The sequence below is a fragment of the Lepus europaeus genome, unplaced genomic scaffold (genome assembly GCF_033115175.1).
Source record: "Lepus europaeus isolate LE1 unplaced genomic scaffold, mLepTim1.pri SCAFFOLD_30, whole genome shotgun sequence".
In the NCBI taxonomy this organism is placed as follows: Eukaryota; Metazoa; Chordata; class Mammalia; order Lagomorpha; family Leporidae; genus Lepus; species Lepus europaeus.
Window position 1 is genome coordinate 6,289,848 of NW_026909177.1, and position 144,179 is coordinate 6,434,026.

The following is a 144,179-nucleotide window of genomic DNA, read 5'->3' on the forward strand; positions in this document are numbered from 1 at the left end:
TCCCAGTGATGTACAGCTGGGAGGGTTTCTCTGGGCTTGGCAGTCCTAGCACAGGGGCTTTAGCCATAGCATCCTTTAGCTGAGCGAAGGCTGTGGTTTGCTCTTTCCCCCAAAGGAGGGGGCTCTGCTTTGGCTGCCTGTTAAGAGCCTGGTTTAGGAACTGTGCTATTTCCCTGTATCTAGGAACCTGTAACCTGATAGAGAAAAGCTGGGACTGCCTGAAGTTTGTAGAAGTAGGAATTTGCTGCATGGCCCATATCCTCTCTGGGGCTGGTTTTCTCTCCCCAGGGGAGAGGATAAGGGTTAAATAATTAACACTCTAATGGACTAGCAATGCTTTGTTTTCCTCCAGATACCTAGTAGCTAGTTTTGCTAGGAAGTTAAGACTCTAGACTAGAGCCTCAGACTGGGAAAGGAGACAGACTACAAATTATTTACATTTAATCATCTACATTATGGATTATTGTGCACCCCCCTCAAGAGATAGTCCCTTTAAGTCCTCAGTGAGGACCTGTCCAAATAGGTGCAGGACTATCTGAGTTAGCTGTTACTGAAAGTCCTGTTTTTAGGAACTGGCAGGGAGGACTTTCTCTAAGCTTAATACTATTGGATAGACGTTTAAGGCCTGGCTGGGTGTGTGAGGCCCAGACCTATCCAGGGGGTGCTGGAAGAGAATTGCAAGAGATGTGAATCTCCTTTAAGGGAGGCACCCTGTTGACTTGCATTACCTGGCTGGATTAGGAGGAGAGCTTTAATAGGAGGCTGGTAGAAATAGGCAACTTGCATTTCACTGACCCTAGGCCATCCCCTCAATAGCAGTGGCTGGAGCCAGAAGCTGGGCAGAGGCTGGGCAGAGCTAAAGGCTTTTTAGCTTGGGGCCACAAGGTCTGCGGTTCTGAACCAGGAGTCCTTCGACACCCAGGGCAGTTCCGTGTCCAGTGGCCATGCTCTTGGCAGAGCTGACAGAAGGCAGTTTCTGTCACGACAGCTGCTTGCCCAATGCCCTGGCTCCTCATATCAGCAACAGGTGCTGTTTGGGGTGCACTGGCCTTGCTGGGTCTCCTTGATGGCGGATCACCGTGCAGAAAGCCATTGATTGGCCTGTTGCCCATCCTTATATCGCTCCTGCTGCTAGCTTGCTCCTCGTTCTCCTGGTCTCTAATAAAGTAGACCAAGGAGGCAGCCTCTATGTCAGTCAAGGGGGTGCTCAACCCAACCCTGATTTCTTTAATATCAGGGTGAGCTAAAAAAAAAAACTACAGTCATGGGCAAATTCTGACACTTAGTATTTTTCTGCGAGTTAAGACCGTGCCCATGAGGAGAACTATGACCTTTTAGGTAAGATCAACTGTGGTGATCTGCTTGCATACTTTGAGGTCATCAGTACAACCTTCTATTTATCCCTCAATTTGGTCTAAAAGGGGAGTCCTGCCCATTTACCACGTACACTGAAAAATCAATTTAGCTGTCACATTATTTCATAGCTTAACTTCTTATTCTGGCTATGCTGTTTGGTCCTCCATACTGTGGTCAGGCATTATTACAGAAAAGGTCAACCATTCCTTACATAAGGTCTGGGGATCAAACCGTACATCACAGTGGAGAGTCCTGCAGAACTGTAGTAACTTCCCTTCTGGAAGAGAAAAGAGGAGAAGTGAGGCAGCTGAGTCGGGTCTCCAGACTGACTTCCTGGGCTTCCGGGCTTTCACCGTGTAGCCTGTGGACACTAGAGTTTTCTTGGACTCCTGGAACCTGGTTCTCTAGCACCTGCCGCATAACCATCTCCCTTCGTCTCTAAGTCTCCTCTGGAACACTTTCTCCCTTTTGGCTAGACCTCCCATTTGATCCACATTTAAACTAGCAATACATTTGAACTAGCAATGCCTGGTTGTTCAGCATTAGCTGGACGGAGACTTCATTAGTCCCTCTTTAAAGGATCTGACTTCTGAGCCAGAGACTGGAGCAGCTAGAAAGAAACAGGTTTATAGCTGAAGTTTAGCATCATTTATCTGGTCAAAATAGAATTCCTTAACATCCTGAAATGATAGCCATTCATTAGTCAGGGTGATTTTTACACTTTTAAACCAGATCTGATTATAATACTTAACAATGCTTTTCATTAATCTGAACTTAACAGAGACAGTAGAGTACACAATAGATTACTTTGGCAGAACATGAATTCTATGTCTCTTGTTTGTCGAATAAACCAGAAATAAAAACCTTGAACATAAGGGTTCACATAATTCAGAACTATTTAACAGAGTCAAAAAGAGCTTACAGGACCTAACTCTAGAAATGGCAGAGCAACCGATTAAGCAGACACTGTTAAAATAGACATTACAGTTTTTGCAAAAACAGATTTTAAAACTTAGACCATTTTCAGATATTTACTAACATTAGTGCAATTTTTTTAAAAAAAAACCTCATTGTTGTAACAGAAGATCAGACTTCATTAGCACTCAACTTAAAGAAAACTCTGTACACAATTTTAAAGTTGTAAACCTTTTAAAACTTTTTATGACTTGTTTACACCTTTTGAAACTTTATACCTGTAGTTACTTTTACATAGTCTTGAATTGTCATGTATGGACAATTTATGAGAATACATGCTAACAAACTTAAACAGTCTCTCTTATTGAATTTAAGATGTGAAAAGTACAATACATTTTCCCACATTTTGCTTAGCATTGATGCCTAAATGGCTTAAGACACTGAGTTATTACTGAATACCACACCATTATCTGAATTAAAAGTCAAAATTACATTTTCATGCTTTTAAGCAACATAAGAATAACTCCTCCTGGACAGCAAACATGGACACAACTTTGAAAAGATCTTTATCGTTAAGAGAAACATGTTTAAAGCATATCAAAGACATGTAAAACCGAGCAAGTGAGCTACCAAGCAAACCAAAGGGCTTTGGCATTAACTTAATTTTCTGAACCAATGTTAACAACATAAAGGCTTGTATACACAGAATTTATTCTTATTTTTATAAGACCACTCTAGCTGGAAAGCAAAAACATGAATACAGCATAGGTCTGACACCATTTACAACATTTTAATACATTTTACATAATCTGAATTGACTCAAGCAGCTGTTACTTTAACAAATTTTAGAGTCTCATCCTTTGAGAGTTCCAGGGATCCGACTGGAAGCCCAAAGTTGGAAGACTCGGTTTAGAATTTAAGCTGTCAGAGTCAAGCGGTTTATCCAACAATTAGTACACTTCTGAGCAGTTGGGTAATCACTCAAACACTGAAAACAGATAAACAACATAAACAACTTTGCGTTGCAGTTTTCCCATTCAAGACTCATAATGGCAATAGAAAAACGCGAAACCTTCAAGGCACGTGAAGGAACACTCTCATCAGATAAGTCAGGGACAGCAGCACAGAAAAGAACTAGACATCAGCATATGAACCATTACTTAGGCTTCCATTAACTGCAAAGAGAAAAACCCATCAGGTTGGAAAGGGTTAATGGATTAAGGTTCTGGCTCTGGCTCCCTCTCAAAGCCCCAAGGACAAGGGTGGCTCCTTACGTTTGGCCCTAGGGTTGCATTGAGAGGTAGACATAATTAACACATTATAAGAATGCAATACAAATTTTTTTATACAAGTATACATTTAGCAAACACAATAATATTTAAGGCATTTTAAGGATAAATTGAAACATATCTGAGGGGGAATTAGTTTCTTGGGCACCAATGTCAGGGACATAAAAAAAACAGTACCATTTTAATACAACAACTCAAGCTGCTGCAGACAGCCTAAGAACTGGCTAGACAATCCCATGGCATGGAGATCTGAGGCACTGTTACTTGTTAAACAGACATGTTGAGGTGCACACAGTCCAATTAACAAATGCACCAACACTTTGCATTACTCCGAAATTGGTGATTCGGGTCTCATTAAATATTTGCAACATTTCTTTCTGACAAGACAACAAGTTTTTTAGCGGATGGAACACGGTGGGCAACCATTTAGCCATAATGATAGTAGCCTACTACCATCTGTAATTGTTACATTTTTGTAGGTTTGTGCAATCTTAACTATTTGTAGCATATTTTGATTTACAATTTTTTGTAAAGCAAACCAAGCATAATCTGTTCAAGCATTCCTATTAATAATAGGGTAGAGTTAACACATAATACAAAAATAGAATGGGTAGTCCGGACACTTTGTTACCACAATTTCTCATTTTACATAGTAATATTAGTTTTACAACAGGTAACATTTACTTTAAGTAAAATATTTAAATACAGGGTGAGGGCTGTCCAGTGTACACTGATTTATATATATATTTTTTTTACCCAGTGTTTCTTATTTACAACACCCTCTTCAGCAAACCAAGGACAAATTTTTTTAACAGCGCTGATAAATTGCTCTACGGTTTGTTTCTTTAACCCTATCCTCTACATCTGCAGTAAAGTTTTTCCAGCCTTTGTCACGGCTTGTTTTGTTTCTTTAAATGCACATTTAAATCTTTTTTGAGTACATTTTAATGTTGCTCATCCACGACTCCTTCTGCGAACCAAGGACTGACTATTCCTATGGCATCAATGAACTGTTCTATGGCTCACCTTTTTTTAACCCTATTTCCTGCATCTGTAATAGAGTCTTTATAGCCTTGACCTGTGAGATAATAGAAGAGTCAAAAGTTCCATCCCGTGGCCACCCAACATTGAAGGCTGGCCAGTCGGAGGTACAGAAGACCGTCCAATTTTTCTTCCGCACCTCCACAGACAAGTTCTGGGCCCGTTCTCGGACCTCCTTCCAATGATCTAAAGTGAGGCTCAAAGGTGTAGTCAGTCCCTGTCCCATGTTAACGACAAAGGGCAAATAAACTATAACACAGAACACAATCAAAAGACACACAAACACACTGCGCGCAACAATGGAACGAGACAAAACTGAAACCAAAATTCCAGATGGGAGCGGCGGCCTAGCTAGCCTCTCCTGGGGAAGGAGGGAGACGAAGTCCTTCCCTTCTTCCCAGCCAGGTGGGAGAGCGGCCTAGCCAGCCTCTCTCAGAACACCGCTGGAGCGTCCTCCAGGGCTTGAGCCAGGGGTCCTGAACACGTCTGTCCCTGCCTACTACTGGCTCTCCACTCTTTCGGCGCCTAGCGCCCGGACGCCTAGCGCCCGTACAGACAAACAATAGAACACACAGAAATACACAGAACAGAAAAAACTTACCTCCGATTGGGAGATGGAGGGTGGATCTGGAGTCCAAGTTCCCGGCCAATGCACCAAGAAATGTAAGACCCCTTAAGCAGGCATCCCACAAACCCACAAACCGGACCCCAGAAACACAGACTCCACTCCAATCGATGCAAAAAGCAAGAGGAAAGTTTATTACATTTGCAAATGGGCCGACTCAGCAGCACCCTCTGGTAGGGTGCAGAGAGAGAGAGCGGCCAACAATAGCTTACAGAGTATTTAAAACTAAAAACCACAGTATTAGCATATTTGATTGTGTTACAATCCTATTGGGCAAGCTACAGGTTACTAGCATTTTATTGGGTAAGTTAATGGTTGCTAGGTAAGGGGCTTGGGATGGGGGTCGCGGGCAGTTTCTTCTTATCAGCTAAAGCAAGCAAGGACGAGGATGGCAGTAGAACAGTAAAACCTTAGTATGTCACAAGATAAGGGGTTGGAGACTTTTCGTTCTTCTTTGTTCTCTAAAAATAACACATGTTTTACAAGCTTAGCCATTATACAGAAGTAAAAATTTGGTTAGTGTTAACCTTAGTTCCCCCATCTTGTCTCTTGATTAGCCCTTTCAGTCACAGAACCTTATTGTAACTCTTTTCCGGACTCCTGCAAGTGTTATCGCGTGAGACAGTTACACAGACACAGAGCAGCTTCACAAGGCAGTTTCCCAAGGTTATTCTGCAGGCAGGTGGAGACACAGATATCTTAAGGAATGGCTACTGTCAGCAGCCAAACTTTTTAACCCTTGCTAGAATTATTTTAATATTTACTTTTAGCAGGGGTCTTACTTTTAGCAGGGGTCTTATAACACCAACACAAATCTTATGTTTGTTTGCAGCAATTACTCTAGTTTTCTGCCTAAACAGCACGAATGTGTTGAGTTTGTGTCTCCATGTGGAGCTAATTAGTGTTTCCCAGCATCAAAGAAAATATTCCCTGCTTACATTCATTCAAAACCATAAAGTCCATTGATAATATCAAAAAACACAAAGCAGAGCCTGTAGCAAGATCTGGGATTGAGTTAGCCATAACACAAGAGGATATTTCTGGTTTCATCCAGTCATTTCCAGACAAAGTGTTGTGGAACTGGTATGCAATGGACTCAGAAAATCACCCTCAAACTGGTTTTGGAGAAAGGAAACTCTTTTTCTTGGCCAAGTGGATAAAATGTCGTGTTTACGAATATCAATATCCTGTTTGTTTGCAATGGTAGCTCTAGCTTTCTGCGTAGAAAACACAAATGTGAACATGTTTGGCCTGCATTGAAACCAATTAGCATTTCCAGCACAAAACAAAATTTCCTCTACTGAAATTAATTCTAAAACGTAAAGTCCATTGATAATATCCAGAAAACACAAACACAAAGTTTGTAGCAAGATCTGGGATTGAGTTAGCCATAACACAAGAGGATATTTCTGGTTTCATCCAGGCATATCCGGACAAAGTGCTGTGGAACTGGTATGCAGTGGACTCAGAAAATCACCCTGAAACAGGTTTTGGAGAAAAGCAAACTCTTTTTCTTCTCCATGTGTATAAAAAGTCATGTTTACAAATATAAATATCCTGTTTGTTTGCAACGATTGCTCTCGCTTTCTGCGTAGAAAATACAAATGTGAACATGTTTGGCATGCATATGGAAGCACTTAGCATGTCCAGCACAAAACAAAATTTCCTCTACTGAAATTAATTCTAAAATGTGAAGTCCATTGATAATATCCAGAAAACACAAACACAGAGGTTGTAGCAAGATCTGGGATTGAGTTAGCCATAACACAAGAGGATATTTCTGGTCTCATCCAGGCATATCCAAAGTGCTGTGGAACTGGTATGCAATGGACTCAGATAATCACAGTCAAACTGGTTTTGGAGACTAGCAAATTATTTTCTTAGGCAAGCGCATAAAATGTCATCTACACCAACACAAATATCATGTTTGTTTGCAGCAATTGCTGTAGTTTTCTGCCTAGACAGCACGAATGTGTTGAGTTTGTGTCTCCATGTGGAACTAATCAGTGTTTCCTAGCACCAAAGAAAATATCCCCTGCTTAAATTCATTCAAAACCATAAGTCCATTGATAATATCAAAAAACAAAAAGCAGAGCCTGTAGCAAGATATGGGATTGAGTTAGCCATAACACAAGAGGATATTTCTGGTTTCATCCAGTCATATCCAGACAAAGTGCTGTGGAACTGGTATGCAATGGACTCAGATAATCACAGTCAATCTGGTTTTGGAGACTAGCAAAATATTTTCTTAGGCAAGTGCATAAAATGTCATCTACACCAACACGAATATCATGTTTGTTTGCAGCAATTGCTGTAGTTTTCTGCCTAGACAGCACGAATGTGTTGAGTTTGTGTCTCCATGTGGAACTAACTATTGCTTCCCAGCACCAAAGAAAATATTCCCTGCTTAAATTCATTCAAAACCATAAAGTCCATTGATAATATCAAAAAAACAAAGCAGAGCCTGTAGCAAGATCTCGGGTTGAGTTAGCCATAACACAGAGGATATTTGTGGTTTCATCCAGTCATTTCCATTCAACCTGTTTGGAACTGGTAGGCAATGGACTCCGAAAATCACCCTCAAACTGGTTTTGGAGAAAAGCAAACTCTTTTTCTTGGCCAAGTCCCTAAAAAGTCATGTTTACGAATATAAATATCCTGTTTGTTTGCAATGATAGCTCTAGCTTACTGCGTAGAGAACACGAATGTGAACACATTTGGCCTGCATATGGAAGCACTTAGCATTTCCAGCACAAAACAGAATTTCTTCTACTGAAATTCATTCTAAAACATAGAGTCCATTGATAATATCCAGAAAACACAAACACAGAGGTTGTAGCAAGATCTGGGATTGAGTTAGCCATAACACAAGAGGATATTTCTGGTTTCATCCAGGCATATCCGGTCAAAGTGCACTGGAATTGGTATGCAATGGACTCAGATAATCACAGTCAAACTGGTTTTGGAGACTAGCAAATTATTTTCTTAGGCAAGCGCATAAAATGTCATCTACACCAACACCAATATCATGTTTGTTTGCAGCAATTGCTGTAGTTTTCTGCTTAGACAGCACGAATGTGTTGAGTTTGTGTCTCCATGTGGAACTAATCAGTGTTTCCCAGCATCAAAGAAAATATTCCCTGCTTACATTCATTCAAAACCATAAAGTCCATTGAGAATATCAAAAAACACAAAGCAGAGCCTGTAGCAAGATCTGGGATTGAGTTAGCCATAACACAAGAGGATATTTCTGGTTTCATCCAGTCATTTCCAGACAAAGTGTTGTGGAACTGGTATGCAATGGACTCAGAAAATCACCCTCAAACTGGTTTTGGAGAAAAGCAAACTCTTTTTCTTGGCCAAGTGTCTAAAATGTCGTGTTTACGAATATCAATATCCTGTTTGTTTGCAATGGTAGCTCTAGCTTTCTGCGTAGAAAACACAAATGTGAACATGTTTGGCCTGCATTGAAACCAATTAGCATTTCCAGCACAAAACAAAATTTCCTCTACTGAAATTAATTCTAAAACGTAAAGTCCATTGATAATATCCAGAAAACACAAACACAAAGTTTGTAGCAAGATCTGGGATTGAGTTAGCCATAACACAAGAGGATATTTCTGGTTTCATCCAGGCATATCCGGACAAAGTGCTGTGGAACTGGTATGCAGTGGACTCAGAAAATCACCCTGAAACAGGTTTTGGAGAAAAGCAAACTCTTTTTCTTCTCCATGTGTATAAAAAGTCATGTTTACAAATATAAATATCCTGTTTGTTTGCAACGATTGCTCTCGCTTTCTGCGTAGAAAATACAAATGTGAACATGTTTGGCATGCATATGGAAGCACTTAGCATGTCCAGCACAAAACAAAATTTCCTCTACTGAAATTAATTCTAAAATGTGAAGTCCATTGATAATATCCAGAAAACACAAACACAGATGATGTAGCAAGATCTGGGATTGAGTTAGGCAAAACAAATGAGGATATTTCTGGTCTCATCCAGGCATATCCAAAGTGCTGTGGAACTGGTATGCAATGGACTCAGATAATCACAGTCAAACTGGTTTGGGAGACTAGCAAAGTATTTTCTTAGGCAAGTGCATAAAATGTCATCTACACCAACACAAATATCATGTTTGTTTGCAGCAATTGCTGTAGTTTTCTGCCTAGACAGCACGAATGTGTTGAGTTTGTGTCTCCATGTGGAACTAATCAGTGTTTCCTAGCACCAAAGAAAATATTCCCTGCTTAAATTCATTCAAAACCATAAGTCCATTGATAATATCAAAAAACAAAAAGCAGAGCCTGTAGCAAGATATGGGATTGAGTTAGCCATAACACAAGAGGATATTTCTGGTTTCATCCAGTCATATCCAGACAAAGTGCTGTGGAACTGGTATGCAATGGACTCAGATAATCACAGTCAATCTGGTTTTGGAGACTAGCAAAATATTTTCTTAGGCAAGTGCATAAAATGTCATCTACACCAACACGAATATCATGTTTGTTTGCAGCAATTGCTGTAGTTTTCTGCCTAGACAGCACGAATGTGTTGAGTTTGTGTCTCCATGTGGAACTAACTATTGCTTCCCAGCACCAAAGAAAATATTCCCTGCTTAAATTCATTCAAAACCATAAAGTCCATTGATAATATCAAAAAAACAAAGCAGAGCCTGTAGCAAGATCTCGGGTTGAGTTAGCCATAACACAGAGGATATTTGTGGTTTCATCCAGTCATTTCCATTCAACCTGTTTGGAACTGGTAGGCAATGGACTCCGAAAATCACCCTCAAACTGGTTTTGGAGAAAAGCAAACTCTTTTTCTTGGCCAAGTCCCTAAAAAGTCATGTTTACGAATATAAATATCCTGTTTGTTTGCAATGATAGCTCTAGCTTACTGCGTAGAGAACACGAATGTGAACACGTTTGGCCTGCATTTTGAAGCACTTAGCATTTCCAGCACAAAACAGAATTTCTTCTACTGAAATTCATTCTAAAACATAGAGTCCATTGATAATATCCAGAAAACACAAACACAGAGGTTGTAGCAAGATCTGGGATTGAGTTAGCCATAAAACAAGAGGATATTTCTGGTTTCATCCAGGCATATCCGGTCAAAGTGCACTGGAATTGGTATGCAATGGACTCAGATAATCACAGTCAAACTGGTTTTGGAGACTAGCAAATTATTTTCTTAGGCAAGCGCATAAAATGTCATCTACACCAACACAAATATCATGTTTGTTTGCAGCAATTGCTGTAGTTTTCTGCCTAGACAGCACGAATGTGTTGAGTTTGTGTCTCCATGTGGAACTAATCAGTGTTTCCCAGCATCAAAGAAAATATTCCCTGCTTACATTCATTCAAATCCATAAAGTCCATTGAGAATATCAAAAAACACAAAGCAGAGCCTGTAGCAAGATCTGGGATTGAGTTAGCCATAACACAAGAGGATATTTCTGGTTTCATCCAGTCATTTCCAGACAAAGTGTTGTGGAACTGGTATGCAATGGACTCAGAAAATCACCCTCAAACTGGTTTTGGAGAAAAGCAAACTCTTTTTCTTGGCCAAGTGTCTAAAATGTCGTGTTTACGAATATCAATATCCTGTTTGTTTGCAATGGTAGCTCTAGCTTTCTGCGTAGAAAACACAAATGTGAACATGTTTGGCCTGCATTGAAACCAATTAGCATTTCCAGCACAAAACAAAATTTCCTCTACTGAAATTAATTCTAAAACGTAAAGTCCATTGATAATATCCAGAAAACACAAACACAAAGTTTGTAGCAAGATCTGGGATTGAGTTAGCCATAACACAAGAGGATATTTCTGGTTTCATCCAGGCATATCTGGACAAAGTGCTGTGGAACTGGTATGCAGTGGACTCAGAAAATCACCCTGAAACAGGTTTTGGAGAAAAGCAAACTCTTTTTCTTCTCCATGTGTATAAAAAGTCATGTTTACAAATATAAATATCCTGTTTGTTTGCAACGATTGCTCTCGCTTTCTGCGTAGAAAATACAAATGTGAACATGTTTGGCATGCATATGGAAGCACTTAGCATGTCCAGCACAAAACAATATTTCCTCTACTGAAATTAATTCTAAAATGTGAAGTCCATTGATAATATCCAGAAAACACAAACACAGAGGTTGTAGCAAGATCTGGGATTGAGTTAGGCAAAACACATGAGGATATTTCTGGTCTCATCCAGGCATATCCAAAGTGCTGTGGAACTGGTATGCAATGGACTCAGATAATCACAGTCAAACTGGTTTGGGAGACTAGCAAAGTATTTTCTTAGGCAAGTGCATAAAATGTCATCTACACCAACACAAATATCATGTTTGTTTGCAGCAATTGCTGTAGTTTTCTGCCTAGACAGCACGAATGTGTTGAGTTTGTGTCTCCATGTGGAACTAATCAGTGTTTCCTAGCACCAAAGAAAATATTCCCTGCTTAAATTCATTCAAAACCATAAGTCCATTGATAATATCAAAAAACACAAAGCAGAGCCTATAGCAAGATCTCGGATTGAGTTAGCCATAACACAAGAGGATATTTCTGGTTTCATCCAGTCATATCCAGACAAAGTGCTGTGGAACTGGTATGCAATGGACTCAGATAATCACAGTCAATCTGGTTTTGGAGACTACCAAAATATTTTCTTAGGCAAGTGCATAAAATGTCATCTACACCAACACAAATATCATGTTTGTTTGCAGCAATTGCTGTAGTTTTCTGACTAGACAGCACGAATGTGTTGAGTTTGTGTCTCCATGTGGAACTAACTATTGCTTCCCAGCACCAAAGAAAATATTCCCTGCTTAAATTCATTCAAAACCATAAAGTCCATTGATAATATCAAAAAAAACAAAGCAGAGCCTGTAGCAAGATCTCGGGTTGAGTTAGCCATAACACAGAGGATATTTGTGGTTTCATCCAGTCATTTCCATTCAACCTGTTTGGAACTGGTAGGCAATGGACTCAGAAAATCACCCTCAAACTGGTTTTGGAGAAAAGCAAACTCTTTTTCTTGGCCAAGTCCCTAAAAAGTCATGTTTACGAATACAAATATCCTGTTTGTTTGCAATGATAGCTCTAGCTTACTGCGTAGAGAACACGAATGTGAACACGTTTGGCCTGCATATGGAAGCACTTAGCATTTCCAGCACAAAACAGAATTTCTTCTACTGAAATTCATTCTAAAACGTAAAGTCCATTGATAATATCCAGAAAACACAAACACAGAGGTTGTAGCAAGATCTGGGATTGAGTTAGCCATAACACAAGAGGATATTTCTGGTTTCATCCAGGCATATCCGGACAAAGTGCACTGGAATTGGTATGCAATGGACTCAGATAATCACAGTCAAACTGGTTTTGGAGACTAGCAAATTATTTTCTTAGGCAAGCGCATAAAATGTCATCTACACCAACACCAATATCATGTTTGCAGCAATTGCTGTAGTTTTCTGCCTAGACAGCACGAATGTGTTGAGTTTGTGTCTCCATGTGGAACTAATCAGTGTTTCCCAGCATCAAAGAAAATATTCCCTGCTTACATTCATTCAAAACCATAAAGTCCATTGAGAATATCAAAAAACACAAAGCAGAGCCTGTAGCAAGATCTGGGATTGAGTTAGCCATAACACAAGAGGATATTTCTGGTTTCATCCAGTCATTTCCAGACAAAGTGTTGTGGAACTGGTATGCAATGGACTCAGAAAATCACCCTCAAACTGGTTTTGGAGAAAAGCAAACTCATTTTCTTGGCCAAGTGTCTAAACTGTCGTGTTTACGAATATCAATATCCTGTTTGTTTGCAATGGTAGCTCTAGCTTTCTGCGTAGAAAACACAAATGTGAACATGTTTGGCCTGCATTGAAACCAATTAGCATTTCCAGCACAAAACAAAATTTCCTCTACTGAAATTAATTCTAAAACGTAAAGTCCATTGATAATATCCAGAAAACACAAACACAAAGTTTGTAGCAAGATCTGGGATTGAGTTAGCCATAACACAAGAGGATATTTCTGGTTTCATCCAGGCATATCCGGACAAAGTGCTGTGGAACTGGTATGCAGTGGACTCAGAAAATCACCCTGAAACAGGTTTTGGAGAAAAGCAAACTCTTTTTCTTCTCCATGTGTATAAAAAGTCATGTTTACAAATATAAATATCCTGTTTGTTTGCAACGATTGCTCTCGCTTTCTGCGTAGAAAATACAAATGTGAACATGTTTGGCATGCATATGGAAGCACTTAGCATGTCCAGCACAAAACAAAATTTCCTCTACTGAAATTAATTCTAAAATGTGAAGTCCATTGATAATATCCAGAAAACACAAACACAGAGGTTGTAGCAAGATCTGGGATTGAGTTAGGCAAAACACATGAGGATATTTCTGGTCTCATCCAGGCATATCCAAAGTGCTGTGGAACTGGTATGCAATGGACTCAGATAATCACAGTCAAACTGGTTTTGGAGACTAGCAAAGTATTTTCTTAGGCAAGCGCATAAAATGTCATCTACACCAACACAAATATCATGTTTGTTTGCAGCAATTGCTGTAGTTTTCTGCCTAGACAGCACGAATATGTTGAGTTTGTGTCTCCATGTGGAACTAATCAGTGTTTCCTAGCACCAAAGAAAATATCCCCTGCTTAAATTCATTCAAAACCATAAGTCCATTGATAATATCAAAAAACAAAAAGCAGAGCCTGTAGCAAGATATGGGATTGAGTTAGCCATAACACAAGAGGATATTTCTGGTTTCATCCAGTCATATCCAGACAAAGTGCTGTGGAACTGGTATGCAATGGACTCAGATAATCACAGTCAATCTGGTTTTGGAGACTAGCAAAATATTTTCTTAGGCAAGTGCATAAAATGTCATCTACACCAACACGAATATCATGTTTGTTTGCAGCAATTGCTGTAGTTTTCTGATTAGACAGCACGAATATGTTGAGTTTGTGTCTCCATGTGGAACTAACTATTGCTTCCCAGCACCAAAGAAAATATTCCCTGCTTAAATTCATTCAAAACCATAAAGTCCATTGATAATATCAAAAAACAAAGCAGAGCCTGTAGCAAGATCTCGGGTTGAGTTAGCCATAACACAGAGGATATTTGTGGTTTCATCCAGTCATTTCCATTCAACCTGTTTGGAACTGGTAGGCAATGGACTCCAAAAATCACCCTCAAACTGGTTTTGGAGAAAAGCAAACTCTTTTTCTTGGCCAAGTCCCTAAAAAGTCATGTTTACGAATATAAATATCCTGTTTGTTTGCAATGATAGCTCTAGCTTACTGCGTAGAGAACACGAATGTGAACACGTTTGGCCTGCATATGGAAGCACTTAGCATTTCCAGCACAAAACAGAATTTCTTCTACTGTAATTAATTCTAAAACATAGAGTCCATTGATAATATCCAGAAAACACAAACACAGAGGTTGTAGCAAGATCTGGGATTGAGTTAGCCATAACACAAGAGGATATTTCTGGTTTCATCCAGGCATATCCGGACAAAGTGCACTGGAATTGGTATGCAATGGACTCAGATAATCACAGTCAAACTGGTTTTGGAGACTAGCAAATTATTTTCTTAGGCAAGCGCATAAAATGTCATCTACACCAACACAAATATCATGTTTCCTTGCAGCAATTGCTGTAGTTTTCTGCCTAGACAGCACGAATGTGTTGAGTTTGTGTCTCCATGTGGAACTAATTAGTGTTTCCCAGCACCAAAGTAAATATCCCCTGCTTACATTCATTCAAAACCATAAAGTCCATTGAGAATATCAAAAAACACAAAGCAGAGCCTGTAGCAAGATCTGGGATTGAGTTAGCCATAACACAAGAGGATATTTCTGGTTTCATCCAGGAATATCCGGACAAAGTGCTGTGGAACTGGTATGCAATGGACCCAGATAATCACAGTCAAACTGGTTTTGGAGACTAGCAAAGTATTTTCTTAGGCAAGTGCATAAAATGCCATCTAAACCAACACAAATATCACGTTTCTTTGCAGCAATTGCTGTAATTTTCTGCCTAGAAAACACAAATGAATGAGTTTGAGTCTCCATGTGGAAATAGAGTTTCCCAGCATTGAAGAAAATATTCTCTGCTTAAATTCAAACAAAACCATAAAGTCCATTGACAATATCAAAAAACACAAAGCAGAGCCTGTAGCAAGATCTGGGATTGAGTTAGCCATAACACAAGAGGATATTTCTGGTCTCATCCAGGCATATCCGGACAAAATGCTGTGGAACTGGTATGCAATGGACTCAGATAATCACAGTCAAAATGGTTTTGGTGAATAGCAAAGTATTTTCTTAGGCAAGTGCATAAAATATCATCTACACCAATACAAATATCATGGTTCCTTGCAGCAATTGCTGTAGTTTTCTTCCTAGACAGCACGAATATGTTGAGTTTGTGTCTCCATGTGGAACTAATTAGTGCTTCCCAGCACCAAAGAAAATATCCCCTGCTTAAATTCATTCAAAACCATAAAGTCCATTGATAATATCAAAAAAACCAAGCAGAACCTGTAGCAAGATCTGGGATTGAGTTTGCCATAACACAAGAGGATATTTGTGGTTTCATCCAGTCATTTCCATTCAACCTGTTTGGAACTGGTAGGCAATGGACTCAGAATATCACTCTCAAACTGGCTTTAGAGAAAAGAAAACTCTTTTGCTTGGCCAAGTGTCTAAAAATTCATGTTTGCAAATATAAATATCCTGTTTGTTTGCAATGATAGCTCTAGCTTACTGCGTAGAGAGCATGAATGTGAACACGTTTGGCCTGCATATGAAACCAATTAGCATTTCCAGCACAAAACAAAATTTCTTCTACTGAAATTCATTCTAAAACATAGAGTCCATTGATAATATCCAGAAAACACAAACACAGAGGTTGTAGCAAGATCTGGGATTGAGTTAGCCATAACACAAGAGGATATTTCTGGTTTCATCCAGGCATATCCGGTAAAAGTGCACTGGCATTTTATGCAATGGACTCAGATTATCACAGTCAAACTGGTTTGGGAGAATAGCAAAATATTTTCTTAGGCAAGTGCATAAAATGCCATCTACACCAACACAAATCTTATGTTTGTTTGCAGCAATTACTCTAGTTTTCTGCCTAGACAGCACGAATGTGTTGAGTTTGTGTCTCCATGTGGAACTAATCAGTGTTTCCCAGCACCAAAGAAAATATTCCCTGCTTACATTCATTCAAAACCATAAAGTCCATTGATAATATCAAAAAACACAAAGCAGAGCCTGTAGCAAGATCTGGGATTGAGTTAGCCATAACACAAGAGGATATTTCTGGTTTCATCCAGTCATTTCCAGACAAAGTGTTGTGGAACTGGTATGCAATGGACTCAGAAAATCACCCTCAAACTGGTTTTGGAGAAAAGCAAACTCTTTTTCTTGGCCAAGTGTCTAAAATGTCGTGTTTACGAATATCAATATCCTGTTTGTTTGCAATGGTAGCTCTAGCTTTCTGCGTAGAAAACACAAATGTGAACATGTTTGGCCTGCATTGAAACCAATTAGCATTTCCAGCACAAAACAAAATTTCCTCTACTGAAATTAATTCTAAAACGTAAAGTCCATTGATAATATCCAGAAAACACAAACACAAAGTTTGTAGCAAGATCTGGGATTGAGTTAGCCATAACACAAGAGGATATTTCTGGTTTCATCCAGGCATATCTGGACAAAGTGCTGTGGAACTGGTATGCAGTGGACTCAGAAAATCACCCTGAAACATGTTTTGGAGAAAAGCAAACTCTTTTTCTTCTCCATGTGTATAAAATTCATGTTTACAAATATAAATATCCTGTTTGTTTGCAACGATTGCTCTCGCTTTCTGCGTAGAAAATACAAATGTGAACATGTTTGGCATGCATATGGAAGCACTTAGCATGTCCAGCACAAAACAAAATTTCCTCTACTGAAATTAATTCTAAAATGTGAAGTCCATTGATAATATCCAGAAAACACAAACACAGAGGTTGTAGCAAGATCTGGGATTGAGTTAGGCAAAACACATGAGGATATTTCTGGTCTCATCCAGGCATATCCAAAGTGCTGTGGAACTGGTATGCAATGGACTCAGATAATCACAGTCAAACTGGTTTTGGAGACTAGCAAAGTATTTTCTTAGGCAAGCGCATAAAATGTCATCTACACCAACACAAATATCATGTTTCCTTGCAGCAATTGCTGTAGTTTTCTACCTAGACAGCACGAATGTGTTGAGTTTGTGTCTCCATGTGGAACTAATCAGTGTTTCCTAGCACCAAAGAAAATATTCCCTGCTTAAATTCATTCAAAACCATAAGTCCATTGATAATATCAAAAAACAAAAAGCAGAGCCTGTAGCAAGATCTGGGATTGAGTTAGCCATAACACAAGAGGATATTTCTGGTCTCATCCAGTCATATCCAGACAAAGTGCTGTGGAACTGGTATGCAATGGACTCAGATAATCACAGTCAATCTGGTTTTGGAGACTAGCAAAATATTTTCTTAGGCAAGTGCATAAAATGTCATCTACACCAACACGAATATCATGTTTCTTTGCAGCAATTGCTGTAGTTTTCTGCCTAGACAGCACGAATGTGTTGAGTTTGTGTCTCCATGTGGAACTAACTATTGCTTCCCAGCACCAAAGAAAATATTCCCTGCTTAAATTCATTCAAAACCATAAAGTCCATTGAGAATATCAAAAAACACAAAGCAGAGCCTGTAGCAAGATCTGGGATTGAGTTAGCCATAACACAAGAGGATATTTCTGGTTTCATCCAGGCATATCCAGACAAGGTGCTCTGGAACTGGTATGCAATGGACCCAGATAATCACAGTCAAACTGGTTTTAAAGAATAGCAAAGTATTTTCTTAGGCAAGTGCATAAAATGCCATCTAAACCAACACAAATATCACGTTTCTTTGCAGCAATTGCTGTAGTTTTCTGCCTAGAAAACACAAATGAATGAGTTTGAGTCTCCATTTGGAAATAGAGTTTCCCAGCATCGAAGAAAATATTCTCTGCTTAAATTCAAACCAAACCATAAAGTCCATTGATAATATCAAAAAACACAAAGCAGAGCCTGTAGCAAGATCTGGGATTGAGTTAGCCATAACACAAGGGGATATTTCTGGTCTCATCCAGGCATATCCAGACAAAGTGCTGTGGAACTGGTATACAATGGACTAAGATAATCACAGTCAAACTGGTTTTGGAGAATAGCAAAGTATTTACTTAGGCAAGTTTCTAAAATGTCATCTACACCAATACAAATATCATGGTTCCTTGCAGCAATTGCTGTAGTTTTCTGCCTAGACAGCACGAATGTGTTGAGTTTGTGTCTCCATGTGGAACTAATTAGTGCTTCCCAGCACCAAAGAAAATATCCCCTGCTTAAATTCATTCAAAACCATAAAGTCCATTGATAATATAAAAAAACACAAAGCAGAGCCTTAGCAAGATCTGGGATTGAGTTAGCCAAAACACAGAGGATATTTGTGGATTCATCCAGTCATTTCCATTCAACCTGTTGTGGAACTGGTATGCAATGGACTCAGAAAATCACCCTCAAACTGGTTTTGGAGAAAAGCAAACTCTTTTTCTTGGGCAAGTGGATAAAAAGTCATGTTTGCCAATAAAAATATCCTGCTTGTTTGTAATGATAGCTCTAGCTTTCTGCGTAGAAAACACACATGTGAACATGTTTGGCCTGCATATGAAACGAATTAGCATTTCCAGCACAAAATAAAATTTCCTCTACTGAAATTCATTCTAAAACATAGAGTCCATTGATAATATCCAGAAAACACAAACACAGAGGTTGTAGCAAGATCTGGGATTGAGTTAGCCATAACACAAGAGGATATTTCTGGTTTCATCCAGGCATATCCAGACAAAGTGCTGTGGAACTGGTATGCAATGGACTCAGATAATCACAGTCAAACTGGTTTTAAAGAATAGCAAAGTATTTTCTTAGGCAAGTGCATAAAATGTCATCTACACCAACATGAATATCATGTTTGTTTGCATCAATTGCTGTAGTTTTCTGCCTAGACAGCACGAATGTGTTGAGTTTGTGTCTCCATGTGGAACTAACTATTGCTTCCCAGCACCAAAGAAAATATTCCCTGCTTACATTCATTCAAAACCATAAAGTCCATTGATAATATCAAAAAAACAAAGCAGAACCTGTAGCAAGATCTCGGGTTGAGTTTGCCATAACACAAGAGGATATTTGTGGTTTCATCCAGTCATTTCCATTCAACCTGTTTGGAACTGGTAGGCAATGGACTCAGAATATCACTCTCAAACTGGCTTTAGAGAAAAGAAAACTCTTTTGCTTGGCCAAGTGTCTAAAAAGTCATGTTTGCAAATATAAATATCCTGTTTGTTTGCAATGATAGCTCTAGCTTACTGCGTAGAGGACATGAATGTGAACACGTTTGGCCTGCATATGAAACCAATTAGCATTTCCAGCACAAAACAAAATTTCTTCTACTGAAATTCATTCTAAAACATAGAGTCCATTGATAATATCCAGAAAACACAAACACAGAGGTTGTAGCAAGATCTGGGTTGAGTTAGCCATAACACAAGTGGATATTTCTGGTTTCATCCAGGCATATCCGGTATAAGTGCACTGGCATTGGTATGCAATGGACTCAGATTATCACAGTCAAACTGGTTTGGGAGAATAGCAAAGTATTTTCTTAGGCAAGTGCATAAAATGCCATCTACACCAACACAAATCTTATGTTTGTTTGCAGCAATTACTCTAGTTTTCTGCCTAGACAGCACGAATGTGTTGAGTTTGTGTCTCCATGTGGAGCTAATTAGTGTTTCCCAGCATCAAAGAAAATATTCCCTGCTTACATTCATTCAAAACCATAAAGTCCATTGATAATATCAAAAAAACAAAGCAGAACCTGTAGCAAGATCTCGGGTTGAGTTTGCCATAACACAAGAGGATATTTGTGGTTTCATCCAGTCATTTCCATTCAACCTGTTTGGAACTGGTAGGCAATGGACTCAGAATATCACTCTCAAACTGGCTTTAGAGAAAAGAAAACTCTTTTGCTTGGCCAAGTGTCTAAAAAGTCATGTTTGCAAATATAAATATCCTGTTTGTTTGCAATGATAGCTCTAGCTTACTGCGTAGAGAACATGAATGTGAACACGTTTGGCCTGCATATGAAACCAATTAGCATTTCCAGCACAAAACAAAATTTCTTCTACTGAAATTCATTCTAAAACATAGAGTCCATTGATAATATCCAGAAAACACAAACACAGAGGTTGTAGCAAGATCTGGGTTGAGTTAGCCATAACACAAGTGGATATTTCTGGTTTCATCCAGGCATATCCGGTATAAGTGCACTGGCATTGGTATGCAATGGACTCAGATTATCACAGTCAAACTGGTTTGGGAGAATAGCAAAGTATTTTCTTAGGCAAGTGCATAAAATGCCATCTACGCCAACACAAATCTTATGTTTGTTTGCAGCAATTACTCTAGTTTTCTGCCTAGACAGCACGAATGTGTTGAGTTTGTGTCTCCATGTGGAGCTAATTAGTGTTTCCCAGCATCAAAGAAAATATTCCCTGCTTACATTCATTCAAAACCATAAAGTCCATTGATAATATCAAAAAACACAAAGCAGAGCCTGTAGCAAGATCTGGGATTGAGTTAGCCATAACACAAGAGGATATTTCTGGTTTCATCCAGTCATTTCCAGACAAAGTGTTGTGGAACTGGTATGCAATGGACTCAGAAAATCACCCTCAAACTGGTTTTGGAGAAAGGAAACTCTTTTTCTTGGCCAAGTGGATAAAATGTCGTGTTTACGAATATCAATATCCTGTTTGTTTGCAATGGTAGCTCTAGCTTTCTGCGTAGAAAACACAAATGTGAACATGTTTGGCCTGCATTGAAACCGATTAGCATTTCCAGCACAAAACAAAATTTCCTCTACTGAAATTAATTCTAAAACGTAAAGTCCATTGATAATATCCAGAAAACACAAACACAAAGTTTGTAGCAAGATCTGGGATTGAGTTAGCCATAACATAAGAGGATATTTCTGGTTTCATCCAGGCATATCCGGACAAAGTGCTGTGGAACTGGTATGCAGTGGACTCAGAAAATCACCCTGAAACAGGTTTTGGAGAAAAGCAAACTCTTTTTCTTCTCCATGTGTATAAAAAGTCATTTTTACAAATATAAATATCCTGTTTGTTTGCAACGATTGCTCTCGCTTTCTGCGTAGAAAATATAAATGTGAACATGTTTGGCATGCATATGGAAGCACTTAGCATGTCCAGCACAAAACAAAATTTCCTCTACTGAAATTAATTCTAAAATGTGAAGTCCATTGATAATATCCAGAAAACACAAACACAGAGGTTGTAGCAAGATCTGGGATTGAGTTAGGCAAAACACATGAGGATATATCTGGTCTCATCCAGGCATATCCAAAGTGCTGTGGAACTGGTATGCAATGGACTCAGATAATCACAGTCAAACTGGTTTTGGAGACTAGCAAAGTACTTTCTTAGGCAAGTGCATAAAATGTCATCTACACCAACACAAATATCATGTTTGTTTGCAGCAATTGCTGTAGTTTTCTGCCTAGACAGCACGAATGTGTTGAGTTTGTGTCTCCATGTGGAACTAATCAGTGTTTCCTAGCACCAAAGAAAATATTCCCTGCTTAAATTCATTCAAAACCATAAGTCCATTGATAATATCAAAAAACACAAAGCAGAGCCTGTAGCAAGATATGGGATTGAGTTATCCATAACACAAGAGGATATTTCTGGTCTCGTCCAGGCATATCCAGACAAAGTGCTGTGGAACTGGTATGCAATGGACTCAGATAATCACAGTCAATCTGGTTTTGGAGACTAGCAAAATATTTTCTTAGGCAAGTGCATAAAATATCATCTACACCAACACGAATATCATGTTTGTTTGCAGCAATTGCTGTAGTTTTCTGACTAGACAGCACAAATGTGTTGAGTTTGTGTCTCCATGTGGAACTAACTATTGCTTCCCAGCACCAAAGAAAATATTCCCTGCTTACATTCATTCAAAACCATAAAGTCCATTGATAATATCAAAAAACACAAAGCAGAGCCTGTAGCAAGATCTGGGATTGAGTTAGCCATAACACAGAGGATATTTGTGGTTTCATCCAGTCATTTCCATTCAACCTGTTGTGGAACTGGTAGGCAATGGACTCCGAAAATCACCCTCAAACTGGTTTTGGAGAAAAGCAAACTCTTTTTCTTGGCCAAGTCCCTAAAAAGTCATGTTTACGAATATAAATATCCTGTTTGTTTGCAATGATAGCTCTAGCTTACTGCGTAGAGAACACGAATGTGAACACATTTGGCCTGCATATGGAAGCACTTAGCATTTCCAGCACAAAACAGAATTTCTTCTACTGAAATTCATTCTAAAACATAGAGTCCATTGATAATATCCAGAAAACACAAACACAGAGGTTGTAGCAAGATCTGGGATTGAGTTAGCCATAACACAAGAGGATATTTCTGGTTTCATCCAGGCATATCCGGACAAAGTGCACTGGAATTGGTATGCAATGGACTCAGATTATCACAGTCAAACTGGTTTGGGAGAATAGCAAAGTATTTTCTTAGGCAAGTGCATAAAATGCCATCTACACCAACACAAATCTTATGTTTGTTTGCAGCAATTACGCTAGTTTTCTGCCTAGACAGCACGAATGTGTTGAGTTTGTGTCTCCATGTGGAGCTAATTAGTGTTTCCCAGCATCAAAGAAAATATTCCCTGCTTACATTCATTCAAAACCATAAAGTCCATTGATAATATCAAAAAAACAAAGCAGAACCTGTAGCAAGATCTCGGGTTGAGTTTGCCATAACACAAGAGGATATTTGTGGTTTCATCCAGTCATTTCCATTCAACCTGTTTGGAACTGGTAGGCAATGGACTCAGAATATCACTCTCAAACTGGCTTTAGAGAAAAGAAAACTCTTTTGCTTGGCCAAGTGTCTAAAAAGTCATGTTTGCAAATATAAATATCCTGTTTGTTTGCAATGATAGCTCTAGCTTACTGCGTAGAGAACATGAATGTGAACACGTTTGGCCTGCATATGAAACCAATTAGCATTTCCAGCACAAAACAAAATTTCTTCTACTGAAATTCATTCTAAAACATAGAGTCCATTGATAATATCCAGAAAACACAAACACAGAGGTTGTAGCAAGATCTGGGTTGAGTTAGCCATAACACAAGTGGATATTTCTGGTTTCATCCAGGCATATCCGGTATAAGTGCACTGGCATTGGTATGCAATGGACTCAGATTATCACAGTCAAACTGGTTTGGGAGAATAGCAAAGTATTTTCTTAGGCAAGTGCATAAAATGCCATCTACGCCAACACAAATCTTATGTTTGTTTGCAGCAATTACTCTAGTTTTCTGCCTAGACAGCACGAATGTGTTGAGTTTGTGTCTCCATGTGGAGCTAATTAGTGTTTCCCAGCATCAAAGAAAATATTCCCTGCTTACATTCATTCAAAACCATAAAGTCCATTGATAATATCAAAAAACACAAAGCAGAGCCTGTAGCAAGATCTGGGATTGAGTTAGCCATAACACAAGAGGATATTTCTGGTTTCATCCAGTCATTTCCAGACAAAGTGTTGTGGAACTGGTATGCAATGGACTCAGAAAATCACCCTCAAACTGGTTTTGGAGAAAGGAAACTCTTTTTCTTGGCCAAGTGGATAAAATGTCGTGTTTACGAATATCAATATCCTGTTTGTTTGCAATGGTAGCTCTAGCTTTCTGCGTAGAAAACACAAATGTGAACATGTTTGGCCTGCATTGAAACCGATTAGCATTTCCAGCACAAAACAAAATTTCCTCTACTGAAATTAATTCTAAAACGTAAAGTCCATTGATAATATCCAGAAAACACAAACACAAAGTTTGTAGCAAGATCTGGGATTGAGTTAGCCATAACATAAGAGGATATTTCTGGTTTCATCCAGGCATATCCGGACAAAGTGCTGTGGAACTGGTATGCAGTGGACTCAGAAAATCACCCTGAAACAGGTTTTGGAGAAAAGCAAACTCTTTTTCTTCTCCATGTGTATAAAAAGTCATTTTTACAAATATAAATATCCTGTTTGTTTGCAACGATTGCTCTCGCTTTCTGCGTAGAAAATATAAATGTGAACATGTTTGGCATGCATATGGAAGCACTTAGCATGTCCAGCACAAAACAAAATTTCCTCTACTGAAATTAATTCTAAAATGTGAAGTCCATTGATAATATCCAGAAAACACAAACACAGAGGTTGTAGCAAGATCTGGGATTGAGTTAGGCAAAACACATGAGGATATTTCTGGTCTCATCCAGGCATATCCAAAGTGCTGTGGAACTGGTATGCAATGGACTCAGATAATCACAGTCAAACTGGTTTTGGAGACTAGCAAAGTACTTTCTTAGGCAAGTGCATAAAATGTCATCTACACCAACACAAATATCATGTTTGTTTGCAGCAATTGCTGTAGTTTTCTGCCTAGACAGCACGAATGTGTTGAGTTTGTGTCTCCATGTGGAACTAATCAGTGTTTCCTAGCACCAAAGAAAATATTCCCTGCTTAAATTCATTCAAAACCATAAGTCCATTGATAATATCAAAAAACACAAAGCAGAGCCTGTAGCAAGATATGGGATTGAGTTAGCCATAACACAAGAGGATATTTCAGGTCTCGTCCAGGCATATCCAGACAAAGTGCTGTGGAACTGGTATGCAATGGACTCAGATAATCACAGTCAATCTGGTTTTGGAGACTAGCAAAATATTTTCTTAGGCAAGTGCATAAAATATCATCTACACCAACACGAATATCATGTTTGTTTGCAGCAATTGCTGTAGTTTTCTGACTAGACAGCACAAATGTGTTGAGTTTGTGTCTCCATGTGGAACTAACTATTGCTTCCCAGCACCAAAGAAAATATTCCCTGCTTACATTCATTCAAAACCATAAAGTCCATTGATAATATCAAAAAACACAAAGCAGAGCCTGTAGCAAGATCTGGGATTGAGTTAGCCATAACACAGAGGATATTTGTGGTTTCATCCAGTCATTTCCATTCAACCTGTTGTGGAACTGGTAGGCAATGGACTCCGAAAATCACCCTCAAACTGGTTTTGGAGAAAAGCAAACTCTTTTTCTTGGCCAAGTCCCTAAAAAGTCATGTTTACGAATATAAATATCCTGTTGGTTTGCAATGATAGCTCTAGCTTACTGCGTAGAGAACACGAATGTGAACACATTTGGCCTGCATATGGAAGCACTTAGCATTTCCAGCACAAAACAGAATTTCTTCTACTGAAATTCATTCTAAAACATAGAGTCCATTGATAATATCCAGAAAACACAAACACAGAGGTTGTAGCAAGATCTGGGATTGAGTTAGCCATAACACAAGAGGATATTTCTGGTTTCATCCAGGCATATCCGGACAAAGTGCACTGGAATTGGAATGCAATGGACTCAGATAATCACAGTCAAACTGGTTTTGGAGAATAGCAAATTATTTTCTTAGGCAAGCGCATAAAATGTCATCTACACCAACACCAATATCATGTTTGTTTGCAGCAATTGCTGTAGTTTTCTGCCTAGACAGCACGAATGTGTTGAGTTTGTGTCTCCATGTGGAACTAATTAGTGTTTCCCAGCACCAAAGTAAATATGCCCTGCTTAAATTCATTCAAAACCATAAAGTCCATTGAGAATATCAAAAAACATAAAGCAGAGCAGGTAGCAAGATCTGGGATTGAGTTAGCCATAACACAAGAGGATATTTCTGGTTCATCCAGGCATATCCACACAAAGTGCTTTTAAACTGGTATGCAATGGACTTAGATAATCTCATTCAAACTGGTTTTGGAGATTAGCAAAGTGTTTTCTTTGGCAAGTGCATAAAATGTCATCTACACCAACACAAATATCACGTTTCTTTGCAGCAATTGCTGTAGTTTTCTGCCTAGAAAACACAAATGAATGAGTTTGAGTCTCCATGTGGAAATAGAGTTTCCCAGCACTAAAGAAAATATTCCCTGCTTGAATTCATTCAAAACCATAAGTCCAGTGATAATATCAAAAAACAAAAAGCAGAGCCTGTAGCAAGATCTGGGATTGAGTTAGCCATAATACAGAGGATATTTGTGGTTTCATCCAGTCATTTCCATTCAACCTGTTGTGGAACTGGTAGGCAATGGACTCAGAAAATCACCCTCAAACTGGTTTTGGAGAAAAGCAAACTCTTTTTCTTGGCCAAGTGGATAAAAAGTCATGTTTGCAAATATAAATATCCTGTTTGTTTGCAACAATAGTTCTAGCTTACTGCGTGGACAACACGAATGTGAACACGTTTGGCCTGCATATGAAACCAATTAGCATTTCCAGCACAAAACAAAATTTCCTCTACTGAAATTCATTCAAAAACGTAAAGTCCATTGATAATATCCAGAAAACACAAACACAGAGTTTGTAGCAAGATCTGGGATTGAGTTAGCCATAACACTGGAGGATATTTCTGGTTTCATCCAGGCATATCCACACAAAGTGCACTGGAATTGGAATGCAATGGACTCAGATAATCAGAGTCAAACTGGTTTTAGAAATCGCAAAGGATTTTCTTAGGCAAGTGCATAAAATGTCATCTACATCAACACAAATATCATATTTGTTTGCAGCAATTGCTGTAGTTTTCTGCCGAAACAGCACGAATGTGTTGAGTTTGTGTTTCCATGTGGATCTAATTAGTGTTTCCCAGCACCAAAGAAAATATTCCCTGCTTACATTCATTCAAAACCATAAAGTCCATTGAGAATATCAAAAAACACAAAGCAGAGCCTGTAGCAAGATCTGGGATTGAGTTAGCCATAACACAGAGGATATTTGTGGTTTCATCCAGTCATTTCCATTCAACCTGTTTGGAACTGGTAGGCAATGGACTCAGAAAATCACCCTCAAACTGGTTTTGGAGAAAAGCAAACTCTTTTTCTTGGCCAAGTGTCTAAAAAGTCATGTTTGCAAATATCAATATCCTGTTTTTTTGCAACGATTGCTCAAGCTTTCTGTGTAGAAATCACAAATGTGAACACATTGGGCCTGCATATGGAAGCACTTAGCATTTCCAGCACAAAACAGAATTTCTTCTACAGAAATTCATTCTAAAACGTAAAGTCCATTGATAATATCCAGAAAACACAAACACAAAGTTTGTAGCAAGATCTGGGATTGAGTTAGCCATAACACAAGAGGATATTTCTGGTTTATCCAGGCATATCCAGACAAAGTGCTGTTAAACTGGTATGCAATGGACTCAGATAATCACAGTCAAACTGGTTTTGGAGAATAGCAAAGTATTTTCTTAGGCAAGTGCATAAAATGCCATCTAAACCAACACAAATATCAGGTTTCTTTGCAGCAATTGCTGTAGTTTTCTGCCTAGAAAACACAAATGAATGAGTTTGAGTCTCCATGTGGAAATAGAGTTTCCCAGCACCAAAGAAAATATTCCCGGCTTAAATTCATTCAAAACCATAAGTCCATTGATAATATCAAAAAACAAAAAGCAGAGCCTGTAGCAAGATCTGGGATTGAGTTATCCATAACACAAGAGGATATTTCTGGTCTCATCCAGGCATATCCAGACAAAGTGCTGTGGAACTGGTATGCAATGGACTCAGATAAACACAGTCAAACTGGTTTTAGAGAATAGCAATGTATTTTCTTAGGCAAGTGCATAAAATGTCATCTACACCAACACGAATATCATGTTTGTTTGCAGCAATTGCTGTAGTTTTCTGCCTAGACAGCACGAATGTGTTGAGTTTGTGTCTCCATGTGGAACTAACTATTGCTTCCCAGCACCAAAGAAAATATTCCCTGCTTACATTCATTCAAAACCATAAAGTCCCTGGATAATATCAAAAAACACAAAGCAGAGCCTGTAGCAAGATATGGGATTGAGTTATCCATAACACAAGAGGATATTTCTGGTCTCATCCAGGCATATCCAGACAAAGTGCTGTGGAACTGGTATGCAATGGACTCAGATAATCACAATCAAACTGGTTTTGGTGAATAGCAAAGTATTTTCTTAGGCAAGTGCATAAAATGTCATCTACACCAACACGAATATCATGTTGGTTTGCAGCAATTGCTGTAGTTTTCTGCCTAGACAGCACGAATGTGTTGAGTTTGTGTCTCCATGTGGAACTAACTATTGCTTCCCAGCACCAAAGAAAATATTCCCTGCTTACATTCATTCAAAACCATAAAGTCCATTGAGAATATCAAAAAACACAAAGCAGAGCCTGTAGCAAGGTCTGGGATTGAGTTAGCCATAATACAGAGGATATTTGTGGTTTCATCCAGTCATTTCCATTCAACCTGTTTGGAACTGGTAGGCAATGGACTCAGAAAATCACCCTCAAACTGGTTTTGGAGAAAAGCAAACTCTTTTTCTTGGCCAAGAGTCTAAAAAGTCATGTTTGCCAATAAAAATATCCTGTCTTTTTGCAATGATAGCTCTAGCTTTCTGTGTAGAAAACACACATGTGAACATGTTTGGCCTGCATATGAAACCAATTAGCATTTCCAGCACAAAACAAAATTTCCTCTACTGAAATTCATTCAAAAACGTAAAGTCCATTGATAATATCCAGAAAACACAAACACAAAGTTTGTAGCAAGATCTGGGATTGAGTTAGCCATAACACAAGAGGATATTTCTGGTTTCATCCAGGCATATCCAGACAAAGTGCTGTGGAACTGGTATGCAATGGACTCAGATAATTAGAGTCAAACTGGTTTTAGAGAATAGCAAAGTATTTTCTTAGGCAAGTGCATAAAATGTCATCTACACCAACACGAATATCATGTTGGTTTTCAGCAATTGCTGTAGTTTTCTGCCTAGACAGCACGAATGTGTTGAGTTTGTGTCTCCATGTGGAACTAACTATTGCTTTCCAGCTCCAAAGTAAATATTCCCTGCTTGAATTCATTCAAAACCATAAAGTCCATTGATAATATCAAAAAACACCAAGCAGAGCCTGTAGCAAGATCTGGGATTGAGTTAGCCATAATACAGAGGATATTTCTGGTCTCATCCAGGCATATCCAGACAAAGTGCTGTGGAACTGGTATGCAATGGACTCAGAAAATCACCCTCAAACTGGTTTTGGAGAAAAGCAAACTCTTTTTCTTGGCCAAGTGGATAAAAAGTCATGTTTGCAAATATAAATATCCTGTTTGTTTGCAACAATAGTTCTAGCTTACTGCGTGGACAACACGAATGTGAACACGTTTGGCCTGCATATGAAACCAATTAGCATTTCCAGCACAAAACAAAATTTCCTCTACTGAAATTCATTCAAAAACGTAAAGTCCATTGATAATATCCAGAAAACACAAACACAGAGTTTGTAGCAAGATCTGGGATTGAGTTAGCCATAACACTGGAGGATATTTCTGGTTTCATCCAGGCATATCCACACAAAGTGCACTGGAATTGGTATGCAATGGACTCAGATAATCAGAGTCAAACTGGTTTTAGAAATCGCAAAGGATTTTCTTAGGCAAGTGCATAAAATGTCATCTACATCAACACAAATATCATATTTGTTTGCAGCAATTGCTGTAGTTTTCTGCCTAAACAGCACGAATGTGTTAAGTTTGTGTTTCCATGTGGATCTAATTAGTGTTTCCCAGCACCAAAGAAAATATTCCCTGCTTACATTCATTCAAAACCATAAAGTCCATTGAGAATATCAAAAAACACAAAGCAGAGCCTGTAGCAAGATCTGGGATTGAGTTAGCCATAACACAGAGGATATTTGTGGTTTCATCCAGTCATTTCCATTCAACCTGTTTGGAACTGGTAGGCAATGGACTCAGAAAATCACCCTCAAACTGGTTTTGGAGAAAAGCAAACTCTTTTTCTTGGCCAAGTCCCTAAAAAGTCATGTTTGCAAATATCAATATCCTGTTTTTTTGCAACGATTGCTCAAGCTTTCTGTGTAGAAATCACAAATGTGAACACATTGGGCCTGCATATGGAAGCACTTAGCATTTCCAGCACAAAACAGAATTTCTTCTACAGAAATTCATTCTAAAACATAAAGTCCATTGATAATATCCAGAAAAGACAAATACAAGTTTGTAGCAAGATCTGGGATTGAGTTAGCCATAACACAAGAGGATATTTCTGGTTTCATCCAGGCATATCCACACAAAGTGCACTGGAACTGGTATACAATGGACTCAGATAATCACAGTCAAACTGGTTTTGGAGAATAGCAAAGTATTTTCTTAGGCAAGTGCATAAAATGTCATCTACACCAACATGAATATCAGGCTGGTTTGCAGCAATTGCTGTAGTTTTCTGCCTAGAAAACACAAATGAATGATTTTGAGTCTCCATGTGGAAATAGAGTTTCCCAGCACCAAAGAAAATATTCCCTGCTTAAATTCATTCAAAACCATAAAGTCCATTGAGAATATCAAAAAACACAAAGCAGAGCCTGTAGCAAGATCTGGGATTGAGTTAGCCATAATACAGAGGATATTTCTGGTTTCATCCAGTCTTTTCCAGAAATAGTGTTGTGGAACTGGTATGCTTTGGACTCAGAAAATCACCCTCAAACTGGTTTTGGAGAAAAGCAAACTCTTTTTCTTGGCCAAGTGGATAAAAAGTCATGTTTGCCAATATAAATATCCTGTTTGTTTCCAATAATAGTTCTAGCTTACTGCTTGGACAACACGAATGTGAACACGTTTGGCCTGCATATGAAACCAATTAGCATTTCCAGCACAAAACAAAATTTCCTCTACTGAAATTCATTCTAAAACGTAAAGTTCATTGATAATATCCAGAAAACACAAACACAAAGGTTGTAGCAAGATCTGGGATTGAGTTAGCCATAACACAGGAGGATATTTCTGGTTTCATCCAGGCATATCTGGACAAAGTGCACTGGAATTGGTATGCAATGGACTCAGATAATCACAGTCAAACTGGTTTTACAGAATAGCAAAGTATTTTCTTAGGCAAGTGCATAAAATGTCATCTACACCAACACAAATATCATATTTGTTTGCAGCAATTGCTGTAGTTTTCTGCCTAAACAGCACGAATGTGTTGAGTTTGTGTTTCCATGTGGATCTAATTAGTGTTTCCCAGCACCAAAGAAAATATGCCCTGCTTGAATTCATTCAAAACCATAAAGTCCATTGAGAATATCAAAAAACACAAAACAGAGCCTATAGCAAGGTCTGGGATTGAGTTAGCCATAACACAGAGGATATTTGTGGTTTCATCCAGTCATTTCCATTCAACCTGTTTGGAACTGGTAGGCAATGGAGTCAGAAAATCACCCTCAAACTGGTTTTGGAGAAAAGCAAACTCTTTTTCTTGGCCAAGTGGATAAAAAGTCATGTTTGCAAATATCAATATCCTGTTTTTTTGCAACGATTGCTCAAGCTTTCTGTGTAGAAATCACAAATGTGAACACATTGGGCCTGCATATGGAAGCACTTAGCATTTCCTGCACAAAACAGAATTTCTTCTACAGAAATTCATTCTAAAACGTAAAGTCCATTGATAATATCCAGAAAACACAAACACAAGTTTGTAGCAAGATCTGGGATTGAGTTAGCCATAACACAAGAGGATATTTCTGGTCTCATCCAGGCATATCCAGACAAAGTGCTGTGGAACTGGTATACAATGGACTCAGATAATCACAGTCAAACTGGTTTTGGTGAATAGCAAAGTATTTTCTTAGGCAAGTGCATAAAATGTCATCTACACCAACATGAATATCATGCTGGTTTGCAGCAATTGCTGTAGTTTTCTGCCTAGGCAGCACGAATGTGTTGAGTTTGTGTCTCCATGTGGAACTAACTATTGCTTCCCAGCACCAAAGAAAATATTCCCTGCTTGAATTCATTCAAAACCATAAAGTCCATTGATAATATCAAAAAACACAAAGCAGAGTCTGTAGCAAGATCTGGGATTGAGTTAGCCATAATACAGAGGATATTTCTGGTCTCATCCAGGCATATCCAGACAAAGTGCTGTGGAACTGGTATGCAATGGACTCAGAAAATCACCCTCAAACTGGTTTTGGAGAAAAGCAAACTCTTTTTCTTGGCCAAGTGGATAAAAAGTCATGTTTGCAAATATAAATATCCTGTTTGTTTGCAACAATAGTTCTAGCTTACTGCGTGGACAACACGAATGTGAACACGTTTGGCCTGCATATGAAACCAATTAGCATTTCCAGCACAAAACAAAATTTCCTCTACTGAAATCCATTCTAAAACGTAAAGTCCATTGATAATATCCAGAAAACACAAACACAGAGTTTGTAGCAAGATCTGGGATTGAGTTAGCCATAACACTGGAGGATATTTCTGGTTTCATCCAGGCATATCCACACAAAGTGCACTGGAATTGGTATGCAATGGACTCAGATAATCAGAGTCAAACTGGTTTTAGAAATCGCAAAGTATTTTCTTAGGCAAGTGCATAAAATGTCATCTACATCAACACAAATATCATATTTGTTTGCAGCAATTGCTTTAGTTTTCTGCCTAAACAGCACGAATGTGTTGAGTTTGTGTTTCCATGTGGATCTAATTAGTGTTTCCCAGCACCAAAGAAAATATTCCCTGCTTACATTCATTCAAAACCATAAAGTCCATTGAGAATATCAAAAAACACAAAGCAGAGCCTGTAGCAAGATCTGGGATTGAGTTAGCCATAACACAGAGGATATTTGTGGTTTCATCCAGTCATTTCCATTCAACCTGTTTGGAACTGGTAGGCAATGGACTCAGAAAATCACCCTCAAACTGGTTTTGGAGAAAAGCAAACTCTTTTTCTTGGCCAAGTCCCTAAAAAGTCATGTTTGCAAATATCAATATCCTGTTTTTTTCAACGATTGCTCAAGCTTTCTGTGTAGAAATCACAAATGTGAACACATTGGGCCTGCATATGGAAGCACTTAGCATTTCCAGCACAAAACAGAATTTCTTCTACAGAAATTCATTCTAAAACGTAAAGTCCATTGATAATATCCAGAAAACACAAACACAAGTTTGTAGCAAGATCTGGGATTGAGTTAGCCATAACACAAGAGGATATTTCTGGTCTCATCCAGGCATATCCACACAAAGTGCTGTAAAACTGGTACGCAATGGACTCAGATAATCACAGTCAAACTGGTTTTGGAGAATAGCAAAGTATTTTCTTAGGCAAGTGCATAAAATGCCATCTAAACCAATACAAATATCACGTTTCTTTGCAGCAATTGCTGTAGTTTTCTGCCTAGAAAACACAAATGAATGAGTTTGAGTCTCCATGTGGAAATAGAGTTTCCCAGCACCAAAGAAAATATTCCCTGCTTAAATTCATTCAAAACCATAAAGTCCATTGATAATATCAAAAAACAAAAAGCAGAGCCTGTAGCAAGATCTGGGATTGAGTTAGCCATAACACAAGAGGATATTTCTGGTCTCATCCAGGCATATCCAGACAAAGTGCTGTGGAACTGGTATACAATGGACTCAGATAATCACAGTCAAACTGGTTTTAGAGAATAGCAAAGTATTTTCTTAGGCAAGTGCATAAAATGTCATCTACACCAACATGAATATCATGTTGGTTTTCAGCAATTGCTGTAGTTTTCTGCCTAGAAAACACAAATGAATGATTTTGAGTCTCCATGTGGAAATAGAGTTTCCCAGCACCAAAGAAAATATTCCCTGCTTAAATTCATTCAAAACCATAAAGTCCATTGATAATATCAAAAAACACAAAGCAGAGCCTGTAGCAAGATCTGGGATTGAGTTAGCCATAATACAGAGGATATTTCTGGTTTCATCCAGTCTTTTCCAGAAATAGTGTTGTGGAACTGGTATGCAATGGACTCAGAAAATCACCCTCAAACTGGTTTTGGAGAAAAGCAAACTCTTTTTCTTGGCCAATTGGATAAAAAGTCATGTTTGCCAATAAAAATATTCTGTTTGTTTGCAATAATAGTTCTAGCTTACTGCGTGGACAACATGAATGTGAACACGTTTGGCCTGCATATGAAACCAATTAGCATTTCCAGCACAAAACAAAATTTCCTCTACTGAAATTCATTCTAAAACGTAAAGTCCATTGATAATATCCAGAAAACACAAACACAAAGGTTGTAGCAAGATCTGGGATTGAGTTAGCCATAACACAGGAGGATATTTCTGGTTTCATCCAGGCATATCCGGACAAAGTGCACTGGAATTGGTATGCAATGGACTCAGATAATCACAGTCAAACTGGTTTTGGAGACTAGCAAAGTATTTTCTTAGGCAAGTGCATAAAATGTCATCTACACCAACACAAATATCATATTTGTTTGCAGCAATTGCTGTAGTTTTCTGGCTAAACAGCACGAATGTGTTGAGTTTGTGTCTCCATGTGGCTCTAATTAGTGTTTCCCAGCACCAAAGAAAATATTCCTTGCTTAAATTCATTCAAAAGCATAAAGTCCATTGATAATATCAAAAAACACAAAGCAGAGCCTGTAGCAAGATCTGGGATTGAGTTAGCCATAACACAGAGGATATTTGTGGTTTCATCCAGTCATTTCCATTCAACCTGTTTGGAACTGGTAGGCAATGGACTCAGAAAATCACCCTCAAACTGGTTTTGGAGAAAAGCAAACTCTTTTACTTGGCCAAGTGTCTAAAAAGTCATGTTTGCAAATATCAATATCCTGTTTTTTTGCAACGATTGCTCAAGCTTTCTGTGTAGAAATCACAAATGTGAACACATTGGGCCTGCATATGGAAGCACTTAGCATTTCCAGCACAAAACAGAATTTCTTCGACAGAAATTCATTCTAAAACGTAAAGTCCATTGATAATATCCAGAAAACACAAACACAAGTTTGTAGCAAGATCTGGGATTGAGTTAGCCATAACACAAGAGGATATTTCTGGTTTCATCCAGGCATATCCAGACAAAGTGCTGTGGAACTGGTATGCAATGGACTCAGATAATCACAGTCAAACTGGTTTTGGAGAATAGCAAAGTATTTTCTTAGGCAAGTGCATAAAATGCCATTTAAACCAACACAAATATCACGTTTCTTTGCAGCAATTGCTGTAGTTTTCTGCCTAGAAAACACAAATGAATGAGTTTGAGTCTCCATGTGGAAATAGAGTTTCCCAGCACCAAAGAAAATATTCCCTGCTTAAATTCATTCAAAACCATACCGTCCATTGATAATATCAAAAAACAAAAAGCAGAGCCTGTAGCAAGATCTGGGATTGAGTTAGCCATAACACAAGAGGATATTTCTGGTCTCATCCAGGCATATCCAGACAAAGTGCTGTGGAACTGGTATACAATGGACTCAGATAATCACAGTCAATCTGGTTTTGGTGAATAGCAAAGTATTTTCTTAGGCAAGTGCATAAAATGTCATCTACACCAACATGAATATCATGCTGGTTTGCAGCAATTGCTGTAGTTTTCTGCCTAGGCAGCACGAATGTGTTGAGTTTGTGTCTCCATGTGGAACTAACTATTGCTTCCCAGCACCAAAGAAAATATTCCCTGCTTGAATTCATTCAAAACCATAAAGTCCATTGATAATATCAAAAAACACAAAGCAGAGTCTGTAGCAAGATCTGGGATTGAGTTAGCCATAATACAGAGGATATTTCTGGTCTCATCCAGTCTTTTCCAGAAATAGTGTTGTGGAACTGGTATGCAATGGACTCAGAAAATCACCCTCAAACTGGTTTTGGAGAAAAGCAAACTCTTTTTCTTGGGCAAGTGGATAAAAAGTCATGTTTGCCAATAAAAATATCCTGTTTGTTTGCAATAATAGTTCTAGCTTACTGCGTGGACAACACGAATGTGAACACGTTTGGCCTGCATATGAAACCAATTAGCATTTCCAGCACAAAACAAAATTTCCTCTACTGAAATTCATTCTAAAACGTAAAATCCATTGATAATATCCAGAAAACACAAACACAAAGGTTGTAGCAAGATCTGGGATTGAGTTAGCCATAACACAGGAGGATATTTCTGGTTTCATCCAGGCATATCCGGACAAAGTGCACTGGAATTGGTATGCAATGGACTCAGATAATCACAGTCAAACTGGTTTTAGAGAATAGCAAAGTATTTTCTTAGGCAAGTGCATAAAATGTCATCTACACCAACACAAATATCATATTTGTTTGCAGCAATTGCTGTAGTTTTCTGGCTAAACAGCACGAATGTGTTGAGTTTGTGTCTCCATGTGGCTCTAATTAGTGTTTCCCAGCACCAAAGAAAATATTCCTTGCTTAAATTCATTCAAAAGCATAAAGTCCATTGAGAATATCAAAAAACACAAAGCAGAGCCTGTAGCAAGATCTGGGATTGAGTTAGCCATAACACAGAGGATATTTGTGGTTTCATCCAGTCATTTCCATTCAACCTGTTTGGAACTGGTAGGCAATGGACTCAGAAAATCACCCTCAAACTGGTTTTGGAGAAAAGCAAACTCTTTTTCTTGGCCAAGTGTCTAAAAAGTCATGTTTGCAAATATCAATATCCTGGTTTTTTTGCAACGATTGCTCAAGCTTTCTGTGTAGAAATCACAAATGTGAACATATTGGGCCTGCATATGGAAGCACTTAGCATTTCCAGCACAAAACAGAATTTCTTCGACAGAAATTCATTCTAAAACGTAAAGTCCATTGATAATATCCAGAAAACACAAACACAAGTTTGTAGCAAGATCTGGGATTGAGTTAGCCATAACACAAGAGGATATTTCTGGTTTCATCCAGGCATATCCAGACAAAGTGCTGTGGAACTGGTATGCAATGGACTCAGATAATCACAGTCAAACTGGTTTTGGAGAATAGCAAAGTATTTTCTTAGGCAAGTGCATAAAATGCCATTTAAACCAACACAAATATCACGTTTCTTTGCAGCAATTGCTGTAGTTTTCTGCCTAGAAAACACAAATGAATGAGTTTGAGTCTCCATGTGGAAATAGAGTTTCCCAGCACCAAAGAAAATATTCCCTGCTTAAATTCATTCAAAACCATAAGTCCATTGATAATATCAAAAAACAAAAAGCAGAGCCTGTAGCAAGATCTGGGATTGAGTTCGCCATAACACAAGAGGATATTTCTGGTCTCATCCAGGCATATCCAGACAAAGTGCTGTGGAACTGGTATACAATGGACTCAGATAATCACAGTCAATCTGGTTTTGGTGAATAGCAAAGTATTTTCTTAGGCAAGTGCATAAAATGTCATCTACACCAACATGAATATCATGCTGGTTTGCAGCAATTGCTGTAGTTTTCTGCCTAGGCAGCACGAATGTGTTGAGTTTGTGTCTCCATGTGGAACTAACTATTGCTTCCCAGCACCAAAGAAAATATTCCCTGCTTGAATTCATTCAAAACCATAAAGTCCATTGATAATATCAAAAAACACAAAGCAGAGTCTGTAGCAAGATCTGGGATTGAGTTAGCCATAATACAGAGGATATTTCTGGTCTCATCCAGTCTTTTCCAGAAATAGTGTTGTGGAACTGGTATGCAATGGACTCAGAAAATCACCCTCAAACTGGTTTTGGAGAAAAGCAAACTCTTTTTCTTGGGCAAGTGGATAAAAAGTCATGTTTGCCAATAAAAATATCCTGTTTGTTTGCAATAATAGTTCTAGCTTACTGCGTGGACAACACGAATGTGAACACGTTTGGCCTGCATATGAAACCAATTAGCATTTCCAGCACAAAACAAAATTTCCTCTACTGAAATTCATTCTAAAACGTAAAATCCATTGATAATATCCAGAAAACACAAACACAAAGGTTGTAGCAAGATCTGGGATTGAGTTAGCCATAACACAGGAGGATATTTCTGGTTTCATCCAGGCATATCCGGACAAAGTGCACTGGAATTGGTATGCAATGGACTCAGATAATCACAGTCAAACTGGTTTTAGAGAATAGCAAAGTATTTTCTTAGGCAAGTGCATAAAATGTCATCTACACCAACACAAATATCATATTTGTTTGCAGCAATTGCTGTAGTTTTCTGGCTAAACAGCACGAATGTGTTGAGTTTGTGTCTCCATGTGGCTCTAATTAGTGTTTCCCAGCACCAAAGAAAATATTCCTTGCTTAAATTCATTCAAAAGCATAAAGTCCATTGAGAATATCAAAAAACACAAAGCAGAGCCTGTAGCAAGATCTGGGATTGAGTTAGCCATAACACAGAGGATATTTGTGGTTTCATCCAGTCATTTCCATTCAACCTGTTTGGAACTGGTAGGCAATGGACTCAGAAAATCACCCTCAAACTGGTTTTGGAGAAAAGCAAACTCTTTTTCTTGGCCAAGTGTCTAAAAAGTCATGTTTGCAAATATCAATATCCTGGTTTTTTTGCAACGATTGCTCAAGCTTTCTGTGTAGAAATCACAAATGTGAACATATTGGGCCTGCATATGGAAGCACTTAGCATTTCCAGCACAAAACAGAATTTCTTCGACAGAAATTCATTCTAAAACGTAAAGTCCATTGATAATATCCAGAAAACACAAACACAAGTTTGTAGCAAGATCTGGGATTGAGTTAGCCATAACACAAGAGGATATTTCTGGTTTCATCCAGGCATATCCAGACAAAGTGCTGTGGAACTGGTATGCAATGGACTCAGATAATCACAGTCAAACTGGTTTTGGAGAATAGCAAAGTATTTTCTTAGGCAAGTGCATAAAATGCCATTTAAACCAACACAAATATCACGTTTCTTTGCAGCAATTGCTGTAGTTTTCTGCCTAGAAAACACAAATGAATGAGTTTGAGTCTCCATGTGGAAATAGAGTTTCCCAGCACCAAAGAAAATATTCCCTGCTTAAATTCATTCAAAACCATAAGTCCATTGATAATATCAAAAAACAAAAAGCAGAGCCTGTAGCAAGATCTGGGATTGAGTTAGCCATAACACAAGAGGATATTTCTGGTCTCATCCAGGCATATCCAGACAAAGTGCTGTGGAACTGGTATGCAATGGACTCAGATAATCACAGTCAAACTGGTTTTGGTGAATAGCAAAGTATTTTCTTAGGCAAGTGCATAAAATGTCATCTACACCAACATGAATATCATGCTGGTTTGCAGCAATTGCTGTAGTTTTCTGCCTAGGCAGCACAAATGTGTTGAGTTTGTGTCTCCATGTGGAACTAACTATTGCTTCCCAGCACCAAAGAAAATATTCCCTGCTTGAATTCATTCAAAACCATAAAGTCCATTGATAATATCAAAAAACACAAAGCAGAGTCTGTAGCAAGATCTGGGATTGAGTTAGCCATAATACAGAGGATATTTCTGGTCTCATCCAGGCATATCCAGACAAAGTGCTGTGGAACTGGTATGCAATGGACTCAGAAAATCACCCTCAAACTGGTTTTGGAGAAAAGCAAACTCTTTTTCTTGGCCAAGTGGATAAAAAGTCATGTTTGCAAATATAAATATCCTGTTTGTTTGCAACAATAGTTCTAGCTTACTGCGTGGACAACACGAATGTGAACACGTTTGGCCTGCATATGAAACCAATTAGCATTTCCAGCACAAAACAAAATTTCCTCTACTGAAATTCATTCTAAAACGTAAAGTCCATTGATAATATCCAGAAAACACAAACACAGAGTTTGTAGCAAGATCTGGGATTGAGTTAGCCATAACACTGGAGGATATTTCTGGTTTCATCCAGGCATATCCACACAAAGTGCACTGGAATTGGTATGCAATGGACTCAGATAATCAGAGTCAAACTGGTTTTAGAAATCGCAAAGGATTTTCTTAGGCAAGTGCATAAAATGTCATCTACATCAACACAAATATCATATTTGTTTGCAGCAATTGCTTTAGTTTTCTGCCTAAACAGCACGAATGTGTTGAGTTTGTGTTTCCATGTGGATCTAATTAGTGTTTCCCAGCACCAAAGAAAATATTCCCTGCTTACATTCATTCAAAACCATAAAGTCCATTGAGAATATCAAAAAACACAAAGCAGAGCCTGTAGCAAGATCTGGGATTGAGTTAGCCATAACACAGAGGATATTTGTGGTTTCATCCAGTCATTTCCATTCAACCTGTTTGGAACTGGTAGGCAATGGACTCAGAAAATCACCCTCAAACTGGTTTTGGAGAAAAGCAAACTCTTTTTCTTGGCCAAGTCCCTAAAAAGTCATGTTTGCAAATATCAATATCCTGTTTTTTTCAACGATTGCTCAAGCTTTCTGTGTAGAAATCACAAATGTGAACACATTGGGCCTGCATATGGAAGCACTTAGCATTTCCAGCACAAAACAGAATTTCTTCTACAGAAATTCATTCTAAAACGTAAAGTCCATTGATAATATCCAGAAAACACAAACACAAGTTTGTAGCAAGATCTGGGATTGAGTTAGCCATAACACAAGAGGATATTTCTGGTCTCATCCAGGCATATCCACACAAAGTGCTGTAAAACTGGTACGCAATGGACTCAGATAATCACAGTCAAACTGGTTTTGGAGAATAGCAAAGTATTTTCTTAGGCAAGTGCATAAAATGCCATCTAAACCAATACAAATATCACGTTTCTTTGCAGCAATTGCTGTAGTTTTCTGCCTAGAAAACACAAATGAATGAGTTTGAGTCTCCATGTGGAAATAGAGTTTCCCAGCACCAAAGAAAATATTCCCTGCTTAAATTCATTCAAAACCATAAAGTCCATTGATAATATCAAAAAACAAAAAGCAGAGCCTGTAGCAAGATCTGGGATTGAGTTAGCCATAACACAAGAGGATATTTCTGGTCTCATCCAGGCATATCCAGACAAAGTGCTGTGGAACTGGTATACAATGGACTCAGATAATCACAGTCAAACTGGTTTTAGAGAATAGCAAAGTATTTTCTTAGGCAAGTGCATAAAATGTCATCTACACCAACATGAATATCATGTTGGTTTTCAGCAATTGCTGTAGTTTTCTGCCTAGAAAACACAAATGAATGATTTTGAGTCTCCATGTGGAAATAGAGTTTCCCAGCACCAAAGAAAATATTCCCTGCTTAAATTCATTCAAAACCATAAAGTCCATTGATAATATCAAAAAACACAAAGCAGAGCCTGTAGCAAGATCTGGGATTGAGTTAGCCATAATACAGAGGATATTTCTGGTTTCATCCAGTCTTTTCCAGAAATAGTGTTGTGGAACTGGTATGCAATGGACTCAGAAAATCACCCTCAAACTGGTTTTGGAGAAAAGCAAACTCTTTTTCTTGGCCAATTGGATAAAAAGTCATGTTTGCCAATAAAAATATTCTGTTTGTTTGCAATAATAGTTCTAGCTTACTGCGTGGACAACATGAATGTGAACACGTTTGGCCTGCATATGAAACCAATTAGCATTTCCAGCACAAAACAAAATTTCCTCTACTGAAATTCATTCTAAAACGTAAAGTCCATTGATAATATCCAGAAAACACAAACACAAAGGTTGTAGCAAGATCTGGGATTGAGTTAGCCATAACACAGGAGGATATTTCTGGTTTCATCCAGGCATATCCGGACAAAGTGCACTGGAATTGGTATGCAATGGACTCAGATAATCACAGTCAAACTGGTTTTAGAGAATAGCAAAGTATTTTCTTAGGCAAGTGCATAAAATGTCATCTACACCAACACAAATATCATATTTGTTTGCAGCAATTGCTGTAGTTTTCTGGCTAAACAGCACGAATGTGTTGAGTTTGTGTCTCCATGTGGCTCTAATTAGTGTTTCCCAGCACCAAAGAAAATATTCCTTGCTTAAATTCATTCAAAAGCATAAAGTCCATTGATAATATCAAAAAACACAAAGCAGAGCCTGTAGCAAGATCTGGGATTGAGTTAGCCATAACACAGAGGATATTTGTGGTTTCATCCAGTCATTTCCATTCAACCTGTTTGGAACTGGTAGGCAATGGACTCAGAAAATCACCCTCAAACTGGTTTTGGAGAAAAGCAAACTCTTTTACTTGGCCAAGTGTCTAAAAAGTCATGTTTGCAAATATCAATATCCTGTTTTTTTGCAACGATTGCTCAAGCTTTCTGTGTAGAAATCACAAATGTGAACACATTGGGCCTGCATATGGAAGCACTTAGCATTTCCAGCACAAAACAGAATTTCTTCGACAGAAATTCATTCTAAAACGTAAAGTCCATTGATAATATCCAGAAAACACAAACACAAGTTTGTAGCAAGATCTGGGATTGAGTTAGCCATAACACAAGAGGATATTTCTGGTTTCATCCAGGCATATCCAGACAAAGTGCTGTGGAACTGGTATGCAATGGACTCAGATAATCACAGTCAAACTGGTTTTGGAGAATAGCAAAGTATTTTCTTAGGCAAGTGCATAAAATGCCATTTAAACCAACACAAATATCACGTTTCTTTGCAGCAATTGCTGTAGTTTTCTGCCTAGAAAACACAAATGAATGAGTTTGAGTCTCCATGTGGAAATAGAGTTTCCCAGCACCAAAGAAAATATTCCCTGCTTAAATTCATTCAAAACCATACCGTCCATTGATAATATCAAAAAACAAAAAGCAGAGCCTGTAGCAAGATCTGGGATTGAGTTAGCCATAACACAAGAGGATATTTCTGGTCTCATCCAGGCATATCCAGACAAAGTGCTGTGGAACTGGTATACAATGGACTCAGATAATCACAGTCAATCTGGTTTTGGTGAATAGCAAAGTATTTTCTTAGGCAAGTGCATAAAATGTCATCTACACCAACATGAATATCATGCTGGTTTGCAGCAATTGCTGTAGTTTTCTGCCTAGGCAGCACGAATGTGTTGAGTTTGTGTCTCCATGTGGAACTAACTATTGCTTCCCAGCACCAAAGAAAATATTCCCTGCTTGAATTCATTCAAAACCATAAAGTCCATTGATAATATCAAAAAACACAAAGCAGAGTCTGTAGCAAGATCTGGGATTGAGTTAGCCATAATACAGAGGATATTTCTGGTCTCATCCAGTCTTTTCCAGAAATAGTGTTGTGGAACTGGTATGCAATGGACTCAGAAAATCACCCTCAAACTGGTTTTGGAGAAAAGCAAACTCTTTTTCTTGGGCAAGTGGATAAAAAGTCATGTTTGCCAATAAAAATATCCTGTTTGTTTGCAATAATAGTTCTAGCTTACTGCGTGGACAACACGAATGTGAACACGTTTGGCCTGCATATGAAACCAATTAGCATTTCCAGCACAAAACAAAATTTCCTCTACTGAAATTCATTCTAAAACGTAAAATCCATTGATAATATCCAGAAAACACAAACACAAAGGTTGTAGCAAGATCTGGGATTGAGTTAGCCATAACACAGGAGGATATTTCTGGTTTCATCCAGGCATATCCGGACAAAGTGCACTGGAATTGGTATGCAATGGACTCAGATAATCACAGTCAAACTGGTTTTAGAGAATAGCAAAGTATTTTCTTAGGCAAGTGCATAAAATGTCATCTACACCAACACAAATATCATATTTGTTTGCAGCAATTGCTGTAGTTTTCTGGCTAAACAGCACGAATGTGTTGAGTTTGTGTCTCCATGTGGCTCTAATTAGTGTTTCCCAGCACCAAAGAAAATATTCCTTGCTTAAATTCATTCAAAAGCATAAAGTCCATTGAGAATATCAAAAAACACAAAGCAGAGCCTGTAGCAAGATCTGGGATTGAGTTAGCCATAACACAGAGGATATTTGTGGTTTCATCCAGTCATTTCCATTCAACCTGTTTGGAACTGGTAGGCAATGGACTCAGAAAATCACCCTCAAACTGGTTTTGGAGAAAAGCAAACTCTTTTTCTTGGCCAAGTGTCTAAAAAGTCATGTTTGCAAATATCAATATCCTGGTTTTTTTGCAACGATTGCTCAAGCTTTCTGTGTAGAAATCACAAATGTGAACATATTGGGCCTGCATATGGAAGCACTTAGCATTTCCAGCACAAAACAGAATTTCTTCGACAGAAATTCATTCTAAAACGTAAAGTCCATTGATAATATCCAGAAAACACAAACACAAGTTTGTAGCAAGATCTGGGATTGAGTTAGCCATAACACAAGAGGATATTTCTGGTTTCATCCAGGCATATCCAGACAAAGTGCTGTGGAACTGGTATGCAATGGACTCAGATAATCACAGTCAAACTGGTTTTGGAGAATAGCAAAGTATTTTCTTAGGCAAGTGCATAAAATGCCATTTAAACCAACACAAATATCACGTTTCTTTGCAGCAATTGCTGTAGTTTTCTGCCTAGAAAACACAAATGAATGAGTTTGAGTCTCCATGTGGAAATAGAGTTTCCCAGCACCAAAGAAAATATTCCCTGCTTAAATTCATTCAAAACCATAAGTCCATTGATAATATCAAAAAACAAAAAGCAGAGCCTGTAGCAAGATCTGGGATTGAGTTAGCCATAACACAAGAGGATATTTCTGGTCTCATCCAGGCATATCCAGACAAAGTGCTGTGGAACTGGTATGCAATGGACTCAGATAATCACAGTCAAACTGGTTTTGGTGAATAGCAAAGTATTTTCTTAGGCAAGTGCATAAAATGTCATCTACACCAACATGAATATCATGTTGGTTTGCAGCAATTGCTGTAGTTTTCTGCCTAGGCAGCACAAATGTGTTGAGTTTGTGTCTCCATGTGGAACTAACTATTGCTTCCCAGCACCAAAGAAAATATTCCCTGCTTGAATTCATTCAAAACCATAAAGTCCATTGATAATATCAAAAAACACAAAGCAGAGTCTGTAGCAAAATCTGGGATTGAGTTAGCCATAATACAGAGGATATTTCTGGTCTCATCCAGTCTTTTCCAGAAATAGTGTTGTGGAACTGGTATGCAATGGACTCAGAAAATCACCCTCAAACTGGTTTTGGAGAAAAGCAAACTCTTTTTCTTGGGCAAGTGTCTAAAAAGTCATGTTTGCAAATATAAATATCCTGTTTGTTTGCAATAATAGTTCTAGCTTACTGCGTGGACAACACGAATGTGAACACGTTTGGCCTGCATATGAAACCAATTAGCATTTCCAGCACAAAACAAAATTTCCTCTTCTGAAATACATTCTAAAACGTAAAGTCCATTGATAATATCCAGAAAACACAAACACAAAGGTTGTAGCAAGATCTGGGATTGAGTTAGCCATAACACAGGAGGATATTTCTGGTTTCATCCAGGCATATCCGGACAAAGTGCACTGGAATTGGTATGCAATGGACTCAGATAATCACAGTCAAACTGGTTTTAGAGAATCACAAAGTATTTTCTTAGGCAAGTGCATAAAATGTCATCTACACCAACACAAATATCATATTTGTTTGCAGCAATTGCTGTAGTTTTCTGGCTAAACAGCACGAATGTGTTGAGTTTGTGTCTCCATGTGGCTCTAATTAGTGTTTCCCAGCACCAAAGAAAATATTCCTTGCTTAAATTCATTCAAAAGCATAAAGTCCATTGAGAATATCAAAAAACACAAAGCAGAGCCTGTAGCAAGATCTGGGATTGAGTTAGCCATAACACAGAGGATATTTGTGGTTTCATCCAGTCATTTCCATTCAACCTGTTTGGAACTGGTAGGCAATGGACTCAGAAAATCACCCTCAAACTGGTTTTGGAGAAAAGCAAACTCTTTTACTTGGCCAAGTGTCTAAAAAGTCATGTTTGCAAATATCAATATCCTGTTTTTTTGCAATGATTGCTCAAGCTTTCTGTGTAGAAATCACAAATGTGAACACATTGGGCCTGCATATGGAAGCACTTAGCATTTCCAGCACAAAACAGAATTTCTTCGACAGAAATTCATTCTAAAACGTAAAGTCCATTGATAATATCCAGAAAACACAAACACAAGTTTGTAGCAAGATCTGGGATTGAGTTAGCCATAACACAAGAGGATATTTCTGGTTTCATCCAGGCATATCCAGACAAAGTGCTGTGGAACTGGTATGCAATGGACTCAGATAATCACAGTCAAACTGGTTTTGGAGAATAGCAAAGTATTTTCTTAGGCAAGTGCATAAAATGCCATTTAAACCAACACAAATATCACGTTTCTTTGCAGCAATTGCTGTAGTTTTCTGCCTAGAAAACACAAATGAATGAGTTTGAGTCTCCATGTGGAAATAGAGTTTCCCAGCACCAAAGAAAATATTCCCTGCTTAAATTCATTCAAAACCATACCGTCCATTGATAATATCAAAAAACAAAAAGCAGAGCCTGTAGCAAGATCTGGGATTGAGTTAGCCATAACACAAGAGGATATTTCTGGTCTCATCCAGGCATATCCAGACAAAGTGCTGTGGAACTGGTATACAATGGACTCAGATAATCACAGTCAAACTGGTTTTGGTGAATAGCAAAGTATTTTCTTAGGCAAGTGCATAAAATGTCATCTACACCAACATGAATATCATGCTGGTTTGCAGCAATTGCTGTAGTTTTCTGCCTAGGCAGCACGAATGTGTTGAGTTTGTGTCTCCATGTGGAACTAACTATTGCTTCCCAGCACCAAAGAAAATATTCCCTGCTTGAATTCATTCAAAACCATAAAGTCCATTGATAATATCAAAAAACACAAAGCAGAGCCTGTAGCAAGATCTGGGATTGAGTTAGCCATAATACAGAGGATATTTCTGGTCTCATCCAGGCATATCCAGACAAAGTGCTGTGGAACTGGTATGCAATGGACTCAGAAAATCACCCTCAAACTGGTTTTGGAGAAAAGCAAACTCTTTTTCTTGGCATAGTGGATAAAAAGTCATGTTTGCCAATAAAAATATCCTGTTTGTTTGCAATAATAGTTCTAGCTTACTGCGTGGACAACACGAATGTGAACACGTTTGGCCTGCATATGAAACCAATTAGCATTTCCAGCACAAAACAAAATTTCCTCTACTGAAATTCATTCTAAAACGTAAAGTCCATTGATAATATCCAGAAAACACAAACACAAAGGTTGTAGCAAGATCTGGGATTGAGTTAGCCATAACACAGGAGGATATTTCTGGTTTCATCCAGGCATATCCGGACAAAGTGCACTGGAATTGGTATGCAATGGACTCAGATAATCACAGTCAAACTGGTTTTAGAGAATGGCAAAGGATTTTCTTAGGCAAGTGCATGAAATGTCATCTACACCAACACAAATATCATATTTGTTTGCAGCAATTGCTGTAGTTTTCTGCATAAACAGCACGAATGTGTTGAGTTTGTGTTTCCATGTGGCTCTAATTAGTGTTTCCCAGAACCAAAGAAAATATTCCTTGCTTAAATTCATTCAAAAGCATAAAGTCCATTGAGAATATCAAAAAACACAAAGCAGAGCCTGTAGCAAGATCTGGGATTGAGTTAGCCATAACACAGAGGATATTTGTGGTTTCATCCAGTCATTTCCATTCAACCTGTTTGGAACTGGTAGGCAATGGACTCAGAAAATCACCCTCAAACTGGTTTTGGAGAAAAGCAAACTCTTTTTCTTGGCCAAGTGTCTAAAAAGTCATGTTTGCAAATATCAATATCCTGGTTTTTTTGCAACGATTGCTCAAGCTTTCTGTGTAGAAATCACAAATGTGAACACATTGGGCCTGCATATGGAAGCACTTAGCATTTCCAGCACAAAACAGAATTTCTTCTACAGAAATTCATTCTAAAACGTAAAGTCCATTGATAATATCCAGAAAACACAAACACAAGTTTGTAGCAAGATCTGGGATTGAGTTAACCATAACACAAGAGGATATTTCTGGTTTCATCCAGGCATATCCAGACAAAGTGCTGTGGAACTGGTATGCAATGGACTCAGATAATCACAGTCAAACTGGTTTTGGAGAATAGCAAAGTATTTTCTTAGGCAAGTGCATAAAATGCCATTTAAACCAACACAAATATCACGTTTCTTTGCAGCAATTGCTGTAGTTTTCTGCCTAGAAAACACAAATGAATGAGTTTGAGTCTCCATGTGGAAATAGAGTTTCCCAGCACCAAAGAAAATATTCCCTGCTTAAATTCATTCAAAACCATACCGTCCATTGATAATATCAAAAAACAAAAAGCAGAGCCTGTAGCAAGATCTGGGATTGAGTTAGCCATAACACAAGAGGATATTTCTGGTCTCATCCAGGCATATCCAGACAAAGTGCTGTGGAACTGGTATACAATGGACTCAGATAATCACAGTCAATCTGGTTTTGGTGAATAGCAAAGTATTTTCTTAGGCAAGTGCATAAAATGTCATCTACACCAACATGAATATCATGCTGGTTTGCAGCAATTGCTGTAGTTTTCTGCCTAGGCAGCACGAATGTGTTGAGTTTGTGTCTCCATGTGGAACTAACTATTGCTTCCCAGCACCAAAGAAAATATTCCCTGCTTGAATTCATTCAAAACCATAAAGTCCATTGATAATATCAAAAAACACAAAGCAGAGTCTGTAGCAAGATCTGGGATTGAGTTAGCCATAATACAGAGGATATTTCTGGTCTCATCCAGTCTTTTCCAGAAATAGTGTTGTGGAACTGGTATGCAATGGACTCAGAAAATCACCCTCAAACTGGTTTTGGAGAAAAGCAAACTCTTTTTCTTGGGCAAGTGGATAAAAAGTCATGTTTGCCAATAAAAATATCCTGTTTGTTTGCAATAATAGTTCTAGCTTACTGCGTGGACAACACGAATGTGAACACGTTTGGCCTGCATATGAAACCAATTAGCATTTCCAGCACAAAACAAAATTTCCTCTACTGAAATTCATTCTAAAACGTAAAATCCATTGATAATATCCAGAAAACACAAACACAAAGGTTGTAGCAAGATCTGGGATTGAGTTAGCCATAACACAGGAGGATATTTCTGGTTTCATCCAGGCATATCCGGACAAAGTGCACTGGAATTGGTATGCAATGGACTCAGATAATCACAGTCAAACTGGTTTTAGAGAATAGCAAAGTATTTTCTTAGGCAAGTGCATAAAATGTCATCTACACCAACACAAATATCATATTTGTTTGCAGCAATTGCTGTAGTTTTCTGGCTAAACAGCACGAATGTGTTGAGTTTGTGTCTCCATGTGGCTCTAATTAGTGTTTCCCAGCACCAAAGAAAATATTCCTTGCTTAAATTCATTCAAAAGCATAAAGTCCATTGAGAATATCAAAAAACACAAAGCAGAGCCTGTAGCAAGATCTGGGATTGAGTTAGCCATAACACAGAGGATATTTGTGGTTTCATCCAGTCATTTCCATTCAACCTGTTTGGAACTGGTAGGCAATGGACTCAGAAAATCACCCTCAAACTGGTTTTGGAGAAAAGCAAACTCTTTTTCTTGGCCAAGTGTCTAAAAAGTCATGTTTGCAAATATCAATATCCTGGTTTTTTTGCAACGATTGCTCAAGCTTTCTGTGTAGAAATCACAAATGTGAACATATTGGGCCTGCATATGGAAGCACTTAGCATTTCCAGCACAAAACAGAATTTCTTCGACAGAAATTCATTCTAAAACGTAAAGTCCATTGATAATATCCAGAAAACACAAACACAAGTTTGTAGCAAGATCTGGGATTGAGTTAGCCATAACACAAGAGGATATTTCTGGTTTCATCCAGGCATATCCAGACAAAGTGCTGTGGAACTGGTATGCAATGGACTCAGATAATCACAGTCAAACTGGTTTTGGAGAATAGCAAAGTATTTTCTTAGGCAAGTGCATAAAATGCCATTTAAACCAACACAAATATCACGTTTCTTTGCAGCAATTGCTGTAGTTTTCTGCCTAGAAAACACAAATGAATGAGTTTGAGTCTCCATGTGGAAATAGAGTTTCCCAGCACCAAAGAAAATATTCCCTGCTTAAATTCATTCAAAACCATAAGTCCATTGATAATATCAAAAAACAAAAAGCAGAGCCTGTAGCAAGATCTGGGATTGAGTTAGCCATAACACAAGAGGATATTTCTGGTCTCATCCAGGCATATCCAGACAAAGTGCTGTGGAACTGGTATGCAATGGACTCAGATAATCACAGTCAAACTGGTTTTGGTGAATAGCAAAGTATTTTCTTAGGCAAGTGCATAAAATGTCATCTACACCAACATGAATATCATGTTGGTTTGCAGCAATTGCTGTAGTTTTCTGCCTAGGCAGCACAAATGTGTTGAGTTTGTGTCTCCATGTGGAACTAACTATTGCTTCCCAGCACCAAAGAAAATATTCCCTGCTTGAATTCATTCAAAACCATAAAGTCCATTGATAATATCAAAAAACACAAAGCAGAGTCTGTAGCAAAATCTGGGATTGAGTTAGCCATAATACAGAGGATATTTCTGGTCTCATCCAGTCTTTTCCAGAAATAGTGTTGTGGAACTGGTATGCAATGGACTCAGAAAATCACCCTCAAACTGGTTTTGGAGAAAAGCAAACTCTTTTTCTTGGGCAAGTGTCTAAAAAGTCATGTTTGCAAATATAAATATCCTGTTTGTTTGCAATAATAGTTCTAGCTTACTGCGTGGACAACACGAATGTGAACACGTTTGGCCTGCATATGAAACCAATTAGCATTTCCAGCACAAAACAAAATTTCCTCTTCTGAAATACATTCTAAAACGTAAAGTCCATTGATAATATCCAGAAAACACAAACACAAAGGTTGTAGCAAGATCTGGGATTGAGTTAGCCATAACACAGGAGGATATTTCTGGTTTCATCCAGGCATATCCGGACAAAGTGCACTGGAATTGGTATGCAATGGACTCAGATAATCACAGTCAAACTGGTTTTAGAGAATCACAAAGTATTTTCTTAGGCAAGTGCATAAAATGTCATCTACACCAACACAAATATCATATTTGTTTGCAGCAATTGCTGTAGTTTTCTGGCTAAACAGCACGAATGTGTTGAGTTTGTGTCTCCATGTGGCTCTAATTAGTGTTTCCCAGCACCAAAGAAAATATTCCTTGCTTAAATTCATTCAAAAGCATAAAGTCCATTGAGAATATCAAAAAACACAAAGCAGAGCCTGTAGCAAGATCTGGGATTGAGTTAGCCATAACACAGAGGATATTTGTGGTTTCATCCAGTCATTTCCATTCAACCTGTTTGGAACTGGTAGGCAATGGACTCAGAAAATCACCCTCAAACTGGTTTTGGAGAAAAGCAAACTCTTTTACTTGGCCAAGTGTCTAAAAAGTCATGTTTGCAAATATCAATATCCTGTTTTTTTGCAATGATTGCTCAAGCTTTCTGTGTAGAAATCACAAATGTGAACACATTGGGCCTGCATATGGAAGCACTTAGCATTTCCAGCACAAAACAGAATTTCTTCGACAGAAATTCATTCTAAAACGTAAAGTCCATTGATAATATCCAGAAAACACAAACACAAGTTTGTAGCAAGATCTGGGATTGAGTTAGCCATAACACAAGAGGATATTTCTGGTTTCATCCAGGCATATCCAGACAAAGTGCTGTGGAACTGGTATGCAATGGACTCAGATAATCACAGTCAAACTGGTTTTGGAGAATAGCAAAGTATTTTCTTAGGCAAGTGCATAAAATGCCATTTAAACCAACACAAATATCACGTTTCTTTGCAGCAATTGCTGTAGTTTTCTGCCTAGAAAACACAAATGAATGAGTTTGAGTCTCCATGTGGAAATAGAGTTTCCCAGCACCAAAGAAAATATTCCCTGCTTAAATTCATTCAAAACCATACCGTCCATTGATAATATCAAAAAACAAAAAGCAGAGCCTGTAGCAAGATCTGGGATTGAGTTAGCCATAACACAAGAGGATATTTCTGGTCTCATCCAGGCATATCCAGACAAAGTGCTGTGGAACTGGTATACAATGGACTCAGATAATCACAGTCAAACTGGTTTTGGTGAATAGCAAAGTATTTTCTTAGGCAAGTGCATAAAATGTCATCTACACCAACATGAATATCATGCTGGTTTGCAGCAATTGCTGTAGTTTTCTGCCTAGGCAGCACGAATGTGTTGAGTTTGTGTCTCCATGTGGAACTAACTATTGCTTCCCAGCACCAAAGAAAATATTCCCTGCTTGAATTCATTCAAAACCATAAAGTCCATTGATAATATCAAAAAACACAAAGCAGAGCCTGTAGCAAGATCTGGGATTGAGTTAGCCATAATACAGAGGATATTTCTGGTCTCATCCAGGCATATCCAGACAAAGTGCTGTGGAACTGGTATGCAATGGACTCAGAAAATCACCCTCAAACTGGTTTTGGAGAAAAGCAAACTCTTTTTCTTGGCATAGTGGATAAAAAGTCATGTTTGCCAATAAAAATATCCTGTTTGTTTGCAATAATAGTTCTAGCTTACTGCGTGGACAACACGAATGTGAACACGTTTGGCCTGCATATGAAACCAATTAGCATTTCCAGCACAAAACAAAATTTCCTCTACTGAAATTCATTCTAAAACGTAAAGTCCATTGATAATATCCAGAAAACACAAACACAAAGGTTGTAGCAAGATCTGGGATTGAGTTAGCCATAACACAGGAGGATATTTCTGGTTTCATCCAGGCATATCCGGACAAAGTGCACTGGAATTGGTATGCAATGGACTCAGATAATCACAGTCAAACTGGTTTTAGAGAATGGCAAAGGATTTTCTTAGGCAAGTGCATGAAATGTCATCTACACCAACACAAATATCATATTTGTTTGCAGCAATTGCTGTAGTTTTCTGCATAAACAGCACGAATGTGTTGAGTTTGTGTTTCCATGTGGCTCTAATTAGTGTTTCCCAGAACCAAAGAAAATATTCCTTGCTTAAATTCATTCAAAAGCATAAAGTCCATTGAGAATATCAAAAAACACAAAGCAGAGCCTGTAGCAAGATCTGGGATTGAGTTAGCCATAACACAGAGGATATTTGTGGTTTCATCCAGTCATTTCCATTCAACCTGTTTGGAACTGGTAGGCAATGGACTCAGAAAATCACCCTCAAACTGGTTTTGGAGAAAAGCAAACTCTTTTTCTTGGCCAAGTGTCTAAAAAGTCATGTTTGCAAATATCAATATCCTGGTTTTTTTGCAACGATTGCTCAAGCTTTCTGTGTAGAAATCACAAATGTGAACACATTGGGCCTGCATATGGAAGCACTTAGCATTTCCAGCACAAAACAGAATTTCTTCGACAGAAATTCATTCTAAAACGTAAAGTCCATTGATAATATCCAGAAAACACAAACACAAGTTTGTAGCAAGATCTGGGATTGAGTTAACCATAACACAAGAGGATATTTCTGGTTTCATCCAGGCATATCCAGACAAAGTGCTGTGGAACTGGTATGCAATGGACTCAGATAATCACAGTCAAACTGGTTTTGGAGAATAGCAAAGTATTTTCTTAGGCAAGTGCATAAAATGCCATTTAAACCAACACAAATATCACGTTTCTTTGCAGCAATTGCTGTAGTTTTCTGCCTAGAAAACACAAATGAATGAGTTTGAGTCTCCATGTGGAAATAGAGTTTCCCAGCACCAAAGAAAATATTCCCTGCTTAAATTCATTCAAAACCATAACGTCCATTGATAATATCAAAAAACAAAAAGCAGAGCCTGTAGCAAGATCTGGGATTGAGTTAGCCATAACACAAGAGGATATTTCTGGTCTCATCCAGGCATATCCAGACAAAGTGCTGTGGAACTGGTATACAATGGACTCAGATAATCACAGTCAAACTGGTTTTGGTGAATAGCAAAGTATTTTCTTAGGCAAGTGCATAAAATGTCATCTACACCAACATGAATATCATGCTGGTTTGCAGCAATTGCTGTAGTTTTCTGCCTAGGCAGCACGAATGTGTTGAGTTTGTGTCTCCATGTGGAACTAACTATTGCTTCCCAGCACCAAAGAAAATATTCCCTGCTTGAATTCATTCAAAACCATAAAGTCCATTGATAATATCAAAAAACACAAAGCAGAGTCTGTAGCAAGATCTGGGATTGAGTTAGCCATAATACAGAGGATATTTCTGGTTTCATCCAGTCTTTTCCAGAAATAGTGTTGTGGAACTGGTATGCAATGGACTCAGAAAATCACCCTCAAACTGGTTTTGGAGAAAAGCAAACTCTTTTTCTTGGCCAAGTAGATAAAAAGTCATGTTTGCCAATATAAATATCCTGTTTGTTTGCAATAATAGTTCTAGCTTACTGCATGGACAACACGAATGTGAACATGTTTGGCCTGCATATGAAACCAATTAGCATTTCCAGCACAAAACAAAATTTCCTCTACTGAAATTCATTCAAAAACGTAAAGTCCATTGATAATATCCAGAAAACACAAACACAAGTTTGGCACAGATCTGGGATTGAGTTAGCCATAACACAGGAGGATATTTCTGGTTTCATCCAGGCATATCCAGACAAAGTACTGTGGAACTGGTATGCAATGGACTCAGATAATCACAGTCAAACTGGTTTTGGAGACTAGCAAAGTATTTTCTTAGGCAAGTGCATAAAATGCCATCTAAACCAACAGAAATATCACGTTCTTTGCAGCAATTGCTGTAGTTTTCTGCCTAGAAAACACAAATGAATGAGTTTGATTCTCCATGTGGAAATAGAGTTTCCCAGCACCAAAGAAAATATTCCCTGCTTCAATTCATTCAAAACCATAAGTCCATTGATAATATCAAAAAACAAAAAGCAGAGCCTGTAGCAAGATCTGGGATTGAGTTAGCCATAACACAGAGGATATTTGTGGTTTCATCCAGTCATTTCCATTCAACCTGTTTGGAACTGGTAGGCAATGGACTCAGAAAATCACCCTCAAACTGGTTTTGGAGAAAAGCAAACTCTTTTTCTTGGCCAAGTGTCTAAAAAGTCATGTTTGCAAATATCAATATCCTGTTGTTTACAACGATTGCTCAAGCTTTCTGTGTAGAAATCACAAATGTGAACACGTTGGGCCTGCATATGGAATCCTTTAGCATTTCCAGCACAAAACAGAATTTCTTCGACAGAAATTCATTCTAAAACGTAAAGTCCATTGATAATATCCAGAAAACACAAACACAAGTTTGTAGCAAGATCTGGGATTGAGTTAGCCATAACACAAGAGGATATTTCTGGTTTCATCCAGGCATATCCAGACAAAGTGCTGTGGAACTGGTATGCAATGGACTCAGATAATCACAGTCAAACTGGTTTTGGAGAATAGCAAAGTATTTTCTTAGGCAAGTGCATAAAATGCCATTTAAACCAACACAAATATCACGTTTCTTTGCAGCAATTGCTGTAGTTTTCTGCCTAGAAAACACAAATGAATGAGTTTGATTCTCCATGTGGAAATAGAGTTTCCCAGCACCAAAGAAAATATTCCCTGCTTAAATTCATTCAAAACCATAAAGTCCATTGATAATATCAAAAAACAAAAAGCAGAGCCTGTAGCAAGATCTGGGATTGAGTTAGCCATAACACAAGAGGATATTTCTGGTCTCATCCAGGCATATCCAGACAAAGTGCTGTGGAACTGGTATACAATGGACTCAGATAATCACAGTCAAACTGGTTTTGGTGAATAGCAAAGTATTTTCTTAGGCAAGTGCATAAAATGTCATCTACACCAACATGAATATCATGCTGGTTTGCAGCAATTGCTGTAGTTTTCTGCCTAGGCAGCACGAATGTGTTGAGTTTGTGTCTCCATGTGGAACTAACTATTGCTTCCCAGCACCAAAGAAAATATTCCCTGCTTGAATTCATTCAAAACCATAAAGTCCATTGATAATATCAAAAAACACAAAGCAGAGTCTGTAGCAAGATCTGGGATTGAGTTAGCCATAACACAGAGGATATTTGTGGTTTCATCCAGTCTTTTCCAGAAATAGTGTTGTGGAACTGGTATGCAATGGACTCAGAAAATCACCCTCAAACTGGTTTTGGAGAAAAGCAAACTCTTTATCTTGGCCAAGTCGATAAAAAGTCATGTTTGCCAATATAAATATCCTGTTTGTTTGCAATAATAGTTCTAGCTTACTGCATGGACAACACGAATGTGAACATGTTTGGCCTGCATATGAAACCAATTAGCATTTCCAGCACAAAACAAAATTTTCTCTACTGAAATTCATTCAAAAACGTAAAGTCCATTGATAATATCCAGAAAACACAAACACAAAGGTTGTAGCAAGATCTGGGATTGAGTTAGCCATAACACAGGAGGATATTTCTGGTTTCATCCAGGCATATCCGGACAAAGTGCACTGGAATTGGTATGCAATGGACTCAGATAATCACAGTCAAACTGGTTTTAGAGAACAGCAAAGTATTTTCTTAGGCAAGTGCATAAAATGTCATCTACATCAACACAAATATCATATTTGTTTGCAGCAATTGCTGTAGTTTTCTGCCTAAACAGCACGAATGTGTTGAGTTTGTGTTTCCATGTGGATCTAATTAGTGTTTCCCAGCACCAAAGAAAATATTCCTTGCTTAAATTCATTCAAAAGCATAAAGTCCATTGAGAATATAAAAAAACACAAAGCAGAGCCTGTAGCAAGATCTGGGATTGAGTTAGCCATAACACAGAGGATATTTGTGGTTTCATCCAGTCATTTCCATTAAACCTCTTTGGAACTGGTAGGCAATGGACTCAGAAAATCACCCTCAAACCGGTTTTGGAGAAAAGCAAACTCTTTTTCTTGGCCAAGTGGATAAAAAGTCATGTTTGCAAATATCAATATCCTGGTTTTTTGCAACGATTGCTCAAGCTTTCTGTGTAGAAATCACAAATGTGAACACATTGGGCCTGCATATGGAAGCACTTAGCATTTCCAGCACAAAACAGAATTTCTTCGACAGAAATTCATTCTAAAACGTAAAGTCCATTGATAATATCCAGAAAACACAAACACAAGTTTGTACCAAGATCTGGGATTGAGTTAGCCATAACACAGGAGGATATTTCTGGTTTCATCCAGGCATATCCAGACAAAGTACTATGGAACTGGTATGCAATGGACTCAGATAATCACAGTCAAACTGGTTTTGGAGACTAGCAAATTATTTTCTTAGCAAAGTGCATAAAATGCCATCTAAACCAACACAAATATCACGTTTCTTTGCAGCAATTGCTGTAGTTTTCTGCCTAGAAAACACAAATGAATGAGTTTGAGTCTCCATGTGGATATAGAGTTTCCCAGCACCAAAGAAAATATTCCCTGCTTCAATTCATTCAAAACCATAAGTCCATTGATAATATCAAAAAACAAAAAGCAGAGCCTGTAGCAAGATATGGGATTGAGTTAGCAATAACACAAGAGGATATTTCTGGTCTCATCCAGGCATATCCAGACAAAGTGCTGTGGAACTGGTATGCAATGGACTCAGATAATCACAGTCAAACTGGTTTTGGTGAATAGCAAAGTATTTTTTTAGGCAAGTGCATAAAATGTCATCTACACCAACACGAATATCATGCTGGTTTGCAGCAATTGCTGTAGTTTTCTGCCTAGACAGCACGAATGTGTTGAGTTTGTGTCTCCATGTGGAACTAACTATTGCTTCCCAGCACCAAAGAAAATATTCCCTGCTTGCATTCATTCAAAACCATAAAGTCCATTGAGAATATCAAAAAACACAAAGCAGAGCCTGTAGCAAGATCTGGGATTGAGTTAGCCATAACACAGAGGATATTTGTGGTTTCATCCAGTCATTTCCATTCAACCTGTTTGGAACTGGTAGGCAATGGACTCAGAAAATCACCCTCAAACTGGTTTTGGAGAAAAGCAAACTCTTTTTCTTGGCCAAGTGTCTAAAAAGTCATGTTTGCAAATATCAATATCCTGTTTTTTTGCAACGATTGCTCAAGCTTTCTGTGTAGAAATCACAAATGTGAACACATTGGGCCTGCATATGGAAGCACTTAGCATTTCCAGCACAAAACAGAATTTCTTCGACAGAAATTCATTCTAAAACGTAAAGTCCATTGATAATATCCAGAAAACACAAACACAAGTTTGTAGCAAGATCTGGGATTGAGTTAGCCATAACACAAGAGGATATTTCTGGTTTCATCCAGGCATATCCACACAAAGTGCTGTAAAACTGGTATGCAATGGACTCAGATAATCACAGTCAAACTGGTTTTGGAGAATAGCAAAGTATTTTCTTAGGCAAGTGCATAAAATGCCATCTAAACCAACACAAATATCACGTTTCTTTGCAGCAATTGCTGTAGTTTTCTGCCTAGAAAACACAAATGAATGAGTTTGAGTCTCCATGTGGAAATAGAGTTTCCCAGCACCAAAGAAAATATTCCCTGCTTAAATTCATTAAAAACCATAAAGTCCATTGATAATATCAAAAAACACAAAGCAGAGCCTGTAGCAAGATCTGGGATTGAGTTAGCCATAATACAGAGGATATTTCTGGTTTCATCCAGTCTTTTCCAGAAATAGTGTTGTGGAACTGGTATGCAATGGACTCAGAAAATCACCCTCAAACTGGTTTTGGAGAAAAGCAAACTCTTTTTCTTGGCCAAGTGGATAAAAAGTCATGTTTGCCAATATAAATATCCTGTTTGTTTGCAATAATAGTTCTAGCTTACTGCGTGGACAACACGAATGTGAACACGTTTGGCCTGCATATGAAACCAATTAGCATTTCCAGCACAAAACAAAATTTCCTCTACTGAAATTCATTCTAAAACGTAAAGTCCATTGATAATATCCAGAAAACACAAACACAAAGGTTGTAGCAAGATCTGGGATTGAGTTAGCCATAACACAGGAGGATATTTCTGGTTTCATCCAGGCATATCCCGACAAAGTGCTGTGGAACTGGTATGCAATGGACTCAGATAATCACAGTCAAACTGGTTTTAGAGAATAGCAAAGTATTTTCTTAGGCAAGTGCATAAAATGTCATCTACACCAACACAAATATCATATTTGTTTGCAGCAATTGCTGTAGTTTTCTGCCTAAACAGCACGAATGTGTTGAGTTTGTGTTTCCATGCCACTCTAATTAGTGTTTCCCAGCACCAAAGAAAATATTCCTTACTTAAATTCATTCAAAAGCATAAAGTCCATTGAGAATATCAAAAAACACAAAGCAGAGCCTGTAGCAAGATCTGGGATTGAGTTAGCCATAACACAGAGGATATTTGTGGTTTCATCCAGTCATTTCCATTCAACCTGTTTGGAACTGGTAGGCAATGGACTCAGAAATCACCCTCAAACTGGTTTTGGAGAAAAGCAAACTCTTTTTCTTGGCCAAGTGTCTCAAAAGTCATGTTTGCAAATATCAATATCCTGTTTTTTTGCAACGATTGCTCAAGCTTTCTGTGTAGAAATCACAAATGTGAACACATTGGGCCTGCATATGGAAGCACTTAGCATTTCCAGCACAAAACAGAATTTCTTCGACAGAAATTCATTCTAAAACGTAAAGTCCATTGATAATATCCAGAAAACACAAACACAAGTTTGTAGCAAGATCTGGGATTGAGTTAGCCATAACACAGGAGGATATTTCTGGTTTCATCCAGGCATATCCAGACAAAGTGCTGTTAAACTGGTATGCAATGGACTCAGATAATCACAGTCAAACTGGTTTTGGAGACTAGCAAAGTATTTTCTTAGGCAAGTGCATAAAATGCCATCTAAACCAACACAAATATCACGTTTCTTTGCAGCAATTGCTGTAGTTTTCTGCCTAGAAAACACAAATGAATGAGTTTGAGACTCCATGTGGAAATAGAGTTTCCCAGCACCAAAGAAAATATTCCCTGCTTCAATTCATTCAAAACCATAAAGTCCATGGATAATATCAAAAAACAAAAAGCAGAGCCTGTAGCAAGATATGGGATTGAGTTAGCCATAACACAAGAGGATATTTCTGGTCTCATCCAGGCATATCCAGACAAAGTGCTGTGGAACTGGTATGCAATGGACTCAGATAATCACAGTCAAACTGGTTTTGGTGAATAGCAAAGTATTTTCTTAGGCAAGTGCATAAAATGTCATCTACACCAACACGAATATCGTGTTGGTTTTCAGCAATTGCTGTAGTTTTCTGCCTAAACAGCACGAATGTGTTGAGTTTGTGTCTCCATGTGGAACTAACTATTGCTTCCCAGCACCAAAGACAATATTCCCTGCTTACATTCATTCAAAACCATAAAGTCCATTGATAATATCAAAAAACACAAAGCAGAGCCTGTAGCAAGGTCTGGGATTGAGTTAGCCATAACACAGAGGATATTTGTGGTTTCATCCAGTCATTTCCATTCAACCTGTTTGGAACTGGTAGGCAATGGACTCAGAAAATCACCCTCAAACTGGTTTTGGAGAAAAGCAAACTCTTTTTCTTGGCCAAGTGGATAAAAAGTCATGTTTGCCAATAAAAATATCCTGTTTGTTTGCAATGATAGCTCTAGCTTTCTGTGTAGAAAACACACATGTGAACATGTTTGGCCTGCATATGAAACCAATTAGCATTTCCAGCACAAAACAAAATTTCCTCTACTGAAATTCATTCAAAAACGTAAAGTCCATTGATAATATCCAGAAAACACAAACACAAAGTTTGTAGCAAGATCTGGGATTGAGTTAGCATTAACACAAGAGGATATTTCTGGTCTCATCCAGGCATATCCAGACAAAGTGCTGTGGAACTGGTATGCAATGGACTCAGATAATCACAGTCAAAATGGTTTTAGAGAATAGCAAAGTATTTTCTTAGGCAAGTGCGTAAAATGTCATCTACACCAACACGAATATCATGCTGGTTTGCAGCAATTGCTGTAGTTTTCTGCCTAGACACACGAATGTGTTGAGTTTGTGTCTCCATGTGGAACTAACTATTGCTTCCCAGCACCAAAGAAAATATTCCCTGCTTACATTCATTCAAAACCATAACATCCATTGATAATATCAAAAAACACAAAGCAGAGCCTGTAGCAAGATCTGGGATTGAGTTAGCCATAACACAAGAGGATATTTCTGGTCTCATCCAGGCCTATCCAGATAAATTGCTGTGGAACTGGTATACAATGGACTCAGATAATCACAGTCAAACTGGTTTTGGTGAATAGCAAATTATTTTCTTAGGCAAGTGCATAAAATGTCATCTACACCAACACGAATATCATGCTGGTTTGCAGCAATTGCTGTAGTTTTCTGCCTAGACAGCACGAATGTGTTGAGTTTGTGTCTCCATGTGGAACTAACTATTGCTTCCCAGCACCAAAGAAAATATTCCCTGCTTGAATTCATTCAAATCCATAAGTCCATTGATAATATCAAAAAACAAAAAGCAGAGCCTGTAGCAAGATCTGGGATTGAGTTAGCCATAACACAAGAGGATATTTCCGGTTTCATCCAGGCATATCCAGACAAAGTGCTGTGGAACTGGTATGCAATGGACTCAGATAATCACAGTCAAACTGGTTTTAGAGAATAGCAAAGTATTTTCTTAGGCAAGTGCATAAAATGTCATCTACAGCAACACAAATATCATATTTGTTTGCAGCAATTGCTGTAGTTTTCTGCCTAAACAGCACGAATGTGTTGAGTTTGTGTTTCCATGCCACTCTAATTAGTGTTTCCCAGCACCAAAGAAAATATTCCCTGCTTGCATTCATTCAAAACCATAAAGTCCATTGAGAATATCAAAAAACACAAAGCAGAGCCTGTAGCAAGATCTGGGATTGAGTTAGCCATAACACAGAGGATATTTGTGGTTTCATCCAGTCATTTCCATTCAACCTGTTTGGAACTGGTAGGCAATGGACTCAGAAATCACCCTCAAACTGGTTTTGGAGAAAAGCAAACTCTTTTTCTTGGCCAAGTGTCTCAAAAGTCATGTTTGCAAATATCAATATCCTGTTTTTTTGCAACGATTGCTCAAGCTTTCTGTGTAGAAATCACAAATGTGAACACATTGGGCCTGCATATGGAAGCACTTAGCATTTCCAGCACAAAACAGAATTTCTTCGACAGAAATTCATTCTAAAACGTAAAGTCCATTGATAATATCCAGAAAACACAAACACAAGTTTGTAGCAAGATCTGGGATTGAGTTAGCCATAACACAGGAGGATATTTCTGGTTTCATCCAGGCATATCCAGACAAAGTGCTGTTAAACTGGTATGCAATGGACTCAGATAATCACAGTCAAACTGGTTTTGGAGACTAGCAAAGTATTTTCTTAGGCAAGTGCATAAAATGCCATCTAAACCAACACAAATATCACGTTTCTTTGCAGCAATTGCTGTAGTTTTCTGCCTAGAAAACACAAATGAATGAGTTTGAGACTCCATGTGGAAATAGAGTTTCCCAGCACCAAAGAAAATATTCCCTGCTTCAATTCATTCAAAACCATAAAGTCCATGGATAATATCAAAAAACAAAAAGCAGAGCCTGTAGCAAGATATGGGATTGAGTTAGCCATAACACAAGAGGATATTTCTGGTCTCATCCAGGCATATCCAGACAAAGTGCTGTGGAACTGGTATGCAATGGACTCAGATAATCACAGTCAAACTGGTTTTGGTGAATAGCAAAGTATTTTCTTAGGCAAGTGCATAAAATGTCATCTACACCAACACGAATATCGTGTTGGTTTTCAGCAATTGCTGTAGTTTTCTGCCTAAACAGCACGAATGTGTTGAGTTTGTGTCTCCATGTGGAACTAACTATTGCTTCCCAGCACCAAAGACAATATTCCCTGCTTACATTCATTCAAAACCATAAAGTCCATTGATAATATCAAAAAACACAAAGCAGAGCCTGTAGCAAGGTCTGGGATTGAGTTAGCCATAACACAGAGGATATTTGTGGTTTCATCCAGTCATTTCCATTCAACCTGTTTGGAACTGGTAGGCAATGGACTCAGAAAATCACCCTCAAACTGGTTTTGGAGAAAAGCAAACTCTTTTTCTTGGCCAAGTGGATAAAAAGTCATGTTTGCCAATAAAAATATCCTGTTTGTTTGCAATGATAGCTCTAGCTTTCTGTGTAGAAAACACACATGTGAACATGTTTGGCCTGCATATGAAACCAATTAGCATTTCCAGCACAAAACAAAATTTCCTCTACTGAAATTCATTCAAAAACGTAAAGTCCATTGATAATATCCAGAAAACACAAACACAAAGTTTGTAGCAAGATCTGGGATTGAGTTAGCCATAACACAAGAGGATATTTCTGGTCTCATCCAGGCATATCCAGACAAAGTGCTGTGGAACTGGTATGCAATGGACTCAGATAATCACAGTCAAAATGGTTTTAGAGAATAGCAAAGTATTTTCTTAGGCAAGTGCGTAAAATGTCATCTACACCAACACGAATATCATGCTGGTTTGCAGCAATTGCTGTAGTTTTCTGCCTAGACACACGAATGTGTTGAGTTTGTGTCTCCATGTGGAACTAACTATTGCTTCCCAGCACCAAAGAAAATATTCCCTGCTTACATTCATTCAAAACCATAACATCCATTGATAATATCAAAAAACACAAAGCAGAGCCTGTAGCAAGATCTGGGATTGAGTTAGCCATAACACAAGAGGATATTTCTGGTCTCATCCAGGCCTATCCAGATAAATTGCTGTGGAACTGGTATACAATGGACTCAGATAATCACAGTCAAACTGGTTTTGGTGAATAGCAAATTATTTTCTTAGGCAAGTGCATAAAATGTCATCTACACCAACACGAATATCATGCTGGTTTGCAGCAATTGCTGTAGTTTTCTGCCTAGACAGCACGAATGTGTTGAGTTTGTGTCTCCATGTGGAACTAACTATTGCTTCCCAGCACCAAAGAAAATATTCCCTGCTTGAATTCATTCAAATCCATAAGTCCATTGATAATATCAAAAAACAAAAAGCAGAGCCTGTAGCAAGATCTGGGATTGAGTTAGCCATAACACAAGAGGATATTTCCGGTTTCATCCAGGCATATCCAGACAAAGTGCTGTGGAACTGGTATGCAATGGACTCAGATAATCACAGTCAAACTGGTTTTAGAGAATAGCAAAGTATTTTCTTAGGCAAGTGCATAAAATGCCATCTAAACCAACACAAATATCACGTTTCTTTGCAGCAATTGCTGTAGTTTTCTGCCTAGAAAACACAAATGAATGAGTTTGAGTCTCCATGTGGAAATAGAGTTTCCCAGCACCAAAGAAAATATTCCCTGCTTAAATTCATTCAAAAGCATAAGTCCATTGATAATATCAAAAAACAAAAAGCAGAGCCTGTAGCAAGATATGGGATTGAGTTAGCCATAACACAAAAGGATATTTCTGGTCTCATGCAGGCATATCCAGACAAAGTGCTGTGGAACTGGTATGCAATGGACTCAGATAATCACAGTCAAACTGGTTTTAGAGAATAGCAAATTATTTTCTTAGGCAAGTGCATAAAATGTCATCTACACCAACAGGAATATCATGTTGGTTTGCAGCAATTGCTGTAGTTTTCTGCCTAAACAGCACGAATGTGTTGAGTTTGTGTCTCCATGTGGAACTAACCATTGTTTCCCAGCACCAAAGAAAATATTCCCTGCTTACATTCATTCAAAACCATAAAGTCCATTGATAATATCAAAAAACAAAAAGCAGAGCCTGTAGCAAGATCTGGGATTGAGTTAGCCATAACACAGAGGATATATGTGGTTTCATCCAGTCATTTCCATTCAACCTGTTTGGAACTGGTACGCAATGGACTCAGAAAATCACCCTCAAACTGGTTTTGGAGAAAAGCAAACTCTTTTTCTTGGGCAAGTGTCTAAAAAGTCATGTTTGCAAATATCAATATTCTGTTTTTTTGCAACGATTGCTCAAGCTTTCTGTGTAGAAATCACAAATGTGAACACATTGGGCCTGCATATGGAAGCACTTAGCATTTCCAGCACAAAACAGAATTTCTTCTACAGAAATTCATTCTAAAACGTAAAGTCCATTGATAATATCCAGAAAACACAAACACAAGTTTGTAGCAAGATCTGGGATTGAGTTAGCTATAACACAAGAGGATATTTCTGGTTTCATCCAGGCATATCCACACAAAGTGCTGTTAAACTGGTATGCAATGGACTCAGATAATCACAGTCAAACTGGTTTTAGAGAATAGCAAAGTATTTTCTTAGGCAAGTGCATAAAATGCCATCTAAACCAACACAAATATCACGTTTCTTTGCAGCAATTGCTGTAGTTTTCTGCCTAGAAAACACAAATGAATGAGTTTGAGTCTCCATGTGGAAATAGAGTTTCCCAGCACCAAAGAAAATATCCCCTGCTTAAATTCATTCAAAACCATAAGTCCATTGATAATATCAAAAAACAAAAAGCAGAGCCTGTAGCAAGATATGGGATTGAGTTAGCCATAACACAAGAGGATATTTCTGGTTTCATCCAGGCATATCCAGACAAAGTGCTGTGGAACTGGTATGCAATGGACTCAGATAATCACAGTCAAACTGGTTTTAGAGACTAGCAAAGTATTTTCTTAGGCAAGTGCATAAAATGTCATCTACACCAACACGAATATCATGTTGGTTTGCAGCAATTGCTGTAGTTTTCTGCCTAGACAGCACGAATGTGTTGAGTTTTTGTCTCCATGTGGAACTAACTATTGCTTCCCAGCACCAAAGAAAATATTCCCTGCTTACATTCATTCAAAACCATAAAGTCCATTGATAATATCAAAAAACACAAAGCAGAGCCTGTAGCAAGTTCTGGGATTGAGTTAGCCATAACACAGAGGATATTTGTGGTTTCATCCAGTCATTTCCATTCAACCTGTTTGGAACTGGTAGGCAATGGACTCAGAAAATCACCCTCAAACTGGTTTTGGAGAAAAGCAAACTCTTTTTCTTGGCCAAGTGTCTAAAAAGTCATGTTTGCCAATAAAAATATCCTGTTTGTTTGCAATGATAACTCTAGCTTTCTGTTCAGAAAACACACTTGTGAACATGTTTGGCCTGCATATGAACCCAATTAGCATTTCCAGCACAAAACAAAATTTCCTCTACTGAAATTCATTCAAAAACGTAATGTCCACTGATAATATCCAGAAAACACAAACACAAAGTTTGTAGCAAGATCTGGGATTGAGTTAGCCATAACACAAGAGGATATTCCTGGTTTCATCCAGGCATATCCAGACAAAGTGCTGTGGAACTGGTATGCAATGGTCTCGATAATCACAGTCAAACTGGTTTTAGAGAATAGCAAAGTATTTTCTTAGGCAAGTGCATAAAATGCCATCTAAACCAACACAAATATCACGTTTCTTTGCAGCAATTGCTGTAGTTTTCTGCCTAGAAAACACAAATGAATGAGTTTGAGTCTCCATGTGGAAATAGAGTTTCCCAGCACCAAAGAAAATATTCCCTGCTTAAATTCATTCAAAACCATAAAGTCCATTGATAATATCAAAAAACAAAAAGCAGAGCCTGTAGCAAGATCTGGGATTGAGTTAGCCATAACACAAAAGGATATTTCTGGTCTCATGCAGGCATATCCAGACAAAGTGCTGTGGAACTGGTATGCAATGGACTCAGATAATCACAGTCAAACTGGTTTTAGAGAATAGCAAAGTATTTTCTTAGGCAAGTGCATAAAATGTCATCTACACCAACACGAATATCATGTTGGTTTGCAGCAATTGCTGTAGTTTTCTGCCTAGACAGCACGAATGTGTTGAGTTTGTGTCTCCATGTGGAACTAACCATTGTTTCCCAGCACCAAAGAAAATATTCCCTGCTTACATTCATTCAAACCATAAAGTCCATTGATAATATCAAAAAACACAAAGCAGAGCCTGTAGCAAGATCTGGGATTGAGTTAGCCATAACACAGAGGATATATGTGGTTTCATCCAGTCATTTCCATTCAACCTGTTTGGAACTGGTAGGCAATGGACTCAGAAAATCACCCTCAAACTGGTTTTGGAGAAAAGCAAACTCTTTTTCTTGGCCAAGTGTCTCAAAAGTCATGTTTGCAAATATCAATATCCTGTTTTTTTGCAACGATTGCTCAAGCTTTCTGTGTAGAAATCACAAATGTGAACACATTGGGCCTGCATATGGAAGCACTTAGCATTTCCAGCACAAAACAGAATTTCTTCGACAGAAATTCATTCTAAAACGTAAAGTCCATTGATAATATCCAGAAAACACAAACACAAGTTTGTAGCAAGATCTGGGATTGAGTTAGCCATAACACAAGAGGATATTTCTGGTTTCATCCAGGCATATCCACACAAAGTGCTGTTAAACTGGTATGCAATGGACTCAGATAATCACAGTCAAACTGGTTTTGGAGAATAGCAAAGTATTTTCTTAGGCAAGTGCATAAAATGCCATCTAAACCAACACAAATATCACGTTTCTTTGCAGCAATTGCTGTAGTTTTCTGCCTAGAAAACACAAATGAATGAGTTTGAGTCTCCATGTGGAAATAGAGTTTCCCAGCACCAAAGAAAATATTCCCTGCTTAAATTTATTCAAAACCATAAGTCCATTGATAATATCAAAAAACAAAAAGCAGAGCCTGTAGCAAGATATGGGATTGAGTTATCCATAACACAAGAGGATATTTCTGGTCTCATCCAGGCATATCCAGACAAAGTGCTGTGGAACTGGTATGCAATGGACTCAGATAATAACAGTCAAACTGGTTTTGGTGAATAGCAAAGTATTTTCTTAGGCAAGTGCATAAAATGTCATCTACACCAACACGAATATCATGTTGGTTTGCAGCAATTGCTGTAGTTTTCTGCCTAGACAGCACGAATGTGTTGAGTTTTTGTCTCCATGTGGAACTAACTATTGCTTCCCAGCACCAAAGAAAATATTCCCTGCTTACATTCATTCAAAACCATAAAGTCCATTGATAATATCAAAAAACACAAAGCAGAGCCTGTAGCAAGGTCTGGGATTGAGTTAGCCATAACACAGAGGATATTTGTGGTTTCATCCAGTCATTTCCATTCAACCTGTTTGGAACTGGTAGGCAATGGACTCAGAAAATCACCCTCAAACTGGTTTTGGAGAAAAGCAAACTCTTTTTCTTGGCCAAGTGTCTAAAAAGTCATGTTTGCAAATATCAATATCCTGTTTGTTTGCAATGATAACTCTAGCTTTCTGTGCAGAAAACACACATGTGAACATGTTTGGCCTGCATATGAAACCAATTAGCATTTCCAGCACAAAACAAAATTTCCTCTACTGAAATTCATTCAAAAACGTAATGTCCATTGATAATATCCAGAAAACACAAACACAAAGTTTGTAGCAAGATCTGGGATTGAGTTAGCCATAACACAAGAGGATATTTCTGGTTTCATCCAGGCATATCCAGACAAAGTGCTGTGGAACCGGTATGCAATGGTCTTGATAATCACAGTCAAACAGGTTTTAGAGAATAGCAAAGTATTCTCTTAGGCAAGTGCATAAAATGTCATCTACACCAACACGAATATCATGTTTGTTTGCAGCAATTGCTGAATTTTTCTGCCTAGACAGCACGAATGTGTTGAGTTTGTGTCTCCATGTGGAACTAACTATTGCTTCCGAGGACCAAAGAAAATATTCCCTGCTTAAATTCATTCAAAACCATAACGTCCATTGATAATTCAAAAAACACAAAGCAGAGCCTGTAGCAAGGTCTGGGATTGAGTTAGCCATAACACAGAGGATATTTGTGGTTTCATCCAGTCATTTCCATTCAACCTGTTTGGAACTGGTAGGCAATGGACTCAGAAAATCACCCTCAAACTGGTTTTGGAGAAAAGCAAACTCTTTTTCTTGGCCAAGTGTATAAAAATCATGTTTGCAAATATCAATATCCTGTTTTTTTGCAACGATTGCTCAAGCTTTCTGTGTAGAAATCACAAATGTGAACACATTGGGCCTGCATATGGAAGCACTTAGCATTTCCAGCACAAAACAGAATTTCTTCTACAGAAATTCATTTTAAAACGTAAAGTCCATTGATAATATCCAGAAAACACAAACACAAGTTTGTAGCAAGATCTGGGATTGAGTTAGCCATAACACAACAGGATGTTTCTGGTTTTATCCAGGCATATCCGGACAAAGAGTTGTCCAACTGGTATGCAATGGATTAGAAAATCACCCTCAAACTGGTTTTGGAGAAAAGCAAAATCTTTTAATTCGCCAAGTGGATAAAAATTCATGTTTACAAATATAATTCTCATGTTTGTTTGCAACGATTGCTCAAGCTTTCTGCGTAGAGAACACGAATGTGAACACATTTGGCCTACATATGGAAGCACTTAGCTTTTCCAGCAGAAAACAAAATTTCCTCTACTGAAATTCATTCTAAAATGTAAAGTCCATTGATAATATCCAGAAAACACAAACACAGAGGTTGTAGCAAGATCTGGGATTGAGTTAGCCATAACACAAGAGGATATATTTCTGGTTTCATCCAGGCATATCCACAAAAAGTGCACTGGAATTGGTATTCAATGGACTCAGATAATCACAGTCAAACAAGTTTTGGAGAATCACAAAGTATTTTCTTATGCAAGTGCATAAAATGTCATCTACGCAAACACGAATATCATGTTTTTTTGCAGCAATTGCTGTAGTTTTCTGCCTAGACAGCACGAATGTGTTGAGTTTGTGTCTCCATGTGGAACTAATTAGTGTTTCCCAGCACCAAAGAAATTATTCCCTGCTTAAATTCATTCAAAACCATAAAATCCACTGATAATATAAAAAAACACAAAGCAGTGCCTGTAACAAGATCTGGGTTTGAGTTAGCCATAACACAGAGGATATTTGTGATTTCATCCAGTCATATCCGGACAAAGTGGTGTGGAATTCGTATGCAATGGATCGAGTAAATCACAGTAAAATGGTTTTGGAGCAAAGCAAAGTCATTTCATTAGGGAAGTGCATAAAATATCATCAATACAGACAAAAATATCATGTTTGTTTGCCAAAATTCCTCTAGCTTTCTTCCTGGAAAATACGAATATGTAGTTGTGGTGTCTCCATGTGAAACAAATTAGTGTTTCCCAGCAAAAATTAAATGTCCCTGATAAAATCATTCAAACAATCAGGTCTGTAGATAATATCCAGAAAACTCAAACACAGAGCCTGTGGCAATATCTGGGATTGAGTTAGCCAAAATACAACTGGATATTTCTGGTTTCATCAAGTCCTATCTGGAAAAAGTGGTGTGGAATTTGCATGCAATGGACCGAGAAAATTACAATAAAAATGGATATGCAGGAAAGCAAAGTCTTTTCTTTAGGCAAGTGCATAAAATGTCATATATACAAACAGAAATATCATGTTTCTTTGCCGCAGTTCCTCTAGATTTTTCCCTAGAAAATACGAAAGTGTAGAGCTGGTGTCTCCCTGTGGAACGAATTAGTGTTTCCCAGAACAAAATTAAATGTTTCCTGATAAAAAAAAATTCAAAACAATAAATCCCTGGATAATATCCAGGAAACAGAAACACAGAGCATGTAGCAATATCTGGGATTGAGTTAGCTAAAACACAACCGGACATTTCTAGTTTCATCCAGTCATATCCAGATAAAGTGGGATGGAATTCCTATGCAATGGACCAAGACAATCACAGTAGAAATGGTTTGGGGGAAAAGCAAAATCTTTTCGTTAGGCAAGTGCATAAAATGTCATCTATACACACAGAAATATCATGTTTGTTTGACACAGTTCCTCTAGCTTTCTCTCGAGAAAATACGAATGTGTAGATCTTCTGTCTCCATCTGGAGTAACTAGTGTTTCTACGGTACAAAATTAAATGTTCCCTGATAAAAACATTCAAAACAATAAACTACATCGATAATCCTGAAAATCCAAACACAGAGTCTTTCACAATATTTCGGGTTGAGTTAGCCAAAACACAACAGGATATTTCTGGTTTCTTCCAGTCATATCCGGACAAAGTGGTGTGGAATTCGTATGCAATGGACCAAAAAAATCACAGTACAAATGGTTTTGGAGAAAAGCAAAGTCTTTTCGTTAGGCAAGCATATAAAATGTCATCTATTCAAACAGAAATATCATGTTTCTTTGCCACAGTTCCTCTAGCCTTCTCCCTAGAATATACGAATATGTAGAGCTGGTGTCTCCATGTGGAGTCAACTAGTGTTTCCCAGCACAAAATTAAATGTTCCCTGATAAAAAAATTCAAAACAATAAAGTCCGTTGATAATATCCAGAAAACACAAACACAGTGGCTGTAACAATATCTGGGATAGAGTTAGCCAAAACACAACCGGATATTTCCGGTTTCATCCAGTCATATCTGGACAAACTGGTGTGGAATTCGTATGCATTGGAGTGAGAAAATCAGAGTAAAGATGGTTTTGGAGAAAAGCAAAGTCTTTTCATTAGGCAAGTGCATAAAATGTCATCTACACAAACATAAATATCATGTGTGCCACAGTACCTCTAGCTTTCTCCACAGAAAATAAGAATGTGTAGTGCTGGTGTCCCCATGATGAACCAATTAGTGTTTCTAAGGTACAAAATTAAATGTTCCCTTATAAAAACATTCAAAACAATGTAGTCCGTCGATAATAACCAGAAAACACAAACACAGAGGCTTTCACAATATTACGGATTAAGTTAGCCAAAACACAACTGTATATTTCTGGTTTCATCCAGTCATATCCAGACAAAGTGTTTTGGAATTCGTATGCAATGGACCGAGAAAATCACAGTAAAAATGGTTTTGGTGAAAAGCAAAGTCTTTTCGTTAGGCAAGTGCATAAAATGTCATCTACACAAACAGAAATATCATGTGTGCCACAGTACCTCTAGCTTTCTCCCTAGAAAATACCAATGTGTAGAGCTGGTGTCCACATGATGAACCAATTAGTGTTTCTTCGGTACAAAAATAAATGTTCCTTGATAAAAATATTGAAAACAATATAGTCCATCGATAATATCCAGAAAACACAAACACAGAGGCTTTCACAATATTTCGGATTGAGTTAGTTACAACACAACCGGATATTTCTGGTTTCTTCCAGTCATATCCGGACAAAGTGGTTTGGTGTGCATATGCAATGGACCGAGAAAATCACAGTAAAACTGGTTTTGGAGAAAAGCAAAGTCTTTTCATTAGGCAAGTAGATAAAATATCATTGAAAAAAAACAGAAATATCATGTTTGTTTGCCGCAGTTCCTCTAGCTTTCTCCCTAGAAATAACGAATGTGTAGAGCAGGTGTCTCCATGTGGAACCAATTAGTGTTTCCAAGCAAAGAATTAAATGTTCCCTGATAAAAATCATTTAAACAATAAAGCCCATGGTTAATGTCCAGAAAACACAAACACAGAGCCTGTAGCAATATGTGGGATTGAATTAGCCAAAACAAAACCAGATATTTCCGGTTTCATCCAGTCATTCCGGACAAACTCGTGTGGAATTTGTGTGCAATGGACCGAGGAAATCACAGTAAAAATGGTTTTAGAGAAAAGCAAAGTATTTTCATTAGGCAAGTGGATAAAATGTCATTATAGAAACAGAGATATCATGTTTGTTTCTCAGTTCCTCTACCTTTCTCCCTAGAAAATACGAATATGTAGAGCTGGTGTCTCCATGTTGAACCAACTACTGTAACCAAGCTCAAAATAAAATATTCCCCGATAAAAAACATTCAAAACAATAAAGTCCATTGATAATATCCAGAAAAAACAAACAGAGAGGCTGAAGCAATATCTAGGATTGAGTTAGCCAAGACAAAACCGGATATTTCCGGTTTCATTTAGTCATATCCGGAGAAACTACTGTGGAATTCCTATGCAATGGAACGAGAAAATCACAGTAAAACTGGTTTTGGAGAAAAGCAAAGTCTTTTCATTAGGCAAGTGCATAAAATGTCATCTATACAAACAGAATTATCATGTTTCTTTGCCGCAGTTCTTCTAGCTATCTCCACAGAAAATACGAATGTGTAGTGCTGGTGTCCCCATGATGAACCAATTAGTGTTTCTAAGGTACAAAATTAAATGTTCCCTTATAAAAACATTCAAAACAATGAAGTCCATCGATAATATCCAGAAAACACAAACACAGAGGCTTTCACATATTTCGGATTGAGTTAGCCAAAACACAACTGGACATTTCTGTTTTCATCCAGTCATATCTGGACAAAGTGCTTTGGAATTCGTATGCAATGGACCGAGAAAATCAGAGTAAAAATGGTTTTGGTGAAAAGCAAAGTCTTTTCGTTAGGCAAGTGCATAAAATGTCCTCGATAAAAACAGAAATAACATGTTTGTTTGCCGCACTTCCTCTATTATCTCCCTAGAAAATACGAATGTGTACAGCTGGTGTCTCCATGTGGAACCAATTAATGTTTCCAAGCACAAAATTAAATGTTCCCTGATAAAAAACATTTAAAACAATATAGTCCGTGGATAATATCAGGAATAAGCAAACACAGTGGCTGTAGCAATATCTGGGATTGAGTTAGCCATAACAAAACCAGATATTTCCAGTTTCATCCAGTGATATCCGTACAAAGTGGTGTGGAATTCGTATGCATTGGACCGAAAAAACCACAGTATAATGGTTTTGGAGAAAAGCAAAGTCTTTTCGTTAGGCAAGTGCATTAAATGTTATCTACACATACATAAATATCATGTATGCCACAGTTCCTCTAGCTTTCTCCCCAGAAAATACGAATGTGTAGAGCTGGTGTCCCCATGATGAACCAATTAGTGTTTCCACGGTACAAAATTAATGGTCCCTGATAAAAACATTCAAAACAATAAAGTCCGTGGACAATATCCAGAAAGCACAAACACAGATGCTTTCACAATATTTTGAATTGAGTTAGCCAAAACAAAACCGGATATTTCAGGTTTCATCCAGTCATATACGTACAAATTGGTGTGGAATTCGTATGCAATAGACCGAGAAAATCACAGTACAAATGGTTTTGGAGAAAAGCAAAGTCTTTTTATTGGGCAAGTGCATAAAATGTCATCTAGACAAACAGAAATATCATGTTTGTTTTCCGCAGTTCCTCTAGCTTTCTCCGTAGAAAATACGAATGTGCAGAGCTGGTGTCTCCATGTGGAACCAATTAGTGTTTCAAAGCACAAAATTAAATGTTTCCAGAAAAAAAGAAACATTCAAAAAAAAAAAAGTCCGTGGGTAATATCAGGAATACACAAACACAGAGGCTGTAGCAATATTTCGGATTGAGTTAGCCAAAACAAAACCGAATATCTCCGGTTGCATCCAGTCATACCTGGACAAAGTAGTTTGGAATTTGTATTCAATGTACTGAGAAAATCACAGTAAAAATGGTTTTGGAGAAAAGCAAAGTCTTTCCATTAGGCATATAGATAAAATATCATCGATGCAAACAGAAATATCATGTTTGTTTGCCGCAGTTCTCCAGCTTTCTCCCTAGAAAATAAGAATATGTAGAGCTGGTGTCTACATGTGGAACCAGTTACTGTATCCAAGCTCAAAATAAGATGTTACCCGATATAAAACATTCAAAACAATAACGTTCCTCGATAATATCTGGAAAACACAAACACAGAGGCTGTAGCAATATCTGGGATTGTGTTAGCCAAAACACTACCGGATATTTCTGGTTTCATCCAGTGATATCGGGTCAAACTGCTGTGGAATTCGTATGCAATGGACTGAGAAAATCACAGTAAAAATAGTTTTCGAGAACAGCAAAGTCTTTCCATTAGGCAAACAGATAAAATATCATCGGTACAAAGAGAAATATCAAGTTTGTTTGCCGCAGTTCCTCTAGCTATCTCCCTAGAAATTGCGAATGTGTAGAGCAGGTGTCTCCATGTGAAACCAATTACTGTTTCTAAGCAAATAATTAAATGTTCCCTGATAGAAAGCATTCAAAACAATAAAGTCCATGGATAATATCCAGGAAACACAAACACAGAGGCTGTAGCAATATCTGGGATTGAGTTAGCCAAAACAAAACTGAATATCTCCGGTTGCATCCAGTCATATCCGGACAAAGTGGTGTGGAATTCGTATGCAATGGACTGAGAAAATCACAGTAAAAATAGTTTTCGAGAACAGCAAAGTCTTTCCATTAGGCAAACAGATAAAATATCATCGGTACAAAGAGAAATATCAAGTTTGTTTGCCACAGTTCCTCTAGCTATCTCCCTAGAAATTGCGAATGTGTAGAGCAGGTGTCTCCATGTGAAACCAATTACTGTTTCTAAGCAAATAATTAAATGTTCCCTGATAGAAAGTATTCAAAACAATAAAGTCCATGGATAATATCCAGGAAACACAAACACAGAGGCTGTAGCAATATCTGGGATTGAGTTAGCCAAAACAAAACTGAATATCTCCGGTTGCATCCAGTCATATCCGGACAAAGTGGTGTGGAATTCGTATGCAATGGACCAAGAAAATCACAGTAAAAAAGGTTTTGGAGAAAAGCAAAGTCTTTTCGTTAGGGAGGTTATTAAATGTCATCTACACAAACATAAATATCATGTTTTCCACAGTTCCTCTAGCTTTCTCCCCAGAAAATACGAATGTGTAGAGCTGGTGTCCCCATAATGAACCAATTAGTGTTTCTACGGTACAAAATGAAATGTTCCCTGATAACAACATTCAAAACACTAAGTCCATCTATAATATCCAGAAAACACAAACACAGAGGCTGTAGCAATATTTTGGATTGACTTAGCCAAAACACAACCGGATATTTCTGGTTTCATCCAGTCATATCCAGACAAAGTGGTTTGGAATTCGCGTGCAATGGACCGAGAAAATCACAGTAAAAATGGTTTTGGAGAAAAGGAAAGTCTCTTCGTTAGGCAAGTGCATAAAATGTCATCGATACAAACAGAATTATCATGTTTCTTTGCCACAGTTCCTCTAGCTTTCTCCCTAGAAAATACGAAGGTGTAGAGCTGGTGTCGCCAGGATGAACCAATTAGTGTTTCTATGGTACAAAATGAAATGTTCCCTGATAAAAACATTCAAAAGAATAAAGTCCATCGATAATATCCAGAAAACACAAACACAGAGGCTTTCACAATATTTCGGATTGAGTTAGCCAAAACACAACTGGATATTTCTGGTTTCATCCAGTCATATCCGGACAAACTGGTGTGGAATTCATATGCAATGGACCGAGAAAATCACAGTAAAGATGGTTTTGGAGAAAAGCAAAGTCTTTTCATTAAGCAAGTGCATAAAATGTCATCTATACAAACAGAAATATCATGTTTGTTTGCTGCAGTTCATCATGCTTTCTCCGTAAATAACCAAAGTGTAGAGCTGGTGTCTCCATGTGGAACCAATTAGTGTTTCCAAGCACAAAATTAAATGTTCCCTGAAAAAAAAAAACATTGAAAAAAATAAAGTCCGTGGATAATATCAGGAATACAAAAAACACAGTGGCTGTAGTTATATCTGGGATTGAGTTAGCCAAAACAAAGCCAGATATTTCCGGTTTCATCCAGTCATATCCGGACAAACTGGTGTGGAATTCATATGCAATGGACTGAGAAAATCACAGTAAAAATGGTTTTGGAGAAAAGCAAAGTCTTTTCGTTAGGCAAGTGCTTAAATGTCATCTACACAAACATAAATATCATGTTTGCTGCAGTTCCTCTAGCTTTCTCCCCAGAAAATAGGAATGTGTGGAGCTGGTGTCCCCAGGATGAACCAATTAGTGTTTCTACGGTACTAAAATAAACATTCCCTGATAAAAAAATTGAAACAATAAAGTCCGTCGAAAATATCCGGAAAACACAAACACAGAGGCTGTAGCAATATTTCAGATTAAGTTAGCCAAAACACAACCGGATATTTCTGGTTTCATCCAGTCATATCTAGACAATGTGGTGTTGAATTCGTATGCTATGGACCAAGAAAATCACAGTAAAAATGGTTTTGGAGAAAAGCAAATCCTTTTTGTTAGGCAAGTGCATAAAATGTCATCTATACAAACAGAAATATCATGTTTGTTTGCCGCAGTTCCTCTAGCGTTCTCCCTAGATAATACGAATGTGGAGAGCTTGTATCTCCGTGTGGAACCAATTACTGTATGCAAGCTCAAAATAAAATGTTCCCTGGTAAAAAAAACATTCAAAACAATAAAGTCCATTGATAATATCCAGAAAACACTTACACAGAGGCTGTAACAATATCTGGGATTGAATTAGCAAAAACACTACCGGATATTTCCGGTTTCATCGAGTGATATCCGGTCAAACTGGTGTGGAATTCGTATGCAATGGACTGAGAAAATCACAGTAAAAATGGTTTTGGAGAACAGCAATGTCTTTTCTTTAGGCAAATAGATAAAATATCATAGATACATACAGAAATATCATGTTTGTTTACCGCAGTTCCTCTAGCTATCTCCCTAGAAGTTACGAATGTGTAGAGCTGGTGTCTCCATGTGGAAGCAATTAGTGTGTGCAAGCAAATAATTATATATTCCCTGATAAAAAACAATCAAAACAATAAAATCCATGGATAATATCAGGAAAACACAAACACAGAGGCTTTCACAATGTTTCGGATTGAGTTAGCCAAAACACAACTGGATATTTCTGGTTTCATCCAGTCATATCCGGACAAACTGGTGTGGAATTCGTATGCAATGGACCGAGAAAAACACAGTAAAAATGGTTTTGGAGAAAAGCAAAGACTTTTCGTTAGGCAAGTGCATTAAATGTCATCTACACATACATAAATATCGTGTTTGCCACAGTTCCTCTAGCTCTCTCCCAAGAAAATACGAATGTGTAGAGCTGGTGTCCCCATGATGATCCAATTAGTGTCTCTACGGTACAAAATTAAATGTTCACTGATAAAAATATTGAAAACAATAAAGCCCGTCGATAATATCCAGAAAACACAAACACAGAGGCTGCAGTAATATTTCGGATTGAGTTAGCCAAATCTCAACCGGATATTTCTGGTTTCATCCAGTCATATCCAGACAAAGTGGTTTGGAATTCGTATTCAATGGACTGAGAAAATCAATGTAAAAATGGTTTTGGAGAAAAGGAAAGTCACTTCATTAGGCAAGTACATAAAATGTCATCTATACAAACAGAATTATCATGTTTGTTTGCCGCAGTTCCTCTAGCTATCTCCCTAGAAATTACGAATGTGTAGAGCTGGTGTCTCCATGTGGAAGCAATTAGTGTTTCCAAGGAAATAATTAAATGTTCCCTGATAAAAAAACATTCAAAAAATAAAGTCCATTGATAATATCTAGAAAACACAAACACAGAGGCTGTAGCAATATCTGGGATTGAGTTATCCAAAACACTGCCAGATATTTCCGGTTTCATTCAGTCATATCCGTACAAAGTGGTGTAGAATCGTATGAAATGGACCGAGAAAATCACAGTAAAAATGGTTTTGGAGAACAGCAAAGTCTTTTCTTTAGGAAAATAGATAAAATGTCATCGATACAAACAGAAATATCAGGTTTGTTTGACACAGTTCCTCTAGCTTTCTCCCGAGAAAATACGAATGTGTAGAGCTGGTGTCCCCATGATGAACCAATTAGTGTTTCTATGGTACAAAATTAAATGTTCCCTGATAAAAACATTCAAAAGAATAAAGTCCATCGATAATATCCAGAAAACACAAACACAGAGGCTGTAGTAATATTTCGGATTGAGTTAGCCAAAACACAACCGGATATTTCTGGTTTCATCCAGTCATATCCAGACAAAGTGGTTTGGAATTCGTATTCAATGGACTGAGAAAATCACAGTAAAAATGGTTTTGGAGAAAAGGAAAGTCTCTTCGTTAGGCAAGTGCATAAAATGTCATCTATACAAACAGAATTATCATGTTTGTTTGCCACAGTTCCTCTAGCTTTCTCCCCAGAAAATACGAATGTGTAGAGCTGGTGTCCCCAGGATGAACCAATTAGTGTTTTTACGGTACAAAATGAAATGCTCCCTGATAAAAATATTCAAAACAATAAAGTCCATTGATAATATCCAGAAAACACAAACACAGAGGTTTTCACAATATTTCGGATTGAGTAAGCCAAAACACAACCGGATATATCTGGTTTCATCCAGTCATATCCAGACAAAGTGGTTTTGAATTCTTATGCAATGGATCGAGAAAATCAGAGTAAAAATGGTTTTGGAGAAAAGCAAAGTTTTTTCATTAGGCAATTGGGTAAAATGTCAGCTATACAAACAGAAATATCATGTTTGGCAGTTGCTCTATATTTCTCCCTAGAAAATACGAATATGTAGAGCTGTTATCTCCATGTGGAACCAATTACTGTATCCAAGCTCAAGACAATATGTTCCGTGGTAAAAAAAAAAAAAACATTCAAAACAATAAAGTCCATTGATAATATCCAGAAAACACATACACAGAGGCTGTAGCTATATCTGTCATTTAGTTAGCCAAAACACTACCGGATATTTCCGGTTTCATCGAGTGATTTCCGTTCAAACTGGTGTGGAATTCGTATGCAATGGACTGAGAAAATCACAGTAAAAATGGTTTTGGAGAACAGCAAAGTCTTTCCATTAGGCATTTAGATAAAATATCATCGATACAAACAGAAATATCATGTTTGTTTACCGCAGTTCCTCTAGCTATCTCCCTAGAAATTACGAATGTGTAGAGCTGGTGTTTCCATGTGAAACCAATTAGTGTTTGCAAGCAAATAATTAAATGTTCTCTGATAAAAAACAATCAAAACAATAAAATCCATGCATAATATCAGGAAAACACAAACACAGAGGCTGTAGCATTTTCTGGGATTGAGTTAGCCAAAAAAAAAAAAAACGAATATCTCCGGTTGCATCCAGTCATATCCGGACAAACTGGTGTGGAATTCGTATGCAATGGACCGAGAAAATCACAGTAAAAATCGTTTTGGAGAAAAGCAAAGTCTTTTCGTTAAGGAAGTGCATTAAATGTCATCTATACAAACAGAATTATCATGTTTTTTTTGCCGCAGTTCCTCTAGCTCTCTCCCAAGAAAATACGAATGTGTAGAGCTGGTGTCCCCATGATGAACCAATTAGTGTTTCTACGGTACAAAATTAAATGTTCCCTGATAAAGTATTGAAAACAATAAAGCCCGTCGATAATATCCAGAAAACACAAACACAGAGGCTGTAGCAATATTTTGGATTGAGTTAGCCAAAACACAACTGGATATTTCTAGTTTCATCCAGTCATATCCAGACAAAGTGGTTTGGAATTCGTATTCAATGGACTGAGAAAATCACAGTAAAAATGGTTTTGGATTGAAGGAAAGTCTCTTCGTTAGGCAAGTGCATAAAATGTCATATATACAAACAGAAATATCAAGTATGTTTGCCGCAGTTCCTCTAGCTTTTTCCCTAGAAAACACGAATGTGTAGAGCTGGTGTTCCCATGATGAACCAATTAGTGTTTCTACGGTAGAAAATGAAATGCTCCCTGATAAAAATATTCAAAACAATAAAGTCCATCGATAATATCCAGAAAACACAAACACAGAGGCTGTAGCAATATCTGGGATTGAGTTAGCCAAAACAAAACCGGATATTTCCGGTTTCATTCAGTCATATCCGGACAAAGTGGTGTGGAATTCGTATGCAGTGGACCGAGAAAATCACAGTAAAAATGATTTTGCAGAAAAGCAAAGTCTTTTCTTTGGGCAAATAGATAAAATATCATCGATACAAACAGAAATATCATGTTTGTTTGCCGCAGTTCCTCTAGCTATCTCCCTAGAAATTATGAATTTTTAGAGCTGGTGTCACCATTTGCAACCAATTAGTGTTTGCAAGCAAAAAATTAAATGTTCCCTGATAAAAAACATTCAATGCAATAAAGTCCTTGGATAATATCCGGAAAACACAAACACAGAGGATGCAGCAATATCTGGGATTCTTTTAGCCAAAAAAAAACGGATATTTCTGGTTTCATCCAGTCATATCCGGACAAACTGGTGTGGAATTCGTATGCAATGGACTGAGAAAATCATAGTAAAAATGGTTTTGGAGAAAAGCAAAGTCTTTTCGTTAGGCAAGTGCATAAAATGTCATCTACACATACATAAGTATCATGTTTGCCGCAGTTCCTCTAGCTATCTCCCTAGAAATTACGAATGTGTAGCGCTGCAGTCTCCATGTGGAACCAATTAGTGTTTCTACGGTACAAAATGAAATGTTCCCTGATAAAAAACATTAAAAACAATAAAGTCCGTCGATAATATCCAGAAAACACAAACACAGAGGCTTTCACAATATATAGGATTGAGTTAGCCAAAACACAACCAGATATTTCTGGTTTCATCCAGTCATATCCAGACAAAGTGGTTTGGAATTCTTATGCAATGCACCGAGAAAATCACAGTACAATTGGTTTTAGAGAAAAGCAAAGTCTTTTTGTTAGGCAAGTGCATAAAATGTCATCTATACAAACAGAAATATCATCTTTGTTTGCCTCAGTTCCTGTAGCTTTCTCCCTAGAAATTACGAATGTGTAGAGCTGGTGTCTCCATGTGGAACCAAATAGTGTTTCCAAGCACAAAATTAAATGTTCCATGAAAAAAAAAACATTCAAAACAATAAAGTCCATGGATTATATCAGGAATACACAAAACAGAGGCTGCAGCAGTATCTGGGATTGAGTTAGCCAAAACTAAACCGGATATTTCTGGTTTCATCCAGTCATATCTGGACAAATTTGTGTGGAATTCGTATGCAATGGACCGAGAAAATCACAGTACAAATGGTTTTGGAGAAAAGCAAAGTCTTTTCATAAGGCAAGTAGATAAAATATCATCTATACAAACAGAAATATCATTTTTTTTGCCGCAGTTCCTCTAGCTTTCTACCTAGAAAATACTAATATGTAGAGCTGCTGTCTCCATGTGGAACCAGTTAGAGTTTCCAAGCACAAAATTAAATGTTCCCTGATAAAAAACATTCAAAACAATAATGTCCGTGGATAATATAAGGAATACACAAACAGAGAAGCTGTAGCAATATCTGGGATTCGGTTAGCCCAAACAAAACCGGATATTTCCGGTTTCATCCTGTCTTATCTGGATAAAGTGGTGTGGATTCGTATACAATGGACTGAGAAAATCACAGTAAAAATTGTTTTGGAGAACAGCAAAGTCTTTTCATAGGCAAGCAGATAAAATATCATCGATAAAAACAGAAATATCATGTTTGTTTACCGCAGTTCCTCTAGCTTTCTACCTAGAAATAACGAATGTGTAGAGCTGGTGTGTCCATGTGGTACCAATTAGTGTTTCCAAGCAAAAAATTAAATGTTCCCTGATAAAAAACATACAAAACAATAAAGTCTATGGATAATATCCGGAAAACACAAACAAAGAGGCTGCAGCAATATTTCAGATGGAGTAGCCAAAACACAGCCGGATATTTCTGGTTACTTCCAGTCATATCCAGACAAAGTGGTTTGCAATTCATATGCAATGGACCGATAAAATCACAATAAAAATGGTTTTGGAGAAAAGCAAAGTCTTTTCGTTAGGCAAGTGCATAAAATGTCATCTATACAAACAGAATTATCATGTTTGTTTGCCACAGTTCCTTGAGATTTCTCCCTAGAAAATACGAATCTGTAGAGCTGCTGTCCCCATGATGAACCAATTAGTGTTTCCAAGCTCAAAATATAATGTTCCCTGATAAAAATATTCAAAACAATAAAGTCCATCGATAATATCCAGAAAAAATAAACAGAGAGGTTTTCAAAATATTTCGGATTGAGTTAGCCGAAACACAACCCGATATTTCTGGTATCATCCAGTCACATCCGGACAAACTGGTGTGGTATTCCTATGCAATGGACTGAGAAAATCATAGTAAAAATGGTTTTGGAGAAAAGCAAAGTCTTTTCTTTAGGCAAATAGATAAAATATCATCGATACATACAGAAATATCATGTTTGTTTGCCGCAGTTCCTCTAGCTTTCTACCTAGAAAATAATAATACGTAGAGCTGGTGTCTCCATGTGGAACCAATTGCTGTATCCAAGCTCAAAATAAAATGTTCCCTGATAAAAAACATTCAATACAATAAAGTCCATTGATAATATCTGGAAAACACAGAGAGGCTGTAGCAATATCTGGGATTGAGTTAGCCAAAACAAAACCGGATATTTCCGGTTTCATCCAGTCATTTTCGGACAAATTGGTGTGCAATTTGTATGCAATGGACCGAGAAAATCACAGTACAAATGGTTTTGGAGAAAGCAAAGTCTTTTCGTTAGGCAAGTGCATAAAATGTCATCTATACAATCAGAAATATCATGTTTGTTTGCCGCATTTCCTCTAGCTTTCTACCTGGAGAATAATAATACGTCGATCTGGTGTCTCCATGGGAAACCAATACTGTATCCAAGATCAAAATAAAATGTTCCCTGATAAAAAACATTCAAGACAATAAAGTCCATTGATAATATCCAGAAAACACAAACACAGAGGCTGTAGCAATATTTCGGATTGAGTTAGCCAAAACACAACCGGATATTTCTGGTTTCACCCAGTCATATCTGTACAAACTGGTGTGGTATTGGTATGCAATGGATCGAGAAAATCACACTACAAATGGTTTTGGAGAAAAGCAAAGTCTTTTCGTTAGGCAAGTGCATAAAATGTCATCGATACAAACAGAAATATCATGTTTGTTTGCCGCAGTTCCTCTAGCTTTCTCCCTAGAAATACGAATGTTTAGAGCTGGTGTACCCATGACGTACCAATTAGTGTTTCAACGGTACAAAATTAAATGTTCCCTGATAAAAACATTCAAAACAATAAACTCCATTGATAATATCAGAAAACACAAACACAGAAGCTTTCACAATATTTCGGATTGAGTTAGCGAAAACACAACTGGATATTTCTGGTTTCATCCAGTCATATCCGGACAAACTGGTGTGGAATTCATATGCAATGGACTGAGAAAATCACAGTAAAAATGGTTTTGGAGAAAAGCAAAGTCTTTTCTTTAGGAAAGTGCATAAAATGTCATCTATACAAACAGAAATATCATGTTTGTTTGCCGCAGTTCCTCTAGCTTTCTCCCTAGAAAATACGAATGTGTAGAGCTGGTGTACCCATGATGGACCAGTTAGTATTTCAACGGTACAAAATTAAATGTTCCCTGATAAAAACATTCAAAACAATAAACTCCATCGTTAATATCCAGAAATCGCAAAACACAGAGGCTTTCACCATATTTTGGATTGAGTTAGTCATAACACAACCGGATATTTCTGGTTTCATCCAGTCATATCCAGACAAAGTGGTTTGGAATTCGTATGCAATGGACTGAGAAAATCACATTAAAAATGGTTTTGGAGAAAAGCAAAGTCTTTTCGTTAGGCAAGTGCATAAAATGTTATCTATACAAACAGAAATATCATGTTTGTTTGCCGCAGTTCCTCTAGCTTTCTCCCTAGAAAATACGAATGTGTAGAGCTGGTGTACCCATGATGGACCAGTTAGTATTTCAACGGTACAAAATTAAATGTTCCCTGATAAAAACATTCAAAACAATAAACTCCATCGTTAATATCCAGAAAACGCAAAACACAGAGGATTTCACCATATTTTGGATTGAGTTAGTCATAACACAACCGGATATTTCTGGTTTCATCCAGTCATATCCAGACAAAGTGGTTTGGAATTCGTATGCAATGGACTGAGAAAATCACAGTAAAAATGGTTTTGGAGAAAAGCAAAGTCTTTTCGTTAGGCATGTGCATAAATTGTCATCTATACAAACAGAATTATCATGTTTGTTTGCCACAGTTCCTCGAGCTTTCTCCCTAGAAAATACGAATATGCAGAGCTGGTGTCTCCATGTGGAACCAATTACTGTATCCAAGCTCTAAATAAAATGTTCCTCGATAAAAAACATTCAAAACAATAAAGTCCATTGATAATATCCAGAAAAAACAACCACAGAAGCTGTTGCAATATCTGGGATTCAGTTAGCCACACCAAGCCGGATATTTCCGCTTTCATCCAGTAATATCCAGAGAAACTCCTGTGGAATTCCTATGCAATGGACCGAGAAAATCACAGTAAAAAAGATTTTGGAGAAAAGCAAAGTCTTTTCGTTTGGCAAGTGCATAAAATGTCATCAAAACAAACAGAAATATCATGTTGTTTGCCGCAGTTCCTCTAGCTTACTTCCTAGAGAAAAGGAATGTGTAGAGCTGGTGTCTCCATGTGGAACCAATTAGTGTTTCCAAGAACAAAATTAAATGTTCCCTGATAAAAAACATTCAAAACAATAAAGCTCGTGGATAATATCAGGAATACACAAACACAGAGGCTGTAGCAATATCTGGGATTGAGTTAGCCAAAACACAACTGGATATTTCTGGTCTGATCCAGTCGTATCCCGACAAAGTGGTGTGGAATTTGTATGCAATGGGTTGAGAAATTCAGAATAAAAATGGTTTTGGAGAAATGCATTGTCTTTTCATTAGGCAAGTGCATAACATGTCATCTGTACAAAGAGAAATATCAAGTTTGTTTGCCGCAGTTCCTCCAGCTTTCTACCTAGGAAATACGAATCTGTAGAGCTGCTGTCCCCATGATGAACCAATTAGTGTTTCCAAGCTCAAAATAAAATGTTCCCTGATAAAAACATTCAAAACAATAAAGTCCATCGGTAATAACCCGAAAAAACAAACAGAGAGGTTTTCAAAACATTTTGGATTGAGTTAGCCTAAACAGAACCCGATATTTCTGGTTTCATCCAGTCATATCCGGACAAACTGGTGTGGAATTCTTATGCAATGGACCGAGAAAATCACCGTAAAAATGGTTTTGGAGAACGGTAACTGCATAAAATGTCATCAATACAAACAGAAATATCATGTTTGTTTTCCATAGTTCCTCTAGCTTTCTCCCTAGAAAATACGAATGTGTAGAGCTGCTGTCCCAATGATGAACCAATTAGTGTTTCAATGGTAGAAAATGAAATGTTCCCTGATAAAAAGTTTCAAAATAATAAAGTCCATCGTTAATTTCCAGAAAACACAAAGTCTTTCACAATGTTTTGGATGGAGTTAGCCAAAACAAAACCGGATATTTCAGGTTTCATCCAGTCATATCCGGACAAAGTGGTGTGGAATTCGTATGCAATGGACCTAGAAAATCAGAGTAGAAATGGTTTTGGAGAAAAGCAAAGTCTTTTCATTAGGCAAGTGCATAAAATGTCATCTATACAATCAGAAATATCATGTTTGTTTGCCGCATTTCCTCTAGCTTTCTACCTAGAAAATAATAATACGTCGAGCTGGTGTCTCCATGTGGAACCAATTGCTGTATCCAAGCGCAAAATAAAATGTTTCCCGATAAAAAACATTCAAAACAATAAAGTCTGTTGATAATATCCAGAAAACACAAACACAGAGTCTGGAGCACTATCTGGGATTGAGTTAGCCAAAACAAAACAGGATATTTCTGGTTTCACCCAGTCATATCTGGACAAACTGGTGTGGTATTGGTATACAATGGATCGAGAAAATCACACTACAAATGGTTTTGGAGAAAAGCAATGTCTTTTCGTTAGGCAAGTGCATAAAATGTCATCGATACAAACAGAAATATCATGTTTGTTTGCTGCAGTTCCTCTAGCTTTCTCCCTAGAAATACGAATGTTTAGAGCTGGTGTACCCATGATGGACCAATTAGTGTTTCAACGGTACAAAATTAAATGTTCCCTGATAAAAACATTCAAAACAATAAACTCCATTGATAATATCCAGAAAACACAAACACAGAGGCTTTCACAATATTTCGGATTGAGTTAGCGAAAACACAACCGGATATTTCTGGTTTCATCCAGTCATATCCGGGCAGTGTTATGGAATTCGTATGCAATGCGCTTAGAAAATCAGCGTAAAAATTGTTTTGGAGAAAAGCAAAGTCTGCATGAAATGGCATCTATAAAAACAGAAATATCATGTTTGTTTGCCACAGTTCCTCTAGCTTTCCCCCTAGAAAATACGAATATGTTGAGCTGGTGCCTCCATGATGAACCCATTACTGTATCCAAGCTCAAAATAAAATGTTCCCTGATAAAAAACATTCAAAACAATGAAGTCCGTTGATAATATCCAGAAAACACAAACACAGAGGCTGTAGCAATATCTGGAATTGAGTTAGCCAAAACAAAACCGGATATTTCCGGTTTCATCCATTAATATCTGGACAAAGTGGTGTGAAATTCGTATGCAATGAACCAAAAAAATTACAGTAAAAATGGTTTTGGAGAAAAGCAAAGTCTTTTTGTTAGGCAAGTGCATAAAATGTCATCGATACAAACAGAAATATCATGTTTGTTTGTCACAGTTCCTCTAGCTTTCTCCCTAGAAAATACGAATGTGTAGAGCTGGTTTCTCCATGTGGAAACAATTAGTGATTCCAAGCACAAAATTAAATGTTCCCGGATGAAAAACATTCAAAATGAAAAATTCCGTGGATAATATCAGGAATACACAAACACAGAGGCTGTAGCAATATCTTGGATTGAGCTAGCCAAAATAAAACCGGATATTTGTGGTTTCATCCAGTCATATCTGGACAAAGTGGTGTGGAATTCGTACGCATTGGACAGAGAAAATCACAGTAACAATGGTTTTGGAGAAAAGCAATGTCTTTTCGTTAGGCAAGTGCATAAAATGTCATCAAAACAAACAGAAATATCATCTTTGTTTGCCGCAGTTCCTCTAGCTTTCTACTTAGAAAATACGAAGGTGTAGAGCTGGTGTCTCCATGTGGAACCAATTAGTGTTTCTACGGTACAAAATTTAATGTTCCCTGATGAAAACATTCAAAACAATAAATTCCATTGATAATATCTTGAAAACACAAACACAAAATATTTCACAATATTTCGCATTCAGTTAGCCAAAACAGAACCGGATATTTCCGGTTTCATGCAGTCATATCCGGACAAAATGGTGTGGAATTCGTATGCAGTGTATCGAGAAAATCACAGTAAAGATGATTTTGGAGTAAAGCAAAGTCTTTTCGCTAGGCGAGTGCAAAAAATTTCATCGATACAAACAGAAATGTCATGTTTGTTTGCCGCAGTTCCTCTAGCTTTCTCCCTAGAAAATACGAATGTGTAGAGCTGGTGTCCCCATTATGACCGAATTAGTGTTTCAATGGTACAAAATTAAATGTTCCCTGATAAAAAACATTCAAAACAATGAAGTCCCTCAATAATATCCAGAAAACACAAACACAGAGGCTTTCACAATATTTCGGAATGTGTTAGACAAAACACAACCGGATATTTGTGGTTTCATCCAGTCATATCTGGACAAAGTGGTGTGGAATTCGTACGCATTGGACAGAGAAAATCACAGTACAAATGGTTTTGGAGAAAAGCAAAGTCTTTTCGTTAGGCAAGTGCATAAAATGTCATCTATACAAACAGAAATATCATGTTTGTTTGCTGCAGTTCCTCTACCTTTCTTCCTAGAAAATACGAATACCTAGCGCTGGTGTCACATTGTGGAACCAATTATTGTTTCCCAGCACGAAATTAAATGTTCCCTGTTAAAAAACATTCAAAATAAAAAAGCCTGTTGATAATATCCAGAAAACACAAACACAGAGGCTGTAGGAATATTTGGAATTGAGTTAGACAAAAAAAAAAAAAAAAAAAAAAAAAAACGGATATTTCCAGTTTCATCCCGTAATATCCTGACAAAGTGGTGTGGAATTTTATGCATCAAGAAAATCACAGTAAAAATGGTTTTGGAGAAAAGCAAGTCTTTTCGTTAGGCAAGTGCATAAAATGTCATCTATACAAACAGATATATCATTTTTGTTTGTCGCAGTTCCTCTAGCTTTCTCCCTAGAAAATACGAATGTGTAGAGCTGGTGTCTCCATGTGGAACCAATTATTGTTTCCCAAAACGGAACTGAACGTTCCCTGATAAAAAAACATTCAAATCAATAAAGTCCGTTGATAATATCCCGAAAACACAAACTCAGAGGCTGTATCAATATCTAGGATTGAATAAGCCAAAACAAAACCGGATATTTCCGGTTTCATCCAGTCATATCCAGACAAACTGGTGTGGAATTCGTATGCCATGGACCGAGAAAATCACAGTAAAAATGGTTTTGGAGAAAAGCAAAGTCTTTTCCTTAGGCAAGTAAATGAAATGTCATCTAGACAAACAGAAATATCATGTTTGTTTGCCAAAGCTCCTCTAGCTTTCTTCCTAGAAAATACGAATATGTAGAGCTGGTGTCTCCGTGTGGAACCAGTTACTGTATACAAGCTTAAAATAAAAAGTTCCCCGATAAAAAACATTCCAAAAAATAAAGTCTGTAGATAATATCCAGAAAAAACAAAGATAGAGGCTGTAGCAATATTTGGGTTTCAGTTAGCCAAAACAAATCCCTATATTTTCGGTTTCATCCAATCATGTCCGGACAAACTGGTGTGGAATTCGTATGCAATGGACCGAGAAAATCACAGTAAAAATGTTTGTAGAAAAGCAGAGCCTTTTCGTCAGGGTAGTGCATAAAATGTCACCTATCCAAACAGAAATATCATGTGTGTTTCCCGCAGTTCCTCTAGATTTCTCCCTACAGAATTCGAATGTGTAGAGGTGGTGTCCCCATGATGAACCAATTAGTGTTTCTATGGTACAAAATGAAATGTTCCCTGATAAAAATATTCAAAACAATAAAGTCCATTGATATTATCCAGAAAACACACACACACACACAAAAAAAAAAACCAACAATAACAAAAAAACTTTCACATATTTCGCATTGGGTTAGCGAAAACACAACCGGATATTTCTGGTTTCAATCTGTCATTTCCGGTCAAAATGGTGTGGAATTTGTATGCAATGGAACGAGAAAATCACAGTAAAAATGGTTTTGGAGAAAAGCAAAGTCTTTTCGTTAGGCAAGTGCATAAAATGTCATCAAAACAAACAGAAATATCATGTTTGTTTGCCGCAGTTCCTCTAGCTTTCTCCCTAGAAAATACGAATGTGTAGAGCTGCTGTCTCCATGTGGAACCAATTAGTGTTTCTACGGTTAAAAATTTAATGTTCCCTGATAAAAACATTCAAAACAATAAATTCCATTGATAATATCTAGAAAACACAAACACAAAATCTTTCACAATATTTCGCATTGAGTTAGGCAAAACAAAACCGGATATTTCCGGTTTCATGCAGTCATATCCGGACAAAATGGTGTGGAATTCGTATGCAGTGTATCGAGAAAATCACAGTAAAAATGGTTTTGGAGAAAAGCAAAGTCTTTTCGTTAGGCAAGTGCATAAATTGTCATCTATACAAACAGAATTATCATGTTTGTTTGCCACAGTTCCTCGAGCTTTCTCCCTAGAAAATATGAATATGCTGAGCTGGTGTTCCCATGATGAACCAATTAGTGTTTCTACGGTACAAAATGAAATGCTCCCTGATAAAAACATTCAAAACAATAAAGTCCATCGTTAATATCCAGAAAACACAAACACAGAGGCTTTCACAATATTTCGGATTGAGTTAGCCAAAACAAAACCGGATATTTCTGGTTTCATCCAGTCATTTCTGGACAAAGTGGTTTTGAATTCTTATGCAATGGATCAAGAAAATCAGAGTAGAAATGGTTTTGGAGAAAAGTAAAGTCTTTTCGTTAGGCAAGTGCATAGAATGTCAGCTATACAAACAGAAATATCATGTTTGTTTGTCAGGTCCTCTACCTTTCTTCCTAGAAAATAGGAATATGTAGAGCTGGTGTCTCCATGTGGAACCAATTACTGTATCCAAGCTCAAAATAAAATGTTCCCTGATAAAAAACATTCAAAAGAATAAAGTCCATTGATAATATCCAGAAAAAACAAACACAGGAGCTGTAGCAATATCTGGGATTCAGTTAGCCAAACCAAACCGGATATTTCTGGTTTCATCCAGTTTTATCCAGACAAAGTGTTGTGGAATTCGCATGCAATGGACCGAGAAAATCACAGTATAAAAGGTTTTGGAGAAAAGCAAAGTCTTTTCGTTAGGCAAGTGCATAAAATGTCATCTATACAAACAAAAATATCATGTTTGTTTGCCGCAGTTCATCTAACTTCCTCATAGAAAATACGAATGTGCAGAGCAGGTGTCTGCATGTGGAACCAATTAGTGTTTCCAAGCACAAAATTTAATGTTCCCTGATAAAAAACATTGAAAACAATAAAGTCCGTGGATAATATCAGGAATACACTTACACAGAGGCGGTAGCAATATCTTGGACTGAGTTAGTCAATACAGAACAGGATATTTCCGGTTTCATCCAGTCATATCTGGACAAATGCGTGTGGCATTCACCTGCAATCGACCGAGAAAATCAGAGTAAAAATTGTATTGGAGAATAGCAAAGTGTTTCTGTTAGGGAAGTGCATAAAATGTCACCTATACCAACAGAAATATCATGTTTCTTTGCCGCAGTTCCTCTTGCTTTCTCCCTAGAAAATACTAATGTGTAGAGTCGGTGTCTCCATGTGGAACCAATTAGTGTTTCCAAGCACAATATTAAATGTTCCCTTATAAAAAACACTTAAAATAATAAAGTTCCTCGATAATATCCAGAAAACACAAACACAGTGGCTGCAGCAATATGTGTGATTGAGTTATCCAAAACACAACCGGATATTTCTAGTTGCATTCAGGCATATCCGGACAAAGTGGTGTGGAATTCATATACAATGGACCGAGATAATCACAGTAAAAATGGTTTTGGAGAAAAGCAAAGTCTTTTCCTTCGGCAAGTGCATAAAATGTCAACTATACAAACATAAATGTAATGTTTGTTTGCCGCAGTTCCTCTAGCTTTCTCCTAGAAAAGACGAATATGTAGAGCTGGTGTCTCCATGTGGAACCAATTAGTGTTTCACAGCACAAAATTAAATGTTGCCTGATAAAAAAACATTCTAAAGAATAAAGTAGGCTCAATAATTTCCAGAGAACACAAACACAAAGTCTGTCACAATATCTGGGATTGAGTTAACCAAAACACAACCGGATATTTCTGGTTTCAGCCAGTCATATCTGGACAAAGTGGTGTGGAATTCGTATGCAATGGACAGAGAAAATCACAGTAAAAATGGTTTTGGAGAAAAGCAAAGTCTTTTCGTTAGGCAAGTGCATTAAATGTCATCAATACCAACAGAAATGTCATGTTTGTTTGCCGCAGTTCCTCTAGCTTTCTCCCTAGATAATACGAATGTGCAGAGCAGGTGTCTCCATGTGGAACCAATTAGTGTTTCCATGCACTAAATTCAATGTTCCCTGATATAAAAACATCCAAAACAATAAAATCCATCGATAATATCCAGAAAACACAAACACAGATGCTTTCAATAAATTCGGATTGAGTTAGCCGAAACACACCGGATATTTCTGTTTTCATCCTGGCATATCCGGAAAATTGTTTTGGAATTCATATGTAATGCACGGAGAAAATCACAATAAAAATGGTTTTGGAGAAAACAAAGACTTTTCGTTAGGCAAGTGCTTAAAATGTCATCAATACAAACAGAAATGTCATGTTTGTTTGCCACAGTTCCTCTAGCTTTCTCCCTAGAAAATACGAATGTGTAGAGCTCGTGTCTCCATGTGGAGTCAACTAGTGTTTCCCAGCAGAAAATTAAATGTTCCCCAATAAAAAACATTCAAAACAATAAAGTCCATCGATAATATCCACAAAACACAAACACAGAGGCTGTAGCAATATCTGGGATTGAGTTAGCCAAAACACAACCGGATATTTCTCATGTCATCCAATCATCTCGGGACAAAATGGTGTGTAATTCGTATGCATTGGACCAAGAAAATCACAGTAAAAATGGTTTTGGAGAGAAGCAAAGTCTTTTCCTTCGTCCAGTGCATAAAATGCCATGTATACAAACAGAAATATCATCTTTGTTTGCCGCAGATCCTCTGGCGTTCTCCCTAGAAAACATGAATGTGTAGAGGTGGTGCCTCCACGTGGAGTCAACTAGTGTTTCCCAGCACAAAACTAAATGTTCTCTGATAAATACATTCAAAATAATAAAGTCTGTCGATAATATCCGGAAAACATTAACACAGAGCCTGTAGCAATATCTGGGATATAGTTAGCGAAAACAAAACCGGATATTTCTGGTTTCATCCAGGCATATCTGGACAAAGTGGTGTGGAATGCAATGGACCAAGAGAATCACAGTAAAAATGGTTTTAGAATAAAGCAAAGTCTTTGAGTTTGACAAGTGCATAAAATGTCATCTATACAAACAGAAATATCATGTTTTCCGCAGCTCCTCCAGCTTTCGCCCTAGAAAATATGAATGTGTAGAGCTGGTGTCTCCATGTAGAACCAATTAGTGTTTCCCAGCAAAAAATTTAATGTTCCCTGGTAAAAAAACAGTCAAAACAATAAAGTACATCGATATTATCCAGAAAACACAAACACAGAGGCTTTCAGAATATTTCAGATGGAGCTACCCAAAACACAACCGGATATATCTCGTTAATCTAATAATATCCGGACAAAGTGTTGTGGAATTCGTATGCAATGGACTGAGAAAATCAGAGTACAAATGGTTTTGGAGAAAAGCAAAGTCTTTTCGTTAGGCAAGTGCATAAAATGTCATCAATACAAACAGAAATATCATGTTTGTTTGCCGCAGTTCCTCTAGCTTTCTCCCTAGAAATACGAATGTTTACAGCTGGTGTACACATGACAGACCAATTAGTGTTTCAATGGTACAAAATTAAATGTTCCCTGATAAAAACATTCAAAACAATAAACTCCATTGATAATATCCAGAAAACACAAACACAGAAGCTTTCACAATATTTAGGATTGAGTTAGCGAAAACACAACTGGATATTTCTGGTTTCATCCAGTCATATCCGGACAAACTGGTGAGGAATTCGTATGCAATGGACCGAGAAAATCACAGTAAAAATGGTTTTGGAGAAAAGCAAAGTCTTTTCGTCAGGCAAGTGCATAAAATGTTATCTATACAAACAGAAATATCATGTTTGTTTGCCGCAGTTCCTCTAGCTTTCTCCCTAGAAGTACGAATGTTTAGAGCTGGTGTACCCATGATGGACCAGTTAGCATTTCAACGATACAAAATTAAATGTTCCCTGATAAAAACATTCAAAACAATAAACTCCATGGATAATATCCAGAAAACACAAAACACAGAGGCTTTCACCATATTTCGGATTGAGTTAGCGAAAACACAACCGGATATTTCTGGTTTCATCCAGTCATATCCGGACAAAGTGGTGTGGAATTCCTATGCAATGGACTGAGAAAATCACAGTAAAAATGGTTTTGGAGAAAAGCAAAATCTTTTCGTTAGGCAAGTGCATAAATTGTCATCTATACAAACAGAATTATCATGTTTGTTTGCCACAGTTCCTCGAGCTTTCTCCCTAGAAAATATGAATATGCTGAGCTGGTGTTCCCATGATGAACCAATTAGTGTTTCTACGGTACAAAATGAAATGCTCCCTGATAAAAACATTCAAAACAATAAAGTCCATCGTTAATATCCAGAAAACACAAACACAGAGGCTTTCACAATATTTCGGATTGAGTTAGCCAAAACAAAACCGGATATTTCTGGTTTCATCCAGTCATATCTGGACAAAGTGGTTTTGAATTCTTATGCAATGGATCAAGAAAATCAGAGTAGAAATGGTTTTGGAGAAAAGTAAAGTCTTTTCGTTAGGCAAGTGCATAAAATGTCAGCTATACAAACAGAATTATCATGATGTTTGTCAGTTCCTCTACCTTTCTTCCTAGAAAATACGAATATATAGAGCTGGTGTCTCCATGTGGAACCAATTACTGTGTCCAAGCTCTAAATAAAATGTTCCTCGATAAAAAACATTCAAAACAATAAAGTCCATTGATAATATCCAGAAAAAACAAACACAGAAGCTGTAGCAATATCTGGGATTCAGTTAGCCACACCAAGCCGGATATTTCCGCTTTCATCCAGTAATATCCGGAGAAACTCCTGTGGAATTCCTATGCAATGGACTGTGAAAATCACAGTAAAAAAGGTTTTGGAGAAAAGCAAAGTCTTTTCGTTAGGCAAGTGCATAAAATGTCATCTATACAAACAGAAATATCATGTTGTTTGCCGCAGTTCCTCTAGCTTTATTCCTAGAAAAAAGGAATGTGTGGAGCTGGTGTCTCCATGTGGAACCAATTAGTGTTTCCAAGCACAAAATTGAATGTTCCCTGATAAAAAACATTCAAAACAATAAAGTCCCTGGATAATATCAGGAATACACAAACACAGAGGCTGTAGCACAATCTGGGATTGAGTTAGCCAAAACACAACCGGATATTTCTGGTCTGACCAGTCATATCCCGACAAAGTGGTGTGGAATTTGTATGCAATGGGCTGAGAAAATCAGAATAAAAATGGTTTTGGAGAAAAGCAAAGTCTTTCATTAGGCAAGTGCATAACATGTCATCTGTACAAAGAGAAATATCAAGTTTGTTTGCCGCAGTTCCTCTAGCTTTCTACCTAGGAAATACGAATCTGTACAGCTGCTGTCCCCATGATGAACCAATTCGTGTTTCCAAGCTCAAAATAAAATGTTCCCTGATAAAAACATTCAAAACAATAAAGTCCATCGATAATATCCAGAAAAAACAAACAGAGAGGTTTTCAAAACATTTCGGATTGAGTTAGCCTAAACACAACCCGATATTGCTGGTTTCATCCAGTCATATCCGGACAAACTTGTGTGGAATTCTTATGCAATAGACTGAGAAAATCACCGTAAAAATGGTTTTGGAGAAAGGCAACTGCATAAAATGTCATCAATACAAACAGAAATATCATGTTTGTTTGCCATAGTTCCTCTAGCTTTCTCCCTAGAAAATACGAATGTGTAGAGCTGCTGTCCCAATGATGAACCAATTAGTGTTTCTACGGTAGAAAATGAAATGTTCCCTGATAAAAACTTTCAAAACAATAAAGTCCATCGTTAATTTCTTGAAAACACAAACACAAAGTCTTTCACAATGTTTCGGATGGAGTTAGCCAAAACACAACCGGATATTTCTGGTTTCATCCAGTCATATCCGGACAAACTGGTGTGGAATTTGTATGCAATGGACTGAGAAAATCAGAGTACAAATGGTTTTGGAGAAAAGCAAAGTCTCTTCATTAGGCAAGTGCATAAAATGTCATCTATACAATCAGAAATATCATGTTTGTTTGCCGCATTTCCTCTAGCTTTCTACCTAGAAAATAATAATACGTCGAGCTGGTGTCTCCATGTGGAACCAATTGCTGTATCCAAGCTCAAAATAAAATGTTTCCCGATAAAAAACATTCAAAACAATAAAGTCTGTTGATAATATCCAGAAAACACAAACACAGAGTCTGGAGCACTATCTGGGATTGAGTTAGCCAAAACAAAACAGGATATTTCTGGTTTCACCCAGTCATATCTGGACAAACTGGTGTGGTATTGGTATACAATGGATCGAGAAAATCACACTACAAATGGTTTTGGAGAAAAGCAAAGTCTTTTTGTTAGGCCAGTGCATAAAATGTCATCGATACAAACAGAAATATCATGTTTGTTTGCTGCAGTTCCTCTAGCTTTCTCCCTAGAAATACGAATGTTTAGAGCTGGTGTACCCATGATGGACCAATTAGTGTTTCAACGGTACAAAATTAAATGTTCCCTGATAAAAATATTCAAAACAATAAACTCCATTGATAATATCCAGAAAACACAAACACAGAGGCTTTCACAATATTTTGGAATGAGTTAGCCAAAACACAACCGGAGATTTCTGGTTTCATCCAGTCATATCCGGAAAAACTGGTGTGGATTTTGTATGCAACGGAATGAGAAAATCACAGTACAAAAGGTTTTGGAGAAAAGCAAAGTCTTTTCGTTAGGCAAGTTTATAAATTGTCATCTATTCAAACAGAAATGTCATGATTTTTTACCACAGTTCATCTAGCTTTCACCCTAGAAATATGAATGTGTAGAGATGGTGTCTCCATGTGGAACCAATTAGTGTTTCTATGGTACAAAATGAAATGTTCCCTGATAAAAACATTGAAAACAATGAAGTCCGTTGATAATATCCAGAAAACACAAACACAGAGGCTTTCACAATATTTTGGATTGAGTTAGCCAAAACACAACCGGATATTTCTGGTTTCATCCAGTCATATGCGGACAAAGTTGTGTGGAATTCGTATGTAATGGACCGGATTGAGAAAGGCACAGTAAAAATGGTTTTGGAGAAAAGCAAAGTATTTTCGTTAGGCAAGTTTATAAAATGTCATCTATACAAACAGAAATGTCATGTTTGTTTGCCGCAGTTCCTCTTGCTTTCTCCCTAGAAAATACAAATGTGTAGAGCTGGTGTCTGCATGTGGAACCAATTAGAGTTTCCCAGCACAGAATTAAATGTTTCCTGATAAAAAACATTCAAAACAAGCCGGCGCCGCGGCTCAATAGGCTAATCCTCCGCCTAGCGGCGCCGGCACACCGGGTTCTAGTCCCGGTCGGGGCACCAATCCTGTCCCGGTTGCCCCTCTTCCAGGCCAGCTCTCTGATGTGGCCAGGTAGTGCAGTGGAGGATGGCCAAAGCCCTTGGGCCCTGCACCCCATGGGAGACCAGGATAAACACCTGGCTCCTGCCATCGGATCAGCGCGGTGCGCCGGCTGCAGCGCGCTACTGCGGCGGCCATTGGAGGGTGAACCAACGGCAAAAAGGAAGACCTTTCTCTCTGTCTCTGTCTCTCACTGTCCACTCTGCCTGTCAAAAATAAAAAAAAAACATTCAAAACAATAAAGTCCGTTGATAATATCCTGAAAGCACAACCAAAGAGGCTGTAGCAATATCTGGGATTGAGTTAGCCAAAACACAACCGGATATCTCTGGTTTCATATAGTCTTACCGGGACAAACTGGTGTGGAATTCGTATGCAATGGCCTGAGAAAATCACAGTAAAATGTTTTGGAGTAAAGCAAAGTCTTTTCGTTAGGCAAGTGCATAAAATGTTATCTATACAAACAGAAATGTCATGTTTATTTGACGCAGTTCCTCTAGCTTTCTCCTTAGAAAATACAAATGTGTAGAGCTGGTGTCTCCATGTGGAACCAATTAGTGTTTCTACGGTTCAAAATTAAATGTTCCCTTATAAAAAAACATTCAAAACAATAAAGTCATTTGATAATATCTGGGAAACACAATCACAGAGGTTGTAACAATATTTGGGTTTGAGATAGAAAAAACAAAACCGGATATTTCTGGTATAATAAAGTCATACGGGACAAACTGGTGTGGAATTCGTATGCAATGGATCGAGTTAATCACAGTAAAAATGGTTTTGGAGAAAAGCAAATCTTCTCATTAGGCAAGTGTATAAAATGTCATCTATACAAACAGAAATATCATGATTTTTGCCTCAGTTCCTGTAGATTTCTCACTAGACAATTAGAATGTGTAGAGCCGGTGTCTCCATGTGGAGTCAACTATTGTTTCGCAGCACAAAATTAAATGTTCCCTGATAAAAAACATTCAAAACAATAAAGCTTGTCGATAATATCCAGAAAATATTATCACAGTGTCTGTAGCAATATCTGGGATTGAGTTAGCCAAAACACAACCGGATATTTCTGGTTTCATCCAGGCATATCTGTACAAATTGTTGTGGAATTCATATGCAATGGACCAAGAAAATCACAGTAAAAATGGTTTTGGAGAAAAGCAAACACTTTTCTTTGGGCTAGTGCATAAAATGTCATCTATACAAACTGAAATGTCATGTTTCTTTGCCGCAGTTCCTCTAGCTTCCTCCCTAGAAAATACGAATGTGTACAGCTGGTGTCTCCATGTGGAAACTATTAGTGTTTCCAAGCACAAAATTAAACGTTCCCTGATAAAAAAACATTTAAAACAATAAAGTCCATCGATAATATCAGGAATACACCAACAAAGAGGCTGTCGCAACATATGGGATTGAGTTAGCCAAAACACAACTGGATATTTCTGGTTTCATCCAGTCGTATCCTGACAAAGTTTTGTGAAATTCGTATACAATGGACACAGACAATCACAGTAAAAATGGTTTTGGAGAAAAGCAAAGTCTTTTCATTAGGCAAGTGCAAAAAATGTCATCTATACAAAGAAAAGATCATGTTTGTTTGGACAGTTCCTCTAGCTTTCTCCCTAGAAAAAACGATTGTGTAGAGCTTTTGTCTCCATGTGGAACCAATTATTGTTTCAAGCAAAAAATTAAATGTTCACTGATAAAAAACATTCAAAACGATAAAGACCATCGATAATATCCAGAAAACACAAACACAGAGGCTATCAGAATATCTGGGATTGAGTTAGACAAAACACAACCGAATATTTCCGGTTTCATCCAAGCATATCCGGACAAAGTGGTGTGGAATTCATATGCAACAGACCGGGAACATCACAATAAAAATGGGTTTTGAGAAAAGTGAGTCTTTTCATTAGGCAAGTGCATAAAATGTCATCAATACAAACAGAAATGTCATGTTTGTTTGCCGCTGTTCCTCTAGCTTTCTCCTTGGAAAATACGAATGTGTAGAGCTGGTGTCTCCATGTGGAACCAATTACTGTATCCATGCTCAAAATTAAATTTTCCCTGATAAAAACAGTCAAAACCATAAAGTCGATCGATAATATCCAGAAAACACAAACACAGGAGCTTTCGCAATATCTGGGATTGGGTTGGCCAAAAAAAACCAGATATTTCCGGTTTTATCCAGTCATATCCGGACAAACTGGTGTGGAATTCGTATGCAATGGGCCGAGAAATTCACAGTGAAAAAGGTTATGGAAAAAAGCAAAGTCTTTTCGTTAGGCAAGTGCATAAAATGTCATGTAAACAAACAGAAATATCATGTTTGTTTGCCGCAGTTCCTCTTGCATTGTCCCTACAAAATACGAATGTGTAGAGCTGGTCTCTCCATGTGGAACCAAATAGTGTTTCCCAGCAGAAAATTAAATGTTCCTTGATAATAAACATTCAATAAAATAAAGTCCTTCGATAATATCCAGAAAACACAAACACAGAGACTGTCGCAATATCTGGGATTGAGTTAGCCAAAACACAACCAGATATTTCTGGTTTCATCCACACATATCTGGACAAAATGGCATAGATTCGTATGCAACGGACTGAGAAAATCACAGTAAAAATGGTTTTGGAGAAAAGCAAAGTCTTTTCGTTAGGCAAATGCATAAAATGTCATCTATACAAACAGAAATATCACATTTGATAGCCGAAGTTCCTCTTGCTATCTCCCTAAAAAATACGAATGTGTAGAGCTGGTGTCTCCATGTGGAACCAATTAGAGTTTCTATGGTACAAAATTAAATGTTCCCTGATAAAAACATTCAAAACAATAAAGTCCATCGATAATATCCAGAAAACACAAACACAGAGGCTTTCGCAATATCTGGGATTGAGTTAGCCAAAAATGAACCGCATATTTTTGGTTTCATCCACTCATATGTGGACAAAGTTGTGTGGCATTAGTATGCAATGGACTGAGAAAATCACAGTAAAAATGGTTTTGCAGAAAAGCAAAGTTTTTTCCTTAGGCAAGTGCATAAAATGTCATGTAAACAAACAGAAATATCGTGTTTGTTTGCCACAGTACCTCTTGCTTTCTCCCTAGAAAATACGAATGTGTAGAGCTGGTGTCCCCATGTAGAACCAGTTAGTGTTTCATAGCACACAATTAAATGTTCCCTGATAAAAAAAAACTTTCAAAACAATAAAGTCCATCGATAATTTCTAGAAAACACAAACACAGAGGCTGTCGCAATATCTGCGATTGGGTTAGCAAAAGCAAAACTGTATATTTTTGTTTTCATCCAGGCATATCCGGACAAGGTGGTGCGGAATTCCTATGCAATACACTGAGAAAATCACAGTGAAAATGGTTTAGGAAGAAAGCAAATCTTTTCGTTAGGAAGTGCATAAAATATCATGTATACAATCAGAAATATCATGTTTGTTTCCCATGGTTCCTCTAGCATTCTCCTAGAAAATATGAATGTGTAGAGCTGGTGTCTCCATGTGGAACCAATTAGAGTTTCCCAGTACAAAATAAAATATTCCCTGATAAAAAACATTCAAAACAATAAAGTGCATCGATAATATCCAGAAAACACAAACACAGAGGTGGTAGCAAGATCTGGGATTGAGTGAGCCATAACACAGGAGGATATTTGGTTTCATCCAGGCATATCCAGACAAAGTGCTGTGGACCTGGTATGCAATGGACTCAGATAATCACAGTCAAACTGGTTTTGGAGAATAGCAAAATATTTTCTTTGGCAAGTGCATAAAATGTCATCTACACAAATACAAATTTCTTGTTTCTTTGCAGCAATTGCTGTAATTTTCTGCCTAGACAGCACGAATGTGTTGAGTTTCTGTCTCCATGTGGAACTAATTAGTGTTTCCTAGCACCAAAGAAAATATTCCCTGCTTACATTCATTCAAAACCATAAAGTCCTTTCATAATATCAAAAAACACAAAGCAGAGCCTGTAGCAAGATCTGGGATTGAGTTAGCCAGAACACAGAGCATATTTGTGGTTTCATCCAGTCATATCCGGACAAAGTGTTGTGGAACTGGTATGCAATGGACTCAGATAATCAATGTCAACTGGTTTTGGAGAAAAGCAAACTCTTTTTCTTGGCCAAGTGGATAAAATGTCTTTTTTGCAAATACAAATATCCTGTTTGTTTGCTATGATAGCTCTAGCTTTCTGCGTAGAAAACACAAATGTGAGGCGGAACAAAAGAAAAGCCGTCTTTTCCATCCCAAATCATGGAGGTAATGTGCAGAGAAGAATATCCATATTTCAATAACGAGGAAAGTGACTGGATAAAGGAAGCAGGGCTACCCACTCTAGGAGACACAGAAATATTTGCCAAATCCTGAGTTCAGAATCTTGTTTTCCAGATGAATAAAAAGCACCTAAATGTCAAGGGAAATGTTCTTCCTGTGATAAGGAACCTTACACGGCCCAACTGCTACACTTGGCCTCCCGGGGGCCTTACGCCCCCGGCCCAGAGGCCAGCAGGCCATGGCCCGCCTCACTCCGCCATCTTCGCTCCACTTTTCTTTTGTTCCACCTCTCAGATTTGACAGAGATCCCCGTGGCATGCAGCTGTCAGGCTGACTTCCCCAGAAAGAAAGAAGCCACTGAGAAGCAATCTTCTGCTGCAGTTTTCCTAATTATAAAGAAATTATTTTACACATTGAAGGCTGATGTTTAGTTTGAAGCAGGTGCTTAGGTAGGGGTACTTGTCTGTTCTCTACCTGTTGTTCCAAACAAGAAGACTAAATATAAGGATGGCTGACTGCAGAGCTTGTCTTCCAGATCAGCTACTACCATGAGGAGCACAGTTAAGACCTAAGCAGTAAATTCCAAATCTGCATTTGAATTTGAAATGAAAAGAGATGCTAAAAGTGACACATATTTATATATTTGAATCCTGGCTCATCCTGTGACATAGATTTCCGGGATAAGATCAAAGGTCCAGTTTAGCTGTTAAAGAAGAGTGAGGACAAGATTTCAAGGTTCATTTTATGTGTGAATAAACCACCACAATTTCTTTTCAAATACACATTTTTACATGTGTAAATCCACATTTTTGGATAAAAAGAGGGATTTTTCTCCTAGAGAAGAAAGTTGTTGACTTCTTTCTCAGAAGTCTGAACAGTTGAGTTTTTACAATGTGTTTTCATTGTTCTAAGGAAGGACCAGATTATGCAGTGGCTAACCCTGTGAATGAATGCTTGGATTTAGTTGCAAGGATGCTGAAAGAAAGCAAAAGTTTTGTGTTCAGTATGAAACCTATTCACCTCTCTAGATGGGAGGCTGCTGTGTTAAAATTACTTAATTTTTTGTGGACTCTTAATAGCACATGAGACTATTTTCTGTGTTGCTATGGCTAGAATAAAAATGGCATAAGTGGTTTTTCAGTTCGGAAGATGTGATGGACCTTATAATATAACCTGCCTACAACTTTGGACATAGAGGAATGAAAAAATGAAAAAAAAAAGTATCCATATAGTTCCTTTCTCCCAAGAAAAAGAAACAAAGATATCTTATGTAGCACCACTGACATTATGGCATTTTGTATTCTATCCCACATTTTATATAAAAGCATAGATGACTCTTTTTCTTCAACGATGAGTACCTGGATGTGTGATTAGTTTTTCTGGGTGATAAGGGTAATGTTTGAAAAGACTGGGACTTGGGTGCCTTTCGCCAGAAGAAACTGAACTCAAAGAAAGGATCTCAGAGGCAATGTGCCCAAATTTGTGGTTGGGTCATTGTAGATTCAGAAGAAATTCAGGGTCTGAAAAATCTCAATAAAAATAGTTTCAATAAGAAATATGGATCTTCCTTTTTTTCCCCCTTAGCAGTTAACAGCAGTTGATGAACAGACTAAGGGAATGCAGTCGTTGCTTCCATGCCAACAGAAGACCATTGGATGAGTTCTTCCATCTGTACCTAAGAGTAAATTCTTTGCTTATGAGTCTTTGTGAGTATGGAAGGATATTTGAATTTTTAGATGAAATTAAGAACAGGTAGTGTAAAGTCCTCTCTGTTTTCTGAAATGTTTGCCCAGGGCCTTGCATGCTGTGATGTTGGGAACTTGGGGCAGATTTACTAAAATTTGAAAGTAATAGAAATGGCAAAAAAAGAAAGAAAACCCAAATGTGAACGTGTTTGGCCTGCATATGAAACCAATTAGCATTTCCAGCACAAAACAAAATTTAATCTACTGAATTTCATTCTAAAACATAAAGTCCATTGATAATATCCAGAAAACACAAACACAAAGGTTGTACCAAGATCGGGGATTCAGTTAGCCATAACACAAGAGGATATTTCTAGTTTCATCCAGGCATATCTGGACAAAGTGCTGTGGAACTAGTATGCAATGGACTCAGATAATCACAGTCAAACTGGTTTTGGAGAATAGCAAAGTATTTTCTTAGGCAAGTGCATAAAATGTCATCTACACAAACACAAATATCATGTTTCTTAGCAGCAATTGCTGTAGTTTTCTGCCTAGACAGCACGAATGTGTTGAGATTGTGTCTCCATGTGGAGCTACTTAGTATTTCCCAGCACCAAAGAAAATATTCCCTGCTTAAATTCATTCAAAACCATAACGTCCATTGATAATATCAAAAAACACAAAGCAGAGCCTGTAGCAAGATCTGGGATTGAGTTAGCCATAACACAAGAGGATATTTCTGGTCTCATCCAGGCATATCCAGACAAAGTGCTGTGGACCTGGTATGCAATGGACTCAGATAATCACAGTCAAACTGGTTTTGGAGAATAGCAAAGCATTTTCTTAGGCAAGTGCATAAAATGTCATCTACACCAACACAAATATCATGTTTTTTTGCAGCAATTGCTGTAGTTTTCTGCCTAGACAGCACGAATGTGTTGAGTTTGTGTGTCCATGTGTAACTAATTAGTGCTTCCCAGCACCAAAGTAAATATTCCCTGCTTAAATTCATTCAAAACCATAACGTCCATTGATAATATCAAAAAACACAAAGCAGAGCCTGTAGCAAGATCTGGGATTGAGTTAGCCATAACACAAGATGATATTTCTGGTTTCATCCAGTCATTTCCAGACAAAGTGTTGTGGAACTGGTATGCAATGGACTCAGAAAATCACCCTCAAACTGGTTTTGGAGAAAAGCAAACTCTTTTTCTTGGCCACGTGTATAAAAAGTCATGTTTGCAAATATAAACATCCTGTTTGTTTGCAATGATAGCTCTAGCTTTCTGCGTAGAAAACACAAATGTGAACATGTTTGGCCTGCATATGAAACCAATAAGCATTTCCAGAACAAAACAAATTTCCTCTACTGAAATTCATTCTAAAACGTAAAGTCTATTGATAATATCCAGAAAACACAAACACAAAGGTTGTACCAAGACCGGGGATTCAGTTAGCCATAACACATGAGGATATTTCTGGTTTCATCCAGGCATATCCGGACAAAGTGCTGTGGAACTAGTATGCAATGGACTTAGATAATCACAGTCAAACTGGTTTTGGAGACTAGCAAAGTATTTTCTTAGGCAAGTGCATAAAATGTCATCTACACAAACACAAATATTATGTTTGTTTGCATCAATTGCTGTAGTTTTCTGCCTAGACAGCACGAATGTGTTGAGTTTGTGCCTCCATGTGGAGCTAATTAGTGTTTCCCAGCACCAAAGAAAATATTCCCTGCTTAAATTCATTCAAAACCATAATGTCCATTGATAATATCAAAAAAACACAAAGCAGAGCCTGTAGCAAGATCTGGGATTGAGTTAGCCATAACACAAGAGGATATTTCTGGTCTCATCCAGGCATATCCAGACAAAGTGCTGTGGAACTGGTATGCAATGGACTCAGATAATCACAGTCAAACTTGTTTTGGAGACTAGCAAAGTATTTTCTTAGGCAAGTGCATAAAATGTCATCTACACCAACACAAATATCATGTTTCTTTGCAGCAATTTCTGTAGTTTTCTGCCTAGATAGCACGAATGTGTTGAGTTTGTGTCTCCATGTGGAACTAATTAGTGGTTCCAAGCAACAAAGAAAATATTCCCTGCTTAAATTCATTCAAAACCATAACGTCCATTGATAATATCAAAAAACACAAAGCAGAGCCTGTAGCAAGATCTGGGATTGAGTTAGCCATAACACAAGATGATATTTCTGGTTTCATCCAGTCATTTCCAGACAAAGTGTTGTGGAATTGGTATGCAATGGACTCAGAAAATCACCCTCAAACTGGTTTTGGAGAAAAGCAAACTCTTTTTTTTGGCCAAGTTGATAAAGAGTCATGTTTGCAAATATAAATATCCTGTTTGTTTGCAATGATAGCTCTAGCTTTCTGCGTAGAAAACACAAATGTTGACATGTTTTGCCTGCATATGAAACCAGTTAGCATTTCCAGCACAAAACAAAATTTCCTCTACTGAAATTCATTCTAAAACATAAAGTCCATTGATAATATCCAGAAAACACAAACACAAAGGTTGTACCAAGATCAGGGATTGAGTTAGCCATAACACAAGAGGATATTTCTGGTTTCATCCAGGCATATCCAGACAAAGTACTGTGGAACTGGTATGCAATGGACTCAGAAAATCACCCTCAAACCAGTTTTGGAGAATAGCAAAGTTATTTCTTAGGCAAGTGCATAACATGTCATCTACACCAACACAAATATCATGTTTGTTTCCAGCAATTGCTGTAGTTTTCTAACTAGACAGCACAAATGTGTTGAGTTTGTGTCTCCATGTGGAACTAATTAGTGCTTCCCAGCTCTAAAGAAAATATTCCCTGCTTAAATTCATTCAAAACCATAAAGTCCATTGATAATATCAAAAAACACAAAGCAGAGGCTGTAGCAAGGTCTGGGATTGAGTTTGCCATAACACAAGAGGATATTTCTGGTTTCATCCAGGCATATCCAGACAAAGTGTTGAGGAACTGCTATGCAATGGAATCAGAAAATCATCCTCAAACTGGTTTTGGAGAAAAACAAAATCTTTTTCTTCGCTAAGTGGATAAAAAGTCATGTTTACAAATATAATTCTCATGTTTGTTTGCAATGATTGCTCAAGCTTTCTGCGTAGAAAACACGAATGTGAACACATTTGGCGTACATATGGAAACACTTAGCATTTCCAGCAGAAAACAAAATTTCCTCTACTGAAATTCATTCTAAAATGTAAAGTCCATTGATGTTATCCAGAAAACACAAACACAGGGGTTGTAGCAAGATCTGTGATTGAGTTAGCTGTAACACAAGAGGATATTTCTGGTTTCATCCAGGCATATCCACACAAAGTGCACTGTAATTGGTATGCAATGGACTCAGATAAACACAGTCAAACAAGTTTTGCAAAATCGCAAAGTATTTTCTTATGAAGGTGCATAAAATGTCATCTACACAAACACAAATATCATATTTGTTTGCAGCAATTGCTGTAGTTTTCTGCCTAAACAGCTCGAATGTGTTGAGTTTGTGTCTCCATGTGGAACTAGTTAGTGTTTCCCAGCACCAAAGAAAATATTCCCTGCTTAAATTCATTCAAAACCTTAAAATCCATTGATAATATCAAAAAACACAAAGCAGAGCCTGTAGCACGATCTGGGTTTGAGTTAGCCATAATACAGAGGATATTTGTGGTTTCATCCAGTCATATCCGGACAAAGTCGTGTGGAATTTGTAAGCAATGGATCGAGTAAATCACAGTAAAAATGGTTTTGGAAAAAAGCAAAGTCTTTTTGTTAGGCAAGTATATAAAATGCCAGCTATACAAACAGAAATATCATGTTTGTTTGCTGCAATTCCTCTAGTTTCTCCCTAGAAAATATGAATGTGTAGAGCTGGTGTCTCCATGTGGAGTCAACTACTGTTTCCCAGCACAAAATTAAATGTTCTCTGATAAAAAACATTCAAAACAATAAAGCCTGTCGATAATATCCAGAAAACATTATCACAGAGTCTGTAGCAATATCTGGGATTGAGTTAGCCAAAACACAACCGGATATTTCTGGATTCATCCAGGCAGAGCCGGAAAAAGTGGTGTGAATTCGTATACATTGGACCGAGCAAACACAGTATAAATGGTTTTGAAAAAATGCAAAGTCTATTCGTTAGGCAAATGCATAAAATGTCATCTATTCAAACAGAAATATCATGTTTGTTTGCCACAGTTCCTCTAGCTTCTCCCTAGAAAATACGTATTTGCAGAGCTGGTGTCTCCATGTGGAACCAACTAGGAGTTTGTATGGTACAAAATTAAATGACCCTGATAAAAACATTCAAAACAATAAAGTCATCAATAATATCCAGAAAACACAAAACAGAAGCTGTAGCAATATCTGGGATTTAGTTAGCCAAAACGCAACTGGATATTTCTAGTTTCATCCAGTCATACGCAGACAAAGTGGTGTGGAATTCGTATGCAATGGACCGAGAAAATCACAGTAAAAATGGTTATGGAGAAAAGCTTTGTCTTTTCCTTCCGCCAGTGCATAAAATGTCATGTGTACAAACAGAAATATCATGTTTGATTGCCACAGTTCCTCTAGCTTTCTCCCTAGAAAAAAGGAATGTGTAGAGCTCGTGTCTCCACGTGTAGTCAACTAGTGTTTCCCAGCACAAAATTAAAAGTTCCCTAATAAAAAACATTAAAAATAATAAAGTCCATTGATAATATGCGGAAATCCCAAACACAGAGGCTTTCACAATATTTCAGATTGAGTTAGCCAAAACACAAAAGCATATTTATGGTTTCATTCAGTCACTTCCAGAAAAACTGGTGTGGAATTCATATGCAATGGACCAAGAAAATCACAGTAAAAATGGTTTTGGAGAAAAACAAGTCTTTTCCTTCATCCAGTGCCTAAAATGTCATCTATACAAACAGAAATATGATGTTTGTTTGCCGCAGTTCCTCTAGCTTTCTCCCTAGAAAATAAGAATGTGTAGAGCTGGTGTCTCCATGTGGAGTCAACTAGTGTTTACCAGCCCAAAATTAAATGTTCTGAGATAAGTAACATTCAAAATAATAAAGTCTGTCGATAATATCCAAAACATTATCACAGAGCCTGTAGCAATATCTGGGATTGAGTTAGCCAAAACACAACCGGATATTTCTGGTTTCATCCAGGCATATCCGGACAAACATGTGTGGAATTCGTATACAATGGACCAAGAAAATCTTAGTAAAAATGGTTTTGGAGTAAAGCAACGTCATTTCATTAGGCAAGTGCATAAAATATCAACTATACAGACAAAAATATCATGTTTGCTTGCCGCAGTTCCTCTAGCTTTCTTCCTAGAAAAGACGAATATGTATAGCTGGTGTCTCCATGTGGAACCTATTAGTGTTTCCCAGCAAAAATTAAATGTTCCCTGATAAAAAACATTCAAAACAATTAGGTCTGTCGATAATATCCAGAAAACACAAACACAGAGCCTGTGGTAATATCTGGGATTGAGTTAGCCAAAACACAACCGGATATTTCTGGTTTCATCTAGTCATATCTGGAAAATGTCGTGTGGAATTCGTATGCAATGGACCGAGAAAATTACAATAAAAATGGATATGGAGGAAATCAAAGTCATTTCTTTAGGCAAGTGCATAAAATGTCATCTATACAAACAGAAATATCATGTTTCTTTGCCACAGTTCCTCTAGCTTTCTCTCTAGAAATACGAAAGTGTAGAGCTGGTGTCTCCATGTGGAACCAATTAGTGTTTCCCAGCACAAAATTAAATGTTCCCTGAATAAAAAAATTCAAAACAATAAATCCCTGGATAACATCCATGAAACACAAACACAGAGCATGTAGCAATATCTGGGATTGAGTTAACCAAAATACAACAGGATATTTCTAGTTTCATCCAGTCATATCCAGACAAAGTGGGATAGAATTCGTATGCAATGGCCCAAGATAATCACAGTAGAAATGGTTTTTGAAAAAGCAAAGTCTTTTCGTTAGGCAAGTGCTTTAAATGTCATCTATACAAACAGAAATATCATGTTTGTTTGCTGCAGTTCCTCTAGATTTCTCCCTAGAAAATATGAATGTGTAGAGCTGGTGTCTCCATGTGGATTCAATTAGTGTTTACCAGCCCGAAATTAAATTTTATCTCATAAGAAATATTCAAAATAATAAAGACTGTCGATAATATCCGGAAACATTAACACAGAGGCTGTAGCAATATCTGGGATTGAGTTAGCCAAAACACAACCGCATATTTCTGGTTTCATCCAGGCATATCTGGACAAAGTGGTGTGGAGTTCGTATGCAATGGCCTAAGATAATCACAGTACAAATGGTTTTGTAGAAAAGCAAAGTCTTTTCGTTAGGCAAGTGCATATAATATCTTCTATACAGACAGAAATATCATGTTTGTTTGCCACAGTTCCTATAGTTTTCTTCCCAGAAAATACGAATAGGTAGAGGTGGTGTCTCCATGTGTAACCTATTAGTGTTTCCCAGCAAAAATTAAATGTTCCCTGATAAAAAACATTCAAAACAATTAGGACCATCGATAATATCCAGAAAACAAAAACACAGAGCCTGTGGCAATATCTGGGATTGAGTTAGCCAAAACACAACTGGATATTTCTGGTTTCATCAAGTCATATCTGGAAAAAGGAGCGTGGAATTCGTATGCAATGTACCGAGAAAATTACAATAAAAATGGGTTTGGAGGAAAGCAAAGTCTTTTCTTTAGTCAAGTGCATAAATTGTCATGTATACAAACAGAAATATCATGTTTCTTTGCCGCAGTTCATTTAGATTTCTCCCTAGAAAATACGAATATGTAGAGCCGTTGTCTCCATGTGGAGTAATTATGTTTCTACCGTACGAAATTAAATGTTCCCTGATAAAAACACTCAAAACAATTAGGTCCATCGATAATATCCTGAAAACACAAACACAGAGGTTTTCACAATATTTCAGACTGAGTTAGGCAAAACACAACCGGATATTTCTGGTTTCATCAAGACTTATCAGTACAAAGTGGTGTGGAATTCGTATGAAATGGACCGAGAAATCACAGTAAAAATGGTTTTGGAGAAAAGCAAAGTCTTTTCATTAGGCAAGCGTATAAAATGTCATTTATTGAAACCGAAATATCACGTTTTTTTTGGCGCAGTTCCTCTAGCTTTCTCCCTAGAAAATATGAATGTGTAGAGCTGGTGTCGCCATGTGGAGTCAACTAGTGTTTCCCAGCACAAAATTAAATGTTCCCTGATAAAAAACATTCAAAACAATAAAGCCCGTTGATAATATAAAGAAAACACCAACACAGATGCTGTAGCAATATCTCGGATAGAGTTTGCCAAAACACAACCAGATATTTCTGGTTCATCCAATCTTATCCGGAGAAAGTGGTGTGGATTTCGTATGAAATGGACCGAGAAAGTCACAGTACAAATGGTTTTGGAGAAAAGCAAAGTCTTTTCGTTAGGCAAGTGCATAAAATGTCATCGAGAGAAACAGAAATATCATGTTTGTTTGCCACAGCTCCTCTAGCTTTCTCCGTAGAATATACGAATGTGTAGAGCTGGTGTCCCCATGATGAACCAATTAGTATTTCTACGGTACAAAATTAAATGTTTCCTAATTAAAACATTCAAAACAATAAAGTCCATTGATAATATCTTGAAAACACAATCACAGAATCTTTCACAATATTTCAGATTGAGTTAGCCAAAACACACCCAGAGATTTCCGGTTTCATCCAGTCATATCCGGACAAACTGGTGTGGAATTTGTATGCAATGGACCTAGAAATTAACAGTAAAAATTGTTTTAGAAAAAAGCAAAGTCTTTTCGCTGGCAAGTGCATAAAATGTCATCTATACAAACAGAAATATTATGTTTGTTTGTCGCAGTTCCTCTAGGTTTCTCCCTAGAAAATACGAATGTATAGAGCTGTTGTCTCCATGTGGAACCAACTAGTATTTCCCAGCAGAAAATTAAATGTTCCCTGAAAAAAAATATTCAAAACAATAAAGTCCGTTGATAATATCCAGAAAACACAAACACAGAGGCTGTAGAAACATCTGGGATTGAGTTAGCCAAAACAAAAACGGATATTTCTGGTTTCATCCAGTCATATCTGGACAAACGGGTGTGGAATTCGTATGCAATGGACCGAGAAAATCACAGTAAAAATGGTTTTGGAGAAAAGCAAAGTCTTTTCGTTAGGCAAGTGCATAAAATGTCATCGATACAAACAGAAATATCATGTTTGTTTGTTGCAGTTCCTCTAGATTTCTCCCTAGAAAATACGCATGTGTAGAGCTGGTGTCTCCATGTGGAACCAATTAGTGTTTCCAAGAAAAAATTAATTGCTCCCTGATAAAAAAACATTCAAAACAATAAAGTCCATGGATAATATCCAGAAAACACAAACACAGAAGCTTTCACAATATTTCAGATTGAGCTAGCCAAAACACAACCGTATATTCCCGGTTTCATCTAGTCATATCCGGACAAACTGGTGTGAAATTCGTATGCAATGGACTGAGAAAATCACAGTACAAATGGTTTTGGAGAAAAGCAAAGTCTTTTCGTTAGGCAAGTGCATAAAATGTCATCTAGACAAACAGAAATATCATGTTTGTTTGTGTAGTTCCTCTAGATTTCTCCCTAGAAAATAAGAATGTGTAGAGCTGGTGTCTCCATGTGGAACCCATTAGTGATTCCAAAAACGAAATTAAATGTACCCTGATAATAAACTTTCAAAACAATAAAGTCCATGGATAATATCAGGAATACACAAACACAGAGGCTGTAGCAAAATCTGGAATTGAGATAGCAAAAACAATATCCGATGTTTCCAGTTTCATGCAGTCATATCCGGGGAAACTGTTGTGGAATTCCTATGCACTATATACAGAAAATCTCAGAAAATGGTTTTGGAGAAAAGCAAAGTTTTTCGTTAGGCAAGTGCATAAAATGTAGTCTATACAAACAGAAATATCATGTTTGTTTGCCGCAGTTCCTCTAGCTTTCTCCCTAGAAAAGAAGCATGTGTAGAGCTGGTGATCCCATGATGAACTAATTAGTGTTTCAACGTTACAAAATGAAATGTTCACTGATAAAAACATTCAAAACCATAAAGTCCATCGTTAATATCCAGAAAACCCAAACACAGAGGTTTTCACAATATTTCGGATTGAGTTAGCCAAAACACAATTGGATATTTCCGGTTTCATGCAGTCATATCCGGAGAAACTGCTGTGGAATTCGTATGCAACGGACTGAGAAAATCACAGTAAAAATGGTTTTGGAGAAAAGCAAAGTCATTTCGATAGGCAAGTGCGTAAATATCATCGATACAAACAGAAATATCATGTTTGTTTGCAGCAGTTCCTCTAGGTTTCTCCCTAGAAAATATGAATATAGAGCTGTTGTCTCCATGTAGAACCAATTACTGTATCCAAGCTCAAAATAAAATGTCCCCCAATAAAAAACATTCAAAACAATAAAGTACGTTGATAATATCCAGAAAATACAAACACAGAGGCTGTAGCAATATTCAGATTGAGTTAGCCAAAAAAAAAAAAAAAAAAACGGATATTTCTGGTTTCATCCAGTCATATACGGAGAAAGTGGTGTGGAATTTGTATGCAATGGATCGAGAAAATCACAGTATAAATGGTTTTGGAGAAAAGCAAAGTCTTTACGTTAGGCAAGTGCATAAAATGTCATCTAGACACGAAGAAATATCATGTTTGTTTGCCACAGTTCCTCTAGCTTTCTCCCTAGAAAATACGAATGTGTAGAGCTGGTGTCTACATGTGGAACCAATTAGCATTTCAACCGTACAAAATTAAATGTTCCCTGATAAAAATATTCAAAAAAATAAACTCAGTGGGTAATATCAGGTATAAACAAACACAGAGGCTGTAGCTATATCTGGGATTGAGTTAGCCAAAACATAACCGGATATTTCTGGTTTTATCCAGTCATATCCGGATAAAGTGGTGTGGAATTCATACGCAATGGACCGAGAAAATCACAGTAAAAATGCTTTAGAGAAAAGCAAAGTCTTTTCATTAGGCAAGTAGATAAAATATCATCGATACAAACAGAAATATGATGTTTGTTTGCCGCAGTTCCTCTAGCTTTCTGCTTAGAAAATATGAATGTGTAGAGCTGGTGTCCTGATGTGGAACAATTAGTGTTTCAACGTTACAAAATTAAATGTTCCCTGATAAAAATATTCAAAACAATAGAGTCCATTGATAATATCCACTAAACAAAAACATAGAGGCTTTCACATTATTTCGGACCCAGTTAGCCAAAACACAACCGGATATTTCTGGTTTCATCCACTAATATCCGGACAAACTGGTGTGGAATTCGCATGTAATGGACCGAGAAAATCACAGTAGAAATGGTTTTGGAGAAAAGCAAAGTCTTTTCGTTAGGCAAGTGCATAAAATTTCATCGATACAAACAGAAATATAATGTTTGTTTGCCGCAGTTCCTCTAGTTTTCTCCCTAGAAAATACAAATGTGTAGAGCTGCTGTCCCCATGATAAATCAATTAGTCTTTCAACGGTACAAATGAAATGTTCCCTGATAAAAACATTCAAAGCGATAAAGTCCATCGATAATATCCAGAAAACACAAACACAGTGGCTTTCACAATATTTCGGATTGAGTTAGCCAAAACACCACCGGATATTTCTGGTTTCATGCAGTCTTATCTGGACAAACTGGTGGGAATTCGTATGCAATGGGCTTAGAGAATCAGAGTAAAAATGGTTTTGGAGAAAAGCAAAGTCTTTTTGTTAGGCAAGTGCATAAAATGTCATCTATACAAACAGAAATATCATGTTTGTTTACCGAAGTTCCTCTAGATTTCTCCCTAGAAAATTCGAATGTGTAGAGCTGGTGTCCCCATGATGAACCATTAGTGCTTCAACAGTACAAAATGAAATGTTCCCTGATAAAAACATTCAAAACAATAATGTCCATCGATAATATCAGGAACACACAAACACAGAGTCTGTAGCAATATCTGGCATGAGTTAGCCAGAATAAAATGGCATATTTGCGGTTTCATCCAATTATATCTGGACAAATAGCGTGGAATTCATATGCAATGCACCGAGAAATACACAGGAACAATGGTTTTGGAGAAAAGCAAAGTCTTTTCGTTAGGCAACTGCATAAAATGTCATCTATACAAACAGAAATATCATGTTTGTTTGTTGTAGTTTCTCTAGCTTTCTCACTAGAAAATACGAATGTGTAGAGCTGGTGTCTCCATGTGGTACCAGTTAGAATTTCCAAGCACAAAATTAAATGTTCCCTAAAAAAAATATTCAAAACAATAAGTACATCGATAATTCCAGAAAACAAAAACACAGAGGGTGTAGCAATATTTCGGATTGAGTTAGCCAAAACACAACCACGTATTTCTGGTTTCATCCAGTCATATCCGGACAAAGTGGTATGGCATTCGTATGCAATGGACCGAGAAAATCACAGTAAAAATGCTTTTGGAGAAAAGCAAAATCTTTTCGTTAGGCTAGTGCATAAAATGTCACCGATACAAACAGAAATATCATGTTTGTTTGCCGCAATTCCTCTAGCTTTCTCCGTAGAAAATACAAATGTGTAGAGCTGGTGTCTCCATGTGGAACCAGTTAGTGCTTATAAGCACAAAATTAGATGTTCCCTGATAAAAACTTTCAAAACAATAAAGTCCGTGGATAATATCAGGAATACACAAACACAGAGGCTTTCAAAATATTGTGGATTGAGTTAGCCAAAACACAACCAGATATTTCTGGTTTCATGCAGTCATAGCCGGACAAAGTGATATGGAATTAGTAAGCATTGGACCGAGAAAATCACAGTAGAAATGGTTTTGGAGAAAAGCAAATTCTTTTTGTCAGGCAAGTGCATAAAATGTCATCGATACAAACAGAAATATCATGTTTGTTTGCCGCAGTTCCTCTAGCTTTCTCCGTAGAAAATACAAATGTGTAGAGCTGGTTTCGCCATGTGGAAACAATTAGTGTTTCAACAGTACAAAATAAAATGTTCCCTGATAAAAAACATTCAAAAAAATAAAGTCTTTTGATAATATCCAGAAAACTCAAACACAGAGGCTGTAGCAATATCTGGGATTTAGTTCGCCAAAACAAAACCGGATATTTACGGTTTCATACAGTCATATCCGGACAAAGTGGTGTGGCATTCGTATGCAATGGACTGAGAAAATCACAGTAAAAATGGTTTTGAAGAAAGCAAAGTCTTTTTATTAGGCAAGTAGATAAAATATCATCGATACAAACAGAAATATCATGTTTGTTTGCCGTAGTTCCTCTAGCTTTCTCCCTAGAAAATACAAATATGTAGAGCTGGTGTCTCCATGTGGAAACAATTAGTGATTCCAAGCACAAATTTAAGTGTTCCTTGATAAAAAAAAACTTTCAAAACAATAAAGTTAGTGGATAATATCAGGAATACACATACACAGAGTCTGTAGCTATATCTGGGATTGGGTGGCCAAAACAAAACCGGATATTTCCGGTTTCATCCAGTCATATCCGACAAACTCCTGTGGGATTCCTAGGCAATGGAATGAGAAAATCACAGTAAAAATTGTTTTGGAGAAAAGCAAAGTCTTTTCATTAGGCAAATAGATAAAATATCATCTATACAAACAGAAATATCATGTCTTTTGCCGCAGTTCCTCTAGCTTTCTCCATAGAAAATACGAATGTGTAGAGCTGGTGTCTCCATGTGGAACCAATTAGCATTTCAACTGTACAAAATTAAATGTTCCTTGATAAAAATATTCAAAAAATAAAGTCAGTGGGTAATATCAGGTATAAACAAACACAGAGGCTGTAGCAATATCTGGGATTTAATTAGGCAAAACAAAACCGGATATTTCAGGTTTCATCCAGTCATATCCGGACAAACTGGTGTGGAGTTCACATGCTTTGGACCGAGAAAATCACATTAAAATGGTTTGGGAGAAAACCAAAGTCTTTTCGTTAGGCAAGTGCATAAAATGTCATCTATACAAACAGAAACATCATGTTTGTTTGTCACAGTTCCTCTAGCTTTCTACCTAGAAAATACAAAATTGAGGGGTGGTGTCTGATGTGGAACCAATTACTGTATCCAAGCTCAAAATAAAATGTTCCCCGATAAAAAACATTCAAAACAATAAAGTCCAATGATAATATCCAGAAAACACAAACACAGAGCCTGTAGCAATATCTGGGATTGAGTTAGCCAAAACAAAACCGGATATTTCCCGTTTCATCCAGTCATATCCCGACAAAATGGTGTGGAATTTGTATGCAATGGACCGAGAAAATCACAGTAAAAATTGTTTTGTAGAAAACCGAAGTCTTTTCGTTAGGCAAGTGCATAAAATGTCATTTATACAAACAGAAATATCACATTTGTTTGCCGCAGTTCCTGTAGCTTTCTCCCTAGAAAATATGAATGTGTAGAGCTGGTGTCCCCATGATGAACCAATTAGTGTTTCCAAGCTCAAAATAAAATGTTCCCTGATAAAAACATTCAAAACAATAAAGTCCGTTCATAATATCCAGAAAACACAAATACAGAGGTTTTCACAATATTTCGGATTGAGTTAGCCAAAACACAACCGGATATTTCTGGTTTCATCCAGTCATATCCGGACAAACTGGTGTGGAATTCGTATGCAATGGACTGAGAAAATCAGAGTACAAATGGTTTTGGAGAAAAGCAAATTCTTTTCATTGGGCAAGTGCATAAAATGTCATCTATACAATCAGAAATATGTTTTTTGCCGCATTTCCTCTAGCTTTCTACCTAGAAAATATTAATACGTAGAGATGGTGTCTCCATGTGAAACCAATCACTGTATCCAATCTCAAAATTAAATGTTCCCTAATAAAAAAATTCAAAACAATAAAGTCAATTGATAATATCCAGAAAACACAAATACATAGGCTGTAGCAATATTTGGGATTGAGTTAGCCAAAACACAACCAGATATTTCTGGTTTCATCCAGTTATATCCAGACAAAGTCGTGTGGAATTGGTATGCAATGGATCGAGAAAATCACAGTACAAATGGTTTTGGAGAAAAGCAAAGTCTTTTCGTTAGGCAAGTGAATAAAATGTCATCTATACAAACAGAAATATCATGTTTGTTTGCCGCAGTTCCTCTAGCTTTCTACCTAAAAAATACAAATATGTAGAGCTGGTATCTGCATGTGGAACCAATTACTGTATCGAAGCTCAAAATAAACTCTTCCCCAATAAAAAACATTCAATACAATAAAGTCCATTGATAATATACAGAAAACACAAACACAGAGGCTGTAGCAATATCTGGGATTGAGTTAGCCAAAACAAAACCGGATATTTCCGGTTTCATCCAGTCATATCCGGACAAACTGGTGTGTATTTCGTATGCAATGGACTGAGAAAATCACAGTAGAAATGGTTTTGGAGAAAAACAAAATATTTTCTTTAGGCAAGTGCATAAAATGTCTTGTGTACAAACAGAAATATCATGTTTGTTTGCCGCAGTTCCTCGAGCTTTCTCCATAGAAAATACAAGTGTGTAGAGCTGGTGTCTCCATGTGGAACCAATTAGTGTTTCAACGGTACAAAATTAAATGTTCCCTGATAAAAACATTCAAAACAATAAAGTCCATCAATAATATCCAGAAAACAGAAACACAGAGGTTTTCACAATATTCGGATTGAGTTAGCCAAACCAAACCGGATATTTCTGGTTTCATCCTGTCATATCCGGACAAAGTGGTGTGGAATTCATATGCAATGGACCGAGAAAATCACATTAAAAATGGTTTTGGAGACAAGCAAAGTCTTTTCTTTGGGAAGTGCATAAAATGTCATCTATACAAAAAGAAACATCTTGTTTGCTTGCAGCTGTTCATATAGCTTTCTCCCTAGAAAATACGAATGTGTGGAGCAGGTGTCCGCATGATGAACCAATTAGTTTTTCCAAGCACAAAATTAAATGTTCCCTGATAAAAACGTTCAAAACAATTAGTCCATCGATAATATCCAGAAAACACAAACACAGAGTCTGTAGCAATATTTCAGATTGAGTTAGCCAAAACACAACCGGATATTTCTGGTTTCATCCAGTCATATCCGGAGAATTAAATGTTCCCTTATATAAACTTTCAAAACAATAAATTCCGTGGATAATATCAGGAATACACAAACACAAAGGCTTTCAAAATATAGTGGTTTGAGTTAGCCAAAACACAACCAGATATTTCTGGTTTCATGCAGTCATAGCCGGACAAAGTGATATGGAATTAGTAAGCATTGGACCGAGAAAATCACAATAGAAATGGTTTTGGAGAAAAGCAAAGTCTTTTTGTCAGGAAAGTGCATAAAATGTCATCGATACAAACAGAAATATCATGTTTGTTTGCCGCAGTTCCTCTAGCTTTCTCCGTAGAAAATACAAATGTGTAGAGCTTGTGTCTCCATCTGAAAACAATTAGTGTTTCAATGGTACAAAATTAAATGTTCCCTGATAAAAAACATTCAAAACAATAAAGTCTTTTGATAATATCCGGAAAAATCAAACACAGAGGATGTAGCAATATCTGGGATTTAGTTCGCCAAAACAAAACCAGATATTTCCGGTTCCATCCAGTCATATCCGGGCAAAGTGGTGTGGAATTCATATGCAATGGACCGAGAAAATCACAGTAAAAATGGTTTTGAAAAAAGGGAAAATCTTTTAATTAGGCAAGTAGATAAAATATTATCGATACAAACAGAAATATCATGTTTGTTTGCCGTAGTTCCTCTAGCTTTCTCCCTAGAAAATACAAATATGTAGAACTGGTGTCTCCATGTGGAAACAGTTAGTTATTCCAAGCACAAATTTAAGTGTTTCCTGATAAAAAAACATTCAAAACAATAAAGTTAGTGGATAATATCAGGAATACACAAACACAGAGTCTGTAGCTATATCTGGGATTGAGTTTACCAAAAAAAAAACCGGATATTTCCGGTTTCATCCAGTCATATCCGACAAACTCCTGTGGGATTCCTAGGCAATGGACTGAGAAAATCACAGTAAAAATGGTTTTGGAGAAAAGCAAAGTCTTTTCATTAGGCAAGTGCATAAAATATCATCTATACAAACAGAAATATCATGTCTGTTTCCCGCAGTTCCTCTAGCATTCTCCATACAAAATACGAATGTGTAGAGCTGGTGTCTCCATGTGGAACCAATTAGCATTTCAACGGTACAAAATTAAATGTTCCCATATAAAAATATTCAAAAAAATAGTCCGTGGGTAATATCAGGTATAAACAAACACAGAGGCTGTAGCTATATCTGGGATTGAGTTAGGCAAAAAAAAACCGGATATTTCCGGTTTCATCCAGTCATATCCGGACAAAGTGGTGTGGAGTTCATATGCATTGGACCGAGAAAAATCACATTAAAATGGTTTTGGAGAAAAGCAAAGTCATTTCGTTAGGCAAGTGCATAAAATGTCATCTATACAAACAGAAATATCATCTTTGTTTGCCGCAGTTCCTCTAGCTTTCTCCCTAGAAAATAAGAATGTGTAGAGCTGGTGTCTCCACGTGGAAACAATTAGTGTTTCCAAGCACAAAATTAAATGTTCCCTGATAAAAACATTCAAAACAATAAAGTCCATGGATAATATCAGGAATACACAAACAAAGAGGCTGGAGCAATATCTGGGATTGAGTTAGCCAAAACATGACTGGATATTTCTGGTTTTATCCAGTCATATCCGGATAAAGTGGTGTGGAATTCATACGCAATGGACCGAGAAAATCACAGTAAAAATGCTTTAGAGAAAACCGAAGTCTTTTCATTAGGCAAGTAGATAAAATATCATCGATACAAACAGAAATATGATGTTTGTTTGCCGCAGTTCCTCTAGCTTTCTGCTTAGAAAATATGAATGTGTAATGCTGGTGTCCCCATGTGGAACAATTAGTGTTTCAACGTTACAAAATTAAATGTTCCCTGATAAAAATATTCAAAACAATAGAGTCCATTGATAATATCCACTAAACAAAAACACAGAGGCTTTCACATTAATTCGGACCCAGTTAGCCAAAACACAACCGGATATTTCTGGTTTCATCCACTAATATCCGGACAAACTGGTGTAGAATTCGCATGTAATGGACCGAGAAAATCACAGTAGAAATGGTTTTGGAGAAAAGCAAAGTCTTTTCGTTAGGCAAGTGCATAAAATTTCATCGATACAAACAGAAATATCATGTTTGTTTGCCGCAGTTCCTCCAGCTTTCTCCCTAGAAAATACGAATGTGTAGAGCTGCTGTCCCCATGATAAATCAATTAGTCTTTCAATGGTACAAATGAAATGTTCCCTGATAAAAACATTCAAAGCAATAAAGTCCATCGATAATATCCAGAAAACACAAACACAGAGGCTTTCACAATATTTCGGATTGAGTTAGCCAAAACACCACCGGATATTTCTGGTTTCATGCAGTCTTATCCGGACAAACTGGTGTGGAATTCGTATGCAATCGGCTGAGAGAATCAGAGTAAAAATGGTTTTGGAGAAAAGCAAAGTCTTTTCGTTAGGCAAGTGCATAAAATGTCATCTGTACAAACAGAAATATCATGTTTGTTTGCCGCAGTTCCTCTAGATTTCTCCCTAGAAAATATGAATGTGTAGAGCTGGTGTCCCCATGATGAACCATTAGTGCTTCAATGGTACAAAATGAAATGTTCCCTGATAAAAACATTCAAAACAATAAAGTCCATCGATAATATCAGGAATACACAAACACAGAGTCTGTAGCAATATCTGGAATTGAGTTAGCCAGAAAAAAATGGCATATTTGCGGTTTCATCCAGTCATATCCGGACAAATAGCCTGGAATTCGTATGCAATGCTCCGAGAAAATCACAGTAAAAATGGTTTTGGAGAAAAGCAAAGTCTTTTCATTAGACAAATGCATAAAATATCATCAATACAAACAGAAATATCATGTTTGTTTGCCGCAGTTTCTCTAGATTTCTCCCTGCAAAATACAAATATGTAGAGCAGGTGTCTCCATTTGATACCAATTAGAGTTTCCAAGCACAAAATTAAATGTTCCCTAAAAAAAACATTCAAAACAATAAGTACATCATAAATTCCAGAAAACACAAACAAAGAGGTTTTCACAATATTTTGGATTGAGTTAGCCAAAACACAACCGGATATTTCTGGTTTCATCCAGTCATATCCGGACAAACTGGTGTGGAATTCGTATGCAATGGACTGAGAAAATCAGAGTACAAATGGTTTTGGAGAAAAGCAAATTCTTTTCGTTGGGCAACTGCATAAAATGTCATCTATACAATCAGAAATATCATGTTTTTTTGCAGCATTTCCTCTAGCTTTCTACCTAGAAAATAATAATACGTAGAGATTGTGTCTCCATGTGAAACCAATCACTGTATCCAAGCTCAAAATTAAATGTTCCCTGATAAAAAAATTCAAAACAATAAAGTCCACCCATAATATCAGGAATACACAAACAGAGAGGCTTCACAATATTTCGGATTGAGTTAGCCAAAACACAATTGGATATTTCTGGTTTCATCCAGTAATATCCGGACAAAGTGGTGTGGAATTCATATGCAATGGACCAAGAAAATCACAGTAAAAATGGTTTTGGAGAAAGGCAAAGTCTTTTCGTTAGGCAAGTGCATAAAATGTCATGTAAACAAACAGAAATATCATGTTTGTTTGCCGCAGTTCCTCTAGCTTTCTCCGTAGAAAATACAAATGTGTAGAGCTGGTGTCTCCATGTGGAACCAATTAGTGTTTCTACGATACAAAATAAAATGTTCCCTGATAAAAAACATTCAAAACAATAAAGTCCATCAATAATATCCAGAAAACACAAACACAGAGGTTTTCACAATATTCGGATTGAGTTAGCCAAAACAAAACCGGATATTTCTGGTTTCATCCTGTCATATCCGGACAAAGTGGTGTGGAATTCATATGCAATAGACCGAGAAAATCATAGTCAAAATGGTTTTGGAGAAAAGCAAAGTCTTTTCATTAGGCAAGTGCATAAAATGTCATCTATACAAACAGAAATATCATGTTTGTTTGCTGCAGTTCCTCTATCTTTCTACCTAGAAAATACAAATATGTAGAGCTGGTATCCGCATGTGGAAATAATTACTCTATCGAAGCACAAAATAAAATCTTCCCCAATAAAAAACATTCAAAACAATAAAGTCCATTGATAATATCCAGAAAACACAAACACAGAGGCTGTAGCAATATCTGGGATTGAGTTAGCCAAAACAAAACCGGATATTGCCGGTTTCATCCAGTCATATCCGGACAAACTGGTGTGGAATTCGTATGCAATGGACCGAGAAAATCACAGTACAAATGGTTTTGGAGAAAAGCAAAGTCTTTTCGTTAGGCAAGTGCATAAAATGTCATCTACACAAACAGAAATATCATGTTTGTTTTCCGCAGTTCCTCTAGCTTTCTCCGTAGAAAATACGAATGTGTAGAGCTGGTGTCTCCTTGTGGAACCAATTAGTATTTCAACGGTAGAAAAATCAATGTTCCCTGATAAAAATACTCAAAACAATAAAGTCAACCCATAATATCAGGAATACACAAACACAGAGGTTTTCACAATATTTCGGATTGAGTTAGCCAAAACACAACCGGATATTTTTGTTTTCGTCCAGTCATATCCGGACAAACTGGTCTGGAATTTGTATGCAATGGACCGAGAAAATCACAGTAAAAATGGTTTTGGAGAAAAAAAAAATCTTTTCATTAGGAAAGTAGATAAAATGTCATCTATACAAACAGAAACATCATGTTTGTTTGTTGCCGTTCCTCTAGCATTCTCCCTAGAAAATATGAATGTGTAGAGCTGGTGTCTCTATGTGGAACCAATTACTGTATATAAGCTTAAAATAAATTATGCCCCGATAAGAAACATTCAAAACAATAAAGTCCATTGATAATATCCAGAAAACACAAACACAGCAGCTTTCACTATATTTGGGATTGAGTTAGCCCAAAGAAAACCGGATATTTCCGGTTTCCTCCAGTCATATCTGGACAAACTGCTGTGGAATTCGTATGCAACAGACCGAGAAAATCACAGTACAAATGGTTTTGGAGAAAAGCAAAGTCTTTTCGTTAGGCAAGTGCATAAAATTTCATCGATACAAACAGAAATATTATGTTTGTTTGCCGCAGTTCCTATAGCGTTCTCCGAAGAAAATACGATTGTGTAGAGCTGGTGTCTCCATGCGGAACCAACTAGTGTTTCAACGGTATAAAATTAAATGTTCCCTGAAAAAAAACATTCAAAACAATAAAGTCCATGGATAATATCAGGAATACACAAACACAGAGGCTGTAGCAATATCTGGGATTGAGTTAGCCAAAACACAACCGGATATTTCTGGTTTCATCCAGTCATATCCGGACAAAGTGGTGTGGAATTCGTATGCAGTAGAAGGAGAAATTCACAGTAGAAATGGTTTTGGAGAAAAGCAAAGTCTTTAGTTAGGCAAGTAGATTAATGTCATCTATACAAACAGAAATATCATGTTTGTTTGCTGCAGTTCCTCTAGCTTTCTCCCTAGAAAATACGAATGTGTAGAGCTGGTGTCTCCATGTGGAACCAAATAGTGTTTGATTGGTACAAAATTAAATGTTCCCTGATAAAAAACATTCAAAAAAATAAGGTCTGTGGATAATATCAGGAATACACAAACAGAGAGGCTTTCACAATATTTTGGATTGAGTTAGCGAAAACACACCCAGATATTTCCGGTTTCATCCAGTTTTTTTTTTTTTAATTTTTTTTTGACAGGCAGAGTGGACAGTGAGAGAGAGAGAGACAGAGAGAAAGGTCTTCCTTTTGCCGTTGGTTCACCCTCCAATGGCCGCCGCGGTAGCGCGCTGCGGCCGGCGCACCGCGCTGATCCGATGGCAGGAGCCAGGTGCTTCTTCTGGTCTCCCATGGGGTGCAGCACCCAAGCACTTGTGCCATCCTCCACTGCACTCCCTGGCCACAGCAGAGAGCTGGCCTGGAAGAGGGGCAACCGGGACAGGATCGGTGCCCCGACCGGGACTAGAACCCGGTGTGCCGGCGCCACAAGGCGGAGGATTAGCCTAGTGAGCCGCGGCGCCGGCCTCATCCAGTTATATCCAGACAAACTGGTGTGGACTTCGTATGCAATACACCAAGAAAATCACAGTACAAATGGTTTTGGAGAAAAGCAAAGTCTTTTCGTTAGGCAAGTGCATAAAATTTCATCGATACAAACAGAAATATCATGTTTGTTTGCCGCAGTTCCTATAGCGTTCTCCGAAGAAAATACAATTGTGTAGAGCTGGTGTCTCCATGCGGAACCAACTAGTGTTTCAACGGTATAAAATTAAATGTTCCCTGAAAAAAAACATTCAAAACAATAAAGTCCATGGATAATATCAGGAATACACAAACACAGAGGCTGTAGCAATATCTGGGATTGAGTTAGCCAAAACACAACCGGATATTTCTGGTTTCATCCAGTCATATCCAGACAAAGTGGTGTGGAATTCGTATGCAGTAGAAGGAGAAATTCACAGTAGAAATGGTTTTGGAGAAAAGCAAAGTCTTTAGTTAGGCAAGTAGATAAATGTCATCTATACAAACAGAAATATCATGTTTGTTTGCTGCAGTTCCTCTAGCTTTCTCCCTAGAAAATACGAATGTGTAGAGCTGGTGTCTCCATGTGGAACCAAATAGTGTTTGATTGGTACAAAATTAAATGTTCCCTGATAAAAAACATTCAAAAAAATAAGGTCTGTGGATAATATCAGGAATACACAAACAGAGAGGCTTTCACAATATTTTGGATTGAGTTAGCGAAAACACACCCAGATATTTCCAGTTTCATCCAGTTATATCCGGACAAACTGGTGTGGACTTCGTATGCAATACACCGAGAAAATCACAGTACAAATGGTTTTGGAGAAAAGCAAAGTCTTTTCGTAAGGCAAGTGCATAAAATGTCATCTATACAAACAGAAATATCATGTTTGTTTACCGCAGTTCCTCTAGCTTTCTCCCTAGAAAATAGGAATGTGTAGAGCTGGTGTCTCCATGTGGAACCAAATAGTGTTTCCAAGCACAAAATTAATGTTCCTTGAAAAAAAGCATTCAGAATAATAAAGTCTGTGGATAATATCAGGAATACACAAACACAGCGACTGTAGCAATATCTGGGATTTAGTTAGCCATAAAAAACACTGATACTTCTGGTTTCATCCAGTCATATCCGGAAAAGTGGTGTGGAATTCGTATGCAATGGAGCGCGAAAATCACAGTAAAAATGGTGTTGGAGAAAAGTAAAGTCATTACGTTAGGCAAGTGCATAAAATGTCATCTACACAAACAGCAATATCAGGTTTGTTTGCCACAGTTACTTTAGCCTTCTGCTTAGAAAATATGACTGTGTAGAGCTGGTGTCCCCATGTGAAAAAATTAGTGTTTCAACGGCACAAAATTAAATGATCCCTGACAAAAACATTTAAAACAATAAAGTCCATCGATAATATCCAGAAAACACATACACAGAGGCTTTCACATTATTTCAGATTGAGTTAGCCAAAACAAAACCGGATCTTTCTGTTTTCATACAGTCATATCCGAACAAAGTGGTGTAGAATTTGTATGCATTGGACCAAGAAAATCACAGTAAAAATGGTTTTGGAGAAAAGCAATGCCTTTTCTTTAGGCAAGTGCATAAAATGTCATCTATACAAACAGAAACATCATGATTGTTTGCCGCAGTTCCTATACTTTTCTCCGTAGAAAATACGATTGTGTAGAGCTGGTGTCTCCATGCGGAACCAACTAGTGTTATGCAGCAAAAAATTAAATGTTCCCTGAAAAAAAACATTCAAAACAATAAAGTCCGTGGATAATATCAGGAATGCACAAACAAAGAGGCTGTAGCAACATCTGGGATTGAGTTTGCCAAAACACAACCGGATATTTCTGGTTTCATCCAGTTATAACCTGGACAAAGTGGTATGGCATTCGCATGTAATGGACCGAGAAAATCACAGTAAAAATGGTTTTGGAGAAAAGCAAAGACTTTTCGTTAGGCAAGTGCATAAAATATCATCGATACAAAGATAAATGTCAGGTTTGTTTGCCGCAGTTCCTCTAGCTTTCCAGGTAGAAAATACGAATGTGTAGAGCTGGTGTCCATGTGGAAGCAATTAGTGTTTCCAAGCACAAATTTAAAGGTTCCCTAAAAAAAACATTCAAAAAAAATAAAGTCCGTGGATAATATCAGGAATACACAAACAGAGAGGCTGTCACAATATTTTGGATTGAGTTAGCGAAAACACACCCAGATATTTCCGGTTTCATCCAGTTATATCCGGACAAAGTTGTGTGGAATTGGTATGCAATGGATCGAGAAAATCACAGTACAAATGGTTTTCGAGAAAAGCAAAATCTTTTCGTTAGGCAAGTGCATAAAATGTCATCTATACAAACAAAAATATCATCTTTGTTTGCCGCAGATCCTCTAGCTTTCTCCCTAGAAAATACGAATGTGTAGAGCTGGTGTCTTCATGTGTAAACAATTAGTGTTTCAAGGTACAAAGTCTTTTCGTTAGGCAAGTGCATAAAATATCATCTATACAAACAGAAATATCATATTTGTTTGTTTGTTGAAGTTTCTCTAGCTTTCACACCAGAAAATACGAATGTGTAGAGCTGGTGTCTCCATGTGGAACCAAATAGTGTTTCCAAGCACAAAATTCAATGTTCCCTGATAAAAAACATTCAGAATAATAAAGTCTGTGGATAATATCAGGAATACACAAAAACAGAGACTGTAGCAATATCTGGGATTGAGTTAGCCAAAAAAAACACGGATATTTCCGCTTTCATCCAGTCATATCTGGAGAAAGTGGTGTGGAATTCGTATGAAATGGACCGAGAAAATCATACTAAAAATGGTGTTGGAGAAAAGCAAAGTCATTACATTAGGCAAGTGCATAAAATGTCATCTATACAAACAGAAATATCATGTTTGTTTGCCGCAGTTCTTCTAGCTTTCTCCCTAGCATATAGGCATGTGTAGAGCTGGTGTCTCCATGTGGAAGCAATTAGTGTTTCCAAGCACAAATTTAAAGGTTCCCTGGAAAAAAACATTCAATAAAATAAAGTCCGTGGATAATATAAGGAATACACAAACACAGAGGCTGTAGCAATATTTCGGATTGAGTTATCCAAAACACACCCAGATATTTCTGGTTTTATCCAATCATATCCGGACAAAGTGGTGTGGAATTCGCATGTAATGGACCGAGAAAATCACAGTACAAATGGTTTTGCAGAAAAGCAAAGTCTTTACATTAGGCAAGTGCAGAAAATGTCATCGATACAAAAACAAATATGATGTTTGTTTGCCGCAGTTCCTCTAGCTTTCTGCTTTGAAAATATGAATGTTTTGGACTGGTATCCCCATTTGGAACAATTAGTGTTTCCAAGCACAAAATTAAATGTTGCATGATAAAAAAAATTCAAAACTATAAAGTCCATCGATAATATCCGGAAATCACAAACAGAGAGACTATAGCAATATCTGGGATTGAGTTATGCAAGTAGATAAATGTCATCTACACAAACATAAATATGATATTTGTTTGCCACAGTTCCTCTAGCCTTCTGCTTAGAAAATATGACTGTGTAGAGCTGGTGTCCCCATGTGGAACAATTAGTGTTTCAACGGTACAAAATTAAATGTTCCCTGACAAAAACATTTAAAACAATAGAGTCCATCGATAATATCCAGAAAACACATACACAGAGGCTTTCACATTATTTCAGATTGAGTTAGCCAAAACACAACCGGATCTTTCTGGTTTCCTCCAATCATATCCGAACAAAGTGGTGTAGAATTCGTATGCAATGGACCAAGGAAATCACAGTAAAAATGGTTTTGGAGAAAAGCAAAGTGCTTTCGTTAGGCAAGTGCATAAAATGTGACCTATACAAACAGAAATATCATGTATGTTTGCAGCAGTTCCTCTAGCTTTCTCCCTAGAAAATACAAATATTTAGAGATGCTGTCTCCTTCGGGAACCAATTAGAGTTTCTACGTTACAAAATTAAATGTTCCCTGATAAAAACATTCAAAACAATAAGTCCGTGGATAATATCAGGAATACACAATCCCAGAGGTTGTATCAATATCTGGGATTGAGTTAGCCAAAACACAACCGGATATTTCCGGTTTCATCCAGTCATATCCGGACAAACTGGTGTGGAATTCGTACGCAATGGACTGAGAAAATCACTGTAAAAATGGTTTTGGAGAAAAGCAAGGTCTTTTCGTTAGGGAAGTGCATAAAATGTCATCTAGACAAACAGAAATATCATGTTTGTTTGCCGCAGTTCCTCTAGCTTTCTGCTTAGAAAATACGAATGTGCAGAGCTGGTGTATCCATGTTGAACCAATTATTGTATGCAAGCTCAAAATAAAATGTTCCCTGATAAAAGACATTCAAAACAATAAAGTCTGTGGATAATATCCAGAAAACACAAACACAGATGCTGTAGCAATATGTGGAATTGAGTCAGCCAAAAAAAAACTAGATATTTCCAGTTTTTTCCAGTCATATGCAGACAAAGTGGTGTGGAATTCGTATGCAATGGACCGAGAAAATCACAGTTAGCATGGTTTTAGAGAAAAGCAAAGTCTTTTTGTTACGCTAGTGCATAAAATGTCATCTATACAAATAGAAATATCATGTTTGTTTGCCGCAGTTCCTCTAGCTTTCTCCCTAGAAAATATGAATGTGTAGAGCTCATGTTCCCATTATGAACCAATTACTGTTTCAACGGTACAGAATTAAATGTCCCTGTTGAAAACGTTCAAAACAATAAAGTCCATCGAAAATATCCGGAAAACACAAACACAGAGGCTTTCACAGTATTTCGGATTGAGTTAGCCAAAACACAACCAGATATTTCTGGTTTGATCCAGTCATATCCGGACAAACTGGTCTGGAATTCGTATGCAATGGACCGAGAAAATCACAGTAAAAATGGTTTTGGAGAAAATCAAAGTCTTTTCATTAGTCAAGTGCATAAAAAGTCATCTATACAAACATAAAAATCATGTTTGTTTGCCGCAGTTCCTCTAGCATTCTCCCAAGAAAATACGAATCTGTAGAGCTGGTATCCCCATGATGAACCAATTAGTGTTTCTATGGTACAAAATTAAATGTTCCCTGATAAAAACATTCAAAACAATAAAGTCCATTGATAATATCCAGAAAACTCAAACACAGAAGGTTTCACAATATTTAGATTGAGTTAGCCAAAACACAACTGGATATTTCTGGTTTCATCCAGTCATATCCAGACAAACTGGTGTGGAATTCGTATGCAATGGACCGAGACAATCACAGTAAAAATGGTTTTAGAGAAAAGCAAAGTCTTTTCGTTACGCGAGTGCATAAAATGTCTTCTAGACAAACAGAAATATCCTGTTGGATTGTCCCAGTTCCTCCAGCTTTCTCCATAGAAAATACGAATGTGTAGAGCTGGTGTCTTCATGTGTAAACAATTAGTGTTTCAAGGTACAAAATTAAATGTTCCCTTATAAAAAATATTTAAGACAATAAAGTCTGTGGATATTATCAGGAATACACAAACACAGAGGCTGTAGCCATATCTGGGATTGAGTTAGGCAAAACAAAACCGGATATTTCCGGTTTCATCCAGTCATATCCGGAAAAACTGGTGTGGAATTCGTATGCAATGGACTGAGAAAATCAAAATAAAAATGGTTTTGGAGAAATGCAAAGAATTTTCATTAGGGAAGTGCAGAAAATGTCATCTATACAAACAGAAATATCATGTTTGTTTGCCGCAGTTCCTCTAGCTTTCTACCTAGAAAATATGAAAATATAGAGCTGGTGTCTCCATGTGGAAGCAATTACTGTATCCAAGCTCAAAATAAAATGTTCCCAAATAAAAAACATTCAAAACAATAAAGTCCATCGATAATATATAGAAAACACAAACACAGAGGCTTTCACAATATTTTTGATTGAGTTAGCCAAAGCAAAACTGGATATTTCTGGGTTCATCCAGTCATATCCTGACAAACTGGTGTGGAATTTGTATGCAATGGTCCGAGAAAATCAGAGTAAAAATGGTTTTGCAGAAAAGCAAGGTCTTTTCGTTAGATAACTGCATAAAATGTCATCTATACAAACAGAAATATCATGTTTGTTTGTCGCAGTTCCTCTAGCTTTCTCCCTAGAAAATACGAATATTCAGAGCTGGTGTCTCCATGTGGAGTCAACTAGTGTTTCCCAGCAGAAAATTAAATGTTCCCCGATAAAAAACATTCAAAACAATAAAGTCCATCGATAATATCCAGAAGAAACAAACACAGAGTTTGTAGCAATATCTGGGATTGAGTTAAAAAAACATAACTGGATATTTCTGGTTTAATCCAGTCATATCCGGACAAACTTGTGTGGAATTCGTATGCAATGGACCGAGAAAATCACAGTAAAAATGGTTTTGGAGAACAGAAAAGTCTTTTCATTAGGCAAGTAGATGAAATATTATCGATACAAAGAGAAATATCATGTTTGTTTGCCGCAGTTCCTCTATCTATCTACTTTGAAATTACGAATGTGTAGAGCTGGTGTCCCGATGATGTACCAATTAGTGTTTGCAAGCAAAAAATTAAATGTTCCCTGATAAAAAACATTCAAAACAATATAGTCCATGGATAACATCAGGAACACACAAACACCGAGGCTTTAGCAATATCTGGGATTGAATTATCCAAAACAAAACCGGATATTTGCGGTTTCTTCCAGTCATATCCGGACAAACTGGTGTGGAATTCGTGGGCAATGGACCGAGTAAATCACAGTAAAAATGGTTTTGGAGAAAAGCAATGTCTTTTCGTTAAGCAAGTGCATAAAATGTCATCTACACAAAGATAAATATCATGTTTGCCGTAGTTTTTCTAGCTTTCTCCATAGAAAACACGAATGTGTAGAGCTGGTGTCTCCATGTGGAAACAATTAGTGTTTCACAGCACAAAATTAATGTTCCCTGATAAAAAAAACATTCAAAACAATAAAGTCTGTGTATAATATCAGGAATACACAAACACAGAGGTGGTAACAATATCTGGGATTGAGTTAGCCAAAACAAAACCGGATATTTCCGGTTTCATCCAGTCATATCTGGACAAACTGGTGTGGAATTCGTATGCAATGGACTGAGAAAATCAGGTAAAAGAGGTTTTGGAGAAAAGCAAAGTCTTTTCATTAGGCAAGTGCATAAAATGTCATCTAGAGAAAAAGAAATATCATGTTTGCCGCAGTTCCTCTAGCTTTCTCCCTCGAAAATATGAATTTATAGAGCTGGTGTCCCCATGATGAAGCAATTAGTGTTTACGGTACAAAATGAAATGTTCCCTGAGTAAATATTCAAAACAATAAAGTACATCGATAATATCTAGAAACCCAAACACAGAGGCTTTCACAATATTTTCGACTGAGTTAGCCAAAACTCAAGCGGATATTTCAGGTTTCATCCAGTATATCCGTAAACGTCCTCTGGAATTCGTATGCAATTGAACGAGAAAATCACAGTAAAAATTGTTTTGGAGAAAAGCAAAGCCTTTTCGTTAGGCAAGTGCATAAAATGTCATCTATACAATCAGAAATATCATGTTTGTTTGCCGCACTTCCTCTAGCTTTCTCCCTAGAAAATAGGAATGTGTAGAGCTGGTGTCTCCATGTGAAACCAATTACTGTATCATACCTCAAAACAAAATGTTCTCCGATAAAAAACATTCAAAAAAATAAAGTCCATTGATAATATCCAGAAAAAACAAACACAGAGGCTGTAGCAATATTTTGGATTGAGTTAGCAAAACAAAACCGGATATTTCCGGTTTCATCCAGTCATACCTGTACTAACTGGTGTGGAATTCGTATGCAATGGACTGAGAAAATCACAGTAAAAATGATTTTGGAGAAAAGCAAAGTCTTTTCGTTAGTCAAGTGCATAAAATGTCATCTATACAAACAGAAATATCATGTTTCTTTACAGCAGTTCCTCTAGCTTTCTACCTAGAAAATACAAATATTTAGAGATGGTGTCTCCACGTGGAACCAATTAGTGATTCCAACCACAATTAAATGTTCCCTGATAAAAACATTCAAAATAATAAAGTCCATCGATAATATCAGGAATACACAAACACAGAAGCTTTCACAATATTTCTGATTGAGTTAGCCAAAAAACAACCGGATATTTCTGTTTTCATCAAGTCATTTCCGAACAAAGAGGTGTGGAATGCATATGCAATGGGCCGAGAAAATCAGAGTGAAAATGGTTTTGGAGAAAAGCAAAGTCTTTTCGTTAGGCAAGTGCATAAAATATCATCGATACAAACAGAAATATCATGTTTGTTTGCCGCAGTTCCTCTAGCTTTGTCCCTAGATAATAGGAATGTGTAGAGCTGGTGTCTCCATGTGGAGTCAACTAGTGTTTCCCAGGAGAAAATTAAATGTTCCCCGATAAAAAAAATTCAAAACAATAAATTCTATCGACAATATACAGAAAACACAAACACAGAGGCTTTCACAATATTTCGGATTGAGTTAGCCAAACACAACCGGATATTTCCAGTTTCATCCAGTCTTATCCGCACAAACTGGTGTGGAATTCGGATGCAATGGACTGAGAAAATCACAGTAAAAATGGTTTGGAGAAAAGCAAAGTCTTTTCGTTAGGCAAGTACATAAAATGTCATCTATACAAACAGAAATATCATGTTTGCTTGCCGCAGTTCGTCTAGCTTTCTCCCTAGAAATTACGAATGTGTAGAGCTGCTGTCTCAATGTGGAACCAATTAGTGTTTCCAAGATCAAAATAAAATGTCCCTGATAAAAAACATTCAAAACAATAAAATCCGTAGATAATATCAGGAATAAACAAACACAGAGGCTGTAGCAAAATCTGTGATTGAATTAGCCAAAATAAAACTGGATATTTCCGGTTAACTCCAGTCCATCCGGTAAACTGGTGTGGAATTCGTATGTGATGGACAGAGAAAATCACAGTAACAATGGTTTTGGGGAAAAGCAAAGTCTTTTCGTTAGGCAAGTGCATAAAATATCATCGATAGAAACAAAAATATCACATTTCTTTGCCACAGTTCCTCTAGCTTTCTCCCTAGAAAATACGAATGTGTAGAGCTGGTGTCCCCATGATGAATCAATTAGTGTTGCAAAGGTACAAAAAGGAAATTTTCCCTGATAAAAACATTCAAAACAATAAAGTACATCGATATTATCCAGAAAACACAAATACAGAGCCTGTAGCAATATTTCGGATTCAGTTAAGAAAAACACAACCGGATATTTCCGGTGTCATCCAGTCATATACGGACAAAGTGGTTTGGAATTCATATGCAATGTACCGAGAAAATCACAGTAAAAATGGTTTTGGTGAAAGCAAAGTTTTTTCATTAGGCAAGTGCATAAAATGTTATCTACACAAACAGAAATATCATGTTTGTTTGCCGCAGTTCTTCTAGCTTTCTCCCTAGAAAATACGAATACATAGAGCTGGTGTCTCCATGTGGAACCAATTACTGTATCCCAGCTCAAAATAAAATGTTCCCCGATAAAAAACATTCAAAACAATAAAGTCCGTTGATAATATCCAGAAAACAAAAACACAGAGGCTGTAGCAATATTTCGGATTGAGTTAGCCAATACAAAACCATATACTTCCGTTTTCAACCAAGCATATACGGACAAACTGGTGTGGAATTTGTATGCAATGTACCGAGAAAATCACAGGAAAAATGGTTTTGGAGAAAGCAAAGTCTTTTCATTAGGCAAGTGCATAAAATGTCATCGATACAAACAGAAATATCATGTGTGTTTGCCACAGATCCTCTAGCTTTCTCCGTAGAAAATACAAATGTGTAGAGCTGGTTTCCCCATGATGAACGAATTAGTGTTTCAACGGTTAAAATGAAATGTTCCCTGATAAAAAACATTCAAAACAATAAAGTCCATCGTTAATATCCAGAAAACACAAACACAGAGGCTTTCACAATATTTTGGATGAGTTAGCCAAAACACTACCGGATATTTCTGGTTTCATCCAGTCATATCCGGACAAACTGCTGTGGAATTCGTATACAATGGGCTGAGAAAACCACAGTAAAAATGGTTTTGGAGAAAAGCAAAGTCTTTTCATTAGGCAAGTGCATAAAATATCATCGATACAAACAGAAATATCATGTTTGTTTGTTGCAGTTCCTCTAGTTCTCTCCCTAGAAAATAGGAATGTGTAGAGCTGGTGTCTCCATGTGAAACCAATTAGTGATTCCAACCAAAAATTAAATGTTCCCTGATAAAAAACATTCAAAAAATAATGTCCGTGGATTATATCAGGAATACACATACACAAAGGCTGTAGCAATATCTGGGATTGAGTTACCCAACACAAAACCAGATATTTCCGGTTTCATCCAGTAATATCAGGATAAACTGGTGTGGAATTTGTATGCAATGGACTGAGAAAATCATAGTAAAAATGGTTTTGGTGAAAAGCTAAGTGATTTCATTAGGTAACTGCATAAAACGTCATCTATACAAAAAGAAATATCATGTTTGTTTGTCACATTTTCTCTAGCTTTCTCCCTACAAAATAAGAATGTGTAGATCTGGTGTCCCCATGATTAACGAATTAGTGTTTCTAAGGTACAAAATTAAATATGCCCTGATGAAAACATTCAAAACAATAAAGTCCATCGATAATATATAGGAAACACAAACACAGAAACTTTCACAATATTTGTAGATTGAGTTAGCCAAAAAAAAAAACTGGATATTTCCGGTTTCATCCAGTGTTGTCCGGACATTCTGGTGTGGAATTCATATGCAATGGACTGATAAAACCAAGTATAAATGGGTTTGGAGGAAAGCAAAGTCTTTTCGCTAGGCAAGTGCATAAAATGTCATCTAGACAAACAGAAATATCATGTTTCTTTGCCGCAGTTCCTCTAGCTTTCTCACTAGAAAATACGAATGTGTAGAGCTGATCTCTCCATGTGGAAACAATTAGTGTTTCCAAGCTCAAAATAAAATGTTCCCTAATAAAGAAAATCAAAACAGTAAGGTCTGTGGATAATATCAGGTATACACAAACCCAGAGGCTGTAGCAATATCTGGGATTGAGTAAAACAAAACAGAACCGGATATTTCTGGTTTCATCCAGTCATATCCAGACAAACTGGTGTGGAATTCGTATGCATTGGACCAAGAAAATCACAGTAAAAATGGATTTGGAGAAAAGCAATGCCTTTTCTTTAGGCAAGTGCATAAAATGTCATCTAGACAAACAGAAATATCATGTTTGTTTGCCGCTATTCCTCTAGCATTCTCCCTAGAAAATACGAATGTGTAGAGCTGGTGTCTCCATGTGGAACCAATTAGTGTTTCTATGGTTCAAAATCTTATGTTCCCTGATAAAAACATTCAAAACAATTTATTCCGTTGATAATATCCGGAAAGCACAAACACAGAATCTTTCAAAATATTTCGGATTGAGTTAGCCAAAATACAACCGGATATTTCCGGTTTCATCCAGTCATATCCGGACAACGTGGTGTGGAATTTGTATCCAATGGGCCGAGAATATCACAGTAAAAATGGTTTTGGAGAAAATCAAAGTGTTTTCGTTAGGCAAGTGCATAAAATGTGATCAAAACAAACAGAAATATCATCTTTCTTTGCTGCAGTTCCTCTTTCTTTCTACCAAGAAAATACGAATGTGTAGAGCTGGTGTCTCCATGTGGAACCAATTACTGTTTCCCAGCACAAAATTAAATGTTAACTGATAGAAAACATTCAAAATATAAATTCTTAGATAATATCCGAAAACAGAAACACAGAGCATGTAGCAATATCTGGGATTTAGTTAGCCAAAACACAACCGGATATTTCTAGTTTCATCCAGTCATATCTGGACAAAGTGGTGTGGAATTCGTATACAAACAGAAATGTGATGTTTGTTTGCTGCAGTTCCTCTAGCTTTCTCCCTAGAGAATATGAATGTGTAGAGCTGGTGTCTCCATGTGGAACCAATTACTGTTTCTATGGTACAAAATTAAAGGTTCCCTGAAAAAAACATTCAAAACAATAAAGTCCATCATTATTATCCAGAAAACACAAACACAGAAGCTGTAGCCATATCTGGGATTGAGTTATCCAAAACACAACCGGATATTTCTGGTTTTATTCAGGCATATCAGTACAAACTAGTGTGGAATTCATATACAGTGGATCGAAAAAATCACAGTAAAAATGGTTTTGCAGAAAAGCAAAGTCTTTTCATTAGGCAAGTGCATAAAATGTCAACTATACAAATAGAAATGTCATGTTTGTTTGCCGCAGTTCCTGTAGATTTCTCCCTAGAAAAAATGAATATGTAGCGCTGGTGTCTCCATGTGGAACCAATTAGTGTTTCACAGCACAAAATTAAATGTTCCCTGATAAAAAACATTCTAAACAATAAAGTAGGTCAATAATTTCCAGAGAACACAAACACAAAGGCTGTCGCAATATCTGGGATTGAGTTAACCAACACACAACCGGATATTTCTGGTTTCAGCCAGTCATATCTGGACAAAGTGGTGTGGAATTCGTATGCAATGGACTGAGAAAATCACATTAAAATGGTTTTGGAGAAAAGCAAAGTCTTTTCCTTAGGCAAGTGCATAAAATGTCATCAATACAAACAGAAATGCCATGTTTGTTAGACGGAGTACCTCTAGCTTTCTCCCTTTAAAATAGGAATGTGTAGAGCTGGTGTCTCCATGTGGAGTCAACTAGTGTTTCTACGGTACAAAATTAAATATTCTCTGATAAAAACATTCAAAACCGTAAAGTCCCTCGATAACATCCAGAAAACACAAACACAGATGCTTTCAATAATTTCGGATTGAGTTAGTCGAAACACAACCCTATATTTCTGGTTTCATCCCGCCATATCCGGACAAAGTGGTGTGGAATTCATATGCAATGGACCGAAAAATCACAGTAAAAATGGTTTTGGAGAAAAGCAGAGACTTTTCGTTAGGCCAGTGCATAAAATGTCTTCTATACATACAGAAATATCATATTTGTTTGCCGCAGATCCTCTGGCTTTCTCCATAGAAAATGTGAATATGTAGAAATGGTGTCTCCATGTGAAACCAATTACTGTTTCCCAGCACAAAATTAAATGTTAACTAATAAAAAAACATTCAAAACATAAATCCTTTGATAATATCTGAAAACAGAAACACAGAGCATGTAGCAATATCTGGGATTGAATTAGCGAAAACACAACCGGATATTTCTAGCTTCATCCATTCATATCCGGACAAAGTGGGTTGGAATTCGTATGCAATGGACCGAGAGAATCACAGTAAAAATGGTATGGAGAGAAGCAAACTCTTTTCGTTAGGCAAGTTCATAAAATGTCATCAATACAAACAAAAATGTCATGTTTGTTTGCTGCAGTTCCTCTAGCTTTCTCCCTAGAAAATACGAATGTGTAGAGCTGGTGTCTCCATGTGGAATCAACTAGAGTTTCTAAGCACAAAATAAAATGATTCCTGATAAAAAACATTCAAAACCATAAAGTCCCTCGATAACATCCTGAAATAACAAACACAGAGGCTGCAGCAATATCTGGGATTGAGTTAGCCAAAACACAACCGGATATTTCTGATTTCATGCAGTCATATCCGGACAAATTTTTTTGGAATTTGTTTGTAATGCACCGAGAAAATCACAATAAAAATAGTTTTGGAGAAAACAAAGACTTTTCGTTAGGCAAGTGCTCAAAATGTCATGAATACAAACAGAAATATCATGTTTGTTTGCCAGAGTTCCTCTAGCTTTCTCCCTAGAAAATACGAATGTGTAGAGCTGGTGTCTCCATGTGGAGTCAACTAGTGTTTCCCAGCACAAAATTAAATGTTTCCCGATAAAAAACATTCAAAACAATAAAGTCCATCAATAATATCCAGAAAACACAAACACAGAGGCTGTAGCAATAACTGGGATTAAGTTAGCCAAAACACAACCGGATATTTCTGGTGTCATCCAATCATCTCGGGACAAAGTGGTGTGGAATGCGTATGCAATGTGCCAAGAAAATCACAGTAAAAATGGTTTTGGAGAAAAGCAAAGTCTTTTCCTTCAGCCAGTGCATAAAATGCCATGTATACAAACAGAAATATCATCTTTGTTTGCCGCAGATCCTCTGGCTTTCTCCCTAGAAAATATGAATGTGTAGAGCTGGTGTCTCCATGTGGAGTCAACTAGTGTTTCCCAGCACAAAACTAAATGTTCTCTGATAAAAAACTTTCAAAATAATAAAGTCTGTGGATAATATCCGGAAAACATAAACAGAGAGCCTGTAGCAATATCTGGGATATAGTTAGCGAAAACAAAACCGGATATTGATGGTTTCCTCCAGGCATATCTGGACAAAGCGGTGTGGAATGCAATGGACCAAGAGAATCACAGTAAAAATGGTTTTGGAATAAAGCAAAGTCTTTGAGTTTGGCAAGTGCATGAAATGTCATCTATACAAACAGTAATATCATGTTTGTTTTCCGCAATTCCTCCAGCTTTCTCCCTAGAAAATACGAATGTGTAGAGCCTGTGTCTCCATGTAGAACCAATTAGTGTTTCCCAGCAAATAATTTAATATTCCCTGGTAAAAAAACAGTCAAAGCAATAAAGTACATCGATAATATCCAGAAAACACAAACACAGATGCTTTCAGAATACTTCAGATGGAGTTAGCCAAAACACAACCAGACATATCTCGTTAATCCAGTCATATCCGGACAAAGTGTTGTGGAATTCGTATGCAATGGACTGATAAAATCAGAGTAAAAATGGTTTCGGAGAAAAGCAAAGTCTTTTCTTTAGGCAAGTGTATAAATTGTCATCTATTCAAACAGAAATGTCATGATTTTTTGCCGCAGTTCATCTAGTTTTCACCCTAGAAAATATGAAAGTGTAGAGCTGGTGTCTCTATGTGGAACCAATTAGTGTTTCTACGGTAAAAAATTAAATGTTCCCTGACAAAAACATTCAAAACAATAAAGTCCGTTGATAATATCTGGAAAACACAAACACAGAAGCTTTCACAATATTTCAGATTGAGTTAGCCAAAACACAACCGGATATTTCTAGTTTCATCCAGTCATATCTGGACAAAGTTGTGTGGAATTCGTATGCAATGGACCAGACTGAGAAAGTCACAGTAAAAATGGTTTTGGATAAAACCAAAATCTTTTCGTTAGGCAACTGCATAAAATGTAATCTATAAAAAAAGAAATATCATGTTTGTTTGCCGTAGTTCCTCTAGCCTTCTCCCTAGAAAATACGAATGTGTAGAGCTGGTGTCTCCATCTGGAGTCACCGAGTGTATCCCACCACAAAATTAAATGTACCCTGATAAAAAAACATTCGAAACAAAAAGTCCATGAAAATATCCGGAAAACATAAACACAGAGGCATTCACAATATTTCGGATTGAGTTAACCAAAACACAACCAGATATTTCGGGTTTCATCCAGTCATACCTGTGCAAAGTGGCATGGAATTCGTATGCAATGGACTGATAAAATTAGAGTAAAAATGGTTTTGGAGAAAAGCAAAGTCTTTTTTTTAGGCAAGTGCATAAAATGCCATCTATACAAACAGAAATATCATGTTTGTTTGCCGCAGTTCCTCTAGCTTTCTCCCTAGAAAATAGGAATGTGTAGAGCTGGTGTCTCCATGTGGAACCAATTAGTGTTTCTACGGTACAAAATTATATGGTCCCTGATAAAAGCATTCAAAACAATAAAGTCCATCAATAATATCCAGAAAACACAAACACAGAGGGTGTCAAAATATTTCGGATTGAGTTAGCCAAAACACAACCAGATATTTCTGGTTTCATACAATCATATCTTGAGAAGGTGGTGTGGAATTCGTATGCAATGGACCGAGTAAATAACAGTAAAAATGTTTTTAGAGAAAAGCAAAATCTTTTCCTTCAGCGAGTGCATAAAATGTCATCTATACAAACATTAATATCATGTTTGTTTGCTGCAGTTCCTCTAGTTTTCTACCTAGAAAATAAGAATGTGTAGAGCTGGTGTACCCATGATGAACGAATTAGTGTTTCAACGGTACAAAATGAAATGTTCCCTGATAAAAACATTCAAAACAATAAAGTCCATCGATAATATCCAGAAAACAGAAACACAGAGGCTTTCACAATATTTCGAATTGAGTTAGGCAAAATACTACCGGATATTTCTAGTTTCATCCATTCATATCCTGACAAAGTTGTGTGGAATTCATATGGAATGGAATGAGAAAAATCACAGTAAAATGGTTTTGGAGAAAAGCAAAGTCTTTTCCTTTGGCCAGTGCATAAAATGCCATGTACACAAACAGAAATATCATCTTTGTTTGCCGAAGATCCTCTGGCTTTCTCCCTAGAAAATACGAATATGTAGAGCTGGTGTCTCCATGTGGAGTCAACCAGTGTTTCCCAGCACAAAACTAAATATTCTCTGATAAAAAACATTTAAAATTAATAAAGTCTTTCGATAATATCCGGAAAGCATTAACACTGAGCCTGTAGCAATATCTGGTATATAGTTAGCCAAAACACAACCGTATATTTCTGGTTTCATCCATGCACATCTGGACAAAGTGGTGTGGAATGCAATGGACCAAGGAAATCACAGTAAAAATGGTTTTGGAGAAAAGCAAAATATTTTCTTTAGGCAAGTGTATAAATTGTCATCTATTCAAACAGAAATGTAATGATTGTTTGCCGCAGTTCATCTAGCTTTCACCCTAGAAAATATGAATGTCTCCATGTGGAACCAATTAGTGTTTCTACTGTACAAAATTAAATGTTCCCTGATAAAAACATTCAAAACAATAAAGTCCGTTGATAATATCCAGAAATCACAAAGACAGAGGCTTTCACAATATTTTGCATTGAGTTAGCCAAAACACAACGGGATATTTCTGGTTTCATCCAGTCATATCTGGACAAAGTATTGTGGAATTCGTATGCAATGGACCGGACTGAGAAAGTCACAGTAAATATGGTTTTGGAGAAAAGCAAAATCTTTTCGTTAGGCAATTGCATAAAATGTCATCTATAAAAAAAGAAATATTTTGTTTGTTTGCCGCAGTTCCTCTAGCTTTCTCCCTAGAAAACACGAATGTGTAGAGCTGGTGTCTCCATGTGGAGTAAACTAGTGTTTCCTAGCACAAAATTAAATGTTCCCTGATAAAAAAAAATCAAAACAATAAAGTCTGTCGATATTATCTGGAAAACAGAAACACAGAGGCTGCAGAAATATCTGGAATTGAGTTAGCCAAAACATAACCGGATATTTCTGGTTTCATCCAGGCATATCCGGGCAAAGTGTGGTGGAATTCGTATACAATGGACAGAAAAATCACAGTAAATATGGTTTTGTAGAAAAGCAAAGTCTTTCCTTTAGGCAAGTGCATAAAATGTCATCTATACAAACAGAGTTATCATGTTCGTTTGCCGCAGTTCCTCTAGCTTTCTCCCTAGAAAATACGAATGTGTAGAGCTGGTGTCTCTATGTGGAAGCAATTAGATTTTCTACGGTAAAAAATTAAATGCTCCATGATAAAAAACATTCAAAACAATAAAGTCTATTGATAATATCCAGATAACAAAAACAAAGAGGCTTTCACAATATTTTGGATTGAGTTACCCTAAATACAACCGGATATTTCTGGTTTCATCCAGTCATATCCTGACAAACTGGTGTGGAATTCGTATGGAATGGACTGAGAAAGTCACAGTAAAATGGTTTTGGAGAAAAGCAAAGTCTTTTCGTTCAGCAAATGCATAAAATATCATCTATTCAAACAGAAATATCATGTTTGTTTGCCGCAGTTCCTCTAGCTTTCTCCCTAGAATATACGAATGTGTAGAGCTGGTGTCTACATGTGGAACCAATTAGTGTTTCTATGGTACAAAATTAAATGTTCCCTGATAAAAATATTCAAAACAATAAAGTCCATCGATCATATCCAGAAAAAACTAACACAGAAGCTTTCACAATATTTCGGATTCAGTTAGCCAAAAAACAATCGCATATTTCTTGTTTCATCCAGTCATATCCAGACAAAGTGGTAACGAATTCGTATGCAATGGACCAAGCAAATCAGAGTAAAAATGCTTTTGGAGAAAAGCAAAGTCTTTTCGTTAAGCAAGTGCTTAAAATATCATCTATACAAAGAGAAATATTATGTTGTTTGCTGAATTTCCTCTACTTTTCTCCCTAGAAAATACGAAAGTGTAGAGCTGGTGTCTGCATGTGGAACCAATTAGTGTTTCCAAGCACAAAATTAAATATTTCCTGATAAAAAACGCTCAAAACCATAAAGTTCGTTGATAATATCTGGAAAACACAACCACATATGCTGTAGCAATATCTGGGATTGAGTTAGCCAAACACAACCGGTTATTTCTGGTTTCATCCAGGGATATCTGGACAAAGTGGTTTGGAATTCTTATGCAATGGACCGAGAGAATCACAGTAAAAATGGTTTTGGAGAAAAGCAAAGTCTTTTCGTTAGGCAAGTGCATAAAATGTCTTCTATACAAACAGAAATATCATGTTTGTTTGCTGCAGTTCCTCTACCTTTTCCCTAGAAAATACGAATGTGTAGAGGTGGAGTCTCCTTGTGGAACCAATTAGAGTTTCCAAGAACAAAATTAAATGTTCTTGATAAAAAACATTCAAAACAATAAAGTCTTTGGATAATATCCAGAAAACACAAACACAGAGGCTGTAGCAATATTTGGGATTGAGTTAGCCTAAACA